This window comes from Wolffia australiana, chromosome 14 (assembly GCF_029677425.1).
Source record: "Wolffia australiana isolate 7733 chromosome 14, ASM2967742v1".
Lineage (NCBI taxonomy): Eukaryota > Viridiplantae > Streptophyta > Magnoliopsida > Alismatales > Araceae > Wolffia > Wolffia australiana.
Window position 1 is genome coordinate 10308809 of NC_135848.1, and position 143882 is coordinate 10452690.

Genomic DNA, 143882 nt, shown 5'->3' on the forward strand with positions numbered 1-143882 from the left:
GTGCATCTACATAGACATCCACTTGCATTACATCCGCCCAATTGATGCTGAAACGGTCGTTTGACCTTGGACCATTGTTACGCATCACTTAGACTAGCTAGTTATGTGGATTAAGGACTTGGCTGCTTCAAGTAGAGCAAGGCTTGTGGATTAACAATCTGCTACATGTTACATGTTTTTTGCCAATAAACAACATGGAAATATTAACAAAAACAGTTGATGTCCTTATGGTCCCTTGTCACAGTTGATGCACTGTAAAGGACTATATACTTGGACCTTTTGAGTGTTGTCACATGTAGAGGAAATATATTAAATGAAGGCTTAGATGGGTAAAGGGGAAGATACTAGTAGATACTCCGTAATTTTGGATCAAAACTCTTTATTTGGATTCTATAATATTGAGTATGGAACAAGATATTTTGATCAATTAATAAAGACATAAATTGTTTTAGGAATATCGTGAATTTTACATTTTTACAATAAAAGTATCATATTTGAAATGATCTATTTACATGGTGGCATTTGAATTTTTATGAATTCTTTTTGATATTTTATTGAAATTGGAAAGTTTTTAAATAAATTAACTTATAGATCCAAATATATTTTTTGGATTATTTAAAATGGTCAATGGATTTAAAGATTAAGTTTCCCATGATTTAACAATACTTCACTAAGTGTCACTATCTGATTTATTCATATAATTATTGAACATTTACAGTGGCCAACAAACGGTTCATGGTCAATCACGGCTGGTGCTATGTATTTAAATTTTTGATGCCATTATACCGGTGCAATTTGGGAAACCAATGTACAAAAAATATAAAATAACTTTTCATCTATTTTAAATATATGCGCCCACATTGCTTCTACAACCTACAAATATTAAAATCATAGCAAATGTATGGTATACATGGACACGTGGTGTCAGAAAAATATTTAATGATTATACTAATTATACTAGGAGTATGAAGGCCAACACACTCCCCTACGCATGCAACATACGATTCGTGAAAATGTCTGCATGAGGGGCCTCTCAACTTGTGGTGCAATGTCTTGCATTGTTGGTTCAGATAGCACCTTGTTAGGTTAAATATTTATTTTTTGCTAAAAACTATGACCTGAATGCTAAACTATTGGTTCCACTTGTTCACTTTTCAGAAGTGAGTCATCCTTTCCGAATGCAGTATATAGCTTTATGTTGTACTGGTCTCTACAAGTGTGCTTTGCTTGTTACATCCTCCCCCCTTACCATGTCAAGTCTTTGTGAAAAAAGTCTGATGTGAATAAAAAAAGAAGACGTTAAGAAGCCCTCATGGGCCAACCCAAGACACCCTAATATCCTTTTTCAAAATTGCTCCCATTTTTATACACAAGATAGATAAAACAAATTTACATTATTTCCTTCGGGGAGGAAGGGAAATCTTATCGTACTTTTGCTTGCATTGTATTGTTTGGTCTACGTACCAGAACTGATAACATTCGAGATTATGCAGGATTATACACGAAAGATCCTTTTTTGTCTCTCTCTTTAGCCCTAGGTCTCTTATCCCTTACTGTATGCATTAAGTAGAGGCGAGAGCTTCCGCAATTTAACGTTTGGGAGTTAGCTTTGCGAGTAGATTTATCTTTTTAGGGTTTCCTCAGGGTGACTTTCCCTCTTTCAAAATGTAGGATTCCCCCGAGGGGGATTGAGGGGAGTCACAAAGAAAAAAAGAAGTGTATTGGACAAAAAGAAACGAAGTGACTTAGACAAAAAGAGAAGTGCATTGGACAAAAAGAAACGAAGTGATTTAGACCAATCTTGTTTGTCGATACCCTTGGACCAATCAATCGAATATTGATTAATATGTAATTGATCAAAAACTACTTGAAAATGGTTCCCTTGTTCAGAAATGAACTGTTCCAAATGTTCCTGGAAATTATTGTTCCCATTGGACCATTTGTATCTAGAGGCATCATGATCCCCAATCATGGATCTCTCGGTTCGAGAAAAAAAAGATCAAACCAGTTCTTCTGACTATTTTTCAAATTTGATAAATGTTGGTTGATCATATATTTCATTATAGTTATATGATTCAGAGTATCATTTCCTATTTGATCCTTTTGAATTCTGTATTCGTAGTTGTGATCGGGTCTATTCATTAAAAAGAATCGGTTCGAGACGTTTCTTATGTACTCATAGGTGTTATATTGGATTTGAATCATATTTCGAATCAATCTATATTTATGATTGCTCCTTTCTCAAAACCTTTGGGGAAAATATGAAAAAAGGGCTCTGTGTTGACAATGTGACGGGGAATTTCACTCCCAATCAACTAACTTTTTAAAATTAATGAGGGTGGACTCAAAGCTACTTTTGCAGTGACATGAGAGAGAGAAAGAAATCATGAGGAAAAAATTGATGACCCAAATTTATCCAACTTCAAGCATATCTAATGATTCAAAATGAGTTTCGGGTTGATTAATATAGGGCAGCTCTGACCTTTGGCCTCTATGCATCTAAGCCCTAGGTTATAATTGAGGTGCATAAAAAATTTGTAAGACCCATAATGGAATTACTCCTACTTTATATATATGGTGAAACATGTAGTTTTGAGATGCATCAAAATTTTTCTTGTTGTTCTTAAGTTGAGTTAAGGTGAAGAGACAAGATAATTAGGGAGGTTCATTGTGACACAACAAAACACTTGATCTTAGTGACATAGAAGGTTGTTATTACGTATAAGGATTTAACAAATTAAATTGTCACCATCTTCGCCGCACCATTTTAGTTTAGTTCCATCATTTCACCCATCTAAATATTTTTCAATCACATCATCTGCGAGTGTTTCCTCATGTAAAACCACGATTCTTCTTTCCACCATCCCATAATCCACCAATTCATTTTATACAGTGGTAACTAACAAATTTCTAACAAGGTTAGAAGGTTAAATTATCTATAACCTTCTAACCTTCTAATTCCACTATCTCCTATGCTCTATTCCTCACTTATCTCTTACAATCTTTCTATATCCACCAATCTACATTCTTTTACATTTCCCATGCATCCATAATCTCTGTAATTATTTCTCATCACCTTCTTATAGTGTCTATTTTCCACTTCTTTGTATATTTAATCATAAAAACATATCACTTCTTATCCCATAATCACAAGTTAATGATACATTATTTTGTTAATCTTTCTTTCATGTGGGAACAACCATTGCTCATTGTATATAGTCATAGTGTTTAGATCAAGGTTACAGATATTTTTTTTATATCAATTGGGATCATCGCCCTAAAATCTGAGATTATCAGACATTGGTAAAGTTTTATTAATGGTGTTGGCGGCATCTGATTGGTCATGGATGGCGGAATCATTTAGTGCAACTTGCCACGGTCCTAGGTGTGAGCATGAAAATTAGTACAATCACAGTAGAATATTCCATCTCGTCTTCCCCGCATCGTAGTCTCCACAATAGATGCCTTCTATTTCCGTTCATGCTGTTTATTTAAACAGCAGATGGATTATAGAAGGATTAGATGGGTGGAGATACAAGAGATAAAGCGACCCTCAAAATTTTGGCTCAAAGCTCCTTCTGGATTATGAGATATTGTTAAATATGAATGACTTTGAGCAATAATACAGGTGGCCATTGATTGACAGCAGATGGCTAACTCATGCAATAAGGTTCACAATTCATACAATAATGTAATATAATATTCCCTATTGAGTTCCACATCTTATATTCCGAGCAAAATACTGCCTTCCATCTGTCCTCCTTGTATATAGAGAGAGATATATAGAGATACACAGAGAGAGAAAGAGAGAATAGGAGAGAGAGGAGAGAGATAGAGAGAAAGAGGAGGGTAGAGGAGAGGAGAGAGAGAAGAGAGCGGAGAGAGGAGAGAGAGGAGAGAGAGGAAAGAGAGGAGGGTAGAAGAGAGGAGAGAGAGGAGAAGAGAGAGAGGGAGAGGGGCGGAGATATAGAAGAGAGAGGGAGAGGGGTGGAGAGAGAGAAGAGAGAGGGGAGAGGAGGGAGAGAGAGGAGAGAGAGGAGAAGAGAGAGAGAGAGAGGAGAGGGGTGGAGAGATAGAAGAGAGAGGGGAGAGGAGGGAGAGAGAGGAGAGAGAGGAGAAGAGAGAGAGGGAGAGGGGTGGAGAGATAGAAGAGAGAGGGGAGAGGAGGGAGAGAGAGGAGAGAGAGGAGAAGAGAGAGAGGGAGAGGGGTGGAGAGATAGAAGAGAGAGGGGAGAGGAGGGAGAGAGAGAGAGGAGAGAGAGAGAGGAGAGGGGTGGAGAGATAGAAGAGAGAGAGAGGAGAGAGAGAGGAGAGAGAGGAGAAGAGAGAGAGGGAGAGGGGTGGAGAGATAGAGAGAGGGGGGAGAGGAGGGAGAGGGAGGAGAGAGAGGAGAAGAGAGAGAGGGAGAGGGGGGGAGAGATGGAAGAGAGAGGGGAGAGGAGGGAGAGAGAGGAGAGAGAGGAGAAGAGAGAGAGGGAGGGGGGGGGAGAGATAGAAGAGAGAGGGGGGGGGGGGGAGAGAGAGGAGAGAGAGGGGAAGAGAGAGAGGGAGAGGGGGGGAGAGAGAGAAGAGAGAGAGGAGAGAGAGAGGAGAGAGGAGAGGAGAAGAGAGAGAGGGAGGGGTGGAGAGATAGAAGAGAGAGAGGAGAGAGATAGAAGAGAGGAGAGGAGAAGAGAGAGAGGGAGAGGGGCGGAGAGATAGAAGAGAGAGGGGAGAGACTAGAGAGGGAGAGGAGAGAAAGGAAGAGGAGAGAGGAGAGAGGAGAGAGAGGAAGAGGAGGAGAGATAGAAGAGAGAGAGAGAGAGAAGAGAGGAGAGGAGAAGAGAGAGAGGAGAGGGGCGGAGAGATAGAAGAGAGAGGAGAGACTAGAGAGAGAGGAGAGAAAGGGAGAGGAGGGGGGAGGGAGGAGAGAGAGGAGGAGGGGAGGGGAGAGAGAAGAGAGAGAGACAGAGATGAGAGGAGAGAAGAGAGAGGGGAGAGAGGGAGAGGAGAGAGGAGAGGAGAGGAGAGATAGACGAGAGAGACAGAGACGAGAAGAGAGAAGAGAGAGAGAGAGACAGACGAGAGAGGGAGAGAGGAGAGAGAGGACAGAGAGACAGAGAGAGGAGAGAGAGCAACAGAGAGAGAGGGCCGAGATCAGCGCGAAACCTCGGCCTGCGCAACTTCCCGGTCCGGTCCGGCCCGGCCCGGCCGAATTTCGGTTCCGAAAAAATACAATACGAGAAAAAAAAGACGAGTCGGAGAACGTTACAGTTGGCGGGGCCCACCAGATCAACCCGGATGACTCTCTCTCTCTCTTTCTCTCTCTATAAATATACGACATCCAACAAATTTCGACTTTGTAGATGTTCCTTTGAGGCACAGACTCGAAAGGAATGTTCAGTTCAAGCAATCTCCCAGCCTCTGCATAATCTCTCGCCTCCCGATCGATTCCGAGGATAAAAAATTTTGATCGCTTCTTTCATGGAGATCAATGCCTTGTTGCATCGGTATAGGCAGGAACGGCGAGAGCTTCTAGAATTTATTCTCTCCGCTGGTCTTGCATCGGAAGTACGTCCCCCTCCTGGCGCCGGAAGTATTTTGGACGTTGACTTAGATTTCGTTAGCGCCAATTACGTTCTCGAGCGGGTACAATCCGGTGAGTCTCTGATGAACGATCGCGCTAATTGATTGCATTTCATTTTGGAGATTGATGGTGCGGTGAGCGGTTTTTCTGGTGCAGGCGGCGTGTTGGACCTTTCCAAAGCCTGTAAATGCTACCAAGATGAACTGAAGTTACCAGCCATGGTGAGATCATTTCCTGGTTTCCTCTTTCCCTTGTCTTATTTATTTTTTTCTTATTCCCTGGGCTGATGGTGTGGGCTTTTTCCATGAGTACTCTCCGCGAAATACTAGGCATTTGAAACTTGATTAGACGTTTTGAAATATCTTATAATATTTTTTAGATATCATAATTATCTTAGTTTTCCTCTGTGATTGCTACTTGTCATTCTTTGTAATACCATCGTCAAATCGGAGTTGGGTATATTTATTTCCATGACAAAATCATGTTCCAATGAGTGATATTTTCGCTGTCTCCTCTGTAGTCTGAGGCATATGCACTGTAGTTTCCCCAGGTTTAATAACTGTATGAATTTATTTATTTTCATAAATCATAATTCCTATCCAGTGTGTTTGATTTTTAGTTCTGTCTTTCGAAATTAGTGGCCACTGAAACGGATTACTTTTTCTTTTAGCTTTTTGTTGACGTTTATTTTCAGAGTAATGGTGAACTGATGTGGGGAAGAAGGGATAGATGGAGAGAGAAAGAACGAGTATTGGAGAAAGAGTGAGAGCAATGAGGGAAAGAGAGAATGACTTAGTTCAAGTCCCTAATGAGGTGCGGTCTTATAATAAACTCGTATTGGGCCTTTCATTTCTTAGATCCATTTTGTAAAACCTATAACTACAGATGAAGTTTGAATTACAGCAATTTCTGTCCTTTTCATTGAGGAAGACAAAAACAAATGATTCTGAGGACCATTCCAAGCTCTCGTAGGTTGTAATTGGGATGATTTAGACGCTTCTCTATTCATTTCAGTTTAATATAACTCTTTTCTTCAACAATATATGTTATTGGAGAAACTTTGTTTGCGACTTTTTTTCATTTGATGTCCACAGTTATCGTTGTTCGATGATTTATAAATAGAATAAGCTTGAACAGTCAACCATTTCTAACAAGCTGACATAATTCTATAACATTTCTATCATGAATATGAAAAGTGCTAAAAATCTAAAGCTTGGGTTGCAGATGAGCTCTGGAGCGGGAACTATGTTCTTTCTCAGCACAAAACCAGAAATTTCTGGACCACCTCCTAGGCGGTCCCCTCCCAAAGCTAATATAAATCATAGTCATGCGTCTTGGACTACCAAACAGGAATCAGGATTTGAGTTTTCTGAAACACCAGATGATGGAAAAAACTCATCAGCCTCCCCTCGATTAAATGACAAAGATATTATCTCCTTCGGATTGCCTGCACTAGTCACAGGTGATCTTCACTTTCTATTTTCATCATCTGAAAATATTGATGGTTACCTTTTGGATTTTTTGATTTGTCGAGACTCTTATTAGAAGAATTCATCTTTATTAAAATAAATGTGATATTTTATGTTAACAAAGGGCTGTCTGATGATGATCTGAGAGAAACTGCCTATGAAGTTCTGGTAGCATCTGCTTTGGTTTACAGGTTAGTCTCCCTCTTCAAGCATCACATTTTTTGCTCTCTAAACTGGAGCTGAATGAGACTGTTGTTTGAATTTTAGTGGTCAGGCTTACTTTCATAAAGTCAATCCAAAAGATGAGGGGTCCAAGTTTTCAACCAACTTGAAACGAGAGATGAGGAAAGCTGAAACTCCACCTATAGATTGGTGCTCAGAGGTTATGGATATGATTCGGATTCAAATGGAGGCAAGCTTGCTTTATCATTTTTAATACTGTAGAATTTTCATTCAGATAAAATGTTTCTACAAATACTTTATCATGTAGGGATTCTTCCTTCACCTTGTCATGCTGGTGGCGACTGGAGTACTTGGTTCTCCATTACCTCGAACAATGATTCATTTTTTTGCCATCGATACAATGCTTGACATGGCTAGGTTTATTGTTGTCTTTTCTGCTATCGGGAATGTTTTCACAATTTCCCTCTAGTTTACTTTTACCTTTATACAATTAGTTCCCTTGTATCCCTTATATAATCGGATACCTTTATATAGATTTAGTCCTTCATAATTTCCTCCTCGGCCAGGGGTACTCAGTCCTTCGGCACTAGATAGAGAAACCACAGGTTGTTTCTTATCTTTTCATGTAAGCAAATTTTCTCAAAGGAAGTACAATATCCTGAGGTTGACCTACGATCGAGAAGGGATGCCCCATAATCTGAATCTTTATAGATTTCTAGATTTGTCCCACTCCATTTTTTTTGTTCAATAGCCCATTACCTGCTGTGACCTTCAGATATGAAAACACTCTGTAATCTGCCTGCATGTGATGTTCTCTGGGGCAACCGGATACTGCCCTTGCTGTTGGATTTCTATTTTTAAGTCAATTTATGCCGTATGATGCTCTCTTACGTTTTGCAATTTGATAAGACTCGCAAACTACTTTTGAAACTTCAAGGTCTTTAGCAAAATAAATAAACATCTTTCCCATCAAAAAGCTGGATGCCCGTACGTAAATGTAAAGGTTTAAACTCTTCATCTCAGTTGTCACCCTTCTCTCCCGTTATCTGAGCATCTACCATCAGTCCTGCATTTACTTCATCCGTGACGTGGATCAGCCCATTCCGTTCTTAAAGGGTGAAATCTTCAGGTTCTGTCAGCCAGGATATTCCTTTTCCTTGCTCTTTCTTTCTTTACTTCTTTCTATTTTTTCTATTTCCTACTCTCTCTCTTTTCCTGTCTTTAGTTATTTCTACTTTCAGACTAATGGGCCTGGTTATTGGCCCAATACGTGTACCCATGACCTGGTATTTAAACCAAGATCGTTAATGAGAATCTGTGTTGCTATTGTTCAATACCAGTCTTGCTTCCTTAGGGTTTCTGTCAAAGTCATCTGGGGACATCTATCTCCATTAAAGAACAAGTCCCTTGCCTTCATTAAAAGCAAAACAGCCAGTAGAATCAATAATTAGTGTGTAACCAACATCTTGAACCAGGCATTGAGGAGAGATCAATTGAGCCTTTAGCCTGGGTACATGTAGGCATTTTTTAATGACCCACTTGTTAACCACCTTCACCAATATCAGTTACAGGTAACACTTCTACTGTAGGAATAAAAATATTCCTATCTCCTTCTGATACGATCCTGCTCGGACGTGTCGTGTAACCCTTGTACTTCTCACAAACCAACGATACGATTGCAATATTCAACGTCAAAGAGTTCAACTGAGACTACGGGTAGAGATGAGATGGAAGTTCCCGGGGTGGAGAGAGATAGAGACGGGAATGGTCGGAGGGGGCTGTCGGCTCCGCGTCAAGGAGGGCGCGTCGACCTACAACCCCGAGGGAGAGAAGTGAGGGAACCCGGTGAGGGTGGTAAGAGGAGAAGAGGACTGCTTACTTCTGATTGCCTGCCTGTGTCGTGGTGGTGCTCTTCCTTAAGTAGGAGGAGGAGAGTCGTGGGTCGTTACTGGCTTGTCCGGCCCATTACTGGCCGGCTTGCAGATGTAGACCCTTCTGTGGATCATATCACCTTCATATGAAGTACAAGTGCAAATACTTTCCTATGATTGGTAGCTCCAGAATCCAGAATCCAGTTGAAGTAAGGATGACTTTCAGGATGTGGCAATATACCTGGTCTAGTGACTCTTCTGACCATGGTGGTGGAGCTGACTAAGACCATTAACTTATCAAGCTCTTCCCTGAGACTGCTGACTTCATCACTGTTATGTTTTTGCACATGCTTCATTACCCCCTGCTCGGATGACTCCCCATCTTCTAGACATCCTCCTTGAGTATTGGCTGAGTGAGCTTGGAACTTGGGGGTTGTTCGTGTAGATCCCAGCAGTTGTCCTTATGCCCCTGTTGTTTTTCAATGGTTGCACACAACATTATTTCTGTAAATTTTGCCTCCCTGATTTTCCTGATTCCCTCTTCCCTATTAGTCTTAGTCATATCCTTAGAGTTGAGTTCCCCCCCGTCTTTTGACAGTTCACATTGACCTTTCAGTCCAGTTCCATTTTCATCCTTAATTACATTCGAGGCTTCGAGCAGTTGACCTTCCTCCAACACAATATTGATTGCTTGCTCAAGGTCGGGAACTTTCTCCTGATTAAGAATCTTGATCTTTAATGGCTCACATTGTGATTTCACCCCGTCATGAATCTGAACATTCTTTCCCTGAGTGTATACTCCGAGTCATCAGGATTTTTGATTGCACAGTACTGGTCCAATTCTAACCTAATAGTCTGGAGTTCATTTGCATAGTATGTCTCAATCTTGTCCCCTTTCTGTAAGTTCCATGCCTTGGTGGCACTTATGCCTCCTAAGTCGGTCCTTATGGGGAAGGGCCCAGCGCAATAGGGACATCACACTCCCCACTTTAAGCGTACGCTCATAGGTTCTCCAAAGATTTCTGTTCTTAAGGGTATTGTTTTGAACATAGTCCCATATTTGCTTGGTAGTCTTTAAGAAAGATATTTTTGGGAGTTGATCCTTGGTCATACTCCCCGCTGGAAGACATGGACATTCACATTACCTCACTTCCAAATTTTGTATGATGGGTCTGAGGGCTCCACCTCTGTAATGAAGTGGTCAGGTAACTCCCCCCAAATTTGGGTCAGCTCCAAAGTCAGCCCTCATTGGGCAAATTTTCTCTCGTTACACCGAATTGGTTCAGCCACTGGAGGAATCTGATACAGTCCTCACAGACTATATGGAATTCCTTGTCATATGATAATGTTGAAAAGATACAAATCGACTATTGTTCCACTGATGATGAAGAACAAGCGAGGGAGATAGGGAGGGGAGGATAAGTTCCCAGGGTTAAAGGAAAGAAGGGGAATGGTAGGAGGATGAAGGATCGCCGATGAATTGCTTGTTGCTCGGGGGAAGACGACTCCAACCTACAAACACCAAGGTGGGTTACGACTGTGAAGGTGGGAGAGAGAGAGAATGGATGCACAGATACTCACAGCAGGGCAGGGTTTAAGTAGGGCTGGTAGTGGGCTGGTCAGCCGTGCTCGGGCCTTGCTTCTGTCATGATTGCTTACGCTCAATCACACAGTACAAGGTTGTGTGACTCCACAAAAGATCTCAGGAGGTCATCCTCTAGGTTGGATGAGGCCTCACCAAAAAGCATCTTGCAATGAGGATACTAGTGTTGTGGTGGCTTGACTATGACAAGAAAACTTGAAGATGGTTCACAATAAGTTAAAACGAGTATTCATTTTATGACACCTGATTTTGTAGATTGACTTCGCTTCCCTCCCTGAGCCTTCCATGAAGAAGGTGGTGTCATCAACATATTGGAGCAGGGGAATTCCATTTTCTCAGAGAGTAGACAGCCTCGCAGTAGGCCCGTTGTGCATGCTTGGTCAGTACAAATTTTGAGTGCATCCACTGCCAAGACAAAAAATAACGGTGCCAGCAGACAACCTTGTTTCACACCTATTTGTGATTGGATTTGGCCTCCTTCTGGTCTACCATTTACCAGCACCGTGCAGGAGTGTGATGTGATGCATCTCTTTACCCAGATTATCCATTCCTTGGGAAAACCCCTCCTCTTCATGGAGGCTCGTAAGAAATCCCAGTCTAATGAGTCGTACGCCTTGAGAAAATTGACCTTCCACATGAACCCTCTTGTTCCATTACTCTTCCAAGCGGCAAGTATATCCCTGGGTGTTACTGCACTGTCCACCAATAATCTGCCAGGAATGAAGGCTGATTGAGCGGGTCCAACCAGTTTGCCAATCCTGGCTCTCAACCTGTTTGCTAGCACCTTGGCAATAATCAAATAGATTGAACTCGACAATGAGATGGGTCCAAAATATTCAATTTTTCCGCCCCTTGACTTTGCGGCAGGAGGAATAGATGTGATCTATTGATCTTCTCCATGTTCCCTGGCCCATCTCTAAAGTTTTCGAGCATGGTCATCACATCTGAACCGACCAATGAGTCGTACGCCTTGAGAAAATTGACCTTCCACATGAACCCTCTTGTTCCATTACTCTTCCAAGCAGCAAGTATATCCCTGGGTGTTACAGCACTGTCCACCAATAGTCTGCCAGGAATGAAGGCTGATTGAGCGGGTCCAACCAGTTTGCCAATCCTGGCTCTCAACCTGTTTGCTAGCACCTTGGCAATAATCAAATAGATTGAACTCGACAATGAGATGGGTCCAAAATATTCAATTTTTCCGCCCCTTGACTTTGCGGCAGGAGGAATAGATGTGATCTATTGATCTTCTCCATGTTCCCTGGCCCATTTCTAAAGTCTTCGAGCATGGTCATCACATCTGAACCGACCAAATTCCAGCATTTGTTGTAAAAGAACATTGGGATGCCATCTGGGCCCGGAGCTCCCTTCTCGTTCAGCCCCTTAATTGCCCCCTTGACCTCCTCTTCTGAAAACGGCCAGATCAATCCTGCATGCTGTTCTGCGCTCACCATCCTTGCCCCCCTGCCGCACCACTTCCATTTGCTCCGTTTCCCCTTTTTGTAGAAGGATTTATAGTGGTCTGGAATGGCTTGTCCCACTGCCTGTGTTCCAGTGTGTTCCCACTGTCCCACCTTTATTTTCAGTATTTGATTAGTACATCTCCTGCCATTTGCCACCAGATGGAAGAATCTCATGTTCGCGTTGCCTTCACGAATCCATAATTGTCTTGATCGCTGCCTCCAGTCTATCTTCTATTTCTTGTCTTCCTCTGAACCACACCCTGCCATCTTCTGCGTTCTTGAGCTTCATTTCCCCCTAGAGTTCTGGTGTCTTCCAAATCATCTAGTTGCTTTACTTTGGCTAGGGCGTCATTCCTCCTCTTTTTCTTGGTATCCCAAACTTGTTTCCGATACCCCATCAAATGTTGCTGCAACCCTTTCTATTTCTGGGCCATGGTTACTATGACTGACCGTGCTCTGGGATGTGTAGTCCATGCTTGCGCTATCTATTCCTTGAAATTTCTTTCATGGAACCACGACTTATCCATCTTGAAATTTGTGGAGCGCCTGAATGTTTCATTCATGGTCCACATGGTGGGAGTATGATCTGATAGCGGCCTTGGCAATGATCCCACATCTGCATTGGGAAACTTCTCCACTACCTCGACTGAGCATATAAACCTGTCCAGTCTGGAGTTCATCTCGCCTCCTGCCATGCTCCTCTACGTGTACACACAGTCCACTGGCCCCATTTCTTGGAGTTCTGCTTTGGCTATGAATGACCAGAAGTCTGCTGAGTTAGGGTCTAGGCCTTCCCTTGTTCTTTGGCCTCTCCCCGGCCTCTAGTGTGACATTGAAATTTCCCTCGAACAGCATTGGCGACCCTTGGAATTTGCAAACCACCTCTGCCAGCTCGACCCATAATCCGCTTCTCCGTGCTACACTGAGATTATTATCATCTCAAAATTATCACTTCTCCTTTTTAGCTTGACTGCTGCCATCGCCTGACCCGACCAGGTTTCTACTTCCTCCAACACTGTATCATTCCAAGCTATTGTCACCCCACCTGAGCATCAGACTGCATTGACCGCCAAGAAGCCCTCAAGAAATCCTCGGCCCACTGAGTTCCACACTCTAGCGTCACAGCTTTGCAGCATCGTTTCTTGCAGGCATACTACTGTGGCTCCCATTCTTTCAGATGGTTTCTTATCACCCCTCATCTCCGTTCATCCCGGAGCCCACAAACATTCCATGAAATACACGTCATGAATGACCATTGGGTTCCCCCGCCCCTTCCTGGGTCGTTGCAGTCCCACCTCCACTGCAATCTCTTCTTCTTGGTGGTTGAGTAGGGGGTCATCTTCGCCTTCCTTTCACTCTCCTTTCTGTCTGCCATTTCCCTTGCAGGTATCTCCACATATGGTGTGCTCAAGCTTGAACTTAGCAGTTGGGCCTTGTTCTTTGTGTTCCTCTTCACCTTTCCCCCAGGTATTTGCTTTGAAAGGCTGCTCTTTCCAGCTGTCATCAGCTTCACCATTCCTTGATCATGCTTCATTATGTTCTTCTTCCGTCTGTAGACCCTGCTGGTTCATATACTTTCGGCTTTTTCTTCTTGTGCCAGTTGCTGCTCTGTGGTTCTTAGACTTGTCTCTGCTTCCTGCTTCCTTGCTTTCTTTACTTTGTTTGTGTGGTGGGGGAATTGACATGTGTATGTTTTCCTTTCGCCTCCTTTCTCCATCTGTCGTGCTGTCTCCCCTTCTGTCGTTGCCTCCTCTTGATTAATACTCTCCACATTTACCATATGGTGGGCTCCTTTGGCTGTTTCCTGCCTGTCTTCTGCAGCCCTGGATTGTTTTCCTGCCATAATCTCGCCCTTGTGACCAGTCTCTTCCCCTCGTGCTTTCTGCATGCTTTTCTGTTCTCTGCTTTCTTGGGTAACACCTCCCGCTAGTGCTTTGGGTTCCCTCTCCCGTGATGTATCCTCCTTACGAGCTTCCACATCTTCCCTTCTTGCACCTTCACTTGTTGGCTGTGGCGGCGTCCGTGTAAACATCCTGATCTCAAAGGACCCTATGGTGCCCACAAACTGACCATGGGGGGAATCAAGGCCCCTTGAATCGCTCCACTTCCATTATCACACAGTCTGGGTCACCGGATACAAGTCCGGTTGAGAGGATACTCCGGAGCATGCTGAAAGATTTGACCATGGCTTCTAGTGTTGGCTTGATTCTGTACCCCATTGGGATGTTTCTGGCCTCCAGTATGGTTATAGCGAGCGCCTCTTTTGATGCTCCGTCCTTCGGAGGAACGTGTCTCCATTGCAATTTCACATGTTCTTCGACTTGTTGTTCATAGCCTTTTACTATTCCGTATGCCGCCATTGAGGCCCCACGGATAAAGAACTGTCCGTTTTCTAGGGCCCATAACTGTGCCCTTTCCAAGCTTGGACTCTTCACCCAGAGGCTCTGTCTCACCTTCCCAATATTCAGGGTGCCTTTCATGACTTCCCCTATTAGACAGCCTTTGACAGCACTATCCTGATCCTCCGGATCTTGCTTGATTGCCAAACCTTCCTCCTGTGTGTGGCTCTTTTCTTGGTTTCCCTGTCCACAGTAGAAACTTGCATGTCTGTGGTCTCTCTTTTTCTAAACTGACAGTACGCGTGTCAATGCCCTCCCTGCTTGCATTTCCTGCATATTACTGGGCCTTGACATTCCAAGCATGGTGCCCTTGTTTTAGACATTTGTAGTATATATCCGACCTCCAGACTCCCTCTGGCTGATTTCCCCCGATCCTCCTTCATCGTGGTTCAACCTGCATCCAGCCCACTTCCTCTTCTGATGGTCCAACATTGTGCTAAATCTTGCTCACAGATGCCGGATCTTCAATTCTTCTCAGTAGGCTGCCCGTTGATTGCTTCGTCCAGTCCCCTGTGCTGCCCTTCACCACTGTCTTCGGCCCGGTCCTCCATTTCCCCTCTATGCTCTCGTTGACCTCCCCATGCTCCCTGGGATCTTCTGCCAGCACCATAGTGATGTGCCTGCAGTCCTCCACTGCTCCCTCCCCGGTAAGCATATCCTCTTCCGACTAGTCTTCTGTCCATTTCTTCATCTTCTTCTGCGACGTGTTTGCCATGGCCATCTCCATGAGTAGGCCCACAGACTTCCGTCCTTCCCTCCTCTGCACTGTACCTTCTGTGACGACTGACAGCGTACTCTGTGCAGCCTCTTCTGCTTTTGCTGCCGGTTTGCAATTTCGTTCTGCCTTCGCCATCCCAGTAAGGTTGCCACCTTTCTCCCTTGCCGTGCTCCTCTCTTCCGCCTCTGCTTATTCCCCTCTTTCCCCCTTCGTCTTGAGTCGGAAGTCGGCGCCCGCCACTGTAGACGATGCCTTAGTCCACCCTGCTCTGCGACCGTATCATTATGTGACGTTGCAGGTCGGCGAAGAGGCTGTCGGTCTGCCCTATCAACCCCCTGCCATCCTCTCCTTGCCCGACCTTCTCCTCCTACCCTGTCGAGCCTTCTCGATATCCCTTCCCTTAGGGCACGCTGCGGGTTCCTGATCGTTCCTGCAAGACCAAGGTGTTTATCCCTCCTGCCTTAAAGACCACATTCTTCCATTTCTACTGCCTGTCAATTCAGAGGTCTTCCACCGTTCCTCTTGCAGGGGAGATGGCGCAACATTCCCCCATTTTGGTCTCCATCTCCTCCCACGTCGCATTCTCTGTGCGAGAATTGCTGCCTGGCCATCTCGAATCTGTTGGCCTCGCCATTCCCGCGCTCCAGCTCATATTTTGGAAAATACCTTGATCTACTTTGCCTGGGAGGTCTCAGCCAGAAGTGTCGGAATCCCGCCAGGTAGCCAGAGAGTGCCCCTCTTCTAAGGTCGGCCATCCCCCTCCCTTCGCCACCGCCCTAGAAGTCTCCATCACCCCTCCCCCTTCCTCCAGAGAAGCTTCTCTCCCCCCAGGACGCTATAACCGCGCCGTTCGGGCCTGTAAATTTGACCGCCTTTGTCCTTCCGTCTTTTCCCTCTTCGACGGCGCACTCCACCATGTTGTCTTCGTTCAGCACTCGGAATCCGTCGGATCTGTCGATTTTGACTGATGATCTTTGAGAAGAATAGACCATAGGAGAGCAAGAGAAAAAACTATTGAACAACCTAAAACAATAAAAAAACACAAGTCCATCGGGTACATTTATAATAGCCTTCTAACGGCTAGTCTCCTAACGGCTAGTTTTGTAATGGCTAGTTTGACTAGCCATAACTGGTCCTATCTGGTACCTAACCAGATCAGATAATGGGCTTAAATGCCCGATATCCTCCTGATTGCTTTTGGGCCTGTTAATACTTGTCTTCATATCCTTATTTAGTCCAAATATCCAACAGGATCGAATGGAGGTCTGGTGAACGACGATGTCCTCGCCTCCGCCGTCCGGCTTGATGAATCCGAAGCCTTTCTGGCTGTTGAACCAGCTCACCGTGCCGCTCTCCGGATCATGCTCCGCTCTCCCGATCTTCAACATTCTCCCCCCAATAGATAACAATAACAAATGAAATGGTTCACTGACAGATTTTTCATGGGATATTTTTCTTTCCTAAACAACCGTTTGGGTCATTTTGGTGATGGCCGTTACCAATGATTTTGTGCATTTAAACATTATTTACTGTGTGGTTAGTTCCAATGGTACTTTGGAGCTTTTAATTTTTCGATTAAGCCTCACAGTACTCCTTTCCTGCTAGATTTCAGAAGCAATGTCCGCATGCATTATGCGAGGATTATCCTTTCTCCGGTCGAGATTAACATCAAATCGACTTGATGTCCCTCAGATCATTCTCGTGCTTTTAAGTGAAGTTAAGAAAAGCAATTTTGGTAGTGAAAAACAGTTCATTAAGTGGCACCGAAAGCAGGTGAGAGTAATTCTTATTTTATGCTCCTCGTTCGTAGGATTGTACGACTAATACCCCACTTTCTTTATATCTATCCAGGAAAATGTTCTCGAGGAAATTCTCTCTTGTCTAATGGATATTTTAGGGAAGGATGAATACTCAGATCTGAAGTTGCCAATGTCAAAGATGAAAGATGTCAGCATAAGGCTGCCTTTATTCTTCACTCTCTACTTTATTAGTTATTTTTGATTTCAAATTATCTTTCTGGTCATCATCATTTCAGGATAAGAGTGAAAAGTCGACCTCATCTAAGTTAGCTGCGGATCTGGAGACAACTGGGAAAGTAATAACAAAGTTATCTTATGATCCTGGCAAGTTTGGTCTCCCAGGAGAAACCTATTATTGGACAAGTAGTTATCATTTGCATGTCAGACTATACAAGAAGTTGCTTTTTAGTGTTTTTGATGTCCTCGAAGATGGCAGAATTGTAAAGGTTTGTGTCAGTTTTATTTGACCCTTCTGTTCAGCATTCTATATTATTTACTGATGCATTTGTCATCATCTCTTTCTAATAAAAGGAATCAGAAGAGTTCCTCTCAATTTTTAGATTAACCTGGTCTGTGCTGGGCATCACTCAAAGATTGCATTATATATTATATGGGCACGTATTATTCCAACAGGTACCACAAATTTTTTTCCTTAACTATTGGCGTTTACTTCCAGTTGTTGTTTGGACATTCTTATACCTTGCACTCATGTATTTAAACATTGCTATTCATCTTTGAAGAATGTATTTGATGTAAGTCCAATTACATTCCTTATTTTTGTCTTAAAAATCTTTCGCTATTATTTTTCACTGTATTAAATGCTCATTGCTACAATGTTATCAATTATGTAACTTACCGATAGGTGTAGCATGTTGTGTTTAAGTTATCTTATTGATTGGCCTGGTAAACTTCATATACGCAGTGTTGGAGTCGAACGGGGATCTTAATCATTTGTTTATTGTTTTCGGGTCCAAAAACTCCAGCAAGTTAGGGTTTAAGGGGTCCAGATGGTATCAGAACCGAAATAACAACGATATGTGCTGAAAATATTGTTCCAACCATGTTGTCCTTTTCCTGTACATCCATGCTCTGATATTAAGCGTTGAGAGATGAGGAGAAATGGAAACCTAATATCAATGTCTGTGACAGATTATTATTTCCGAGAAGTTGGCCTAGTATCCCAATATACGAAGTGTGAAATCTGAATCACGCTTTGACTCAAGGTTTGTGACTCCGAAAAATCAGTGGATCCTGAAACATCAGTTGAATCCTGGTGAGAACAAGAGTATGTTAATCAACACACATTTAATCCCTCTTACTTCTCCCCCAATGTTTAAATTCCCCATTACCCCTTGTGACGTTGGGAATTTGTTGCCCCAAGGAGGTGCTATGCTGTCTTTTGACTAAGCTCCAGTAAGTATGTCGGAGGAATCTTTTCATTCCACAAGGTCCTTTTTATTTTCTTTGAGGATCATTTTAGTTTCTCTATTTTGTTTGACGATGACAGTCCTGTTTCAATCCAAAGATAATGACCAGAAGAGGATTTCAGCAGTGATTTGTGCTGTTGTTTGGAATAATGCCAGCACCTTTCTTTTGAGAGGCCATGTTCAGTCTTATTTCATAAATTTTAATGAGGTAGTTATCTATTTTAAATTCATTTGTAAAAAAAAAATGTTGATCTTTTAAATATGTCATTTTTTCCAGGATATTTAATTTGCGTTACATTTCATACATGACTTCGAATAACTCCTTTGTGTGATTTTTTGGTAGTATATAATGGCGGGAGAAACGATACTACTCAAGAAAGCAGTGGTTCAATTTGAGAAAGTAATATCGTCCAACGATAGCAATAGAAATGAAGAAGCATATTACAATTGTCTTCTATGTTTTAACGGAGCTAATGAAGGCAATGCAGACCTCAGCTTGGTAAAAGCTGTTTTATCTTCAGTGAGAACATGGTGTCATGAAAAGTTGCAGGACTACCACTTGCATTTTAGTCAGGTCTGAATTTATATGTTCTCAGTGTGCACTTCATATTTTCTCCTGAAAAGCTAGTGTCATATTGAATGAAATTGCAGGAATGATGACCTAAAAAGCACGTCCTTGAATTTTTTTAATTTATGTCATCTGCTTCGTCGTATCTACATTTGTTAAGGCGGATTCCTATCTGATGATATTAATTTCCTTAGTATTTCATCATCGAATTGGACAATCCATTGTAGAAAAGGTAAAAGACCTATGCATCAACAAATAAGTCCTGAATTTGCCATCAATTGAGTTGATAAAATGTCTTTTCAATTATATGCTGCCCTCACAGAGTATTTGAAAGGTAGCTCTCCAAAGTTTTGCCTGCCTGCAAAAGCTGTTCACCCTTCTTAGTTTGTATAGCAGGGTTTCCTTTACACATGATAGAGACCCGCTCTGTAAGGCAGATTTTGCTTTGACTAATGCCTCAAGATGTTTGCCTTCTAAGACCATATAGAGATGACTCTTTGTGCTTTTGTGACTGGGTCATGATATCTAATTAACACCCATAAGTTGTAGCGAAGCATTCGTTCAACCAAAACAGTGTCATAAGCTTGTCAGCAGGCGAAGCATACCTTGTGTCCTTTTTCCCCATCTCTGGCCTTCTCAACCAGCTTGGACACGATCACTTTGGGAAATTCAATCTTTACTCCGTGTTGAAGTTTATCATTTTGAGCAACAATTCGTGCCTGTATTGCAGTTTGAAATTCTCTCTCCATGACAGCATGCTGGTAGAAACTTGCAAGTTCATATCACTGAGAAGGCGGGAAGGGATGGAGAAGACACTGGAGTGGTCATTGGCAGAAGGAAAGGAGATGCTGGAGTGGTCATGAGCGAGAGAAGAGGCCCTGGTAGAATGATCATCCTAAAGGGGATTGCTAACTGCCAGAGGAATCACTTGATTATACTTTTTTGCCCTCCTAGAGGGATTGCTGACCTATTTAAAGGGAACAACTTAACATAAACATCTAAAAAGAGACGGGGATGGCATCGCGCGCTCTCTGCGCCTCCCATGGATTACCAGGTCTGACTGTCAATAAAGCTGCAAAAACATATCAATCTCACGGTAACAGGTGTGCTCCATGTGCAAAAAACTCCATGGTGGGTGTCGGAAGGGGGATATACCAGAATTTGAATGCATCACATGTACTTGAAAGTATGGAGCTAATGGCCCAACTCATGTCCCCCTCATTTTGCATTGATGATTGAAGTTTTCTGATACGATCCTTTATCAATTGGTAAGAAAAGATCAAGAAATGCAGCTTGCAGATGTAATGTCATAACTGCAAAGCCAGATCATTCTTGAGAAAACCCAATGGATGCCGATCCTCCTGTAGCTAGCTCCTCTTGATGGTACGAATGCCCTCAGAAGACCCTTGAAGCATACAGCTGGTCTCTCTAAGATCTCCCATGTCCTCCAAGAAGTCTAACTTCCAGCAGATGCCTTTCTTTGAGGTCTCACCTCTTATTTATAGGCATCCTTTATTCCCTTACCACTCCCAGTCAAGACTGGGAGTAAGTGGCCACGTCAGCACCACATGGGGCATCAGGTCCCCTGGTGCCTGTTGACTGGTCAACGTTCTTTATTTGGCTCCCCCTTCTTTTTATTTTCTCATATACTCTAATGGGAACCGTATCATTTTCCTAATAGGGATACACTCTTTGCCTTCGCACTTTCACATGGTGCATGATCTTGAGAGAAACTGAAAATGATTAGGCTTCAACTTCTTGTTACTTTTCTTTAGCTTGTATTTGGGGCATTCAGATAACTTGAGGAAATATTTTATTTTAATTAAGTGAAACTTTTGATAGGGTGCCAACTTGGACCTATCAGAGAATGAAGAGGAATTGACTGACATTGGACTCTACACATGCCGAGGAAGCAGCATGTGTGGTGTCAAACTAATGACTTGGTCAGAGAGCTATAAATAAAGCAGCTAAAGACTCATCGAGGCATCTTTGGGAAAAATCAAGACGTCGTTGGTGCTGCGGCAAGAGCGGAGATCCTCCTGCTCGGGAAGAAGGAAACTGTGTCTGACCCGGCCAGCTCCCTATCACTTTGTCCTTATTAGTCTCAGTTCTACTCGCCCTCTTTCCTCATTGCTATTGCCACAGAGATTATGGATCGTATATTGCATCATACATTGGATCTCTGTTGATTGTGGTTTGATATTTGGTTACTGTTTTGGTTTTTCAGAATCCAGTTCTCTTCATGATAAGGAGAACCTATCAGCTTTTTCTTAATTTGTGAATGTAGGTTCCCATGGAAATGTCGCAGATTTTTGGTGTTCGATTCTGGACTTAGAGATCAAAGTAGATTGACTGATGACACTCAGACTTTCTAGAGATTAAATAAATGGAAGCTTAGAAAAACTTTTGTTAGAAACCAGCCTTAATAATGATTCTTTTTGCTTTTCTTCAGAGACCTGAACACTTTGAGATCGTTGCAAACCTACTGGATGTTCTGACATTGTATTTGGATGTTGCACAGTCTGAAAGTGAGGTCAGTACTATCTCAAATTTGAATTCTCATTTTATGAGCATGTGTTTTAATTTATGTATCCCCAACACTTATTAGAATTCTAATATAGGTAGAAAAAGTATGAGAACGTAAAAGCCAGCAATTCCAAGATATCACCCCACATATCATAGGGTGTAAAGTACAGGTTTATGAGAACAAAATAAGCCTCAGTACAAGGTTTGACACAATGATTTCTTTATGAAAAAATGTATTGCCTTTTTTCTTGATCAAGGTACTTATTGGGATACTTGGATATGATGATACAGTGATGTGTAGATTTCAATGCTTTTTGCCTTTCAGCTTGTCTATATTCCCACCAGCCAACATAATGATTTCACATCATTGTTTGGGGCGTACAGTCTATGTTTGACAGGGCTTTTGATTTTTTTTCCAATGATTAGGTTCTTGTCCTTAACCATGACTTTTGTCATGATTATCGTGATGTCATAAAAGGAAAGAAATTTTGAGAGACTGCTCATCAAAGTGATTTTTTTATATATTGTACTTTGAATCCTTGTTTATGTTGTAATTTTCATCCTGTGGAGCATGAACTTGTGCATGGTAATATATCCAATATCTATTTAATTATGATCCATAGTTCATGAAAATTATGATGATAATTTAGTTTCTATCTTCTTTCCAGGGTGTAATGGACACAGCTAGCAGTAAAACAGATCCCAAAATCATTAAAGGGTATATCGAAAGTTCTATCAGAGCTGCTTGTGGAAGGGTAAGCTATTTTATTTGTTAGATCATGTTTCATCTATTTTTTCTTAATTATTCTTTGATTTTTAGGTCATTGAATCATCTGGTATCCAGCATAACTTGGATGGTAATCTTCTTCGGGCTAAACTTGCTGAAGGTTTAAAATTGATTGCAGACCTAGAATTCACAGTATTTTCACCAGTACTACACCAGTGGTATCCTGAATCTGGAATTGTTTCGGCAATGCATTTGCGTAAAATTTATGAACAACAATTGGTACTGATTATCTTTATTTTTTAATATCTTAAGATGTTCATCCCATATTATTGGGAGGACCATTCTTCGATGCACAATCATAAACATTGAAGGGGCTTATTCTAGTACTGATAATCATGGGTAGATTTTCATTATCGTGCAGGTCCCATTATTGGAAACCATTTCAGATTTTATGGGCAATTCGAGATCAATTCTTCAGGAAGCCCACATCTTAGAGAGGCGTTTGAATGGTGTGCTTTTCTCACGTAGCAAAGGAAGCATACCAAACATGGTCAGAATCACTTATGCCGTTCTATAAGTTTCTGGATATACTCCTTGGTGTGAGAGATTTGTCTGGATTGTTCTTTTTTTCACGAAGTGTGCCAGAAAGAGCAAAATATGTGATCATTAAAGAGTTGTTACAATTTCATTTCATGACGTCCATTGCACTTTTTTTTTATCATTTCTGGCAGTCAGCTAGAATGTGTTTGATAACTTAGGATATGATTTTATCTACGGTACCTTATTAAAATAAAGCCTTTTTCTTTGACTGAAGGCAAAATTAATTTAACTGTTCCATACCATGATAAAAAAACTATATGAGAGAGAAACAAATGAGGGAACAAGTACTCTTGATAAACATTTACTTCACCACCAGCTCATTATATGTTGATAAAAAAATGGCTGTCAGGCCTAGAGCCATCTGATTAGAGATACAAATTGTCCGACCAGAATATCCTCAAAGATATTTATCTTATGTACTGTATTATTGTTGGCGTTCTTCATATTTTTAGGCCTGCCTCTTTTGACCTACGATGTCCCTCAATGTATGCTTACATGTTAGATCATTTTTTCTGTTATGAATGTATTACTCTTGTTTGGAGGGACTCCTCATGATTTTCGATATAGAAGTTTTTCTGGTGGATTCAAGGGCTGTACTCTAGTACATCTGCATGACTCTTATGGATTCAAGAAACTGGTCATGTGCGCCTCTCAAAAACAAAGTTTCTGGGGCAAGTTATGAAATTTACTATTTGTTGAATGTCATATAAAATTTGACAGAGAGGGTTTTGAATCGTGCTTTCTCCTGTGTTAATCCACCATATTTTGCTACATGCTGCAGTGTTTAAGTTCTTTTGATTCTTTTTTGCTCTGTGGCAGGTTGGGATGATATCAAGGCCCCTTATTCTTCAGTGGATAAATTCTCAGCATGATAACATCATGCAATGGGCACAGCGTACAATTCTTATTGAGGTACACTCTTTTGTCAAGGAGCTGATGGGGACTGGAAGGAACTTTTTCTTATCTTTCCTGCTTTAAGAGCTCCTTTTTCCTTTTTTCTTTTTTTCATTATTGCACCAAATGCCTTGCAATTCCTGGCAGCGCAGCCACCATGAAGTGGAGAACCTATTATCACTGCCATCATCTGGCATTTCCGTTTCTGGTGTCACTACCATCAGGTAGTGCATTTATTGGCACCACCACCTTCAGGTAGAGGGCTGATTTGCTCCTGAAGAGAATTTTGAGATTCACACTGATAGAATTGCCAATCTTGATTCAAACAAATCCAAAGTAGTACCAATAGCCTCCAAATATAGATAAAGTATACAAGAATCTGTAACCAATGAGGACTGGAAATCCAGAAAGGAAGAGATACAGCGAGAGAGGAGGGATAAGGAATAAGGTGAACAGGCTAGGCGTATTGCCCTCTCCTTCTTCTGAGAGGAGGATCTCTGCTCGAACTGTCGTGCAGCGACTAACTTCCACGAAGCCTTCTGAGGGTCGATCCCCTCTAATTTTTACGAGGGACTCTCTTCCTATCGGGTCCTTCGCTGGTTGTCTGACGTGGCGCTAGTCTAACTGTTTCTTCTTTTCTTTCTTTTTTCTAAATAGGTCAGAGGATGACCTGTATCAAGGTCCTACTTGTGCCATCATTTTCTAGAGAGCTTCTGTTAAGGGCAGTGTCTTTCAGGTTGTAGAGTTCAGTCCGAATGTGCTCATGAAATCACTTCCAAGGACGAATACAACTTTCGGTGAAATACCCTGGACTTTCACCACCTTTTGACAAGGTTATCTGTCATGGTTATCCGCAAAAGTATGTAGAAGCCTAAAGAAAAGGTTGTATTTTCTGAGATAGTCAACGACACATAATCTATTATGCTTGGTAGAGTGGATATCAGGAGTAGTAAACTCCACAGTTAAGCATTCTATGGTGGGAGCAATTTTTGTATGGGTGACTTCTGGGAAATTTTATGAGGGAATATGGAATACCAACCCTCGTTTAAAAATTCTAGGAAAAATGAATACATGGAAGTGAGCCAGAAATTTAGAAAAATTCTACAATCACATAATCCAATTGAGTCTGGTGGGCTTGGAAGTTGCTCCATAATGTCCAATGAAATAATGATACGAAAAGGGAGGACATATCGGGGAAATAATGAAATAATCGCACGTTCGTATCAGGGAGAGGACGGAAAGGGAGGGAGAAGAATCCTTGATGGTTGTTCGTGCAGGGACAGGAAATGCTGGGGTGAACTTCAGCATGACAAGAAGCAGGCAGAATGGATGTTGCCTAGGAGGAGTTCTCACGGGGTGGATGTTGTCGGACGGAAGATAATGGTGGATGGACATCGTTGGGGAGCCAGACAAATCACTTGATACTTCTTGGCTTCTCTCCTTAAGGGAGGGCTGTCCAATTTAAAGGAATTACAGAAGGTCCAAATGACTAAAACACCCTTAATGGACTGAAATGGCAAAAAAGACCTAGATACAATAAGGATTTTATCAAATGCCCTGCAATGTATGCTGTGGGATCAATCGAGGATGAACACCCAATAGTAGCAAAGGGAGAACAACTTGAATCATTGTCACTGTCATGGAATTCTTCATCTGAACTCTTTATCAACAACGTCTTTCTTGATATCTGATACTAGCCAAATCAGGAAATATAAACGTAAACGGTATGTGGGGAGCATCGTTTAGGTCCTTACTAAAATTGGATGCTTGATATGTTAAATAAAAGGGAGCGCCCTCAAGAATGGAGGCTTTTTTTGGAGAGTTGGTGTTTTCAGTGGCCAGTCAAGGAGATCTTCCAAGACTGAGGGAGAACCGATCGAGTTATACTCTACCCGGCGGCCAGCTGATCCAGCCACGCCGAGACCATTTGTTTTTTTAACATTTCCCCCATCCTTGTTCTTTTGCTCCCCTCGTTCTCCATTCAAGGTTAATGAAGTGGTTATTTTGTTTTCTTTTTTTGAATTAAAAGAGGGAAGACCACCTGGAACTCGGTGGTCAACCATGAAATATTACTAACATATATGATCGTGACAGAGTACATGCCCGGCCGACCAGGTCCCTTTTCCGCCCATTATGTCCTACTGAACCAGTAGGATATATATTTCCCTGTATCATGTAGCACCGATTCCTGCGACACAGCTTTCCCCTTGAATACCACCTCGTTGCGGTGAAGCCACAACGTCCAAAGCACCGCAAGAACCTTTCCCCAGCTCGTCTGTCCGTTACCCGCCCTCCTCCTTAGGGACTTCCATCACGCTTCATCTGACGTCACATCCACCCCTCTGGGCTGCTGTGCTCTCCAAATGGCCTGCGCAAAAAGGACTCTCAAAAAACAGGTGAGAACAATCTTCCTCTCCAAGGTCGCACATGGACCACACGATTGGCATGTCTGGGATCATGCGCCTTCAGAGAGTACGTGTCATAACTCGACGCCTAATAAGCAGCCAACCAAAAATTCTGACTTTCAACGGTACCTTCTGTTTCCATAGGCATTTACATGTGTGTATAAAGTCTGCATCTTCTGTCGTACTCCCCCGGATCTGCTTATACGTCTCTCGAACTGACCACTGAGCTCCCCTCCATACCCAACTGTCCCTTTTCCGTACACGGGCCTTAGGTACACTATTTTCTGTTGCATATTCAAGAGATCTTCCACTCTCTGTTCAGATAGTGCATCCTGCAAACGTGGATTCCGTGTGCCATCCCAACAGTCTCGCACCGAGGCTTGTGGACTCCTAGCCAGTGCGAATAGTCGGGGGAAAACTTCCTGCATCGGACCTCCTGTGGACCAGTCGTCCAGCCAATAATGAAACTACGCTCCATCCCCTAATTTGGGTATAAATAACCCTTGTCTTTGCTGGAAAACTTGGCCCAATCCCTGCCAAAAGCCGGAGGCCCTGCTGATTGGCCTCGATTGCAGCTCCCAATTCAAACTCGTGCCGTACATATCTCGTAGCACTTTCGTGACCATGTCCTCCTTCGGGCCCATAATCTTGGCCACCCATTTAGTCAGTAGTGCTACATTCATGGATTGCAGATGTGGTACCCCTAGTCCGCCATATTCAACTGGTCTACACACCACCTCCCATGACACCCTTGTCGATACCTGGCCATTTGCCGATCCAGGCCCGTTCCAGAAGAAACTTCTAACTGCCGACCAATCCCCTTAGGCAACTTGAAGACTGAGAGGTAAAATATTGGCATTGTCGATAGTACCGATCTCACCAAAATCAGACGTCCCGCTCGTGATAACACCCGACTCTGCCAACCCTCGAGTCGCTTCTCCACCTTCTCGATCATAGGGGACCAATCCGTAGCGGTTAGTCGCCCCCTCTTCAGGGGTAAACCTACATAACACATTGGAAGTGTGCCAATGGGAGTCCCCAGAGCTTCTAACACTGGACCTCCTCCGGTCTAAGGCCCACTCCCACAAAAGCGGATTTGGAACGGTTGATCTGTAGGCCGGAGAAGTCCGCAAAGAGGTCTAATAGTGTTGACATGTTTTGGGCTTCCTCCATTGAGCCTTTTATGAAGAATGTAGTGTCATCTGCATTCTGAAGTATCGGTATACCCGTTGGGAAGCTTGCAGATTGAAAGCCCTTTAGTTTGCCCCGTGCGTTATTTTGTTGTGGAAGGAGTTTTACCATTTTTTCCTGGTGTTATTCTTGTAAATCTTCCAAGTCTATTGTTACAATTCGGTTCGAGAGGAGAGTAACGTATCAATATCTCTTTTCATCCTTCCCAGGAGAAAAGCTGAGTCATCCATTTGTAGTACTTAAAAACCTTTTGTGGCTCCCATACCTAGGGTTGAGAAAAAATGTTTCGTTCGTTCGTGAACATGCGAACGAACGAACATGAACACGGTCCAAATCGGACACGAACATGTTCGCGCGAACGGTTCGCGAACAGATGAGCCGTTCGCGAACCGGTGGCATTCCCGTTGTAATGTAATATAAATTATTATTTTTACACTAAATAGAGAGAAAGAGAGAGGGAGAACGGGGATCTCCCTCTCTCTCTCTCCCCGCCCTCCTCTCCCTCCCTCCCTCATTCACTCACTCACTCACTCTCCCCGCTCCCTCTCCCTTGCCCCCCCTCTCTCTCCCCGAACCCCTTTCTACCGTGTGGCCTCCCCCCTCTCTCTCCCCACCTCCCTCTCCCGTGCGGCCATGCCCCCCTCTCTCTTCCTGCCTCTCTCTTTCTCTCTCTCTCGCTCTCTCTCTCTCCCTCTCTCTCTGCTGCCACCCTCCCATTGAGTGCCCCCCTTTTCTTTATTAAATTTTCGTCCTGTTCGTGTTCGTTCGCGAATGAACACGAACGAACTGAACACGAACAGGATTTTTCGGCTGTTTGTTCGTCAACGAACAGTGTTCGTTCGTTGACGAAACACGAACTTCCCTACCCTACCCATACCCTGTCGTGGAACTCTTCCAGAAACTTGCTGGATGTGAAGAGATGTCTTTGCTGTGGAGAGATGACTTTGATAGATAGAGAGAGGGAGAGAGAGAGAGGTTGGGAGGGAGGGGGGAGAGAGAGAGAGAGAAGGAGAGAGAGGGAGGGAGAGGGAGAGGGGGAGGGAGAGAGAGTGAGAGGGGGGGAGAGAGAGGTAGAGGGAGAGGGAGTAAGAGAGAGAGGGAGGGAGAGAGAGGGAGGGAGAGAGAGAGAGATTACAAAATATGTAAACTTTGTTGCATTTTGGTTCGATCTATGCTCGTCGGTGTTCATCTGGGTGGGTGGTAGAGGAGGAAGAGGAAGAAGAAGCCAATGTTCAATGGCTTGGACCAGTAAGTGTCTAGAGAGAAAAAGAAAGATGGCAGGGAGAGAGCACAGTTGTTGCCAGTCTACGTTTACGCTTAGGGTATATCTGACGGAGAAAGAAAGCAAGAGAGATCAGATGAGAAAGATTGATATGGACAGAACACACGGGACCGGGAGAGAGGGAGAGAGAGGGAGAGGGAGAGAGGGGAGTGAGAGAGGGAGGGGGAGAAAGAGAGAGGGAAAGAGAGAGGGAAAGGGAGAAAGGGGTAGAGGGGGAGAGAAAGGGAGGGGGAGAAAGAGAGAGGGAGAGGGAGAGGAAGAGGGAGAGGGAGAGGGAGAGGGAGAGGAAGAGAGACGGAGGGAGAGGGAGGGAGAGAGAGAGGGAGAGAGGGAAAGGGACGCAGAAAGAGGGAGGGAGAGGGAGAGAGAGAGGGAGGGGGAGAGAGAGAGAGAGGTGAACCAACCCTCTAAGAATTACTGGATCAATAAGTATGCCTTCATTATGCCAGAATCCACTGGCCCAAACTTCACTCACTCATTTTGCATTTCAAATGTATGAGTACTTAAAGTAGAAGCCCTATTTTATTTCCTTTCTTTCTCTCTCATTTCTTTATATGTAAATCTGGGCCTCGTACATTAGAGGCCCACTTATCCGCTAGTACATGTGACTCCTTGGGTCACACACAAATGAGCTGAGCCCATTTTATATCTCAGTGGTTTTAAACCAGTGAAGCCCCAAACTTTTTGGATTGCAATATTCGCAGAAAACCCAATCTGATGGAGGAATGACCGAGAAATGACGTCATCGCCGTCGCTGTTGGCGCGAGTGACTCGCTCCGTCAACGGGGGTGGATGCTCCCTCGCATGGAGGCCGTTGCGTGGAGGCCTCGCGACGGAGGCTGTCGATGGCGGGGAGGCTGCGCTCGGCACTAGAGGAGCTCCGTCGCTGGGCTGTTAGGGCTCCGGCGGGGGCGATTAGGGCTGGGCTGGGACTTCCTTCGGTACATAGAGGGGATGTGATGCAGGATGATAGGTAATGCGGGATGATGGGACTGACCGGGTAGGGCAGGCTAGCTTGACTAGGGTAGGATAAATCAGACCACAATTTACACGATCGAATTCGAAGATTTAAATCCGGTGTAAGTACTGATGGTGCAGTCGATCACGAGAAGATTCAAAAACGCCTAATCAACTAATCACGGGAAGATTCAAAGGCCTGATCTACTAATCCGACGGCGGTGGAAAAACAATCGAGGAAACCTGGAGGAAGAACACCGACACCAAAGAGGGTAGAATTACCTCGACACTAGAGCAGTGTGGCGTGGCAATGCGGGTAATTCTTGACGCGTTGTTGGCGGGGGCGAATGACATGCGCTACGATAGGGTGTCGGGGATCTAATTGCGCAGTCAGTTGGGGGGGGGGGGCAAGGGGGGAGTCGCCCCCTTGGGGGGGTTCGGGGCAGTGCCCTGAAACCTAAACGGTATTCGAGGCGTGCACTTGCAGAATGAGGACCTGAAGCCTCTGGATACTGAATGGGGAGGCTGCATGGGCGGGCGGCAGCGTGGGTGGCCGGTCACGTGGGCGGGCGGCCGCGTGGGCGGATGGCTGCGTGGGTGGGCGGCCGTGCGTTTGGCTGGCGCGGGCTGGCGGAAGTGCGTGCGGCCGGCGCGAGTGGACGTGCGCGCGGCAGGCGCAGGCAGTCGGCAGTGCACACAGGTGTAGGAAAACAGGTGGCCTTCTCTCGACGGCGGCGGCGGCAAGAGGCAGCGGCGGCGGCTCAGACGGGAGACACCTATGGCTAACTTCCTTTTATAAGAAGATTTTCAATTCCAAAAGAAATTCACCGAGTCTTTCTTACAACATTGGCCTATGTATAGGCCTTGGAGGAAAGAGAAAATTAGATAAAAATTTAGGAACCTAATATTTATCGACGTTGGCGACATGTCAACGTGTCACGTCAAAGTACGGGTCTGAAGTTGGCGATGGTGACGTGTCATGACACGGGACGTCTCGTGAGAAGGTGGAGGCACGTCCGGTACTGGTGCGTTGTTGTGGTCGCCATCAGGGTGGGTGGAGACGGATTTGTTGCCCAAGGAGGTCAGGGTAAGGGTGAGGGGTGCTGTGGAATCGTTTGGCGGTGGGGTTACCATTGGTGATGTGGCAAACAAAGCCGGGGTGAAGCTCAGGGAGGCTGAGAGGGCGCTTCAGGCTCTTGCTGCTGACACCGGCGGCTTCCTGGTGGTGAACGGTGAACAGGAAGAGCTTGGCGGAAGGGACGAACGACTTGGAGGGCCACCCCGGTGGTCGGACGCGGTACGCGGGTGGGTACGTGGAGGTGGAGAGGGTTGCAAGACCGTATTTAGGGGGAAGCAATACCAAGACAAGGGAGAAGACGGCGGAAGAAGAGGCGGAAACAGAGGACCCCTGACAGGGAAGATGGATGGAGGATGGTGTCGTGCATAAGGGGAGTCGGGGAACGCAGCGGAGTCAGAGATGGCAGGCACTTTTAGACCGTGGGTCTTGCCGGGGGGTTCAGGAACCCGATGGGCGAGCGGCAGAGAGGATAGTTCCGGCGGTCGGGTTTCCTTTCCGGCGATATAGGCCAAGATCTTCGGGCAAGTCGTGGGATAGAAGGGAATACGATAGAGGCTATTGTGGAAGTCGAATGCAAGGAGACCGGGAGGATGGGGAAGATAGAGTCAAAGGCGGAAAAGTACAACAAAGCTTCTCGCGTGGTGGCGGAGGCAAGGCCATCCCGGGGGTGATCGAAGAGGAGAAGATAGATGGTGGTTTTTTGGCAGGGTCAATGGTGGCAGAAGAGGAGAGGAGAGGAGAGGTGGAGACGATCGCCATGTTGGTTGAACGGCCCTTCGGTCATTCTGTCTTGTGAACTGCAACGATATCTGTGAGGCAGGGGGGAAGGAGGCAGAGATACTAGAGATGGATGCAGGCAGCCATAACAGGAGGAAGGGGGAAAAAGAAAATGGGGAAGGAAGAAGAAGGGCTTATGCCGAAGGAAAAAACAGAAGCTCTTACCGTGGATTAGGGGAAGGAGAGAGGAGGCGAAATGATAAGACTGGAGGCGATAGAAGCGGTGAGAAGGCTGGTTATTGCCTCAGGCCAGCCGAAGGGGGACCGTTGGAAATCCACAGGGCAGAGCACCACAAGGGACATACAAATGAAACCAACAAGCAGGAAAGGCAGTGGTGTGGGCTGGATCTGTCAGCTGCCAGGAGATCTGGACGATTTCTCAACAGTCCAGGGAAACAAGGCAATGTAATCCCAGAGGAAGAAGGCTGGGTTTTAGTTGAACACCGCAGGAGGAGGCACATGAAAGTGCAATCCGAAGCAGTCTGTAGATACGATCTATGTTTCAAGTGCCTAAAATGTTAGTGAGAGGCCTCTCCTAGTGGGTCATGTTCTATAAACCCACTAGGCTCCCTCACTTATCACTAACTCATATTCTCCTCTCTCTCTCTCCTAGGGTATATATACCCCTCCTCATGTATATTCTAGTTAAGGAATTCATTCTTCTCCTTCCTCCAAGCCCTAGCATGGAGTTCAACATGGTATCAGAGCCAAGCTCTTGATCCCCATCTCTAGCCCTAAGCCTTTGTGCGGGCTTCTTCTTCTTCTTCAATCTGTTCTTTGCTCACGGATCTCCTCTCCCTGCTTCCTTGATTTGGGAAAAAGGGGGGGGGCATTTTTCGTTCATCGCTGCTGCCCGCGAGCAGCCGCCCGCGAACCGCCGCCCGCAAGCAGCCGCCCGCGAGCAGTGCCCGCGCGCCGCTCGCGAACTGCCGCTCGCGAGCAGCGCCCGCAAGGAGCGTCCGCGAACCGCCGCCCGCAAGCAGCCGCCCGCAGCAGCCGCGCGAGCAGCGCCGCGCGCTCGCGAACTGCCGCTCGCGAGCAGCGCCGCGAGCAGCACCCGCGAGCGCCCGCGCGACGCGCCCGCCAGCAGCCCGCAAGCAGCTGCCTCCCGCAAGCAGCTGCCTGCGCGCAGCGCCCGCGCGCAAGCCGCCGCCCGCAAGCAGCCGCCTGCGCGCCGCGCCCGCCAGCAGCTACTGTCCGCCAGCAGTGTCGGACCGTGTTCGGTTCTTCGTTCGCTGCCGCTGCTGCTGTTTGCCGTCATGTCGACTACCTCCAGCATGGGCAATGATCCGTCTGCATCCACCGCCCCGACGTCAACCCAAGCAGATTTCACCGCGGCTGACTTTGCCCGGGAACTCCCGTCGCCGAAAATCGGTGTTCCTCTCCCTCCGGCTCCGGATAACTGCCGTCTTAGTGCTCCGAACTTGATGTCGTGGCTGAAGTTCGTCGAGTACACTCTGCGCGGCCGTCTGCTCCAGAAACATCTCACCTGCCAGCCCCTCCCCGTCACAGACCCGCATTTCCCGGCCTGGAGTGCCGAGCAGTACTTCGTCGACTCCTGGCTCTTGACTCACACTCTCTCTCGGGAGGTCTATGACAAGTTCCTCCACCTGACGACTCTGCGGGAGATCTGGGAGCACGCCCGTCGCTACTGCGGCCATGATGCTGATGACTGGAAGATCTTTACTTTGGCCGAGCGGGCGAGTGCACTCGGACATGGCACCATGTCCATTATGGACTATAGCCTTGCCCACCAAGCCCTGTGGCGCGAGGTGGACTATTACATGCCGGTGGGGGATCCGAATTGCGTCGACCGCCGCCATGCTCTCAAGCTCCGCTACATGTCATTTCTCGACAAGCTGAATCTGGAATATGCGGATGTCCGGCGCCAGGCTCTTCACTCCCAGACTCCTCTTCCGGACTTCGATGGTCTGGTTAAGGAGTTGACGGAGGTTGAAAGCAGCCTTTGTCGTCAACGTCCGCTGCTGGACCTGCCTGCCGAGTCCCCCGGCGAGAGTGCTGCCCTCCTGTCCCGCCCTACGGAGCAACCTCCCTTGCTGCCCAAGCCTTCTTCGGGCTCTCGGGCACCGGTGGTTTGCTCCTCCGCGGCTAAGCCGAATCATCTTGAGGCCCGGTGCATCAAGAAATTTTTGGACAGTACCGGGATCCGAGGCCGCCTCGTCGTCATCAGCTCCTGCCTCGTCGTCGCCGGTCCCGCAAAGCCAGAGCCCAGCTTGCCCAGGCATCGGCCCCGTCGCCCTCTAGCTCCAGCCATCCCGCCATGACTAATGACCAGCTGACTGCCGACCTTGCCCGTATCAGCTCCCAGCTGGCTGCCCTGCAGACCGCGTCTTCGCAGCTTCGTGGCTCACTTCGGTGACTTCGGTGCGTTCTTCCTTCCCAAGTCAGATCAGTGGTATTGTGGACACTCGGCCCTCCAAGCTCCTTCGCCGTTTGGATACCACCTGGGTGCTTGATATCGGGCCACAGAGCATATGACCCCGTTCAACCACCGGTTTGTGTCCTACGAGTGGCACCTTGGTGGTCGAGCTGTCCACACGGCGGGTGGGGGACGACTTCGCGTGACTGGTATCGGGTCGATCCATGTGGATGGCCTTGGTATCATTCACAACGTCCTTCATGTTCCGTCCCTTCAGACCTTACTTATGTCACCGCAGCGACTCGTCGATGCGGTCCATTGCTCGTTCCACATTCAGTCCGATGGGATCTTTTTGACTGACAAGGTGGGGAAGACTTTGCGAATTAGGCGCTCGGATGGCCTACTGCTGTTGGACGAGAGGGGGCGGTCGGGGAACCCGGTGCAGCGGTGCTTGTTGACGGTCGAGGACCAGCGCCGGCAGCGGCTTCTACTCACTCACCAGCGGCTCGGGCATCCGTCTTTCCATGTTTTGAAAAGACTTTTTCCGACATTGTGTACTGGCTTGGACCTCTATTCTGTTGTTTGTGATGCATGCAAACTGGCGAAGCATCGCCGGGCCTCCTTCCCTCCGTCGACTTCTCACAGTGATGTTCCCTTATATCGCATTCATAGCGATGTATGGGGTCCGTCGCGACAGGCCAGCCTGAAGGGACACCGGTGGTTCTTGATCTTTGTTGATGAGGCCACCCGTTACACGTGGACCTACTTGTTGCTGTCCAAGAGCGCCGTCTCCTCGACTGTTCAAGCCTTCTGCACCATGCTTCAGACTCAGTTTGGCCGGACTATTCAGCGGTTCCGGTCCGACAATGCGCGGGACTACGTCAACCAGGAGTTGACCTCGTATTTCACCGCCCATGGGATTCTCCACGAGACGTCTTGCGTGGCGACGCTCGAGCAGAATGGCCTTGCCGAGCGGCGTATTGGGTATGTCACGTCGACTGCCCGCACTCTCCTGCTGGACTACCATGTCCCGTGGACTTATTGGGGGGAAGCCGTTCTGACGAGTACTCATCTCATCAACCGGCTGCCCACCCCGACCCTCCAGTTCAGCCCTCCGATTGACCGGTTGTCGGCTGCATTTCCCGCCGCGCAGCTCCGCACTCACCTTCTTCCCCGCGTCTTTGGCTGCACGGCATATGTTCATGACACGACGCCCTCCCTGTCGAAGCTGGATGCCCGGGCGCTCAAATGCGTCTTTGTTGGCTACTCTTCGCTTCAGAAAGGGTATAAATGCTTTCATCCCTCTTCTCGTCGGTTTTTCGTCTCCGCCAATGTCACCTTCTCTGAATTTCAACCCTTCTTCTCTCCCTCATCTCCTCCGGCCCCCCACTTGGAGCCGGATCTGGTTCTGGAGCCCGCTGCTCCCTTTCCTCCCACCGTCGTCTCTCCTCCCACAGTCGTTCCACCCTCCTCTTCTTCTCCTCCACCGGTCGGCCTTCCTTCCTCACCCATTGCGCCTACTCCATTATCTTCCTCCCCCGAATCCTCGCCTCCTGCTTCCGCTCCCTCCCCGTCTGCTGAGTTCTCGCCTTCCTCTCTTCCGCCAGCCATTTCCGAGTCGTCTTCTTCTCCTGCTGACGATGACTCCCCTGACTTGCCTATCGCTTTGCGTAAAGGGGTCCGCCAGTGCACCCGCACTCCCCTTTACCCCCTCTCTCACTATCGCTCCTTCGCCAGGTTGAGTACTCCCTACCGCCTGTTTTTGACCCGCATCGACTCTGTCTTCGTTCCACGCCGCTTAACCGATGCTATCGCTTGTCCTCATTGGAAAGCGGCGATGGATGAGGAGATGCGCGCCTTGCTCAAAAACCACACGTGGGATGTGGTTCCTCTACCGCCCGGGAAGACGGCCGTCTCGTGCAAGTGGGTTCACACCCCCAAGCACAACGCCGATGGCTCCCTGGAACGCCGCAAATCGCGGCTCGTGGCTCGTGGCTTCACTCAGTCCTACGGCGTCGACTACTTCGAGACGTTTTCTCCGGTCGCGAAGATGGACACCGTCCGCCTCCTCCTGGCGCTGGCCGCTCATCATGGGTGGTTGATTCGCCAGTTCGACGTTAAGAACGCCTTCCTTCATGGCGATCTTACCGAGGAGGTCTACATGCATCATCCTCCGGGCTACCCTCTCGGGCCTCGGGGACCGTCTGCACGACTGCGGAAGTCCTTGTATGGACTGAAGCAGTCACCGCGGATGTGGTTCGGCCGCTTCAGCTCCGTCATGCGCGCCGAAGGGTACACCCAGAGCAATGGGGAAGCCACTCTCTTCTTCCGTCACGGCCCGGCCGGGGTCGCTATCCTGGTCGTTTATGTGGACGACATCCTGATCACCGGGTCGGACACTGCCGAAGCTTCACGCCTCAGCCGCTCCCTTGCTCGCGAGTTCGAGATCAAGGCCCTTGGTCAGCTCCGGTACTTCTTGGGGCTCGAGGTGGCCTACTCGGCTCGTGGTATCTTCATCAGCCAGCAGAAATATACGGTGGACCTGCTGACTTTGACGGGTATGACCGACTGTGCTCCTGTGAAGACCCCCATCGACCCCAACGTCAAGTTGGGCGCCGGGGGTGACTCTCCGCCGGTCAGCACCCATCAATATCAGCAGTTGGTGGGGAAACTTCTCTATCTGACCCACACGCGTCCCGACATCAGCTATGCAGTTAGCCTTCTCAGTCAGTTCATGCATGCTCCGCATGAGATTCATCGTCAGGCAGCTCACCGGGTGCTCGCGTACCTGAAGGGCTGTCCCGGGAAGGGTTTACTCTTCCCCCGGAGCTCAGAGCCGACTGTAAAGGTATATACAGACGCTGACTATGCAGGCTCGACTGTGGACTACCGGTCTACCACCGGTCTTTGCATCTTTGTCTTCGGGGGCCTTGTGAGCTGGAAAAGCAGCAAGCAGGATCGTGTCTCCCGTTCGAGTGCAGAGGCGGAATACCGGGCACTTGCGGATGGGGCCTCTGAGGCTCAGTGGATTCACGGGGTGCTCCGCGAACTTCGCGTCGAGTACACCCATCCGATCCACTTTTATTGTGACAACAAATCGGCTATTGCCTTGGCTCAAAATCCAGGCCAGACGGGTCGCATCAAGCACATGGAGATCAACCGCTACTTCTTCAAGGAGCGGATGGACGAGGGCTTGTTCGACTTGTCTTTCGTGCCGTTATCTGACCAGGCGGCCGATGTTCTCACGAAGGGATTATCAAATCCTCTCCTTGTTCGTGCTACCTCCAAGCTTGGCATGGATGACATCCATACCTTGCTTGCGGGGGGCTGTTAGTGAGAGGCCTCTCCTAGTGGGTCATGTTCTATAAACCCACTAGGCTCCCTCACTTATCACTAACTCATATTCTCCTCTCTCTCTCTCCTAGGGTATATATACCCCTCCTCATGTATATTCTAGTTAAGGAATTCATTCTTCTCCTTCCTCCAAGCCCTAGCATGGAGTTCAACATAAAACAAGAGCATCATGCATGGGACTGCCAAGGACCCGTTGTCTGCAGGAATTGCCGGAAGACAGGACATAGACAAGCAAATTGCAGAGAGGGAAAAGGAGAAACAACTGCCACGAAGGACAATGGGAATCAACGGACAAGTTACAAGCATGCCAAAGGCCCATAAAGCAGACGAGGACTGGAGATAGATGAAACCATTAGCAGAAGATGTTTAATAGGAGTAGTCTTGAAAGGAGCCCAGGACTTGGAGGAAGTGAGACAAGATCTATGGGAGAAGTGTGGGCCCTGGAAAACGAACAACTATTCATCTGCGGAGTCTCAATGGTGGCTTACATCAGAGTCAATGGCTGGAGCTGCAATGGCGATGAGTACTCCCGATAGATGGTGCACCTATGGAGGCGCGGGCTACAACTATACTAGAGGCTCGAGATATTCCGGTGGGTTATAGAATCAGGCGGCGCTGGAGGCGATGATCAGATTGTTCAGCAGACTCTGTTGTATCATCTCAACTAGACTTGTGTCCGGAGACCCTAACTGTGTGATAATGGAAGTGGAAAGGCTCAAGGGGGCCGTGATTCCCCCCGTGGTTAGACTGAGGGGTCCGGAGGGGTCTTTTGAGGTCAGGCTAGCTACACGGACACCGCCACCGCCACCAACTACAGGAACAAGAACGGAAGACACTGGAGCAGGCAATGAGGAACACACACCACAACTGAGAAATTTCATACCACCAGAGGAAGAGAACACCCATGAAAGCTGTGACCAAAACAGCAAGCTGCATTCTCAAGGGGAAGAGGTTGGGCAACGGGGCAATGGTATAGCAGGATCGAAACCTAGAACAGATGCCGCCAGGCAGAACACAACCAAAGGAGCTCATCAATTTGAAAAAGAGGCAAATACCGGAAACGAGGAGCATGTATCAGAAGGGGAGACCATACGAAGACTGAAGAAGGGCGAGGAAAGAACAACCATCACTAGCCAAAGTCCTCCACTCAAAACTGCAGTACAGAAGGCAAAGAAACATGAAGCAAAGGCGAGTAAAGAAGTCAAAGGTCAACAACCGTTAAGGACAGAAAAAGGAGGAAGCTCTAGAACATAGTCTATAAACAAAAGAAGACAGCAATGAAGCCTGATCGGGGAGTTATGAAGTGGATGAAGGCTGAAAAATGTGTCAGAATGAAACTCATAACAGGGGAAAAGAGGAAGAGCAACACTAAGAATAAAGCATAGATGTTAACTCCAAACTCACGAACACCAAATGTGGAGGTGCCTGCAATGGAAACGGCTGACATGGTGGAAGGAGTCTACGAAGGAGATGAGGACCCATTATTGAGCAAACAGATAGAAGAGGTGGCTGTGGAAGTGGGACTGCAGCGTACCCATGAGGGAGCAGGGGGATCCAACGGTCACTCATGAAATGTATTTCATGGAATGTCCGAGGGCTCCGTGATAAGCGGAGAAGAGGGATAATTAGAAGCCACCTGATGGAATGGGGAGCCATAGTGGTGTGTTTGCAGGAAACGATGTTGGAAAGTTGTGGAATATAGTGGGCCGAGGTTTTCTTGAGGGATTTTTGGCGGTAAATGCGGTTGGACGATTTGGCAGGGTGGTGGTAGCTTGGAACGATATGGTGTTCTCTAAAGTGGAGACCTGGTTGGGTGAAGCGACAACAGCAGTCAAACTAAGAAGGATCAGCGATTATTTTGACATGATAATAGTTTCAGTGTATGGGTCGGCACATGCCGCAAGGAGGAGCGGACTATGGGGGGAGCTGACAGAGCTGGTCTCCAACTTTCACGAATCGCCCATGTTGTTCTGGGGCGACTTCAATGTGACATTAAAGGCAGGCGATCGGCCAAATGGCAGGGGAGGGAGATACATCGACTCGTTGAACTTCTGGTCATTCATAGCAGAAGCAGAACTACAAGAAATTTGGCTATTGGACTGTGTTTATACATGGAGGAGCACGACGGGTGGAGGGATGAAATCAAGACTGAACAGATTTCTATGCTCAATCGAGGTAGTAGAAAAGTTCCCAAATGCAGATGTGAGATCACTGCCAAGACCACTTTCAGATCATACTCCCATCGTGTGGGCAACAAATGAAACATTAGGCGCTCCACATATTTCAAGCTGGATAAATCGTGGTTCCATGAAGTTAATGTCAGAGAGGAGATAGCGCAAGCATGGACTGCAAGCCAAAGAACAAGGTAAGATATAGAGACTGGCTGAAAAATTTAAAGGGCAACGACAACATTTGATGAGATATTGGAAACAAGTTTGGGATAAACGGAAAAAGATGAGGAATGATGCCCTATCCAAATTAAAGAAACTGAATGAGTTGGAAGACACCATAGATCTAGAGAGAGATGAAACCCAAGAACGTAAGAGATGGCAATGTGTGGTGGGAGAGGAAGACAAGAAATTGGAGATGGATTGGAGGCACAGAGCGAGACAAATGTGGCGTTGTGCAGGTGATGCGAACATGAGATACTTTCATCTGGTGGCAAATGGCAGGAGACGTTCAAATCAAATATTACAAATAAAAGTGGGGCAACGGGTACACACTGGAGCGAAGGCGGTGGGGCAAGGCTTTGCAGACAATTTTCGTTCCTTCTCTAAAAGGGGAACAGAGCAGATGGAAGTGGTGTGGAAGGGGACCAAGATGGTGAGCTGTGAACATCAAGCGGAATTGATTCGGCCATTTTCAAAGAGGAGGTTAAGGCAGCAATTAAGGGCTGAACGGGGAGGGAGCTCCAGGACCAGATGGCATCCCAATATTTTTTTACTGTGAATGCTGGGATTCGGTTGGTCCGGAGGTGATGGCCACAATTGCCTAATTTCGAGAAGGTTGAGGAAGCATGGAGAAAATCAATAGATCACATCTTTTTCTCATGCCGAAATGTCAAGTGGCAAATAAAATTGAGGATTTTGGACCCTTCTCCTTGTCAAACTCAATCTATTTGATTATTGCCAAGGTGCTAGCAAGCAGACTGAGGGCCAAGATAAGAGAGTTGGTTGGACCTAGTCAGTCAGCCTTTATCCCTGGTAGACTATTGGTGGACAGTGCAGTAACCGCTGGGGAAATTCTAGCAGCATGGAAGAGAAATGGAACCAAAGAGTTCATGTGGAAGGTCGATTTTGCCAAGGCATATGATTTACTAGACTGGGATTTCCTATGGGCCTCCATGAAGAGGAGGTGCCCTAAGGAGTGGATAGTTTGGGAAGAGATGCATCGCATCACATTACTGCATGGTGTTGGTAAACGAACAACTTGAAGGAGGCCGAATCCAACCACATACGGGAGTGAGACAAGGCTGTCCATTGGCTCCACTATTGTTTGTCTTGGCAGTGGATGCGCTCGCAGTTTGTACCGACCAGGCATGCACAAAAGGTCTGCTGTGATGATATCAACTATCAGCGCAGCAAAATGGAATTCCCTTGCTCCAATATGCGGATGACACCACCTTCTTCATCAAAGGTTCCGCGAGGGAAGCGAGAAATTTATCCATAATCATTGATCTTTTGGCAGATTTCTCGGGACTTCAAATCAACAGGAGCAAATCAGTCTTGTTGTGCAGCAGGCTATCGCCAGAAGAAGAGGCATAATGTGCAGGGATACTGACCACACCAATTGGGAAACTCCCAATGAGATATTTGGGCCTATCACTGACGAAGGGGAGGCTGACAAAAGCAGATTGGCAACTGGTTATTGAGAAAATGGAACATCGGCTAGAAAGATGGCATGCAAAGGTTTTATCGAGAGAAGGCCGATTGGTGCTGCTGAGGTCGGTATTATCATCCATTCCAATTCTCTACCTCTCAGTTTTCAGGATGCCAACGGGAGTTGGGAAGAGAATAGAAGGCATGATGTGACGTTTCTTATGGAAAGGATCAGTACCGGAACAAAGAATGGGAGTTGCGATGGTAGCATAAGATAAAATATGTGGGCCCATCAAAGCTGGAGGTCTGGGGGTCCTACATTTGCAGAGTATGAACATGACACTATTGACCAAATGGGTGGAGATAATTATGAATCCACGAGGGGATCTTGTCTTTAAAATACTCTAGGACATCTATGGCAGGGAACTGGATTGGGATCAAAAGGCAGAGCCGTACCATGGAGCATCGCCTTTCTTGGCAAGGGCTCAGACAGATCTTCCCAAGAGTACAAGGCTTTTTTTCTGCCAAGTTAGGTGACGGGGCGACTTTTCAATACTAGAAAGATGCATGATCGCCACGGCGCAGCTTGAGCGTGATTTTCCCTCGATTGTATGCACTTGCACAGGATCACAATGCCCAGGTTCAAGACTGTTGGGATGGAACATGGAACCCGATCATGAATGAAACTCTTTCAAGAATGAAATACTTTTAGGGATGAGGCGCGAGGAGCGTGAAGATTAAGATTCAGACGAGAGTGAGATAGTGCGGAGTTGTCTTTATCTGGCTGGGAGTTTACTATTTACAATACCTTGCCTGTGGGACTGCTGCCTGCCCTGCTTCCCAGGCATCTCCTTATCATGCACTAAGGAGAGAAAACCAGCAATTTGATAACATTCTATCAATGAATGATAAGCATCAGCAAATTAAATTAAACTGAGGCACGAGTGAGCGGGTTCGACGGCGCGACTTTAGGAGCTGCATATCTCTATAACATTTCTGCTTGAAAAAGATCATGAGTTAACAAGACACAGTTCTTGCAGTTCTTTCAGAACCGAAAATCTTGTTCTTCAATCATTGTAGGCAGCTAAGTTAATCTGTAAATATCTTAGAAATTCTCTTATAAACAAAGAGAGGTGATGCTAATCAATGAGGTTATCCAGCGGATAAACGAAGGTGATGCTAATCACTGATTTATCAGAAGAACAGTTCTTAATTTTAATCAGAAGAACAGATCCAGAAAACCATGGAGAAAGAAAGAGAGTATCGCATCTATAATAGATATAGAGACAGTCTCCAGAGAATAAGATGCCAGTAAATCCATCTGGTCCCGGGACGCTATCCGCCGACAAGGTCACGAAGTGAAATTGATCAGATAGAGTGGAAAGCAACATGTTGTTATCCTCCTCAGTCACCCGTGATGGAATATAAGCCATTCAGTTATTTCTTCATTCGCATATTGTGAATTGACTTCGTCTTCATAAGGCTTTGCGCCTTATCTTACTAGCGTGTTCTTGAGTTCATGGACATGCAACAGTCCCTCATCCAGCTACAACAAAAAGAAGGAGAAGGAGACAGCTGGACATGGATAAATGGCTCGCTCTCGGTCCAAAAGGCTTATGAGAAGATTCGGGCGGGGAAAGAGGAAGACACGACATTAATCAGGACGTGCAGATTCATATGGAGACAGAAAGTCCCACTGAAGGTGAGGTTTTTTGGATGGCTGCTGGCGAGGAGAAGATTAATGACAAGAGTCTTCCACAGAAGGTTATATCCAGATACATCGTCACAATGCACGCTATGCTTGAATGGCGAAAAAGACTGCAACCATCTCTTCTTTGAGTGCTCCTTTGCTTGCACGGTCTAGGCCAGCCATATACTTTCAAGGATAAAGGTGTCATCACAAACGGCGTTCTGGGAATCGGTACAGAACTGTAAAGACAGAGGAAACGGGGACGGTGGTCGAGCATTAATGGTTCTATGGGCCATCTGGTTGCACAGAAACGAGGTGCTGTTAGGGGAGAACGGCCTCTAAAGATGGAGCTCTACAAGAAGCGGAAGGTTTTAGGGCCGCATGGCTCCGGAGAGCAACATCAGGGAGATTTTGACTGATCGAACTGTAAAGGATGGGACTGTGTGGTCCTGATGGGAGGTTCACCGATTAGTCGGGTGTTCATCCCTTTTATGTATTTTTCAAAAAACCAGTGAAGCCCTAACAATCAGTTAAGTAGGTTTTTTCCCTTCTTGTTTCCTGACTGGTGGCTAGGTCAACAGCAGAACAGAGATGAAACTTGATGACTGATACATTAGGGTATTTATAGGACCTCCAGTTATTCCAGAAGTTGGTTATTTTCTGCCTTAGGTTCAGTCAACCATTGGGTGCTCTTTAACCTCTATGGTGCTCATCGTATCAAGTGCGCAACAGAAATCTCTTTTGCTCATTTTTCCTTGGTTCTCATCTTTCACTGTCATCTCTGTACACCATGTCCAATTCTCATTCTCTTGCGCTGGACTTGTGGTTGAGAATTCTCTTTCATTGAGGTGAAATATCCAAATCCCATGAGAGAATAGCATAAAATTTTTTGCCATGTTTTTTCCCCATTGTGAAACAGAGAATCCAGTAGCAATGATCCTGTGCTGCATTTACCAGCCCTGATTTATTTTCAGCTAAAACACAAATTTATCTGAGTTTTGCTGTGTCTAGACTGTTCTAGTAACTCAAATATCTTCTTCGTGGCACATTTTTAATTTCTGATCTTCAGTTGCTGAGGATTAATGTTTTATCTAGGCGTGGGAACCTTTGTCATCTCAACAGCTAGTAGCAGCATCTATCGTTGATGTCTTTCGGATCATTGAAGAGGTAGAACTAAATTCTATGGCTTTTGTGATTTACATTTATCCAGAGCTTTTCATCTTCAAAATTTGATTATCCACCATATTTCTTCACGGGCGATGCCCAAACACTAAATCTTTCATTGTACAATATTATTATGATAGATGTTTCATTGAAAAAAGTTTGTGACTCCAGTCATTCCACGTACTGATCTAGATAATTTTACAGAATGTCGACCAGTTCTTTTCTCTTCAACTTCCAATGGATATAATCCACCTGCGATCTCTTTTAGTTGGGATTTTTCAGAGCTTAGACTCTTATTTATCTCAGATGAGAAGTAACTTTGGTAATGTTCTTTATCACTTTATATATTTTTTATTTCATGGATATCTTGAGAGTATTTATCATTAAAAGAATAATTCCCGTTGCTTCCGTGAAGAAGTATTATTATTTCTTGATTGAAAAAAAGCAATAAAATGATTGTTTTTTGAAAAAGATAGGAAAGATCACTCGAGATTGGTGATCAACCTGAAGCAAATAATATATATGAACTTAAAATACACGAATTTCCAGATTGTCCCTTTTTTCCTCCCTTCACTCCTGGTACGATCCGGAATCTAGATTGTATTTTTTATAGAGAAAAACCGAAATAGCTTTTTCAAGAATGATAGTTCAACAAGTAAATCTCAAACAGAAATGTGAAAAACCTCAGATCGGTGAAGTAGATTTCAGGGAAAAGCATGAAAATAAACTGAGAAATCCGTTGAGGAGGATTTGCTGATCCTTCCCCCTTCTTCTGGTCGCAGATCCTCCTGCTCCAGCCTTCTGCCTCAGCAGCCTTTATCATAACCGTTTCTTGAACCAAAAAAAAAGATCCCTTCATCCCGCTCTTTCCCCCTCTTATTTATAGGTTTCTGAACTTTGAACTCACACGTGTGACTCCTTCATGCGAATGAGATAGTTTTTTTTTTTTTGAACTGTAACTAGGGATGAACACCTGATGAATCGGTGAACCTCCCAATTGGACCATGGAGGCCCTATACACTCCTTTCAGTCATCTTCAAAATCTCCCTACACCTCCCATCGCATGGGATGACCATGCGGCCATAATTCCTTCTGCCTCATGTATTGCTCCATCTGTAGAAGCCCTTCTTCCCCGGAACACCACCTCGTTTCTATGTAACCAAATGGCCCACAACACCGCTAGAGCTCGGCTCCCGTCCTTGTTTCCTCTACTCGCGCAATTCTGTGCCGAGTCCCAAAAAGCCACTTCAGATGTCATCTTCAACCTTAGAAGTGGCTGGCTGGCCCAAACCGTGCGAGCAAAGGAGCATTCAAAGAAGAGAGGGTTGCAATCTTCCTCCCCGTTCATACATAGCACGCATTGTGGCGAAGTATCTGCGTATAGCCTTTTGCGAAAGACTCTGGTCATTAATTTTTTCCTTGCTAGCAACCATCCAAAAAATCTTGCCTTCAATGGGACTCTTTGTCGCCATATGAACCTGCATGCACTGACTAGTGCCCTGTCATCCTCTTGCCCATGTCGGATCATCGTATAAGCCTTTCGAACCGAGAAGGGGCCATTTGTCCACTCCCACCTGTCCTTTTCTCCATCCTCTGGTCTTAACTGTAATAGGGATTGCTGTATCCTCGGACACACGCTGGTCAGATAAGGCCCCACGTATGGTCGGGTTCCACGCTCCCTCCCAGCAGTTACACACATGGGCATCTTGCTCCTGGGCACGAGCATACAGTCTGGGGAATATCTCACAAAGGGCTTAGCCTAGCAGTAAGCCCTTTGTGCACGCTTGCTCAGTGCAAACTGCGAGTGCGTCCACTGCCAGGACAAACAGTAGTGGTGCTAATGGGCAGCCTTGTCTCACTCCTTGTTGGGGCTGTATTCGACCGCCTTCCGGCTGCCCATTTACCAGCACTGTGCAAGAGTGCGATGTAATACATCTCTTCACCCATTTTATCCATTTCTTGGGGAAGCCCCTCCTTTTCATTGAGGCCCATAGGATATCCCAGTTTATAGAGTCGCATGCTTTGGGAAAATCAACCTTCCACATGAACCCTCGTGTTCCCTTCCTCTTCCATGCGGCTAGGATTTCCCCGGCTGTTACCGCACTGTCCACCAATAGCCTGCCAGGAATAAAAGCTGACTGAGCGGGGCCGACCAGTTCACCAATCCTTGCTCTGAGCCTGTTTGCTAGCACCTTGGCTATAATCAAGTAGATTGAGTTCGACAGCGAAATGGGTCTAAAGTCTTCAATTTTTTCCGCCCCTGGACCTTTCGGCAGGAGGAAAATATGTGATCTATTAATCTTCTCCATGTTGCCCCGTCCCTCTCTAAAATCCTCAAGTGTGGCCATCACCTCCGATCTGACTAGATGCCAACACTGGCTATAAAAGAATACCGGGATGCCATCGGGACCCGGGGCTCCCTCCCCATTCAACCCCTTAATTGCTGTCTTGACCTCGTCTTCTAAAAATGGTCAGATCAGTTCCGCTTGATGGTCAAAGCTCACTCTCTTTGCCCCCTTGCCGCACCACTTCCATCTGCTCTGTTTCCCTTTCTGGAGAAGGATCTGAAATGGTCTGCTATGGCCTGTCCCACTGCCTGTGTGCTAGTGAATTCCCGCTCTCCCACCTTTATTTTCACTATTTGATTTGTGCGTCTCCTGCCGTTTGCCACCAGATGGAAGAATCTCGTGTTTGCGTCCCCTGCCTATAACCATAATTGCCTTGATCGTTGTCTCCAATCCATCTCCAATTTTTTGTCCTCGGCCACCACAATCTGCCATCTTCTACGCTCTTGAACCTCTTCGTCCTCTAGGGTTCTATTGTCTTCCAAATCATCCAGTTGCTTTACTTTGGCTAGGGCATCATTCCTCCTCTTCTTCCTCGTATCCCAGACTCGTTTTCGATACCCCATCAAGTGTTGTCGAAGTCCGTTCAATTTCTGAGTGATGGTCTCTATATCTGACCTTCCCCTTGGTTTTGTAGTCCAGGCTTGCGCTATTTCTTCCTTGAAATTTTCCTCATGAAACCACGATTTATCCATCTTGAAGTATGTGGAGCGCCTGAAGCCTCGTTGGTCGTCCACACAATGGGAGTATGATCTGACAGCGGCCTTGGCAGTGATTTCACATCTGCATTAGGAAACTTCTCCGCCATCTCTATTGAGCATAGGAACCTATCCAGTCTAGATTTCATCTCGCCTCCTGCCATGCTCCTCCACGTGTACACACAGTCCACTGGCCCCTTTTCTTGAAGGTCTGCTTCAGAGATGAATGACCAAAAGTCTGCTGAGTCAGGGTCTAGCCCACCCCTGTCTTGTGGCCTGTCCCCAGCCTCTAGCGTTATATTGAAATCTCCCCCGAACAACATTGGCAATCCTTGGAACTTGGAAACTACCTCTGCCAGCTCCCCCCATAGAGCACTCAAAATCGTCGCTTCGCCTTTAGCTTGGCCGCTGCTGTCGCTTGTCCCGACCAGGTTTCCACTTTAACAAACTGTGCATCGTTCCAAGTTATTATCACCCCACCAGAGCGTCCCATTGCATTGACTGCCATGAATTCCTCAAGAAAGCCTCGGCCCACTGTGTTCCACACTCTGCCTTCATAGCTTTCCAGCATCGTTTCCTGCAAGCATACTATTGTGGCTCCCCATTCTTTCAAATGGTTTCTTATTACTCCTCGTCTTTTTTCATCCCGGAGCCCACGAACATTCCATGAAATACACTTCATGAAAAACCTTTGGGTCCCCCTCCCCCTTCTTGGGTCCGTTGCAATCCTACCTTCATTGCAATCTCTTCTACAAGCTGTCTGAATAGGGGGTTATCTTCTCGTTTGTTTCGTTCATCCCTTTTGTCTGCCTGTTCCCTTATGAGTATCTGTGCATCTGGTACCCTCAAGCTTGAACTCGACATTGGAGCCTTGTTTTTTGTGTTCCCCTTCTCCTTTCCCCCCGGTATACGCTTCGCCCTGTTGCTCATTGCAATCTTCATCAGCTTAGCCAATCCACGGTCATGCTTCATTAATGTCATCTTCCTCCGATAGACCATGCTGGTTCTGGTACTTCTCCCTTTGTCTTCTTGTGTCGCGTGCTGCTCTGCGGTTCTCTGGTTCTCTGCTGTGCTCTGCGGTTCTGCCGTCCCTTCTTCCGGCTTCTTTGCTTTCTTCATCCCATTCGGTCGTTGGGGGAGCTTGCCTGCAGAAGTTTCTCCTTCTCCTGCTTTCTCCAGGTGTTGATTTGTCCCCTCTTCAATCGTCGCCGCCTCTTGAGTGACATTTTCCATAATTGTCCGACAGTGGGCTCCTTCATCTATTTCCAGCCTATCTTCTGCAGCCCTAGATTGTTTTCTTGCCGCACTCACGTCCTGGTGTCCAGTCTCTTCCCCTCGTGCTCCCTGCCTGCTTTCCGCTTCTTGGTTTTCTTTGATCACACCTCCCCCTGGTGCTTTGGTTTCTCTCTCCCGTGGTGTATCCTCCTCATTCTGAGCTTCCTCTTCGTCCCTTCTTGTACCTCCCCTCGATATCATTGGTGGCGTCTGTGAATACGGCCGGATCTCAAAAGACCCCTCTGGGCCCCACAAAATGACTTTGGGTGGAATCACTGCCCGCTTGAAACGCTCCACTTCTATTATCACGCAATCCGGGTCACCGGATACAACTCCAGTTGATAGGATACTCCGGAGCATACCGAAAGACTTGACCATGGCTTCTAGTGCCGTCTTGATTCTGTACCCCATTGGGATGTCTCGGGCTTCTAGTATGATTGTAGCACACGTCTCTTTTGGAGCTCCATCCGTTGGAAGCACGTGTAGCCATGTCACCTCTGCATTTTCTTCGACTTGTTGTCTCCAACCTCTGACCAGGTCATATGCCGTCAGTGGAGCCCCACGGATAAAATTTTTTCCATTTTCCAGAGCCCATACCTCTGCCCTGTCCAGGCTCGGGCACTTCTCACACAAACCCTGTCTCACCTTCTCCATACTCGGGGCTCCTTGTAGGACGTCCCCTATTAGACATCCTTTGAAGACAAGTTGATCCTCCAGGTCTCGCCTGTTCACCAAATCCTCCGCTCGTGTGTTGCTCTTCCCCTGGTTTCCCTATCCCCTTTAGAAACTTTCTTAGTTGATATCTCACCTTTGCTGGCAGCACAATAAGCTTGCCGATGCCCTGTCTGCCTGCACTTCCTGCAGGTTATTTGGCCCCGGCATTCCCAAGCATGGTGCCCTTGTCTTAGACACTTGTTGCAAATATCTGACCTCCAGATTCCATTGGGCTGCTTTCCCTCGATTCTCCTTCGACGTGGTTGCACTTGCACCCAGCCTTCTTCCTCTTCTGATGTCCCAGCATTCCGTCGAGTCTTGTTTCCACTTTTTGGATCTTCCCTTCTCACTCTAAGCTGCCTGTTGAAGGCGACGTCCAGTCCCTGATGCTGGCCTTCACCGCTGTCCTCGCCTTGGACCTCCATTCCCCCTTTATGCTCTAGGTGCCCTTTCCTGGCTCCCTGGGAGCCGCTGCCCTCGCCATGGCGATGTGCCAGTACTCCTCCCCCTCTTCGTCCCTGATAATCATCTTCTCTCCCCGCTCGTCATCTGTCCATTTCTTCCTCTTCCCTTGCAACATGCTTGCCATAAGCTTCCCGCCTTCCCTCCTCAGCTGTGTATGTGCTGAGATAACTGTCATAATAGTCTGTGTGGTCCTTTCTGCCTGCTCTCCTCTCTCCCTCTTCGTTGTGATTCTGAAATCGACGTCTGCTTCTGTAGACTCTGCCATAGTCCTCCCTTTTCTGCAACAGTATATTTAGGAGACATCGCGGGTCAGTTGAAGGGTCATCCGTCCGCGAAAAAGATCCTCCCTGCCATCCTGTCCAAGCACTACCTTCTCCTCCTTTATGTCCTGTATTGAGACTTCCACTCCAAGTTCTCCGCCACGAGCGAGATAGTATTCCTGTTTCCCTTCCTTCATGAACGGGTTTATCATTAGGACTGTACTTCGCAAACTGAACCTTAATATCCCTCCCATCAACGATTTTCCCTTCAAGTTTCTCGACAGCTTCCTGTGCCTCCTGGGCGTACTTGTAGCGCACAAATGCAAAGCCCCTTGATTCCCCTGCGCTGTGATCCTTTGGAATGAAGATATCCACAACTTTCCCATAACGACTGAAGAGCGGGAGAAGATCATCCACGGTTGATCGGGAAGTGATGTTGCGAACTAGAAGAGTGTATGTGTCTCTGATGTCCGGAGGAACATTCTTTTGGCAGATCATTGGTTCTTGGTTGTACTTCCTCCCAACAGCCCAGAATGAAGGCTTCACAGTGCCTCCCCTCAACCTCAGAACGAGGTGCAAAGTAGCCTCCTTCTGAATGTTGTAATCAGCGAGGTTATGTCCATCCTCAAGTTGCTTCCCGGCAAAAATCAGACGCTGCACGTCTAGACAGATTCCTTCCTTATCCTGAATTTTTTCTTTCACAGTGTCAATCTTGGCTCTGCGTTCCACCTCAAGGGTGATCGTCTTCCCTGTCAAGGTCTTCACGAAGATCTGCATCTCAGACTTTGATATTGCATTCATTGCCCCCACTTCAACTCGGCCCCCCAATGCTGTTGAAAGAGCAGCTCTTTGCGTTGATGCAACCTTCTCATTTCCACTGCCCCGACGACTGTCAGGGTTATGAAGAGCGTTTAGTTCCAACTTGTCCTCAAGCCATTTCGCTGAGCTGACAACAGGTGTCGGAGTGTGCAGTGCGATATGGTTAACAGCAGCAGACCACCGCTCATTCCACATGTATGGCCCTGCAACTGCTTGAAGCACCACAGCGCTTGCACTTCTTGAACTGCTCAGCATAGTTGAAGTTGGTTTGACTGCTATCTGATTTTACTTTTTCTGTTCCCATTTGGAAGGAATAAATCGCCGCTTTGGCTCCGGCGCACCTGAAAGAGGCATACCCTTTTCCTCCCATTGGAACCAATCAACATATGGCGCATATGGATCCACGTCTGCATGAGGAGTTTTTCCCTTCAATATTCTACCAATTAATTTTCTTTCTTCTTTTGTCAACTCCGCTTCTTCATCATTGTACTCGTCATATATCTTTCTCCAGTTCTTAGAATCATCTACTCCCTCTAAGAATGAATCGATCTTGTCTCTCTTGGCCTGCTTCCTGATTTTCTTTCCCGCAACATCATACCCAATATGCTCCTTCTCATCATACCAACGAAGAGGAACGTCGCCGACTGTGTTCCTATCAGGCACCTCGTCTTCAGACGAGTCGCTCCCCTTGCCCCCATGTTCTTGAGCTCCTCTCCCCAATTCCTCCTCATTTTCCGACGACCCAGATTGGTTTTGAAGATCTCCGACTCGATCATCCTCTCCCGACCCCGATCCATCTTCATCTTTCCGAGCTTCTTCCTCGGAAATTTCCTGAGGCGGCAATGGCAGCGGGGATAGCTTCTTCTTGGATGCTGCTTTCTTCTTCGCCATCTCCGCGAGAGTACGAGTGTCCTCATCCGACTCCGAGTCATCCCCGGAGGAAGCCGTCCCGCGACACCGATCATCCTCCTAATCCTCCGTCACAACAGGCGAATCAAGAACTTGTCCATCCTCCACCGATTCCGAGTTCTTGAGCAACTCGAGAGCTGCCCGGCACTGTTCCAGCACCTCCAAGAGCGTCTCCTTCTTGACCCTCTTCGCCCGATCGGCTCCCTCTTCGGATTTTGCCCTAATTTTCACGCCGGACAAACTGGGTACGGCGGATACCGCCATACCCATCTCCGATTCCGGCAGCAGTTTTATTGCTATCCTTGGAGCTGGAGAACAGCGGCGAGCCGCGCGAATGAGATAGTTACCTTGTTTGTTGAAACGTCTTTGAAAAGAACGTATCAACTCCCTCCTAATAGTGTGAAACAAAAATCTCCACATCATGCAAGCACTGGCTATTTAGAAAGCCCTTCCCATAATAACTATCTCATTGTGGTGTGGCTATATCCTCCATAGTGTCATGATAAGAACCTCGTCTAGGTTCGTATCGGAAGGGGATTGGAGGACGAGGCGAGGTAGACGTTCCAGGGTAGGAGAGTCAAAAGGGGAATGATCGGGAAGAGGCCGAGCAGAGGGGTTAGGGATCGGCCGAGGACGAGCTGCCTGATGACGCGGTGAAGGGTTGACGATCTCGGGGACAGGGATCGTCGGAGACTAGAAGGGAACCGAACGGCAGAGGTAGGGATCGGATTGGAGGAGAGCCGGCTGAAGCTCCGGTGAGACGATCGCGGGGATGGGGGATCGCTGGATGTTCAGGGGGACGGGACCGAGACAAGGAGGATCGAGAGAGTGAGCCAAGGGCCGATCTTACCTTAATGCTTGACTGCTCTCCTCCAGGGAGGGCTACACATACTTATAAGAAAATGAAGCAATCTACCCTAAACATGAAATGACTAAAATGCCCCTAGTGGGCTAAAATTCCTAAGATACCCTTTGGGGGTAGAGGATCGTATCATGTCACAAGGAGAATTCCCCATTCCATATGCCCCCTGCAATCCACCTTCCTGTGTGGAGCCCCAGTAGGCCTCATTGGAAGAAATATGCACTCATGGGAGTTTTTGTGAGGTCAATATTGCATGGGCAAGAGGACACTAAAAAAGGTGAGAAAAATCTTCCTTGGTCCTTCTGCACATAAGGTGAGAAAAGTCTGGGAACATTTTCTTTTGGAGACCCATGTCGCAATGCGCCGCCTTATGAGCATCCATTCAAAAAATTGCATTTTTAGCTGATCCTTTTGTTTCCATAAAAGCCTGTAAGTGAGAATGGTTGTTGATTTCTCCATTTAGCCTTCTATGATCACGTAGGCTTCCGAGACAAAATTAGAGGCCTCTCCGAACCCAGTCAATCTTGTGTCCCACTTAAGGTCTCTAGTGTAATGAAAACTGTTGCATGCTCTACAGATCTCCCACCCTCTGATTTGTGACAACGCCCTCTATAATCGGATTCCATGTGTCGTTCAGCCATCCCTACCATGACCCGAAGGTTGTGTGCAAGGGTGAAGATGTAGAATGCCTTGAGCCGAGCCGACCTATAATCCAACAAATCTTGAGATAAAGAGTTGTCCCCAAGTTTGGCACTAAAGGATTCTTATAGATGTACTGCGAAGATTAGAATCACAGTAGTATGTGATAAAGAATTATGAACTTGCCATTAGAAAATCACAACGTAGGAAATGGGAAGAAAATAATGTATTGAATCACAACTACGGATCTTGGAGAAGCCTAGAATGGTCTTCTCTTTCGCTGGTCATGGAGCACTCCATGTCCAGCCTCAGCCGTTTTTAACTTTTCCCTTAGTGGGGATCTTTTTTTGAATTTTTCCATAGCTCAAAGACTCCCATCTAGGTTGTATTAAAAGGCTCGTAGTGGGCCCCCCCTTGTGCGCACGTGCCTCTGCCAGCTTGGCACAATGACTCTTGCTTTGATAGGTTCTATTAAAAAACCTATCAGATTCCCAATTGGAAGGAAAATATGCCTCACCCCATGCTGCAAAGTAGATGCCCCTCTGACTTGAACCGTGCGACACTCCCAGTTCAGCTCTGTACCATAACCCTCCTTTAAGACCTTCAGAACCATATCCTCCTCAAAGTTCATAATCATGCCTGTCTGCTTTGTCTGTAGTGCCGTGTTTATGGCTTATTGGTGTAGGCTTCCTACTCCGCCTGATCCATGGTTTTGCAAACCACATCTCTAGAGATAATCTCCTCATTGAAGCTTACAAATGCTTTTGGATCCCGCCGGGTAACTTAAAGATCGATACCTAAAAGATAGGGATCACAAAAGGTGCAGATTTCAGCAACACCAACCGAGCCCCTTTGATAGAACTCTACTCCACCTTTTTGACCCTCGACTGCCAATCTGTATTTGAAAGCCTTCCCCTCGTCATTGGCAGTCCCAAATAGCAAAAGGGTAATGTCCCGAAGGCCATCCCTAAAGCCCCAGAGTACTATGCCTCTTCCTGTGATAAGCCAAACCCTACAAATGTGGTGTCATGGGCGTATATTTTTTTGGAGGGCTCGTTGGGTAGCTTGCTGTATGGAAACTCCTTAGCAAGTCATGTGAACATGACTGAATTGTACATGTCACCATGACATCCACACCCTGGACAAAGAGAAATTGTGTCAAGGGACATTCTTGCCAAACCTTCCATGTGTACAGATCCAACCTCTCTTTGGTCATCCATTCACCAAAACGGGAAAAGGAGTGAGAGGAAAAGCATCTCCAAACCCATGCCACCCACTCAGTGGTGAAGCCTCTCTTCCTCATAGAAGCCCAGAAATAATCCTAGTCGAGAGAGTGATATGCTTTTACAAAATCGACTTTCCACACGTACCCCTAGTCCCTGTTCCTCCAATCTTATTTCTCCTGCACAACTTTGTCATCAGTCAGCTTCTTGCTAGGGATTAATGCTGTCTGAAAAGGTTTGCTGAGATCTCCAATCATCTCCCGTTATCTGTCTGTTTGGGCATTTTCCATGATGACATTGATGGAATTAGATAATGATATAGGCCAAAAATCTCCAACTATAACAGCGCTTCGGCACTTTGGTAGAAGGAATAGATGCGATCAGCTGTTTCAATCCAGGCTATTGTTACTGACAAACCCTAGAGAGTTTGGAGGAGAAGAAGGGTCGATGGAGGTTGAGAAATGAGAGAATAGATTGACATAAGAAAGTAAGTGGCTTACATTAGGGTATTTATACCCTATGAGAGAGAGGAAATAAGAGGAGGATAAGCACTTAACTAACACCCCCCCGCAAGCGAAGTATGGATGTCGTCCATATTGAGCTTGGATACAGCACGTTGAAGCAGCGGCCGGGACAGTCCCTTGGTGAGGACATCCGCTGCCTGGTCAGCAGAGGAGACGTATTCGAGGTCGAAGAGGCCCTCTTCCATATGTTCCTTGAAGAAATAGCGGTTGCGCTCCATGTGCTTGATGCGCCCTTGCTGTCCGGGGTTCTTGGCCAAGGCGATAGTGGATTTGTTGTCACAGAAGAAGTGGATTGGTCCCACATACTTCACGTGAAGATCGGCGAGGATGTTGTGGATCCACTGTCCCTCGGCTGCCCCATCAGCAAGAGCACGAAATTCGGCCTCGGCACTGGAGCGGGACACCTTGTCCTGCTTGCTACTTTTCCAGCTGACGAGGCTGCCAGAACGAACGCAGTACCCCGTGGCAGACCGACAATCCACAACGGAGCCAGCAAAATCGGCATCGGTGTACACCTTCACCGTCTTGTCCGAGCTATGAGGGAAGAGGAGTCCCTTGCCCGGGCAGCCCTTGAGATACGAAAGTACCCGGTGGGCGGCTTGACTGGGGATCTCCTCGGTGAGTGCATGAACTGACTGAGCAGGTTGACCGCGAATGCAATGTCGGGCGAGTGTGAGTCAGGTAGAGGAGTTTGCCCACCAACTGCTGATAGCGGTGAGCATTCGTCAAAGAGAGTCTCGCCCTTGCCCAACTTGACGTTGGGGTCGATAGGAGTGCTCACTGGCGCACACCCGGTCATCCCTGTCAAAGTCAGCAAGTCGACGGCGTATTTCTGCTGTGAAACAAAGAGGCCTCGTGAGGAGTACGCCACCTCAAGGCCGAGGAAATATCGGAGAAGGCCAAGGGCCTTGATCTCAAATTCCTTGGCCAGGGCGGTGCTAAGACGAACGGCTTCAGCAGCATCTGATCCCGTGATGAGGATGTCGTCGACATACACAGCAAGGATGGAGATCCCGGTCGGACGGTGGCGGAAGAACAAAGTGGCATCTCCGTTGCTCTGAGTGTACCCTTCGGCTTTCAGAACAGCGGAGAACCGGCCGAACCACATGCGCGGAGACTGCTTTAGTCCATAAAGGGACTTCCGCAGTCGGCAGACGTGGCCAGGGGGGCCGAGAGAGTAACCCAGCGGCTGCTGCATGTACACCTCCTCCGTCAAGTCGCCATGCAAGAAGGCGTTCTTGACGTCGAACTGTCGGATAGCCCACCGGAAGTGAGCCGCGAGGGCCAGGAGGAGGCGAACGGTCTCCATCTTCGCCACAGGTGAGAACGTCTCGAAGTAGTCCACTCCGTAAGACTAGGTGAACCTGCGAGCCACAAGTCGAGACTTGTAGCGCTCAAGGGTGCCATCCGCATGATGCTTCTTGGTGTGGACCCACTTGCAATCCACCGCCCGCTTGCCAAGAGGGAGGGGGACGATGTTCCAAGTGCGGTTTCGGAGTAGAGACTGCATCTCCTCGTCCATCGCCGCTTTCCAATGAGGAGAAGCGATAGCATTGGCTAAGCGGCGAGGGATGGGATCCGACTCGATGCGAGCAAGAAACAGCCGGTAGGGAGTACTCAGCCGGTCGAAGGAAAGAAAATGCGAAAGAGGATAGCAGGCGTCTGAGTGCACTGACGAACCCTTTCCGGAGGGCAATGGGCCATCCCAACTGGTCGTCATCGTCGAGAGGTTGAGGATGGCTCGGCCAATGGAAGATGGCGGAAGCAGTGGGGAGGAGTCCTCGGGGAGGGCGAGAAACCTCCACGGGAGAATCAGATGACGGAGCAGGGAAGAAGACTCGTCATGGAAGGGAAGGAAAGGGTCATCAAGGGAGGAGGCGCAACGGGAAGCGAGGAGGATGACTCGAGGGGACTGATCGGAGGAAGGAGGAAGAGGAGGAGCATGCCGGATGGCGGGAAGCAAAGATGGGGAGGACAGCACGTCCAAAGGCCCTCGGGGTCACCGACGGAGAAGAATCAAAGGGAGAGGGATCATGGAAGGAGGAAGAAGATGCGGGAGCGGTGGGCTCCAAGAAAGGAACGGGCCCCAAGTGGGGAGCCGAGGGGGCCTCATCCAACGGGAGGCGGGATGAGGAAGAGTGGTCCCCAAAATAGGGTTCATGCTCGGCAAAGGTGACATTTGCCGAGATGAAGTATCGCCGAGACGGCGGATGGTAGCACCGATACCCCTTCTGAAGAGAGGAGTACCCAACGAAGACGCACCGAACAGCACGAGCGTCAAGCTTTGTCCGGCCCGGAGACGTGTCGTGGACATATGCCGTGCAGCCGAATATCCGTGGCAAGAGACCCGTCCGCAGGCACGTGTCGGGGAAGGCCGCGCTCATCCGGTCCAGGGGGGTAGAGAACGCCAACAGCTGGGTGGGAATGCGATTGACGAGATGGGTGCTCATCAGGACGGCATCGCCCCAATACGGCGACGGGGCCTTGGCGTCAATAAGGAGCGTCCGGGCCGTCGAGGTGACATAGCCGATGCGACGTTCGGCTAGTCCGTTCTGCTCCAGGGTGGCAGAGCATGAAGATTCATGGAGGATCCCCCGGTCGGCGAAGAAGGCGTCGAGGTCGTTGTTGAAGAAGTCGCGGGCATTATCCGAGCGAAACCGCTGGATACCCCGACCAAACTGCGTCGCCACCATCGCACAAAAATGACGGACATTCTGCGCAACTTCCGACTTCGCGGTGAGGAGGTAGACCCACGTATAGCGAGTTGCCTCGTCCACAAGTAGAAGTACCGATGACCTTTCAAGCTAGGTTTCGGGGCAGGTCCCCACACGTCGCTATGCACCCGGAACAGCGGGACAGATGTGTGAGCCGAGGACGGAGTGAAGGAAGAACGGCGATGCTTCGCCAACTGACAAGCGTCACACACCAAGGTCTTAAGGTCCAAGCCAGAACATAATTCAGGGGAAAGACGGTGAAGAGTCGCAAAAGGCGGGTGGCCCAGCCGCTGGTGCGTCATCAGGAGTCGTCCCCACCGCTGCTCGGCCCCCGTCCGAAGTGTCCGATGCACCGCGAAGCACTGCGACCGTCCCCCATCATCCAGCAACAGCAGCCCGTTCTCCCGCCTAATCCGTGTAGTCCGGCCGACCTTGTCAGACAGAAACATGCCGTCAGGTTGGAGATGAAATGAGCACTGGACGGCATCAACAAGGCGTTGTGGTGACAGAAGTACAGCCCGCAGGTCGAGAACCTGGAGGACGTTGTGGACCACACCAAGGCCGTCCACATAGACTGCCCCGATTCCAGCCACGCGTAGTCGTCCACCCCCGGCCGTGAGAACAGTACGTGCACCACTATGCCGGACGTAGGAGACGAACCGAGTGTTGAGGGGGGTCATGTGCTCAGTGGCCCCCGAGTCAAGCACCCAAGTCGTGTCCGATACGACCGGCGAGTGAAACGCCGTATGGCCGCAATACCAAGTGTCGGCAGGGGAGGAAGACGCACCAAATGTGCCGAAGTAGGCAGTCGAAGAAGGCTGCATGACTGCCACCTGATCACGGAGCCGGGCAAGCTCGACTTGGATGCTGTCCAGAGCCGTGGTAGACGTGCTCGGGGCCGGGGAAGATTCAGATTGGGCCAACATGGCCTTGCTGTCCGCCTCTTTCTTCTTTCGCCAGTCGTTGAGACGTTTAGTGCACTTGTTCTTCCAGTGGCCCGGCTTCCCGCAATAGGTGCAGACGGGTGTTTTTGCAGGGCGGGCAGCGGCTGCCGGAGTCGGTAAGAGGGCCGAGGACTGCCCAGCAGCGGCAGCAGGTGCTGCCAGAAGCGCAGAGGACTCAGCCGGGTCGGAGGTGGGAGTCCCATGGAGAAGGAGATGACTCTCTTCCTCCTGGAGCTCCTGAACCAACGTCTCGAGATCCGGAGGGCCATCTTTGTTGTGCAGGGCCCGACGACGAATGGCCTCATATTCCCGGTTTAGGCCGTTGAGAAACCCCATGATGCGCAGGATAAGCATGTTCTGATAGGTCTTGCACTTGGGGTCGTCCGTTGGCAGGTAGTGGTCCACTTCATCCCACGCCTTCTTGTTTGCGAGAGCATAATCGGAGATCGACAGAGAGCCCTGTTTCAGGTTGGAAGCTTGAGCAGCGAGGCGTAGATGCGCCATCAATCATTCTCCGCCCGCAAAATTTCGTGGCTTGGTCCCAAAACCCTTTGACCGTTTTCTGATGGGGAAAGCGGTCGCGAAGTCGGGGCCAATGTGAACGTGGACAGCCACCCAGAATGAACTGCTCCTCGGCGTCCCAAGCCGCATAGTGAGGGTGATCGGCGGTCAAGGGATGCTCGGTGCAGTGCTTGTACAGTTGACGGGATTTGAGGGTGGTCTCGATGAAGCGAGACCACTGCAGAAGATTCGGGCCGCGGAGAAGAGTTGATTCCGGGACCAGAGGCAACGGATGAGTGATCTTGTAGGAGAGCGGCTTCTCCGCAAAGTCGGTCTCTGTGTAAGGCATGGTCTCTGTGTCGGTCTCTGCGCGGCTGACTGCGCGGCTGGCTGCGCGACTGGCTGTGCGGCTGGCTGCGCGGCTGGCTGTGCGGCTGGCTGTGCGGCTGGCTGTGCGGCTGGCTGCACGGCTGGCTGGCTGTGCGGCTGGCTGCGCGGCTGACTGCGCTGCGGGCTGCGCGGCTGGCTGTGCGGCTAACTGCGCTGCGGGCTGCGCGGCTGGCTGCGGCTGGCGAGCGGCTGCGCGGCTTGCTGCTGTGCGGCTGGCTGGTCGCGCGGCTGGCTGCTGGCGGCTGGTCGCGGCTGGCTGCTGCGCGGCTGTGCTGGCTGCTGAGCGGGCTGCGCGGCGGCTTGCTGCTGTGCGACTGGCTGGTCGCGTGGCGGCTTGCTGCTGCGCGGCTTGCTGCTGTGCGGCTGGCTGGTGCGCTGCTGGCTGGTCGCGCGGCGGCTGGCTGTGCGCGGCCGCTGGTCGCGCGGCTGGCTGGTCGCGGGGCTTGCTGCTGCGTGGCTTGCTGCTGTGCGGCTGGCTGGTCGCGCGGCGGCTGGCTCCTGCGCTGCTGGCTGGTCGCGCGGCGGCTGGCTGTGCGCGGCGGCTGGTCGCGCGGCTGGCTGGTCGCGTGGCTGGCTGCTGCGCGGCTGTGCTGGCTGCGAGGAGGGAGGGAGGGTGAGATCAAGGGGATCTCAAACCCTAAAGGGTGATGTCAAACCCTAGAGAAGGAGAGGGAAGATCAGGAGCCCTAGAGCTCTGATACCATGACAAACCCTAGAGAGTTTGGAGGAGAAGAAGGGTCGATGGAGGTTGAGAAATGAGAGAATAGATTGACATAAGAAAGTAAGTGGCTTACATTAGGGTATTTATACCCTATGAGAGAGAGGAAATAAGAGGAGGATAAGCACTTAACTAACAGTTACCTATCCAAAACTCCTCCAAAGAGTCCATACCCTCTGTCTCAATTATATCCTAGACCTCACTGAAGAAGAACAGAGACTATCATTGGGACCCAGAGCACCTTCCCCATTTAAACCCTCGATGGCCACCTTCACCTCTTTTACTTTGTGAATGGCCTCACCAAAGTGACCTTGTGCTCCTGCATCTCTCTGGTGGTCCCTCTACCATTCCATCTCTGCCAGCTTTAGGTCCCTTGCACAGAAAAAGCCTGAAAGTGGTCCTTCGAGGTCCGCCAACTACTTTTGATCCAAAATATTCATGGTTCCCCACCTGCCCCACTTGCAGCTTTAATATTCAATTCGATTGCCTCCTTCCATTAGCAATAAGATGAAATATATCTTGTGTAACCATCACCCTCTTTCAGCCACACGTCGCGTGATCTTAGCCTTCGATCTATCTTCATTTCCAATCTTGAAATGTGTAGATTGACCCTGTCCCTTGTGCGTCCACCATAATTGGGGAGTGATACGATAACGGCCTGGGGAGTGATCGCATGACTGCCATTGGGTAGCATTCCAACATTTCCATTGGGCATAGGAACCTGTTACACCACGGTATTGAACTGGTAAAAGAAATTCCGCAAATTGAACTTACAGATTAGCCTCGCTTATGCTCCGTGTCTTGCAAGAATACCCCAAATCGTCTTCAAGCTTCCCTCCCCCAAGAATTCTGGAAAGACCCCTCGCTGAATGCAGCTCCCGGCTCCTCCAGAATCCTCGCTCAAGAAAGCCCAAATCCTCCGTACCCCTTCTGGTTCCCGTCACCTTTATTTATACCTCTTCCTTTATTTCCTTCCTAGACTAACTTTCAAGAAACAGTTAGTTATTTGGCCAGCTCAGCTCCAGCTGGCCAACTAACTTTCTGCCCACTCCTCTTTCTCCTTTCTTATACTCTTATAGGTATCGTATCAGAACCTATCTATGTGAGAAACTGTGTTGGGTCCCTTTTTGTTTCTCCACGCGTTTCCATAATCCATAGACCCCACTTATTGCAGCTTGACCCTTGATGGGAAGGAAAAAAATCCAGCAAACCCGGGTCCCACCCCTCTAGCTCAGTAAGTTTTACCCCCCATCGTTAGCATCATGTTGAAGCCTCCCAAAAAAAAATAACGGGAGCCTGTGGAAGGATGAGACTGCTCTAGTCAATTCCTCCTATAGGGTGTCTCCAAGGGCAATATTAACTGGACCATAAACAGAGGCCACAATCCACTCAAAGCCATCACTCCGCCTCTTCAAATTTATTGCTACCACGAACTAGCCTGTCCACAATCCCTCTTTGGAAAACATTTTCTTGTCCTAACCGCCACAAAACTTCCGGATGGACCAACTGCATTCACTTATAGGAAACTTTAGAGGAAGCCTCAGCCATACCAGATTCTAATCCCTTGCCTCACAGCATTGTCTCTTGCAGGTGGGCTGCCGTGGCACCTTACTCACTGATGTATCACCCCACCACATGTCGTTGTTGGTTGTCTCAAAATTTGTGCATGTCCATAGGACACCCTTGCAATAAACATATGGGGTACATGCAGAGAAATCTTGATCATGGATTCGGTGCAGTATTCAAAGGCATAAGTGAGACCTTATGATGGATGAAAGGAGTTGTTTAAGATTTCCAATGGCCTTAGAAGTTCCCAGTTGTGGTTCATTGGGACATTATATCGGCAATTGACATTTCCCCAAACCCAGTCCAACATGATTAGTCAGCATATTGAGATTGACAAGTGTTTCATTGGGAAGAAAATTGATGAGTCATTCAGATGAAGTATATCCAGACCACTTGCCAACCGGCTTGGAGGGGTGAGATGATCCAGTGTAGGATCTATGCACAATGTAAAGCTAAGGGGAACGCCTGGCTCACTATGGAGGCCCAGGACAATATCAGGTCCCCAAGATCCAAATACAAGGAAGCCCACCTCTTAAGCCCCTTCAATTCCTTGGAGTGGGCATGATGTCAGACATGAGTGACCTTCTCACAAGCCCAACCCGAAATAGGCGAAGAAGAAACCCCAAGGAGGAAAGAAAGCCTCAAAATATCTGAAACAAGCAGGAAGACAATATGCCAATCACTGCACCGCAGTTATATGAAAACGGTTTCCCTAACCCAGACCCAAGAATGACATATACGGGAAGGGTTATGGACTTTCCCACGTGCTTCTGTAAGATGCATGTGTCGGGCCCTCTTACATTAGAGATACACAACTGGGCCCATATTAGACCCACAGTCCTAACTCTCTCTGTCTTGCTCTACAGTCTGACAAGGACATGCTACCTGTGGAGCAGCGACCTTCCTTTGGCAATCCTTCATCAGTCCTTGCCATTCCTGTTCTTCTCTAGTCAACCCGGGAACAATTCTTCTCTCTTGTATCTTGACCTCCCAAAATTCCCATGGATAATTGTATGCATAGATTCCATTGATTTTTATGTTGGAAATCATGAGCAAAAATAAGTTGTCTTGATTCATACCCAATAGGATTATATCCTATTGTTTTTTATTATTGTGTTTAATTCCCTTAATATTTTGTTTATTGTAAGAATACCCTCTTGAGATCTGATTATAAACATAGTCTCATAATGGTAGGTCATAGTGAGAGAAAAACAGAGGTCATGGCTGCAGTTACACCAGCCAGATGGTCAAGGCCTTGTCGAAACTAGATAGGTGTTAGTATTTCCAACTGTAATCTAAGTTCTTTTTTGCATTACTGAAAAGATTGCTTAATTTTTAAGAGAACTCTTAACGATGAATCTATACACATTTGAGAGTGTTTAATTTCTTCAAACCATACCAGGTTATTAATTTAAATTTTTATTATTTTCTAAATATTTTGAATTTTTTTTCTTTTTCCTTATTTATTTTATCAGACCTCTCATGTTTTCTCTATATATTTTCCTGACCATGCAGTTGCCAAAGGCCATTTGTATCCTGCTTTGCCTTTTTTAACTCGTTACAAGGAAGATGAAGGGCTACTCATGCGGAGAAAACCCACTGACCATGCAATTGTGGAAAATAATGTTAACCAGTTGCTGGATACTTTGACAACATCCAAGCTATGTGTTAGATTAAACACATTACACGTGAGTCAATTTTTTTATTTTGTCTGATTAATAAATTTTGTGGGGTAAACTGGTATCATGTTGGTATGATCCCCAAGCCTACTTAAGGGCAGACCCTTCTTTTCCCTTCTTTGTGTTCCCTTTAAGTTGACGGCCCTCCGTTGAGGAAGGCAGCCAGAAAGTTGTATGCAGTTGGAAGCTCCCTGTCTCTTCTCCCCTCAACATCCAAGTCACATCTCTCTTCCTCTACGATCCTCTCCCTTGTGATCATCTCTACCTCTTTGCATCTTCAGGCGACTTGTCACTGGTCAATCCCTATCCCCTCTGTTCTACCTTTCCTCTGATCATTCTCATTATCCTCTTCATCCTGGGAGCTCTCTTGCTTGTCTCCCCATTAACCCGCTTCCATCTGTGTTCAAATGGCGGAAGTAACTTGTGTTTGAATTGCATGCTTCCCCCAGAGTGAGGAAGGGATTAAGAAGTCCTGGTGTTGGGTTGCTGGTGTCAGCAGTGGGATGGACCTCACTATTGGACTGTGTCTCCCTCGGATCTTACAACATTAATAGATCTTCCCCTTAATCATAGCAGTAGTCCCTTCGATGTTGAATAGCTATCCACAAGACGGAATTCAGTGATCTGGGTGTTGAGAATGGATGCTACCCCCCATCATTCTTGAGAAATCAGGTTTAACCGTTCCAGTGAAAAAACTGGTAGGTTTGATGCCGAAGGTTAGAATACCATAATTTTCTCCAGTGTGGCATAATACTTACTATTTTCGTTTTCAACAATGGTAGTGGTTGTGGGTGAACTGTACGTCCAATGTGTGACGAAGTTGTGACACATGGAACATTGGATTAATGTGGATGTTACGAAGAAGCTCGAGTTGGTAGACAACTGATCCAATTGTGCTTGACAGTCTGCCCTAAGAAACAGGGGTTAATTTTTTTATTGAAAACTTTGAGAGGAAGCATATGAGGGATGGCCACAGCTTCAAGTAGATTGCATCTCCAAGGTTGAACTCTACCTGACAGCAAATGTTTATATACGCTGATGTTCATGGTCGGCTTCTTCCAGTCCAAGTGGTGCTGCAGTAGTTCTAGGTGTGGGTCGTGGTCTCAAAGATCATATTCAGGTTGTCCAATGGAGAGGAGACAAAGCCATAGTGCATAATTCCTGGGGTTTCATGGCCTTAGATAGCTTGAAATGGGGTCATTTGGAAGCTTGAATAATACACAGTGTTATAGCTGAGCGCTTTGCAGAATTCAACCATGTGCTCCAATATTTTGGTTGGTTACCCACAAAAAGTGGAGGTATACTTCAAGGCTCTTGTTTACTACTTCCGTGTGCCCATAAGATTCATGGTATTACAAACTGTGGTTTAGGCAAGTACACTATAAAGAGATTTGCCAGAATATGCTCATAAACTGTTAGGGCTCCGCCAGATCACAGAGTCGTAACCCCGATATGGACAATATTACAACAGATCTGCTTATTCAAGAATCCACGAATTCAAAGAAATGACTGATTTCACTCAACAATAGAGAATACCAGTTCAAGAGTCGAAAGAATAAAAGTGAAGAGAGGTAGATGTCAATGGCCGATTTGATCTCGACCACTGCTTGGAAACGCGATGACGACTGCCGAATCGGAAGACACCGAGCTCTGGAGGATCTCCAAAGTGAACTTCAAGATTCCAAATTCCCAATGCCCTCCTTCTGCTGCTCTCCTTTATTTATACTCTTCACAGCTTCCTTCGCATAACTGATTTTCCCGCCTTATTTTTCAAATTCTCCCCACGTGTGGGTTACTCCGCTCGTGCTTCATCTTGGACCATCTCTTTTCTCTTCTTTGCTTCATAGGTCCTTAGAAGATGCCTATCATAAACACACAACCCTATCGGGGATAATGGAAATGAGAGTAACGTGAAGTCGGATGACTTCCTTGGTGAATTGGCCTGAAATGTCCTTGGTGGAAAATGAATTTCAAGCTGATGAAGTGGATAAACTTGCTGCACCGGTCCACCACAACCATAATGGTACTGAACCCGTTTGATGTGGGCAGCCTATGAAGTCCGTAGAGATTTTCTCCCAGAGATGTACAGTTTTGTGGATGGTGGTTGTAGCAGGCTGTTTGGGGCCAAGCGAGACGCCCTGAATGGCCAACACAGTGGCTGTGGTTGATGAACGTGTTGATTTCCTGCTTCATGTTGAGCCATTAGCTCTGCGGTACTATGCTGACACTTATGGAAACTAGCATGGCCCCTAATATTTCAGAGTGATATTATTCCTGGATGGGCTGAATGAAGGAGGACAATTGCATGATACTAGCCTGCCATCGCAGACAAGTGTGTCATCAATAAGTATAATGAGAGGGAGTGATAGTACATGCTCCAGTGTTGTTGATGATCTTTTGCAGTGACTCATTCTCTTTGACTTTACAGAAAATGTGATTAGGATCTTTCCAGTGGGAAGTGGAGATGACATAGACCATTAGATCTTATGTTGGGTATGATAATGCATCGGCTGCTTTGTTGGATCACCCTTATACTGAATATTGAAGTGGAATGCCATCAATTGGAGACTAGCTTGTTGTACTTGTAGAGAATCGAACTCTCGCGCAGCAGCAACAAGAATGGGGGTAAAAGAAAAGGGGAAGAAGCGACACAGAGAGAGTAGTTGAAGATCTTGATTTTAATTGATCAAATTATGTCTTAACAATGGGTGTTCTTATTTATACTATTTGTTGATATGATTATTACGTTTCTTTATTTTTCTCTCTCCTGTTAGCCCATTAAGGGCCCTATCTCTAGTCAGCCCATTAGGGCTCCCTATAAAACCCTGTAATCTCTTTCATTTCATTATTAAGAAGTATTGTTTTCTTGTTCACATGGTATCAGAGCCCTAACCCTAACCCTAATCTGGGTTTCCTGGGCTTGACCTTGCGCTCCGATCTCTGGCGGTTCTCACGACCGCCTGATCTCGCGCTCCGGTCCATCGCCGTCCGCTGTATCCTGCACCGGGGGTCGCGTGCAGCAGTTCGCCACGCCCAGCAGCCAGCCGCCCGCCGCGAGCAACCGCCTGCCGTGCGCAGCTGCCAGCCGCGCACGGTCGCCCGCCGCGCCCAGCCTCCCGGCGCGCGCAGCAACCAGCCGCACGCGGCCGCTCGCCGCGCATGCAGCAGAGTAACCTTGCTACTGTCGCACCTGCTGCCGGTCCCGTGCCTACTCCGGGTCAAGTACCTATGCCATATGGTCTTCTCCCGCCCTCGCCCGCCAGCTTTACTCCGGAAGAAATGGAACGTCTACGCCAATTTCTGGATCCTCCAATCGTGGGATCATGCTCCTTGGCCCACGCAAGTATGTCCACCGGTCTTCCTACACCTCCATCCCCTTCTGGCCATTCTCCTTTCTCTTCTACTTGGCTCCTTGATTCGGTGCCACGCCACATGACTCCTAATCCAAGAGCCTTTGTGACTTATGAACCCGTCCCTGGATCCTCCAAAGTCAAAACAGCCTCCGGCGATCTTCTCACCGTGGCGGGTATTGGACGTGTGGCTATTTCCTCTTCTATGCATCTACCTAAAGTTCTTCATGTTCCACGTCTTACTCATCATCTTCTCTCCTTATCTAGCCTTGTTCGCGACTTGAACCAAGACCTTACATTCTCTCCTACTTCATGTTTTTATCGTGATAAGGTGTCGGGGAGGACGATTTCCATTGCTGAGGAGCATGAGGGGCTCTATCTTGTTCGACCTCGTTGACTTCTTTTGCTGTTGCTGCTGCGGAGTTTCCTTTCGACTTCCCACGAGCGTTTGTGGCTTCTTCATCGACGTCTCGGCCATCCTTCTTTTGCTACTCTTTATCGTCTTTTCCCCAAACTTTTTCAAGGCCATTCTGTGGACCGTTTTGTTTGTAATGCTTGTCGATTTGCGAAACATCATCGCACTACGTATCCTATCTCTTCTTCTCATTCTTTGACCCCATTCTCCCTTATTCACACCGATGTGTGGGGACCATCCCCTATTCACAGCACTTCCGGCTCTCGATGGCTATGCATCTTCATTGACGATGCAACTCGTTTCACGTGGGCATATTTCTTAAAGAACAAATCGGAGATATCACGTGTCATTCCTCAATTCTACTCACTTGTCCAGACTCAATTTTCTACATCGATTCGTCGCTTCCGCTCCGACAATGCTAAAGACTACGTTAACACTTCGTTAAGCACTTTCTTTCGAGACAAAGGCATTATCCATAAAACCTCTTGCCCTTATACACCCCAGCAAAATGGCGTTGCCGAAAGAAAATTCCGCCACATCTTTGACATGACTCGGAGCCTTCTCTTCCATATGCATGTGCCCAAGTATTTTTGGGGGGAAGCCGTCTCCACCGCCATCCATCTCCTCAACCGCCTTCCGTCTCGAGTGCTTGACTATTCCACTCCTATTGGCCGTCTTCAGCATGTCTTTCCCACTCTCTCTCTCCGAACTAATCTCACCCCTCGTGTATTTGGATGTGTCTGCTATGCGCCTAACCATCAACTTGGTCGTGATAAACTGGATCCTCGTGCTATCAAATGTGTGTTTGTTGGTTATTCTTCCACCCAAAAGGGTATTTATGCTATCATCCACCCTCTTGTCGGTTTGTCGTCACCAAAGATGCCACGTTTGATGAATTTCTTCCCTACTATTCCTCCTCTTCTCCAGAACCACCATCGTCCACATCTCCATCCGATCCACTTGAATTCCTAATTCTTCCTCCACCATCTCCTCCGTCATCCGTCTCTAGTCCCTCTTCGCCGGCCCCGACAGAAGTGTCTCCTCCTGTTGCTCCTCCAGAGATTGTGCCTCCCGACCCGTCTCCGGCCGCCGTCTCAGTCCCTCCTGTGGAGACTCCTCCTGTCCCTGCTGCTGAATTCCCCTCTTCTGCCGAAACTTCTTCGATTCCACCGCTTCCTATACGTCGCTGCCCGCCTGAAAAACGCTACGGTATTACTCTTGCTCGTCGAAAACCTCGGGTTGCTTCTTCTTCTCCAGCTGTCCCGCCTCCCTCTTCCTCCACCCCTCCAGAAACCTCCTCATTAGCCGTGCTGCCCTCGTCTCGTTCTTCTCCTCTCTATCCATTAGAGGCATCCATCTCATCTCACCGTCTCTCACCATCCTATCATGCCCTTCTCACCTCACTTGATGCCACTTCCCTTCCAAAGACGGTGGACATTGCCCTTTCGTTTCCGCATTGGCGTCAGGCTATGGCGGAGGAGCTTCATGCTCTTGCTCAAAATGAGACGTGGGATCTGGTTCCTCTACCGGCCGGGAAGCATCTAGTGGGTAGCCGTTGGGTGTATGCTGTGAAGCATAATTCCGACGGTTCTATTGAGAGGTACAAAGCCCGGGTTGTGGCGCAAGGGTTTACTCAGAAGCATGGCATTGATTATCAGGAGACATTTGCCCCCGTCGCCAAGCTGAATACGGTGCGGATCTTATTGGCCCTTGCTGCGGATCGTGGCTGGATTTTGCAGCAATATGATGTGAAGAACGCTTTTCTGCATGGTGATTTGACTGAGGAGATCTACATGGCATTACCTCCTTGCTACACTTCCTTAGTGCCGTTGTCTCCAAAGTCTGTTGTCTGTCGCCTGAAGAAAGCACTATATGGCTTGAAGCAATCTCCTCGAGCGTGGTTTGGTCGTTTCACGATGGCCATGAAGCGCCGTGGATACTGTCAGTGTAATGGAGATCACACCCTCTTCTACCGCCATTCCACGTCAGGGGGAGTCGCTATTCTTCTTGTGTACGTGGATGACATCATTCTTACGGGTGATGATACGGCGACCATTACGGAGCTGGCTATGTATCTTTCGTCAGAATTTGCTATTCGCCATCTTGGCCCGTTGAGGTACTTTCTTGGTATAGAGGTGGCATATTCTTCGAGCGGGATCTTTATTTGTCAGAGAAAGTATACGGTGGACCTTCTCTGTGAGCTTGGAAAGGAGGACTCCAAGCCTGCTTCGACACCGATTGATGCGAACCATCGACTTGGTGCCGATGAGGATGAGGAGCTTGCTGAGCCTGGACCATATAGAAGACTTGTGGGCAAACTGATTTATCTCACCCACACTCGTCCGGACATTGCATATTCAGTGGGTGTTCTGAGTCAGTTTATGCAGACTCCTCGCAGGAGCCATTTTCCTGCTGCTCATCGTCTCCTCCGTTTCCTGAAGGGCACCATTGGCCGTGGACTATTGTTTTGTCGCCATACCGGCCTGCGTCTCGAAGTCTACACCGACGCAGATTATGCTGGCTCTGTGGTTGATCGTCGGTCCGCATTTGGATATTGCACCTTCTTGGGCGGCAATCTGATTACTTGGAGGAGCAAGAAGCAGAAAGTGGTCTCCCGATCAAGTGCTGAAGCGGAGTTCCGTGCCCTTGCGCATGGTCTGTGTGAAGCACTTTGGATTACCCAGCTTCTTCGTGAGCTACGGTGTCCAGTTATCTCCCCTGTCCAGCTGTTCTGCGACAACAAATCGGCGATTAGCATTGCTCATGACCCCGTTCAGCATGATCGTACAAAGCACATTGAGAGCGATCGCCATTTCATCAAAGAGAAGCTTGAATCGGGAGATTTTTGCACGCCATATGTTCCGTCCGCTGAACAACTTGCAGATATCTTCACCAAAGGGCTTCATGCCCCTAGGTTTGAGGAGCTCTGTTCCAAGCTGGGTGTGGAAAACATCCACGCTCCAGCTTGAGGGGGAGTGTTGATATGATTATTACGTTTCTTTATTTTTCTCTCTCCTGTTAGCCCATTAAGGGCCCGTTCTCTAGTCAGCCCATTAGGGCTCCCTATAAAACCCTGTAATCTCTTTCATTTCATTATTAAGAAGTATTGTTTTCTTGTTCACACTATTGTATAGTCTGTTTCTATGTTTTAATCATAGCTGTTATAACAGAATGTAATGGCTATATTAAAAACAATCCTGATCATTTGATCTTTCCCTAACTACGTTTAATCCTAACGGCTATCTTTAATCCTAACTATATTTAATCCTAGCCATCTATGTTTAAACTTACATTTAATCCTAGCCACTAGTTTCTCTAACGAGTATAGAGTACGTGGCTTCATTTTACTAGTCTAGTCTTTATGTTTAATCCTATTGGTCCATACCTGTTCATCTGAAGACTTTGACTTGCCGTGAACGGAGCTGAGAACGTGACTGGAGTTGGAAACTCCGTTATTAGTACTCTCCCTAACCTTCTCTCTCCTCAAACAGATGCATCAGGCAGTACTGGTCTGTGCAAAATACCAATTGTAGAAATATGAGGTAATGTTGCCATTTGTGGATGGCAAGGACGGTAGCCATCAGTTTGTGCTCATACGCTGAATGACCTGAGCAGTCATTGGGATTGCCTGGCTGACGAATGCCACTGGGTGATAGTGCTACATAAGGTACACATGACTACGCAAGATACATGAATCTCCAAAATAAACTCACTTTTAGGATCTGGAAGGAGTTGTTCAGGGTTGAGGAGAGAACCTTTTTGAGGTACTGAAAAGCCATCTGCGACTCTTAGGCCCAAAAAATGTGACTTTCTTCAACAGTTGTGTAAGCGGCTATGGCATGACGACTACCTGGCCATGAAGTGTCAGTAACATCCTGCAAGATGAAGATCCCCAGAACTACCAAAAGGTGAGAGATGTTGTCCATTCTTGCAAGGCCTTAACCTTTGCCGTGTCTGTAGCTTACCCTGCTGCCAAGACCCTATGCAGCATATATTTTAGTTGGGTTTTCTGGAAGAAAAACTTTTTGGTGATGATATAGAGTGACTGTTCTTCTGATAATTTTAGGACTTGCTCCAAGTACTTAGCAATGATATAAAGTGAGTATTCTTGGCGATGAGAGCCATCTGAGATCTACTGTACAACAAAGGTTGTCAATAAACACCAGCAGTCTTCCAGAGGAAGCGCTAGAAAAAGTGTTTCATCAAAGCTTGGAAAGTCATCAGAGTGTTTGACATTCCAGATTGCATGACAATGTACTCATAGCGCCCAAAACGCATGCAGAAAGCCATCTTCTCGATATTGCATTCGCGCATGTGTATTAAGTCGAAACTCGACATTATGCACAACTTGGAGAATGACATCTCCTGTATCTCCTCCAGTAGTTCACTGACCTCTAGAATTGTGATTTGGGTTTGGAACCATTACCCTTTTGAGAACCATCAAATCAATAAAAGGCTGCCAGCCATTGTTCTTTTCTCTCACAAGAAAGGCAAGATGGAATAATGGATGTGCAATGGTCAGATCACTCTAGCCTCTGACAGGTCGCAGACCAGCCATTCCAGTTCATTCCTCTGAACAGGAGAATACTTGCAAGGGTGGAAATTAATGAGTAGGATAATGATTTGGGGCTTGCAGTTGCCTGGGCGGGAGGATAAGCCTCCCTGGTGATTGAAGACATTTGGGAACTACTGTCTTAGGCGTGTCACTATCACTTCACTATCTGTGGAAGCTTGTGGCAGTCCACCGGAAGGCAAAACATAAAACATATTCAGAGTCCCTAGGGAGGGACCCATCTATATAGCTTGTTGAGCCTTATAGATGGTGTCAGGATTTCCCATCAGTGTATGCCAAAAGCAGTCAACTTGGAAACATAACAGCAAGAGATCCTAATGGGCTTATGTCAAGGCCAAAGTCTGCAACCATCGGTATCCGAAAAATGGCGTCCGCGCTGAGTTCCCATACTAGGAAGAACTTGGGTGTATCTGTGTAACCCTGAAGCTGGACAGAGATGTGGGTAATTTTCTTGTTGGCTCACGACATCTCGCAGTTACTGAACCAGATTTGGTGAGGTGAGGTGGCGCTGAAAAGTTCATAAGCACAGTGATAACATATGAAGTTGGCGTGTCACGTCTCTATCAATGAGGACCCGCACGACACATCCTTTGATGATATCTAGAATGAAAAGTATGGGGTGAGGCGGTCACTGTGGCCGAAGCTCTTGGAAGACCCCCAATTAATTCGAGCAATACACATATTAAATCTGAAATGGATGTGGAATCATCTCCATTCAGGTCCAGGTTCTCTGCCTGGTAAGTGACGATGTGAATATGTAGGTCTTTATGACAACAATTTACTGGGGTAAAATTGACATTGCATGGAAGCAAAGGCCCTGAGCTTTGTGCTGGCGGAATTCATCTTTGGTCAGTTGAAGGTGCTGAATGGGAACATGACACTCCCACCTCGGGCTAGGTGTCCGTAGTGCTGGGGTTGAAAAAATTGGCTGGAATGCCGGTGGTCCCCGGTGTCCTTCGATCTGTCAGCCCCAGTTCTCCCGCATCGGACGGGGTGACTTTAACTTCAAATGCGCAAGAGGTCAGCTCTGCAGTTGACTGGGAACTGGAGCAGTTGACTTCTGCATGGATAGGTGGATGACGAGGGGGTGCAATGTTCCTCGTTGAGTCATTCATGAGATTGTCGATGGACCCATGTGTTAGAAATGGAATAGGGACTATAAAAGATTGAAGACGACTTGGTCCTCCTGCAACCTCTGGGGCTTCATGCAGTCATGTAGTCCTGTGTCATCTAGGGTTTGGGTAGGACAAAAAGGTTTACTTGAATAACCTTCTTCCCCATGCAGCAGACACTCTCTATTGGCAATTGAGTTGTCCCATTCCTCGAAGATGATCATTCTCTAATATGCCTCGCCCATCCAAACTACAATAAACCTCAGAATAGAGTAGAAACACGAGCTTCCAATGATTCCAAAAGTGACGGGAGGTACACAGTATAGGGAATTGGAAGGTAACAATGCTTGAACTATTGCTGCTGGATTAGAAACCCTCCCTCTGTATTGGGACTTTCCTCTCCAGTCAGTCTCCCAGGTTACCAAAATCAAGAATATGTTGATGGCATCAACTTGATGCCTCTTTCAGTCCTCTTGCCCTTTATTTGTAGGCTGCCTTGATTCCTTAACCTAGGATGTTCAATCCTCTTATATGTTCACGGTATACTGATATCATCCTCTCTTCATTCCCACTCTCTTCTTCTCTTGTGGCGACAATTCAAACAACGATTTGGATATTTTATTGAAACATTTTGAAGGATTTGGATACATCATTAGAGTTGTGTCATTTCCTCACGTGACTGCTTCAAAGTGAGTTATGTTTTAAGTTGAAAAAAGTGTTTTCGTCAAATCACACATCTTGTAAGACAAATGATGAATCCTCCATAACTCAGGAATTTCTTAGAGGGAGAAGGGAAAAGAGTGTGGACAGTGCTGAGCCACAGGGAAGAACAACAGTTTGCAGATGTTGAGGGAGTATACGAGAGAGTGCTATTTTCTATCTGCAGGAAAGTAGGATGAGCGTCAGCCGAGGACTGCATCTATTTAAAATGGAATGCATGGGAAGGGAAAATGACAAAATTTCCCCCTAATGGGCAGAAATGACAGATCCCCTACATGGGTTGGATTTTTTAACACAATTTAACCCCTTGGGAAATAGAATAATGAATAAAGATTATGCTGCGGGTAGAGGAAAACTGGGCATGTAATACCTTGAAGAACAAAATCAATAAACAAACAGTCACAACATGGAAGGTGGGTTGCACTTGTAAGTCATTTCCCTTCTTTCTGCTTGTGCCTCCCCTAGTCTATTCTCATGTTTTTGCTGTTGCAATTATGTTATATGTGGTGCATCAGTTAACAACTTTATTTGATTAGAAATAATAGAAAAACTGTATCTAGAAAGCCTCGACTTTGAGCTGCGACATTTGTATAAGTTATACTCTTCGTTTTTTTTCTGGTTGTGTTTAACTGATATTTTACAACTAGAAAATTTAAAAATTAATGACTCTGTCTGGCATAAGAGAATCCCTCAACCCAAACTATTCGTTGCAGTATATACGAGTCCAAATTGACGTTGTAGAGGAAAATATCAAGAAGATGTGGAGCCAAAGTCATTCAGGTATAGATATTCTATCAGCTGTCTTGGCACATTGCACTAAAAGAAATCTTGATTACTTTGAATTTAGTGCTAATCGCATTTTTTTTTAATTAGAATTGTAATGCTGCATCCCTGGCTCATATGTACTTTTCTATCTGTTATGTGACTTTTTAAAACTTGCAGAGGTCAATTTTCCCGGTTCAGAAGTTTCTGATGAGCAGATTGAGGAGCTATTCATTATATTTGACGAGATCAGGAAGACATCATTTACCATGAGTGACTCAGTCTATGATTTCATTGGTGAGCAAAAGCGGGTCTGATGTTTTTAATACATATTCTTACTCTGATGGTAAATAAATGATGTTTTTAATGATAAATATAACACATAAAATGGCAATTGAGCTGAAAATGGTGATTAGTACTTTCCAACAAGTGGCTGAATCTTTTTTTTTTTTTTTGGAAAAATGATTTAATGCAGTCACCCGACAAAGCAGTAACCACCCAAAGGTATACATCGTCAACCCCTTCCTTTTCTGTTTACACCTCGAGGGAACCATGATGCCATGAGGCCCTTGACAAGAACCTTGATCTAGGTTCGTATCGGAAGGAAAGTAGAGGGTGAGGCGAGGTAGAAGTTCCCGGGGTAAGAGAGTCAAAACGAGAATGATAGGAGGGGTGGAACAGAGAAGGCAGGGATGGACCAGGGAAGAGCCCCCTGATGACACGGTGAAGGGTTGATGATCAAGGGAACGCGGATGGTCGGAGCCTAGGAGAGAACCAAACGGCAAGGGTAGGAATCGGATTGGAGGGGAGCCGACTGAGGATCCAGTGAGACGATCACAGGGATAGGGGATTGTTGGACGGTCAAGGGGACGGGACCGAGACAGGGAGGATTGAGATAGTGAGCCAAGAGGCCGATCTTACCTTAAGTCTTGACTGCCCTCCTCTAGGGAGGGCTATACATATTTATAAGAAAAGGAAGCAATCTACCCTAAACATGAGATGACTAAAGCGCCCATAGTGGGCTAAAATGCCTAAGATACCCTTGGGGGTAGAGGATCGTATCAGCCCTCAACTTCATGGCCAAGCCCCTCCTTGGACACCTTGTGCCCCTAACTATTGCCTCATTACAGTGTAGCCGTATTGCCCTGGGCACTGTCATCGCTCTGCCCCCCTCTTCCCTCATCCCAGGGCACTCCCGAAGAAGAGGCTGACTTGTTTTTTTATCTCTTGATTTTCTTTCAGGAACACGCATCATATTCTGGGATCTGAGGGATTCCTTCATACTATCTTTGTACAGCGGAGGAATAGAGAATTTTCGGCTTGATGCTGTGATCCAGCAGCTTGACTCTGTAAGCGCATTATTCAAAAGATAATTAAATAGAAAAGTATTTTAATAAGATTTAAATGACAACTTTAAATTATACTTTACATTATTTGAAACTATTTCTTTAAATTAATATGATCCTGCAGCTTGACTCTGTAAGAAAATAAAGAGAGAAATTAATTGTGCTTTTTTACCTACAATTATACTAAACTTTACATACATAACCGTAAATAATACTGCACATTGTTTGAGCCCATTTTTAGTAATCAATGCAATCCAGCAGCTTGCTTCTCTATCACACTAATAAAAGAAGAAAGAAATAGAAAAGAAAATGATAACACTTCACACTTAATTGACGCATTTGTTTATTTGCTGCAGATGCTAAATGGGATTTGTAGTTTGGTTATTGACACTCTTAGAGATCAAGTCATCTCGAGTATTTGCAAAGCATCCATGGTGAGAGGCGTCAATAGATTCATACGTGTTGCTTATTTTTCTTGAAGGTTTTTTTAAAAGGTTATTATTTTCAGGAGGGTTTTGCCTGGATTTTGCTAGACGGAGGGCCATCTCGCGCATTTTGTCCAGAAGATGTTCCTATGTTGCAAGAAGATCTTAATGTTATGAAGGTAACTTTTTCAACAATGATCATAAATTGTTGAATCAGGCGTCTGATGGCATATTTTTATCAAAAAAAGTCAAAGTGGACGAGGATAATTCAAGAGTCAAAGTGGACTGTTGAAAAGTTGCAACCTACCAAAGAAATCCAATCATGGAATGTTTATCTACTATGACAAAAACGGTTGATGGCAGTGATTTAAGCAAAGAGGAAGATATATTAATGGGCTTATGATAAATATGAATTAAAATTTTAAAGAAGTTAGGTCAAGATTCCATGTTTGACAACATTTTATTTGGCGGCAGGAGCTCTTTGTGGCGAGCGGGGACGGCCTACCTCGATCTGTGGTTGAGAAAGAGTCCAGGCTGGTGCAACAAATACTAGATATCTGCTCCTTGAAGGTTAAACTGTTTTCTACATTGATCTGACTCCTTAAAAAAGGACGGCAAGTGTATTTGTTTTGTAAATATTTGTTTGTCCTTCAGACGGGCACTATCATTGAGATGTTGAGAAGCTCAAGCGAGCACATCAACCCAGAGACAGATGTTCAGGCCTTGCCAGGGGAGAGGCGTGCCACAGACGCAGACGCGCTGCTCCGAGTACTCTGCCATAGAAAGGACAGAGAGGCCTCCAAATTCTTGAAGAAGCACTACCGCCTCCCCAAATCATCAGGTTCAGATCAATTCTTTCCTCTCTAATTGTGATCAATATTTCTTCGAACATGCATTTACTCCAAAGCCATGTTGCATCTTTTTCCTCTTCTTCTTCTTCTTGTTTGTGTTCTTGTTCTTGTTCTTTTTCTTATCCTTGTTCTTATTCATTTTCTTCTTCTTCTTCTTCTTCTTGTTTTTGTTTTTTTTTTTGGGCTTTTTCTTGTTCTTGTTCTTGTTCTTCTTCTTTGTCTTCTTCATTGTTTGTTCCTCCTTCTCAAGTGTCTTCTTATTGTTCTTCCATGTCTTCTTCTTCTCTTTCTTTCTCCTCCTGAACTTTCTTCTTCTTCAACTTTCTTCCTCTTCAACTTTCTTGATCTACAAGTTTCTTCTCCCGGCTTCAACATTATCATATTTTTCTTACATTCCCACTTCATCTTCTTCTACTCCTTCCTCTTCATTACATCATCATCATCTTCTTCTTCTTCTTCTTCTTCTTCATTATCATCATCTTTCTAACTCGGGCTGGCTTGATTTATCTCAGAATATGGCGAGCCAAATGCAATCAGCGATTACTTGTACAAATCGCCCCGCATTGCTGACCTACTTCTGCGTAGCTCCTCGGCCAGGTGGGCGGAGAAGGGGCAGAGTAGCTTCAGGTCCATGAAACAGAAATTTCAAGAGGCCACTTCCTTCAATCCCCATAGGTAAGCCATCAAGACTTTCCCAAGTTAAATTAAATAAAACCACACCCCTCACATGTACATCCAGCACAAATAAAACACCTTCTAGAATTATTGCCCATGCATTGATAAGATAATCACCACCATCTCATGGAAAGATGACATTTTTAATCGAGTTACAGAAGCTAGTAAGAATGGGTTTCACCTGATGGAACGAATTCCTCGGAGCAAATGGCTGAGGAAGATCCAGAGATCCTTCTTTTCTACAACAATTCGGCGAGGCCTCAGACAAAGAGTTACCCCCGGGTGTTGCTCGGTATTACTGTGCTGAAAGCTATAGCTGATAGCAAGGGTGCTACTTCTCTTCTTATCAATTGCAGAGGCCTGGGTCAGGGTGGCAGCCGCGGTGGAGCCGCCACCGGTCTACAGTCTCCTCCGGTTGTTCCGCCTTCACCTCGGCCGGCTCTTCGTGGAATTCCTCTTCGCCAGTGTCGTACCGACCCCGCTTATGCCCAATTGCCACGCCGAAGAGCCGGGGGCTCGGGCTCCGGCTCTCCGGCTTGCACGCCGGCTCGGACTCCGATGAGCACCGAGACGGCGGCATCAGGCTCAGCGGCGACGGCGACGGTGAAGGTGAAGCCGGCCTCTCCCCCTCCGCTGGGCCGGCGTACTTGGACATGAGGAGGACGATGCTGTTACAGAGATTCCTCATCTTGGAGAGCTCGTGGTGAAGCCGTTCGTTCTCCTTCCTCAGCCTGGTGTTCTCCTCCGCCAGGTCCAATTGAGCGCCTCCGGAGGGGGAATTGGGGGAGAAGGCCGGCTCGTCGCCGCCTGAGTCGGCCGGCGATGCCGACGGCGCAGCCGGCGGCGGCGGCTGCATCTTCCGCCGGTGAATCTCACAGAGCAGCCGCTTCTCCCCCTTCCGGAAGCAATCGTTGGCGAATTCCCACCGATCCGGTACGACCTTCCTGAAACCCTAACGAAAAACCCCAATTCCCGGATCAGCGAGACGATCAAGACACCGCCGATCGAGGGAGAAAGGAAAGAAAAGAGGGAAGAACTCACGTAGGTGTTGAGCTGGCGCACGAAGCTGGAGAAGTTGTTGTGCTTGAAGTACTTGGGGAGGAGCTCGTGCGCGAAATCGGCGGGGCGCCAGACGACGAAGGCGGATCCGTCTTCGTTCCAGGAGATGACATGGTCGACGGAAGGATCGTCGACGAGCTGGTAGGTCTTGGAGAGGAAGGGCGTGGGCTGCGATCGGGAGGGATCGAGGGAGGCGGGGCTGGGCTGCTGCTCCGGCGGCGGATCGCCGCTCCGGCGAGCCATGGCGGGGAAGGGGGGAGAGGAGAGAGCAGCTGGGAGGAAGGCGGGGGGTGCACGGCAGTGGAGGATAACGGGGTATATACAGATTCTAGAAGCTTCTGTTTTGGGAGGGGGAGGGAAGGGGAAATGACGAAATTGGGGTCGGATAAATTAGTGGAGGGGGGGAGGAATCTGGGAATATCGGCGGAAAAATTTGAAAATATGGTTTTGGGGGTCGGAAACGCGTGGAGAAAGGATTTAATTGGGGGGGAGGGAGAACAGTTGCGGAAGTCAACGTGGAACGCCGGCCCGGAAAGTTGTAGCGTAACTTCTCTGACAAGTGAACCTCTCTCTCTCTCCCTCTCTGGGCTCTCTCTCTCATTTTCTCTCTCTAGGTTCTCTCTATATGCTCTCTCTCAAGAATCCCTCTATTTATCTCTCTAGGTTTTCTCTGTATGCTCTCTCTCTCAAGGCTCACTTTCTCCCTCTAGGTTCTCTCTCCCAAGTCTTTCTCTCTCTAGGTTCTCTCTCAAGGCTCTCTCTTTCTCTCTCTAGGTTGTCTCATGGCTCTCTCTCTCTCTCTAGGTTCTTCTCTAGTTCTTCCCAGGATCTCACTCTTTCTCTCTCTAGATTCTTCTCTAGTTCTTCCCAGGATCTCACTCTTTCTCTCTCTAGATTCTTCTCTAGTTCTTCCCAGGATCTCACTCTTTCTCTCTCTAGATTCTTCTCTAGTTCTTTCCAGGATCTCACTCTTTCTCTCTCTGGGTTCTTCTCTAGTTCTTTCTGGGATCTCACTCTTTCTCTCTCTAGGTTCTTCTCTAGTTCTTTCCAGGATCTCACTCTTTCTCTCTCTAGGTTCTTCTCTAGTTCTTTCTAGGATATCATTTTCTCTCTCTAGCTCTTTCTAGGATCTCACTCTTTCTCTCTCTAGGCTTTCTCTCTCTCTAGTTTCTCTCTCAAGGCTCTCTATCTCTCTCGAGGTTTCTCTCTTGATCTCTCTCTTTCTCTCTAAGTTTTCTTTCTCTTTCGATCTATCTTTCTATCTCTAGGTTTCTCTCTCTGTCGATGTCTCTCTCTCTTGATCTCTCTTTTTCTCTTTCTAGGTCTCTCTCTTTCTCTTTCTAGGTTTCTCTCCGTAAGTCTCTCTCTCTTCCAGTTATGCAATATTTACTTTTTAAACATTTGTAGCAAAAAATTGTCCGATGTCCGCAAGAATATCGTAGAGCGTCAAAAATCTCTTGGCCGTATAATATCGGGTGATTTTAAAAATAGGAAATTCTCGCTTCTCGTCAGTGGTGACTCCACGTAGCAGAGCCATTTCAATTTAACTAACCTTTATTAGTGTCCAAATTAATTAGTCATTTTTAGAATCAAACTTAAATAAGCATTTCAAAATTAATTAGGCGTTGCAAATTAATTTAATATTTTGAAATATATATATATATATATATATATATATATATTCAGCGGGCCTTGACTCCTCAAAGATATTCTCTCTTCCCTCACTAAATTATTTAGTCACGTGACCTCAACACATGGGGTGAGGTGAGGTCAAGTGGTGGACTACATGACATCATGACATGACAACGGAACGGAACGGGATATGTCACTCTCAGATTCCTCCAGTCACCTCACCCTTATCACATCTTGCGTCCAAGTTGTGGGTTGGTAAAATATAATGATAAAAGTGTTAAAGTTTGTTTTTTTATTACTAAAATATTTTCTTAATTATCTAGTCTGGCTTCTATCAGCCACAGTCGTTGCCCCACAGCCACCTCTGTCCTAGTCAGCTCTATCCATTACTTGATATTCCCTCTTTGCCTTGTCTTCTAGGTTCACAATCTTGGTTCTTTTCTTCCTGATTGGCTTGTCTTTGACTGTATTCTAACCAGGACAAATTCAAATGTCGTTGCCTCACATTATCAATATGTTTAAGATAAAGAGAGTAATTTTGAATGAATATATCCACTAGGCTTCATTTATTTATCCAAAATGGGGAGGGAGAATGTAAAAAAAAATGTTGATAGCTTGGTTGAGAGGGATAGAAGAAGAAGACTATTGTCTTCATAAAATTTATCAAAATAATAATCTTTCTGTGATGGGTTTTTATGGGTCATCTGCACGTCTGATCTTGCATTCTGGGCTTAGTCCTGGGATGGGGGACCAGTATGAATATTTTTTGTGCCATCTATGCCCAAGAGGTTGAGAAAGGATGGAAAGGGACAAAAAACGTCTTCTCATTCTGTCATGGAACCCATGTTGGAATATGTCATCCTAAAAGCGATGTAAATATCTTCTAAAATGCTCTAACTATTCAAATCCAAGTTATATAAATAGATATTTCGCTCGATCTCTCACTTGTATTGCGTTATCTCCCTATCTCTCAATATATGTGTATCTCCATGTTGCTCCGTCTCTTTGTCTATATTTTTATATCTATAATGTATATCTCCACCTCTATCTATCTCTATTTCTCTCGTTCTCTCAATCCATGTTTATATCTATCTCAATATATATATATATGTATGTATCATTATATCTCTCCAACTTTATATCTATAATTTTATATCTATATGTATACCTCCGCCTATATCTATATCTCATTATGTTTGTGTCTCACTTTCTCTCTTTCAATTTCTTTACATATGTCCATCTATATCTACGTCTCTATCTATAACGATATTCCTCGTTTTATGTTCATCTGTGCTTCTATTTATATATAGAGAAAATAAATTATGATATTTTCTTCAAGGGAAAAATAAAAGAGACCATTTGAATGTATATTTTCAAGTTTTTTCTCAAGCTTGGTTTCATGATTAGGTCTCCATGACCTGCTAATTGGTTAATAAGTGCTTCTATATATTACTTCCTTCTATACATGAGACAAATAGATATATATGTCTAGATCCACAAGTTATTTTCACTATCCTATTGTGGAATCTACATATATATTTTAAAAAATACCCATTAAGTGTTGCATAAATTAATCTGGTTTTATACATTTTGTTACTAGGTCTCCATTAATGAATGTATTTTTTAACCATATTTTTCATAATTTAGTGCAGGAATAACACATTTCCATACCGCATGTCACTAAAATATGAAGCATTTGAATTTAATTGAAGTAAGTCATGACAATTATTGTGAATAACACTTTAAAATTTCATGGACAAAGAATCCAATGGGGGAAAATAATCCATCAACATTTAAATAGTTTTTAATCAAATGGACCATTGAAGATCATTTCTTTCAAAATAATGATAATCTAGTGCCTACCAAGTTCTTAGAAGAATTAAAGAACAATGCTTTAAAAGGTGTGTTAATGTAAAGTGCCTAGCGACGTCTTAGAAGAGACTGATATGGAAGAACAAGACACAAAATTGAGCACAATAGTAAAATGATAATAACCTCCAATGCTGTTCCAAAAAAAGATTTGTGCAAATACAATTCACTCAAGACAATAACCATAGTTTATGAGAGGGAGTTCAGTAATATCCATCGCTTATCGAAAAAAATAATGATAAATATTTATAAACTATACCTTTTTGATAAATTATACAAGTTAAAATTTGATTGTGTACACCAGTCTTTTAGGTTTATCCTGTGGAATGGCAGAGATAAGTTGTATTTTAAAAACTCAAACCAATCACAATCTATAAAAATGACAAATTTTCTACACTGCATTGAGATGAAGAAGACAAACAATCACTAATGAAAGTTTAGTTCAAGCTTGTCTAAAAATGTGATCCACGAAAAAATAAACAGATTGAGTTTCATAAAAAAAATGACGGATACAAGTAATAAACAAAGCAAAGCTGGGAACTTAGCCTTATATAATAGTTCAATCCTAACCTTGCACTACATACTTGTCTTGGGCACACATTCTGTGGGACATGTTATTCAGATTTACAACATCCCATGATTTTATGGTTAAATTTTAGTACATCAATACCTAAAATCATCTATAGCAGTCACCTACATGACTTAGAGAAAGTACACGGATTCATTACCAATGTCCATGGGAAGACATATGGTTATAAATTAAGAGAAATTTCTTTAGAGGATCTCTATGTTGATACTAGAAAACATGCCATAATGGACCAGTTATGGGCTAACATTTTTTTCTTTTTGTTGTGGAGGGAATCATGGAAACACAAGAAATTTCAGGGGTTGATATGTGAACAAATATGAAAAGACATGTGAGCACATTGCAGCAGTAGAAAATCCAGCACACGGGGAAGCTCAATTTGATGAAAAGAGAGAATACATTAAATGCGATGATAATGAATCTATTTTTATTTCTCTTTCAAAGCCATGCGTAAGAGCACTTGTTGATTCAGGAAAAAAACAAAATCAAGGGCATCATGGGCTAATATCAAAGCGTGAAAATCTTATTAAGGAAGAGATGGAATTATGTGCCTAATCACAGGCTTTGATTTCAGAGAAAATAAGGACTAACTTTTTGTCGTGGAATACATGTTAAAAGCACCTTAATATAATCTCTTTAATGAAAAATCAGAGAGGAATATTTGGTGAATCTGAAGACTCCCTTATTATGGTGGTGGTCCACAATGGAAAAGTTATCAACAACCAGAAATGATCCAACTTGAAAGTATTATAATTACTAATTCAGATTAAAAAAATTGGGGTGAAAATTTGAGGTCTGGATTGTCTTTATCTCTTTTATCTATACATATCCTTAGATCTATAAATATATTTCGTAAAAATTTTGAATTTACTCCTATATTGATGGGCCTATTTAAATAAATTTAGTTTGAGATCCATCAAGTTTCTAAGGACAACTCATTTATTAAAGTTTGAAGGTAAAATATTTGTGGATCTATCCTACATCAACAAATAGCCTTAATCCTACAGAATAAAGGATTTAAGGTGAGTACCTTGCACTTACATTATCATTTTATTCTCAGGACCATTGTTTTAGATCCATAAGTTCCCTTCCACGTCATCATCTCTCATCATGCCACCATACTCCTTATTCCACTGATAAAAAAATATATACATCGATCTAATCATATCTCGTACTTCATCTTCTTAGACTTTCATCATTTATGCACCTATATTATCATCTCTTCTTTACACTACCTATCTATGGCCAAGACCATCATATGATTCAACATTTCATAAAATATCTTACATTCATATTTTCTCTCTATTTTGTTATATTCTAATATCCCTTTGTTTCCTCTTATACACAGTCAGAAAGATGTTAACTTCCTAATCTATGTGCTATGTGGAGATGATAGAAACATTTATGGTTTATATCGTACAATGGAGATAGTGAGAGAGATAGAGGTGGGATGAACTTCACCAAGAGAAAGACGAGATGCTGGCGGAGTGGAAGACCATAGTGACACAATATTTCAATGGACTTGATGTGGTTGGTAAGACTACAAGCAGATGGACATTGTTATGTAAGATTTACATAACCAGGGCTTTGGGGTTTGTATCAATACTCATCCTGAGAAGCTTAATGCTTTTATAGTGACATCTTTTGTGTCCATGTGCATTTCTTCATGGTTCATGATTATGAAATATAGAGATTATCACGGCAATGGTCTGCTATGGTGAAATTTTCATTACACTAATAGCAGAGCCTTATTGCCTTGCATGTTGAAACACTTCAAGTCTTATGTGGAGACATATTGGGTTAGTTGTCATCTTAATTAGTGTCATCAAACATGCAAATCCATGGTCATCTGCCTCATAACAGAGCGTGTATCATCTTTCTCAACCAGTTGTTCATCAAGCACTTTCATAATTTCTCCCTCTATAAGGGCACAGTTGATGAGATATGCGGATTGTGGATCTTGGAAGTTGGCTTTGGCTTGTACTTGTGGATGCATGGTTGCTTATACGGTTTGACAGTCCCGGTCCACTCAATGTTTTTGGCATGGACCTAAACCTTACCTAAAGTTTGGTCAGGTTCCAGTCTGGTCTTGTTCGGTTCCGGTCTGGTCCTGGTCCAGTCATGTCGACTAGTCAAAGTCAATGTCAAAATCAAAGATGAAAAATTGGCAAGAAAATTCCGTAAAAGAATATGTCATTACAAGGAAATTTAGAATGTCCATCTTGGAAAGTGAAAAACACCATTTAGATGACGCTTCCTAGCTTTCTTCAGTTCAATTGTCGCACAACACCCAACATAACATTGCTTTGACACGACCTTGCTGCTACAACCTAAGAGAGCATATACATATGTTACGATTAAAGAATCCACAATTGGAAAAGGTACTATAAATTTTGAATAATAGTACTACCTCAAAATGGTCACAAAATTTTTTAATCTTCATCGCCATCCTCTACACTTTCCTCCACTTCAGCATCTTCCTCTTTGTTCTCCTCATCGGCTTCACAAGCCCAACATTTTAAAGTCATCAGTATGGATATAGATTATGCAGATAGCCGCCCTCTTTTGAAAGTGACAATCCCTCTTCCTGCTGAAAAAAGATGCTTTGAGGCGCACTAGAAGCACAAATAGAGAGGAACTCCTTTGCGATAACTGCAAGCCGTGGATATTTTTCAAACCCAGCTTCAGAACACCATTTGAGTGGGTCATCACGAGGACCAGTGCAAGGCTCTTTTAAGTATTCGTATAATTCATCTCTAGTAGATCTTTGACTTGGAATTGTGATTGTTGTTTTTCAGGCTCCATCAACGCAACCATTAATTTTGAGCCCTTTGCAAGTATGAATGATTTTTCTTCAATAATTTGTTGGTTGGTTGAAGTTGAAGAGGTGGACACTTTATTGAGCAATTGTACAGTAGTGTGGATGATGAAAAAAAATTCATCATTGGGAATAAACTCAACCTTCTCTTGTGGGTCTAAAATTTCCGTAACGGGGAACATAGGTTTCAACTTCAAGTGATGTTGATAATCTATCAACTTCTCCTTCATCGCTCCATATGCAATTTTAAGTGACCTTGTTTGTTCCTTTCTTGGTGACCTTGAGAGATCAGGATGCATATCGTCCATCACATGAATAACAAAGTCTAATTGATTTAATAGAAGTTGATTCACCCTCGAAACAATAGATGTTGTAATGGCTTGTGACTTTGGAAGGATGTTAGAAGCATCACAAAACCTTCTAGTTCATCAGAAAAGTTTCTCAAGAGATCCCACTCTTCATCCATGATTGAATAACTAACTTTGTTTGTGTTTAGATAATCATTGGCCATCTTGTCTAACACAATTCACTTGTACAAGTTGCTTCAATCATTTCATCTGTAGAGTTTCACCTGGTGGGTACATCTTCGATGAGAAAGTTTTGATTTTCCATGCCCAAATCATGGCATAAAATATGATAGTGGTGAAGCGCTCTAGCTGCAATGACAAGTCTTCAAAGTCTGTATAGAATTTGTTTTAAAAAAGCTGAGTATTAGCGATGAAGATGTTTTGGTCGTCAATGTCTGCACAAAGTGAGCTTGTCGCCCCTGTAATTTGATTCAAATTATGTGCGAAATGATTTTCAAAAGAAGGATTCATTAGAAAAAGTTAAGATCCTTAAATACCCAGCTCCTTCAGGCCTCTTTGCACATTCTAATCCAGAACATGTGCCATGCATGGTGCGTGATATTTGTCGGTAAATTTTGAGCCCAAACCCTTCATGAACCTTTCTAAAGTTTCAACTATGGTCTTATTATTACTGGCATTGTCAGTTGTGATATCAAGCACCTGGGAAACAAAGGAAAAACATTTAAAATCAGTAATTACTACATAATAAGTATGAATGATGACTTACCTTGTTTGTGGGATTATAATCCTTCAACACAATGTGCACTACCTCCACCAAGTAAGCACCTTGATGAGAACCAAGTCATTGGCAAACACTGACAACTCGTTCGTGAAGTATCCATGTTGTATCAATCCAATGTATAATGATCCCAAGTACAGCTACACGGTGTGAGGTATCCAAATGTCCATCATGAGTGACACTTTTCCTATTGGCCTGAGTACCTCTTTCAGCTTTGACTTTTCCTGCATAAAATTTTCAACTGTTGTGCATCGTACAGTCTTAGAACTTGGAATATATACATCATCACTTTGTGCATACAAGTTTAAAACATTCTTAAATTTTGGATGGTCAATAAGTGAGAATGGCAGATCCACACTCACAATAAGGTCCAACAAAAGCAATTTTGCTTCCTCGAGAGATCTGCCTGAATACTTTGCAGTATTTTAAAAATAACCTGAGATAGATTTCACAGTAGTAGGAGGCTTTAAGTCATTGTGTTCTTTGATATGCCATGGTTTTAGGTGCTTCCATAACTTTGATGTGATCCATGTCTTCTTCCTGGTCATTATTCAATTTGTTCTTTTACAAAGTTTGCATTTATAGTTACCATCACTATTTTTAATATAGAACTGGTACACAAGCAATTAATTTTCACGATGGGCAGTCAGGGAGTCATCAATTATCTCTAAATCATTTCTTGCAGTGTACAAACAATGCATGGTCTTCACCCAAATCCATGAATCCAAAGCAGGTTGGACTTGGAATGTAAAGAGAAAATAATAGAAAAACTAATCAAGATGACATAGTGCAAGAGTATTAACCAACATAATAATAAATAAGAGTGGCAAAACAAAAAAAACTGGAGCATGAAGAAAAATATGATAATCATAAAACTAGAAGAAAGGAAGACAAAAAGAAGAAGAAAATAACTGAAAATGAAAAGAATAAGGAATAATAATAATAATAATAATAATAATAATAATAATAATAATAATAATAATAATAAGAAGAAGAAGAACAAGAAGAAGAAAAAGAAGAAGAAGAGAAGAACAAGAAAGGAAGAAGAAAGAACAGGAAAAAGGGAGGATGAAAAAAACAAAAATAAAGAAGAAGAGAATAATAAAAATAAATGAAAATGAAAATAAGATGAATAAAAGAAGAAGAAGAGAACAACAAAAAGAAAGGAATATGAATAAAAGAAGAAGATAACAAGAAGAAAAGAAAGGAAAATGAAAATAAGCGGACTAAAATGAAAATAAAATAAGGAGAAGAGAAGAAAAAATAAGAAGATAGCAAAATATAAAAACTAAGAATAAACCTAGAGGAAAAGAAGAAGAAAATGAGAAGAAGATAATAGAAGAGATAACAGGAAAAGAAGGATGAAGATAAGAGGAGAAGAGAAGAAAAAAAGAAGACCAGAAGTATAGATAAGAAGAATGGAAGATGAAAATTAGAAGAAGAGAAGAATAAAGAAGAATAGAAGAAGAGAAGAAATAAATATCACAAGATAAGAAAAAGTAAAAGAGCTAAGAGCTAAAAAATAAGAGAAGAACACAGAAAAGATAGTAAAAAGAAGAAGAAAATAAGAATAATAAAGTAAAAAAGAAGAAGAAGAGAATAAGAGCGGATGAAAAGAAAACTAGAAGGACAAGAAAGGAAGATTAAAAGATTAATAGAAGAATAAGAGAAGAATAAAGTAAGAAAAGAAGAAGAAGAGAATAACAACGGATGAAAATAAAATCAGAAGGATAAGAAAGGAAGATTAAAAGATTGATAGAAGAAGAAGAGAATAATAAAGTAAGAAAAGAAGAAGAAGAGAATAAGAGCGGATGAAAAGAAAACTAGAAGGACAAGAAAGGAAGATTAAAAGATTAATAGAAGAATAAGAGAAGAATAAAGTAAACAAAGAAGCAGAAAAGAATAACAACGGATGAAAATAAAATCAGAAGGATAAGAAAGGAAGATTAAAAGATTGATAGAAGAGGAAGAGAAGAATAAAGTAAGAAAAGAAGAAGAACAGAATAAGAGCGGATGAAAACAAAACTAGAAGGACAAGAAAGGAAGGTTAACAGATTAATAGAAGAATAAGAGAATAATACTGTAAGAAAACAAGAAGAAGAGAACAACAACGGATGAAAAAAAAATCAGAAGGATAAGAAAGGAAGATTAAAAGATTGATAGAAGAAGAAGAGGATGATAAAGTAAGAAAAGAAGATGAAGAGAATAAGAGCGGATGAAAAGAAAACTAGAAGGACAAGAAAGGAAGACTAAAAGAATAATAGAAGAATAAGGGAAGAATAAAGTAACAAAAGATGAAGAAGAGAATAACAACGGATGAAAATAAAATCAGAAGGATAAGAAAGGAAGATTATAAGAATGATAGAAAAAGAAGAGAATAATAAATTAAGAAAAGAAGAAGAAGAGAATAAGAGCGGATGAAAAGAAAACAAGAAGGACAAGAAAGGAAGATTAAAAGCTTAATAGCAGAATAAGGGAAGAATAAAGTAAGAATAGAAGAAGAAGAGAATAACAACAGATGAAAAAAAAAACAGAAGGATAAGAAAGGAAGATTAAAAGATTGATAGAGGAAGTACAGGATAATAAAGTAAGAAAAGAAGAACAAGAGAATAAGAGCGGATGAAAAGAAATCTAGAAGGAAAAGAAAGGAAAATTAAAATATTAATAGAAGAATAAGAGAAGAATAAAGTATGAAAAAAACAAGAAGATAATAAAACGGATGAAAATAAAATCAGAAGGATAAGAAAGGAAGATTAAAAGATTGATAGAAGAAGAAGAGGATAATAAAGTAAGAAAAGAAGAAGAAGAGAATAAGAGCCGATGAAAAGAAAACTAGACGGACAAGAAAGGAAGATTAAAAGATTAATAGTAGAGTAAGAGAAGAATAGAGTAAGAAAAAAAGAAGAAGAGAATAACAACGGATGAAAATAAAATCAGAAGGATAACAAAGGAAGATTATAAGATTGATAGAAGAAGAAGAGAATAATAAAGTAAGAAAAGAAGAAGAAGCGAATAAGAGCCGATGAAAAGAAATCTAAAAGGACAAGAAAGGAAGATTAAAAGATTAATAGAAGAATAAGAGAAGAATAAACTAAGAAAAGAAGAAGAAGAGAATAACAACGGATGAAAAAAAAATCAGAAGGATAAGAAAGGAAGATTAATAGATTGATAGAAGAAGAAGAGAATAATAAAGTAAGAACGGAAGAAGAAGAGAATAAGAGCGGATGAAAAGAAATCTAGAAGGACAAGAAAGGGAGATTAAAAGATTAATAGGAGAATAAGTGAAGAATAAAGTAAGAAGAGAAGAAGAAGAGAATAACAACGGACGAAAATAAAATCAGAAGGATAAGAAAGAAAGATTAAAGAATGATAGAAGAAGAAGAGAATAAGAGCGGATGAAAAGAAAACTAAAAGGACAAGAAAGGAAGATTAAAAGATTACTAGAAGAATAAGAGAAGAATAAAGTAAGAAAAGAAGTGGAAGAGAATAACAAGGAATGAAAATAAAATCAGAAGGATAAGAAAGGAAGAATAAAAGATTGATAGAAGAGGAAGAGGATAATAATCTAAGAAAAGAAGAAGAGGAGAATAAGAGTGGATGAAAAGAAAATCAGAAAGGATAAGAAAGGAAGATTAAAAGATTAATAGAAGAAAAAGAGAAGAATAAAATAAGAAAAGAAGAAGATGAGAATAACAACGAATAAAGTAATAAAGTAAGAAAAGAAGAAGAAGAGAATAAGAGCGGTTGAAAAGAAAACTAGAAGGACAAGAAAGGAAGATGAAAAGATTACTAGAAGAATAAGGGAAGAATAAAGTAAGAAAAGAAGTAGAAGAGAATAACAACGGATGAAAATAAAATCAGAAGGATAAGACAGGAAGATTAAAAGATTGATAGAAGAAGAAGAGGATAATAAAGTAAGAGAAGTAGACGAAGAGAATACGAGCGGATGAAAAGAAAACAAGAAGGACAAGAAAGGAAGATTAAAATATAAATTGAAGAATAAGGGAAGAATAAAGTAAGAAAAGAAGAAGAAGAGAATAAAAATGGATGAAAATAAAATCAGAAGGATAAGAAAGAAGATTAAAAGATTGATAGAAGAGGAAGAGGATAGTAAAGTAAAAAAGGAAGAAGAAGAGAATAAGAGCGGATGAAAAGAAAACTAGAAGGACAAGAAAGGATGATTAAAAGATTAATAGAAGAATAAGATAAGAATAAAGTAAGAAAAGAAGAAGAAGAGAATAACAACGGATGAAAATAAAATTAGAAGGATTAGAAAGGAAGATTAAAAGATTGACAGAAAAAGAAGAGGATAATAAAGTAAGAAAAGAAGATGAAAAGAATAAGAGCGGATCAAAAGAAAACTAGAAGGACAAGAAAGGAAGATTAAAAGAATAACAGAAGAATAAGGGAAGAATAAAGTAAGAAAAGAAGAAGAAGAGAATAACAACGGATGAAAATCAAATTAGAAGGATAAGAAAGGAAGAGTAATAGATTGATAGAAGAAGAAGAGGATAATAAAGTAAGAAAGGAAGAAGAAGAGAATAAGAGCGGATAAAATGAAAACTAGACGGACAAGAAAGGAAGATTAAAAGATTAATAGAAGAATAAGAGAAGAATACGGTAAGAAAACAAGAAGAAGAGAATAACAACGGATGAAAAAAAATCAGAAGGATAAGAAAGGAAGATTAATAGATTGATAGAAAAAGAAGAGGATAATAAAGTAAGAAAAGAAGATGAAGAGAATAAGAGCGGATGAAAACAAAACTAGAAGGACAAGAAAGGAAGATTAAAAGAATATTAGAAGAATAAAGGAAGAATAAAGTAAGAAAAGATGAAGAAGAGAATAACAACTGATGAAATAAAAATCAGAAGGATAAGAAAGGAAGATTAAATGATTGATACAAGAAGAAGAGAATAATAAAGTAAGAAAAGAAGAAGAAGAGAATAGGAGCGGATGAAAAGAAATCTAGAAGGACAAGAAAGCAAAACTAAAACATTAATAGAAGAATAGGAGAAGAATAAGGTATGAAAAGAAGAAGAAGAGAATAAAAAGGGATGAAAATAAAATCAGAAAGATAAGAAAGGAAGATTAAAAGATTGATAGAAGAAGAAGAGGATAATCAAGTAAGAAAAGAAGAAGAAGAGAATAAGAGCGGATGAATAGAAAACTAGACGGACAAGAAAGCAAGATTAAAAGATTAATAGAAGAGTAAGAGAAGATTAAAGTAAGAAAAGAAGAAGAAGAGAATAACAACAGATGAAAATAAAATCAGAAGGATAAGAAAGGAAGATTAAAAGATTGATAGAAGAAGAAGAAAATAATAAAGTAAGAAAAAAAGTAGAAGAGAATAATAGCGGATGAAAAGAACACTAGACGAACAAGAAAGGAAGATTAAAACATAAAAAGTAGAGTAAGAGAAGAATAAAGTATGAAAAGAAGAAGAAGAGAATAACAACGGATGAAAATAAAATCAGAAGGATAAGAAAGGAAGATTAAAAGATTGATAGAAGAAGAAGAGGATAATAAAGTAAGAAAAGAAGAAGAAGAGAATAAGAGCGGATGAAAAGAAAACTAGACGAACAAGAAAGGAAGATTAAAAGATTAATAGTAGAGTAAGAGAAGAATACAGTATGAAAAGAAGAAGAAGAGAATAACAACGGATGAAAAAAAAATCAGAAGGATAAGAAAGGAAGATTAAAAGATTGATATAAGAAGAAGAGGATGATAAAGTAAGAAAAGAAGATGAAGAGAATAAGAGCGGATGAAAAGAAAACTAGAAGGACAAGAAAGGAAGACTAAAAGAATAATAGAAGAATAAAGGAAGAATAAAGTAAGAAAAGATGAAGAAGAGAATAACAACGGATAAAAATAAAATCAGAAGGATAAGAAAGAAAGGTTAAAAGATTGATACAAGAAGAAGATAATAATAAAGTAAGAAAAGAAGAAGAAGGGAATAGGAGCGGATGAAAAGAAATCTAGAAGGACAAGAAAGGAAAAGTAAAAGATTAATAGAAGAATAAGAGAAGAATAAGGTATGAAAAGAAGAAGAAGAAAATAATAACACATGAAAATAAAATCAGAAGGATAAGAAAGGAAGATAAAAAGATTGATAGAAGAAGAAGAGGAAAAAAAAGTAAGAAAATTAGAAGAAGAGAATAAGAGCGGATGAAAAGAAAACAAGACGGACAAGAAAGTAATATTATAAGATTATAGAAGAATAAGAGAAGAATAAAGTAAGAAAAGAAGAAGAAGAGAATAACAGCAGATGAAAATAAAATCAGAAGGATAAGAAAGGAAGATTCAAAGACTGATAGACGAAGAAGAAAATAATAAAGTATGAAAACAAGAAGAAGAGAATAAGAGCGGATGAAAAGAAATCTAGAAGGACAAGAAAGGAAGATTAAAAGACTCATAGAAGAATGAGAGAAGAAAAAAGTAAGAAGGGAAGAAGAAGAGAATAACAACGGACGAAAATAAAATTAGAAGGATACGAAAGAAAGATTAAAAGATTGATAGAAGAAGAAGAGAATAAGAGCGGATGAAAAGAAAACTAAAAGGACAAGAAAGAAAGATTAAAAGATTAATAGAAGAATAAGAGAAGAATAAATTAAGAATAGAAGAAAAAGAGAATAGCAGCGCATGAAAATAAAATCAGAAGAATAAGAAAGGAAGGTTAAAAGATTGATAGAAGAGGAAGAGAATAATAAATTCAGAAAAGAAGAAGAAGAGAATAGTAACGGACGAAAATAAAATCAGAAGGATAACAAAGGAAGATTAAAAGATTGATAGAAGAAGAAGAGAATAATAGAGTTAGAAAAGAAGAAAAGGAGAATAGTAACGGATGAAAATAAAATCAGAAGGATAAGAAAGGAAGATTAAAAGATTGATAGAAGAAGAAGAGAATAATAGAGTTAGAAAAGAAGACGAAGAGAATAACAGCGGTTGAAAAGGAAACTTGAAGGACAAGAAAGGAAGATGAAAAGCTTACTAGAAGAATAAGGGAAGAATAAAGTAAGAAAAGAAGAAGAAGAGAATAAGAACGGATGAAAATGAAATCAAAAGGATAGGAAAGGAAGATTAAAAGATTGATAGAAGAAGAAGAGGATAATAAAGTGAGAGAAGAAGAAGAAGAGAATAAGAGCAGATGAATAGAGAACTAGAACGACAAGAAAGGAAGATTAAAAGATTCATAGAAGAATAACGGAAGAATAAAGTATGAAAAGAAGAAGATGAGAATAACAACGGATGAAAATAAAATCAGAAGGATAAGAAAGCAAGATTAAAAGATTGATAGAAGAGGAAGAGGATAATATAGTAAGAGAAGAAGTAGAAGAGAATATGAGCGGATGAAAACAAAACTAGAAGGACAAGAAAAGAAGATTAAAAGATGAATAGAAGAATAAGAGAAGAATAAACTAACAAAATAAGAAGAAGAGAAGAGCAACGGATGAAAATAAAATCAGAAGGACAAGAAAGGAAGATTAAAAGATTAGTAGAAGAATAAGAGAAGAATAAAGTAAACAAAGAAGCAGTAGAGAATAAAAAACGGATGAAAATAAAATCAGAAGGATAAGAATGGAAGAATAAAAGATTGATAGAAGAAGAAGAGAATAATAAAGAAAGAAAAGAAGTAGAAGAGACTAAGAATGAATGAAAAGAAAACTAGAAGGACAAGAAAGGAAGATTAAAAGATGAATAGAAGAATAAGCGAAGAATAAAGTAAGACAAGAAGAAGAAGAGAAAAGCAACGGATGAAAATAAAATCAGAAGGATAAGACAGGAAGATTAAAAGATTGATAGAAGAAGAAGAAAATATTAAAGTAAGAAATGAAGAAGAAGAGAACAAGAGCGGATGAAAAGAAGTCTAGAAGGACAAGAAAGGAAGATGAAAAGATTAGTAGAAGAATAAGGGAAGAATAAAGTAAAAAAAAAGAAAAAGAGAATAAAAACGGACAAAAATAAAATCAGAAGGATAAGAAAGGAAGATGAAAATATTGATAGAAGAAGAAGAGAATAAGAGCGGATGAAAAGAAAACTAGATGGACAAGAAAGGAAGGTTAATAGATAAATAGAAGAATCAGAGAAGAATACGTAAGGAAAGCAGAAGAAGAGAATAACAACGGATGAAAATAAAACGAGAAAGATATGAAAGGAAGATTGAAGAATTGATAAAAGAAGAAGAAAATAATAAAGTATGAAAAGAAGAAGAAGAGATTAAGAGCGGATGAAAAGAAAACTAGAAGGACAAGAAAGGATGATTAAAAGATTAAAAGAAGAATAAGAGAAGAATAAAGTAAGAAAAGAAGAAAAAGAGAATAACAAGGGTTGAAAATAAAATCAGAAGGATAAGAAAGCAAGATTAAAAGATTGATAGAAGAAAAAGAGGATAATAAAGTAAGAAAAGAAGAAGAATAGAATCAGAGCGGATGAAATGAAATCTAGAAGGACAAGAAAGGAAGATTAAAAGAATGATAGAAGAATAAGGGAAGAATAAAGTAAGAAAAGATGAAGAAGAGAATAACAACGGATGAAAATAAAATCAGAAGGATAAGAAAGGAAGATTAAAAGATTGATAGAAGAAGAAGAGAATAATAAATATAGAAAGGAAGAGGAAGAGAATAAGAGCGGATGAAAAGAAAAGTAGAAGGACAAGAAAGGAAGATTAAAAGATTAATAGAAGAATAAGGGAAAAATAAAGTAAGAAAAGAAGAAGAAGAGAATAACAACGGATAAAAATAAAATCAGAAGGATAAGAAAGGAAGATTAAACGATTGATAGAAGAAGAAACGAATAACAAAGTAAGAAATGAAGAAGAATAAAATAACAACGGATGAAAAGAAATCTAGAAGGACAAGAAAGGAAAATTAAAAGATTAATACAAGAATAAGAGAAGAATAAAGTATGAAAAGAAGAAGAACAGAATAAAAACGGATAAAAATAAAATCAGAGGGAAAGGAAAGGAAGATTAAAAGATTGATAGAAGAAGAAGAGAATAATAAAGTAAGAAAAGAAGAAGAAGAGAATAGGAGTGGATGAAAAGGAAACTAGACACACAACAAAGGAAGATTAAAAGGATAATAGAAGAATGAGAGAAGAATAAAGTATGAAAAGAAGGTAGAATAACAACGGACTGAAATAAAATGAGAAGGATAAGAAAGGAAGATTAAAAGATTGATAGAAGAAGAAGAGGATAATAAAGTAAGAAAAGAAGAAGAAGAGAATAAGAGCGGATGAAAAGAAAAGTAGACGGACAAGAAAGGAAGATTAAAAGAATGATAGTAGAATAAGGGATGAATAAAGTAAGAAAAGAAGAAGAAGAGAATAACAACGAATGAAAATAAAATCAGAAGGATAAGAAAGGATGATTATAAGATTGGTAGAAGAAGAAGAGAATAATAAAGTAAGAAAAGAAGAAGAAGAGAATAAGAGCGGATGAAAAGAAAACTAGAAGGACAAGAAAGGAAGATTAAAAGATGAATAGAATAATAAGAGAATAATAAAGTAAGAAAAGAAGATTAAAATATTAATAGAAGAATAAGGGAAGAATAAAATAAGAAAAGAAGAAGAACAGAATTACAACGGATGAAAATAAAATCAGAAGGATAAGTAAGCAAGATTCAAAGATTCGTAGAAGAGGAAGAGTATAATAAAGTATGAAAGGAAGAAGAAGAGAATAAGAGCGGATGAAAAAAAACTAGAAGGACAAGAAAGGATTATTAAAATATTAATAGAAGAATAAGAGAAGAAAAAAGTAAACAAAGAAGCAGAAGAGAATAAGAACGGATGAAAATAAAATCAGAAGGATAAGAAAGAAAGAATAAAAGATTGATAGAAGAAGAAGAGAATAATAAAGTATGAAAAGAAGAAGAAGAGAATAAGAGCGGATGAAAAGAAAACTAGACGGACAAGAAAGGAAGATTAAAAGATTAATAGAAGAACAAGAGAAGAATACGGTAAGAAAAGAAGAAGAAGAGATTAACAACGGATGAAAAAAAAATCAGAAGGATAAGAAAGGAAGAATAAAAGATTGATTGAAGAAGAAGAGAATAATAAAGTAAGAAAGGAAGAAGAAGAGAATAAGAGCGGATGAAAAGAAATCTAGAAGGACAAGAAAGGAAGATTAAAAGATGAATAGAAGAATAAGAGAAGAATAAAGTAAGAAAATAAAAAGAAGAGAAGAGCAACGGATGAAAATAAAATCAGAAGGACAAGAAAGGAAGATTAAAAAATTAGTAGAAGAATAAGAGAAGAATAAAGCAAACAAAGAAACAAAAGAGAATAACAACGGATGAAAATAAAATCAGAAGGATAAGAAAGGAAGATTAAAAGATTGATAGAAGAAGAAGAGAATAATAAAGAAAGAAAAGAAGTAGAAGAGAATAAGAGCGGATCAAAAGAAAACTAGAAGGACAAGAAAGGAAGATTAAAAGATGAATAGAAGAATAAGAGAATAATAAAGTAAGACAGGAAGAAGAAGAGAAAAGCGACGGATGAAAATAAAATCAGAAGGATAAGACAGGAAGATTAAAAGATTGATAGAAGAAGAAGAAGAAGAGAATAAGAGCGGATGAAAAGAAATCTAGAAGGACAAGAAAGGAAGATGAAAAGATTAGTAGACGAATAAGGGAAGAATAAAGTAAAAAAAGAAGAAGAAGAGAATAAAAACGGACAAAAATAAAATCAGAAGGATAAGAAAGGAAGATTAAAAGATTGATAGAAGAAGAAGAGAATAAGAGCGGATGAAAAGAAAACTAGATGGACAAGAAAGGAAGAATAATAGATAAATAGAAGAATAAGAGAAGAATACGTAAGGAAAGAAGAAGAAGAGAATAACAACGGATGAAAATAAAACGAGAAGGATAAGAAAGGAAGATTGAAGAATTGGTAAAAGAAGAAGAAGAAAATAATAAAGTATGAAAAGAAGAAGAAGAGATTAAGAGCGGATGAAAAGAAAACTAGAAGGACAAGAAAGGATGATTAAAAGATTAAAAGAAGAATAAGAGAAGAATAAAGTACGAAAAGAAGAAGAAGAGAATAACAAGGGTTGAAAATAAAATCCGAAGGATAAGAAAGCAAGATTATAAGATTGATAGAAGAAGAAGAGAATAATAAAGTAAGAAAAGAAAAAGAAACGAATAAGAGCCGATGAAAAGAAATCTAGAAGGACAAGAAAGGAAGATTAAAAGATTAATAGAAGAATAAGAGAAGAATAAACTAAAAAAAGAAGAACAAGAGAATAACAACGGATGAAAAAAAAATCAGAAGAATAAGAAAGGAAGATTAATAGATTGATAGAAGAAGAAGAGAATAATAAAGTAAGAACGGAAGAAGAAGAGAATAAGAGCGGATGAAAAGAAATCTAGAAGGACAAGAAAGGGAGATTAAAAGATTAATAGGAAAATAAGTGAAGAATAAAGTAAGAAGAGAAGAAGAAGAGAATAACAACGGACGAAAATAAAATCAGAAGGATATGAAAATAAGATTAAAGAATGATAGAAGAAGAAGAGAATAAGAGCGGATGAATAGAAAACTAAAAGGACAAGAAAGGAAAATTAAAAGACTACTAGAAGAATAAGAGAAGAATAAAGTAAGAAAAGAAGTAGAAGAGAATAACAAGGAATGAATATAAAATCAGAAGGATAAGAAAGGAAGAATAAAAGATTGATAGAAGAGGAAGAGGATAATAATCTTAGAAAAGAAGAAGAGGAGAATAAGAGCGGATGAAAAGAAAACTAGAAGGATAAGAAAGGAAGATTAAAAGATTAATAGAAGAAAAGAGAAGAATAAAATAAGTTAAGAAGAAGAAGAGAATAACAACGAATAAAGTAATAAAGTAAGAAAAGAAGACGAAGAGAATAAGAGCGGTTGAAAAGAAAACTAGAAGAACAAGAAAGGAAGATGAAAAGATTACTAGAAGAATAAGGGAAGAATAAAGTAAGAAAAGAAGAAGAAGAGAATAACAACGAATAAAAATAAAATCATAAGGATAAGAAAGGAAGATTAAAAGATTGATAGAAGAAGAACAGGATAATAAAGTAAGAGAAGTAGACGAAGAGAATACAAGCGGATGAGAAGAAAACAAGAAGGACAAGAAAGGAAGATTAAAATATTAATTGAAGAATAAGGGAAGAATAAAGTAAGAAAAGAAGAAGAAGAGAATAAAAATGGATGAAACTAAAATCAGAAGGATAAGAAAGAAGATTTAAAGATTGATAGAAGAGGAAGAGGATAGTAAAGTAAAAAACGAAGAAGAAGAGAATAAGAGCGGATGAAAAGAAAACTAGAAGGACAAGAAAGGATGATTAAAAGATTAATAGAAGAATAAGGGAAGAATAAAGTAAGAAAAGAAGAAGAGAATAACAACGGATGAAAATAAAATCGGAAGGATAAGAATGGAAGATTAAAAGATTGACAGAAAAAGAAGAGGATAATAAAGTAAGAAAAGAAGATGAAAAGAATAAGAGCGGATCAAAAGAAAACTAGAAGGACAAGAAAGGAAGATTAAAAGAATAATAGAAGAATAAGGGATGAATAAAGTAAGAAAAGAAGAAGAAGAGAATAAAAACGGATGAAAATAAAATTAGAAGGATAAGAAAGGAAGATTATAAGATTGATAGAAGAAAAAGAGAATAATAAAATAAGAAAAGAAAAAGAAGAGAATAAGAGCAGATGAAAAGAAATCTAGAAGGACAAGAAAGGAAGACTAAAAGATTAATAGAAGAATAAGAGAAGAATAAAGTAAGAAAAGAAGAAGAAGAGAATAACAACGGATGAAAATCAAATTAGAAGGATAAGAAAGGAAGAGTAATAGATTGATAGAAGAAGAAGAGTATAATAAAGTAAGAAAGGAAGAAGAAGAGAATAAGAGCGGATGAAAAGAAAACTAGACGGACAAGAAAGGAAGATTAAAAGAAGAAAAGAAGAATAAGAGAAGAATAAAGTAAAAAAAGAAGAAGAAGAGAATAACAACGGATCTAAAAAAAGTCAGAAGGATAAGTAAGGAAGATTAAAAGATTGATAGAAGAAGAATCGAATAATAAACTAAGAAATGAAGAAGAAGAGAAGCGGATGAATAGAAACATTGAAGGACAAGAAAGGAAAATTAAAAGATTAATACAAGAATAACAGAACAATAAAGTATGAACAGAAGAAAAAGAGAATAAAAACGAATGAAAATAAAATCAGAAGGAAAAGAAAGGAAGATTAAAAGAGGATTATAAAGTAAGAAAAGAAAAAGAAGAGAATAAGAGCGGATGAAAAGAAAACTAGACGGACAAGAAAGGAAGATTAAAAGATTAATAGTAGAGTAAGAGAAGAATAAAGTAATAAAAGAAGAAGAAGAGAATAACAACAGATGAAAATAAAATCAGAAGGATAAGAAAGGAAGATTAAAAGACTGATAGAAGAAGAAGAAAATAATAAAGTATGAAAACAAGAAGAAGAGAATAAGAGCGGATGAAAAGAAAACTCAAAGGACAAGAAAGGAAGATTAAAAGATTAATAGAAGAATAAGAGAAGAATAAATTAAGAATAGAAGAAAAAGAGAATTGCAACGCATGAAAATAAAATCAGAAGGACAAGAAAGGATGATTAAAAGATTAATAGAAGAATAAGAGAAGAAAAAAGTAAACAAAGAAGCAGAAGAGAATAACAACGGATGAAAATAAAATCAGAAGCATAAGAAAGGAAGATTAAAAGATTGATAGAAGAAGAAACGAATAATAAAGTAAGAAATGAAGAAGGAGAGAAGCGGATGAATAGAAATATTGAAGGACAAGAAAGAAAAATTAAAAGATTAATACAAGAATAACAGAACAATAAAGTATGAAAAGAAGAAGAAGAGAATAACAACGAATGAACATAAAATCAGAAGGAAAAGAAAGGAAGATTAAAAAAGGATTATAAAGTAAGAAAAGAAGAAGAAGCGAATAAGAGCGGATGAAAAGAAAACTAGACGGACCAGAAAGGAAGATTAAAATATTAATAGTAGAGTAAGAGAAGAATAAAGTATGAAAAGAAGAAGAAGAGAATAACAACGGATGAAAATAAAATCAGAAGGATAAGAAAGGAAGATTATAAGATTGATAGAAGAAGAAGAGAATAATAGCGGATAAAAAGAAATCTAGAAGGACAAGAAATGAAGATTAAAAGATTAATAGAAGAATGAGAGAAGAATAAAGTAAGAAAAGTAGATAGAATATCAATGGACCAAAATAAAATGAGAAGGATAAGAAAGGAAGATTAAAAGATTGATAGAAGAAGAAGAGAATAATAAAGTAAGAAAAGAAGAAGGAGAGAATAAGAGCGGATGAAAAGAAAACTAGAAGGAAAAAGAAAGGAAGATTAAAAGATAAATAGAAGAATAAGAGAATAATAAAGTAAGAAAAGAAGATTCAAAGATTAATAGAAGAATAATGGAAGAATAAAGTAAGAAAAGAAGAAGAAGAGAATTACAACGGATGAAAATAAAATCAGAAGTATAAGAAAGCAAGATTAAAAGATTGGTAGAAGAGGAAGAGGATAATAAAGTATGAAAGGAAGAAGAAGAGAATAAGAGCGGATGAAAAAAAACTAGAAGGACAAGAAAGGATGATTAAAAGATTAATAGAAGAATAAGGGAAGAATAAAGTAAGAAAAGAAGAAGAGAATTACAACGGATGAAAATAAAATCGGAAGGATAAGAATGGAAGATTAAAAGATTGATAGAAGAAGAAGAGAATAAAAAATTAAGAAAGGAAGAAGAAGAGAATAAGAGCGGATAAAAAGGAAACTAGAAGGACAAGAAAGGAAGATTAAAAGATTAATAGAAGAATAAGGGAAGAATAAAGTAAGATAAGAAAAAGAAGAGACTAACAACGGATGAAAAAAAAATCAGAAGGATAAGAATTGAAGATTAAGGCATAATAAAGTAAGAAGAGAAGAAGAAGAGAATAAGAGCGGATTAAAAGAAAACTAGACGAACAAGAAAGGAAGATTAAAAGATTAATAGAAGAACAAGAGAAGAATACGGTAAGAAAAGAAGAAGAAGAGAATAACAACGGATGAAAAAAAAATCAGAAGGATAAGAAAGGAATATTAAAACAGGATAATAAAGTAAGAAAAGAAGAAGAAGAGAATAAGAGCGGATGAAAAGAAAACTAGACGAACAAGAAAAGAAGATTAAAAGAATAATAGTAGAGTAAGAGAAGAATAAAGTATGAAAAGAAGAAGAAGAGAATAACAACAGATGAAAATAAATTCAGAAGGATAAGAAAGGAAGATTATAAGATTGATACAAGAAGAAGAGAATAATAGCGGATGAAAAGAAATCTAGAAGGACAAGAAAGGAAGATAAAAACATTAATAGAAGAATGAGTGAAAAATAAAGTAAGAAAAGTAGATAGAATAACGACGGACCAAAATAAAAGGAGAAGGATAAGAAAGGAAGACTAAAAGATTGATAGAAGAAGAAGAGAATAATAAAGTAAGAAAAGAAAAAGAGGAGAATAAGAGCGGATGAAAAGAAAACTAGAAGGACAAGAAAGGAAGATTAAAAGATTAATAGAAGAATAAGGGAAGAATAAAGTAAGATAAGAAAAACAAGAGACTAACAACGGATGAAAAAAAAATCAGAAGGATAAGAATTGAAGATTAAAAGATTGATAGAAAAGAAGAAAATAATAAAGTATGAAAAGAAGAAGAAGAGAATAAGAGCAGATGAAAAGAAAACAAGGACAAGAAAGGAAGATTAAAAGATGAATAGAAGAATAACAAAAGAATAATCTAATAAATAAAGAAAAAGAGAATAACAACAGATGAAAATGAAATCAGAAGGATAAGAAAAGATGATTAAAAGATTGATAGAAGAAGAAGAGAATAATAAAGTAAGAGAAGAAGATGAAGAGAATAAGAGGATGAAAAGAAAACTAGAAGGACCAGAACAGAAGATTAAAAGATTAATAGAAGAATAAGGGAAGAATAAAGTAAGAAAAGATAAAGAGAAGAATAACAAACGACGAAAATAAAATCAGAAGGATAACAAAGGAAGATTAAAAGATTGAGAGAAGAAGAAGAGAATAACAAAGTAACAAAAGAAGAAGAAGAGAATAAGAGCGGATGAAAAGAAAGCTAGAAGAAAAATAATGGAAGATTCAAAGATTAATAGAAGAATAAGAGAAGAATAAAGTAAGAAAAGAAGATGAAAAGAATAACAACGGTTGAAAATAAAATCAGAAAGATAAAAAGGGAAGAATAAAAGATTGATAGAAGAAGAAGAGAATAATAAAGTAAAAAAAGAAGAACAAGAGAATAAGAGCGGATAAAAAGAAAACTAGAAGAAAGAGACAGGAAGATTAAAAGATTAATAGAAGAATAAGGGAAGAATAAAGTAAGAAAAGAAGAAGAAGAGAATAACAACCGATGAAAATGAAAGTAGAAGGATAAGAAAGGAAGATTAAAAGATTGATAGAAGATGTAGAAAATAAGAGGTGATGAAAAGAAAACTAGAAGGATAAGAAAGGAAGATTAAAAGATTGATGGAAGAAGAAGAGGATAATAAAGTAAGGAAAGAAGAAGAAGAGAATAAGAGCGGATGAAAACAAAACTAGAAGGACAAGAAAGGAAGATTAAAAGATTAATAGAAGAATAAGAGAATAATAAAGTAAGAAAAGAAGATTCAAAGATTAATAGAAGAATAATGGAAGAATAAAGTAAGAAAAGAAGAAGAAGAGAATTACAACGGATGAAAATAAAATCAGAAGTATAAGAAAGCAAGATTAAAAGATTGGTAGAAGAGGAAGAGGATAATAAAGTATGAAAGGAAGAAGAAGAGAATAAGAGCGGATGAAAAAAAACTAGAAGGACAAGAAAGGATGATTAAAAGATTAATAGAAGAATAAGGGAAGAATAAAGTAAGAAAAGAAGAAGAGAATTACAACGGATGAAAATAAAATCGGAAGGATAAGAATGGAAGATTAAAAGATTGATAGAAGAAGAAGAGAATAAAAAATTAAGAAAGGAAGAACAAGAAAATAAGAGCGGCTGAAAAGAAAACTAGAAGGACAAGAAAGGAAGATTAAAAGATTAATAGAAGAATAAGGGAAGAATAAAGTAAGAAAAGAAGAACAAGAGAATAACAACGGATGAAAATAAAATCAGAAGGAAAAGAAAGGAAGATCAAAAGAGGATAATAAAGTAAGAAGAGAAGAAGAAGAGAATAAGAGCGGATGAAAAGAAAACTAGACGAACAAGAAAGGAAGATTAAAAGATTAATAGAAGAACAAGAGAAGAATACGGTAAGAAAAGAAGAAGAAGAGAATAACAACGGATGAAAAAAAAATCAGAAGGATAAGAAAGGAATATTAAAACAGGATAATAAAGTAAGAAAAGAAGAAGAAGAGAATAAGAGCGGATGAAAAGAAAACTAGACGAACAAGAAAAGAAGATTAAAAGAATAATAGTAGAGTAAGAGAAGAATAAAGTATGAAAAGAAGAAGAAGAGAATAACAACAGATGAAAATAAATTCAGAAGGATAAGAAAGGAAGATTATAAGATTGATACAAGAAGAAGAGAATAATAGCGGATGAAAAGAAATCTAGAAGGACAAGAAAGGAAGATAAAAACATTAATAGAAGAATGAGTGAAAAATAAAGTAAGAAAAGTAGATAGAATAACGACGGACCAAAATAAAAGGAGAAGGATAAGAAAGGAAGACTAAAAGATTGATAGAAGAAGAAGAGAATAATAAAGTAAGAAAAGAAAAAGAGGAGAATAAGAGCGGATGAAAAGAAAACTAGACGGAGAAGAAAGGAAGATTAAAAGATTAATAGAAGAACAAGACAAGAATACGGTAAGAAAAGAAGAAGAAGAGAATAACAACGGATGAAAAAAAAATCAGAAGGATAAGAAAGGAAAATTATATGATTGATAGAAGAAGAAGAGAATAATAAAGTAAGAAAGGAAGAAGAAGAGAATAAGAGCGGATGAAAAGAAAACTAGAAGGACAAGAAAGGATGATTAAAAGATTAATAGAAGAATATGATAAGAATAAAGTAAGAAAAGAAGAAGAAGAGAATAACAACGGATGAAATAAAAATCAGAAGGATAAGAAAGGGAGATTAAAAGATTGATAGAAGAAGTAGAGGATAATAAAGTAAGAGAAGAAGATGAAGAGAATAAGTGCGGATGAAAAGAAAACTAGAAGGACCAGAACAGAAGATTAAAAGATTAATAGAAGAATAAGGGAAGAATAAAGTAAGAAAAGATAAAGAGAAGAATAACAAACGACGAAAATAAAATCAGAAGGATAACAAAGGAAGATTAAAAGATTGAGAGAAGAAGAAGAGAATAATAAATTAAGAAAAGAAGAAGAAGAGAATAAGAGCGGATGAAAAGAAAACTAGATGGAAAAGAAAGGAAGATTAAAAGATGAATAGAAGAATAAGGGAATAATAAAGTAAGAAAAGAAGATGAAGAGAATAACAATGGATGAAAAAAAAATCAGAAGGATAAGAAAGGGAGATTAAAAGATTGATAGAAGAAGAAGAGAATAATAAAGTAAAAAAAGAAGAACAAGAGAATAAGAGCGGATGAAAAGAAAACTAGAAGAGAGAGACAGGAAGAATAAAAGATTAATAGAAGAATAAGGGAAGAATAAAGTAAGAAAAGAAGAAGAAGAGAATAACAACCGTTGAAAATGAAATTAGAATGATAAGAAAGGAAGATTAAAAGATTGATAGAAGAAGAAGAATAAGACGGATGAAAAGAAAACTAGAAGGACAAGAAAGGATGATTAAGAGATTAATAGGAGAATAAGATAAGAATAAAGTAAGAAAAGAAGAAGAAGAGAATAACAACGGATGAAAATAAAATCAGTAGGATAAGAAAGCAAGATTGAAAGAATGATAGAAGAAGAAGAGGATAATAAAGTAACAAAATAAGAAGAAGAGAATAAGAGCGGATGAATAGAAAACTCGAAGGACAAGAAAGCAAGATTAAAAGATTAATAGAAGAATAAGGGAAGAATAAAGTAAGAAAAGATGAAGAAGAGAATAACAATGGATGAAAATAAAATCAGATGGATAAGAAAGGAAGATTAAAAGATGTATAGAAGAAGAAGAGAATAACAAATTAAGAAAGGAAGAACAAGAGAATAAGAGCGGATGAAAAGAAAACTAGAAGGACAAGAATGGAAGATTAAAAGATTAATAGAAGAATAAGGAAAGAATAAAGTAAGAAAAGAAGAAGAAGAACATAACAACGGATGAAAAAAAAGTCAGAAGGATAAGAAAGGAAGATTAAAAGATTGATAGAAGAAGAAACGAATAATAAAGTAAGAAATGAAGAACAAGAGGAGCGGATGAAAAGAAATCTAGAAGGATAAGAAAGGAAAATTAAAACATTAATACAAGAATAAGAGAATAATAAAGTATGAAAAGAAGAAGAAGAGAATAAAAATGGATGACAATAAAATCAGAAGAAAAAGAAAGGAAGATTAAAAGAGGATAATAAAGTAAGAAAAGAAGAAGAAGAGAATAAGAGCGGATGAAAAGAAAACTAGACGGACAAGAAAGGAAGATTAAAAGATTAATAGTAGAGTAAGAGAAGAATAAAGTAAGAAAAGAAGAAGAAAAGAACAACAACGGATGAAAATAAAATCAGAAGGATAAGAAAGGAAGATTATAAGATTGATAGAAGAAGAAGAGAATAAGAGCGGATAAAAAGGAAACTAGAAGGACAAGAAAGGAAGATTAAAAGATTAATAGAAGAATAAGGGAAGAATAAAGTAAGAAAAGTAGATAGAATATCAATGGACCAAAATAAAATGAGAAGGATAGGAAAGGAAGATTAAAAGATTGATAGAAGAAGAAGAGAATAATAAAGTAAGAAAAGAAGAAAAAGAGAATAAGAGCGGATGAAAAGAAAACAAGAAGAACAAGAAAGGAAGATTAAAAGATGAATAGAAGAATAAGAGAATAATAAAGTAAGAAAAGAAGACTAAAAGATTAATAGAAGAATAAGGGAAGAATAAAGTAAGAAAAGAAGAAGAAGAGAATAACAACGGATGAAAATAAAATCAGAAGGATAAGAAAGCAAGCTTAAAAGATTGGAAGAAGAGGAAGAGGATAATAAAGTTTGAAAGGAAGAAGAAGAGAATAAGAGCGGATAAAAAAAAACTTGAAGGACAAGAAAGGATGATTGAAAGGTTAATAGAAGAATAAGAGAAGAATAAAGTAAATAAAGAAGCAGAAGAGAATAACAACGGATGAATAAAGTAATAAAATCAAAAGGATAAGAAAGGAAGACTAAAAGATTGATAGAAGAAGAAAAGAATAATAAAGAAAGAAACGAAGAAGAAGAGAATAAGAGGGGATTAAAAGAAAAGTAGAAGGACAAGAAAGGAAGATTAAAAGATTAATAGAAGAATGAGAGTAGAATAAAAAAAGAAAAGAAGTAGAAGAGAAGAACAACGGACGAAACTAGAATCAGAAGGATAACAAAGGAAGATTAAAAGATTAATAGAAGAGGAAGAGGATAATAAAGTAAGAAAGAACAAGAAGAAAATATGAGCGGATGAAAAGAAAACTAGAAGGGCAAGAAAGGAAGATGAAAAGATTACGAGAAGAATAAGGGAACAATAAAGTAAGAGAAGAAGAATATGAGAATAACAACGGATGAAAATAAAATCAGAAGGACAAGAAAGGAAGATTAAAAGATGAATAGATGAATTAGAGAAGAATAAAGTAAGAAAATAAAAAGAAGAGAAGAACAACGGATGAAAATAAAATCAGAAGGATAAGAAAGCAAGATTAAAAGATTAATAGAAGAGGAAGAGGATAATAAAATAAGAAAGGAAGAAGAAGAGAATAAGAGCGGATGAAAAAAAACTTAAAGGACAAGAAAGGAAGATTTAGAGATAAATAGAAGAATAAAGGAAGAATAAAGTAAGAGAAGAAGAAGAAGAGAATAACAAGGGATGAAAATAAAATCAGAAGGATAAGAAAGGAAGATTAAAAGATTGATAGAAGACGAAGAGAAGAATAAAGTAAGAAAAGAAGAAGAAGAGAATAAGAGCGGATGAAAAGAAAACTAGGACAAGAAAGGAAGATTAAAACATTAATAAAAGAATAAGGGAAGAATAAAGTAAGAAAAGAAGAAGAAGATAATAACAACGGAACAAAATAAGATGAGAAGGATAAGAAAGGAAGATTAAAAGATTGATAGAAGAAGAAGAGAATAATAAAGTAAGAAAAGAAGAAGAGGAGAATAAGAGCGGATGAGAAGAAAACTAGAAAGATAAGAAAGGAAGATTAAAAGATTAATAGAAGAATAAGTGAAGAATAAAGTAAGAAAAGAAGAGGAAGAGAATAACAACGGATGAAAATAAAATCAGAAGGATAAGAAAGCAAAATAAAAAGATTGATAGAACAGGAAGAGGATAATAAAGTAAGAAACGAAGAAGAAGAGAATAAGAGCGAATGAAAAGAAAACTAGAAGGACAAGAAAAGAAGATTTAGAGATTAATAGAAGAATATGGAAATAATAAAGTAAGAAAAGAAGAAGAAGTGAAAAACTACGGATGAAAATAAAATAAGAACGATATGAAAGGAAGATTAAAAGATTGATACAAAAAGAAGAGAATAAGAGCGGATGAAAAAAAAAAAGATGGAGAAGAAAGGAAGATTAAAAGATTAACAGAAGAATAAGGGTAGAACAAAGTAAGAAAAGAAGAAGAAGAGAATAACAACGGATGAAAATAAAATCAGAAGGATAAGAAAGGAAGATTAAAAGATTGATAGAAGAAGAAAAGAATAATGAAGTAGGAATAGAAGAAGAAGGGAATAAGAGGGGATGAAAAGAAATCTAGAAGGACAAGAAACGAAAATTAAAAGATTAATAAAAGAATAAAAGAAGAATAAAGTAGTAGAAGAAGAAGAAGAGAACAACAACGGATGAAAATAAAATCAGAAGGATAAGAAAGGAAGAATAAAAGATTGATAGAAGAAGAAGAGGATATTAAAGTAAGAAAAGAAGAACTAGAGAATAAGAGTGGATGAAAAGAAATCTAGACGGACAAGAAAGGAAGATTAAAACATAAATAGTAGAGTAAGAGAAGAATAAAGTAAGAAAAGAAGAAGAAGAGAATAACAACGGATGAAACTAAAATTAGAAGGATAAGAAAGGAAGATTAAAAGATTGATAGAAGAAGAAGAGAAAAAGAGCGGATGAAAAGAAAACTAGATGGACCAGAAAGCAAGATTAAAAGATTAATAGAAGAACAAGGGAATAATAAAGTAAGAAAAGAAGAAGAAGAGAATAACAACGGATGAAAATAAAATCACTAGGATAAGAAAGGAAGATTAAAAGATGAATAGAGGAAGAAGAGAAGAATAAAGTAAGAAAAGAAGAACAAGAGAATAACAACGGATGAAAATGAAATTAGAAGGATAAGAAAGGAAGATTAAAAGATTGATAGTAGCAGAAGATAATACTAAGGAAGGAAAAAAGAAGAAGTGGATAAGAGCAGATGAAAACAAAACTAGAAGGACAAGAAAGGAAGATGAAAAGATTACGAGAAGAATAAGGGAACAATAAAGTAAGCGAAGAAGGATAAGAGAATAACAACGGATGAAAATAAAATCAGAAGGACAAGAAAGGAAGATTAAAAGATGAATACATGAATTAGAGAAGAATAAAGTAAGAAAAGAAGAAGAAGAGAATAAGAGCGGATAAAAAGAAATCTAGAAGGACAAGAAAGGAAGATTAAAAGATGAATAGATGAATTAGAGAAGAATAAAGTAAGAAAAGAAGAAGAAGAGAAGAACAACGGATGATAATAAAATCAGAAGGATAAGAAAGGAAGATTAATAGATTGGTAGAAGAAGAAGAGGATAATAAACTAAGAAAAGAAGAAGAAGAGAATAAGAGCGGATGAAAAGAACACTAGAAGGACAAGAAAGGAAGATTAAAAGAATAATAGAAGAATAAAAGTAGAATAAAGTAAGAAAAAAAAGACGAAGAGAATAACAACGGATGAAAATCAAATAAGAAGGACAAGAAAGGAAGATTAAAAGATTGATAGAAGAAGAAGAGAATAATAAAGTAAGAAAAGAAGAAGAAGAGAATAAGAGCGGATAAAAAGAAATCTAGAACGACAAGAAAGGATGATTAAAAGATGAGTAGATGTATTATAAAAGAAAAAAGTAAGAAAAGAAGAAGAAGAGAAGAACGACGGATGATAATAAAATCAGAAGCATAAGAAAGGAAGATTAAAAGATTGATAGAAGAAGAAGAGGATAATAAACTAAGAAAAGAAGAAGAAGAGAATAAGAGCGGATGAAAAGAAAAATAGAAGGACAAGAAAAGAAGATTATAAGATTAATAGAGGTATCAGGGAAGAATTAAGTATAAAAAGATGAAGAAGAGAATATCAACGGGTCAAAAAAAAATCAGAAGGATAAGAAAGGAAGATTAAAACATTGATAAAAGAAGAAGAGAATAAGAGCGGATGAAAAGAAAACTTGAAGGACAAGAAAGGAAGATTAAAAGATTAATAGAAGAATAAAAGAAGAATAAAGTAAGAAAACAAGACGAAGAGAATAACAACGGATTAAAATAAAATCAGAAGGATAAGAAAAGGAAGATTAAAAGATTGATAGAAGAAGAAGAGAATAATAATGTAAGAAAAGAAGAAGAAGAGAATAAGAGCGGATGAAAAGAAAACTAGAAGGACAAGAAAGCAAGATTAAAAGATTAATAGAAGAATAAGAGAATAATAAAGAAAGAAAAGAAGAAGAGGAGAAGAACAACGGACGAAAATAAAATCAGAAGGATAAGAAAGGAAGATTAAAAGATTGATAGAAGAAGAAGAGGATAATATAGTAACAATAGAACAAGAAGAGAATAAGAGCGCATGAAAACATAACTAGAAGCACAAGAAGGGATGATTAAAAGATTAATAGAAGAATAAGAGAAGAGTAAAGTAAGAAAAGAAGAAGAAGAGAATAACAACGGACCAAAATAAAATTAGAAGGATAAGAAAGGAAGATTAAAAGATTGATAAAAGAAGAAGAGGATTATAAAGTAAGAAAAGAAGAAGAAGAGAATAAGAGCGGATGAAAAGAAAACTAGAAGGACAAGAAAGGAACATTAAAAGATTAATAGAAGAATGAGGGAAGAATAAAATAAGAAAAGAAGAAGAAGAGAATAACAACGGATGAAAATAAAATCAGAAGGATAAGAAAGAAGATTAAAAGATTGATAGAAGAAGAAGAGGATAATAAAGTAAGATAAGAAGAAGAGGAGAATAAGAGTGGATGAGAAGAAAACTAGGAGAAGAAGGGAAGTTTAAAAGATTGATAGAAGAAGAAGAGAATAGGAGCGGATGAAAAGAAAACTAGATGGACAAGAAAGCAAGATTAAATGATTAATAGAAGAATAAGAGAAGAATAAAGAAAGAAAAGAAGAAGAAGAGAATAACAACGGATGAAAATAAAATAAGAAGGATAACAAAGGAAGATTAAAAGATTGATAGAAGAAGAAGAGGATAATAAAGTAACAAAAGAAGAAGAAGAGAATAAGTGCGGATGAAAAGAAAACTAGAAGGACAAGAAAGCAAGATTAAAAGATTAATAGAAGAATAAGCGAAGAATAAAGTAAGCAAAGAAGTAGAAGAGAATAACAAGGAATGAAAATAAAATCAGAAGGATAAGAAAGGAAGATTAAAAGATTGATAGAAGAAGAAGAGAATAATAAAGTATGAAAAGAAGAAGAAGAGATTAAGAGCGGATGAAAAGAAAACTAGAAGGACAAGAAAGGATGATTAAAAGTTTAATAGAAGAATAAGAGAAGAATAAAGTAAGAAAAGAAGACGAAGAGAATAACAACGGACAAAAATAAAATCAGAAGGATAAGAAAGGAAGATTAAAAGATTGATAGAAGAAGAACAGAATAATACACAAAGAAAAGAAAAAGAAGAGAATAAGAGCGGATGAAAAGAAAACTAAGAGGACAAGCAAGGAAGATTAAAAGATTAATAGAAGAATAAGAGAAGAATAAAGTAAGACAAGAAGAAGAAGAGAATAATAAGGGACGAGAATAAAATCAAAAGGATAAGAAAGGAAGATTAAAAGATTGATAGAAGAAGAAAAGAATAATAAAGTAAGAAAAGAAGAAGAAGAGAATAAGAGGGGATCAAAAGAAAAGTAGAAGGACAAGAAAGGAAGATTAAAAGATTAATAGAAGAATGAGAGAAGAATAAAGAAAGAGAAGAAGTAGAAGAGAAGAACAACGGACGAAAATAGAATCAGAAGGATAACAAAGGAAGATTAAAAGATTGATAGAAGAGGAAGAGGATAATAAAGTAACAAAGAACAAGAAGAGAATAAGAGCGGATGAAAAGAAAACTAGATGGACAAGAAAGGAAGATTAAAAGATTAATAGAAGAATAAGAGAAGAATAAAGAAAGAAAAGAAGAAGAAGAGAATAACAACGGATGAAAATAAAATCAAAAGGATAAGAAAGTAAGATTAAAAGGATGATAGAAGAAGAAGAGGATAATAAAGTAACCAAAGAAGAAGAAGAGAATAAGAGGGCATGAAAAGAAAAGTAGAAGGACAAGAAAGCAAGATTAAAAGATAAATAGAAGAATGAGAGAAGAATAAAGAAAGAAAAGAAGTAGAAGAGAGGAACAACGGACGAAACTAGAATCAGAAGGATAACAAAGGAAGATTAAAGGAATGAAAGAAGAGGAAGAGGATAATAAAGTAAGAAAGAACAAGAAGAAAATATGAGCGGATGAAAAGAAAACTAGAAGGACAAGAAAGGAAGATGAAAAGATTACGAGAAGAATAAGGGAACAATAAAGTAAGAAAAGAAGTATAAGAGAATAACAACAGATAAAAATAAAATCAGAAGGACAAGAAAGGAATATTAAAAGATGAATAGATGAATTAGAGAAGAATAAAGTAAGAAAAGAAGAAGAAGAGAAGAACAACGGATGAAAGTAAAATCAGAAGGATAAGAAAGCAAGATTAAAAGATTGATAGAAGAGGAAGAGGATAATAAAATAAGAAAAGAAGAAGAAGAGAATAAGAGCGGATGAAAATAAAACTTAAAGGACAAGAAAGGAAGATTTAGAGATAAATAGAAGAATAAAGGAAGAATAAAGTAAGAGAAGAAGAAGAAGAGAATAACAAGGGATGAAAATAAAATCAGAAGGATAAGAAAGGAAGATTAAAAGATTGATAGAAGACGAAGACAAGAATAAAGTAAGAAAAGAAGAAGAAGAGAATAAGAGCGGATGAAAAGAAAACTACAAGGACAAGAAAGGAAGATTAAAACATTAATAGTAGAATAAGGGAAGAATAAAGTAAGAAAAGAAGAAGAAGAGAATAACAACGGACCAAAATAATATGAGAAGGATAAGAAAGGAAGATTAAAAGATTGATACAAGAAGAAGAGAATAATAAAGTAAGAAAAGAAGAAGAGGAGAATAAGAGCGGATGAGAAGAAAACTAGAAGGATAAGAAAGGAAGATTAAAAGATTAATAAAAGAATAAGGGAAGAATAAAGTAAGAAAAGAAGAAGAAGAGAATAACAACGGATGAAAATAAAATCAGAAGGATAAGAAAGCAAGATTAAAAGATTTATAGAAGAGGAAGAGGATAATAAAGTAAGAAACGAAGAAGAAGAGAATAAGAACGAATGAAAAGAAAACTAGAAGGACAAGAAGGGAAGACTAAAAGATAGATTGAAGAAGAAGAGGATAATAAAGTAAGAAAAGAAGAATAAGAGAATAAGAGCGGATGAAAACAAAACTAGAAGGACAGGAAAGGATGTTTAAAAGATTAATAGAAGAATAAGAGAAGAATAAAGTAAGAAAAGAAGAAGAAGAAAATAACAACGGATGAAAAGAAAACTAGAAGGATAAGAAAGGAAGATTAAAAGATTAATAAAAGAATAAGGGAAGAATAAAGTAAGAAAAGAAGAAGAAGAGAATAACAACGGATGAAAATAAAATCAGAAGGATAAGAAAGCAAGATTAAAAGATTGATAGAAGAGGAAGAGGATAATAAAGTAACAAAAGAAGAAGAAGAGAATAAGGGCGGATGAAAAGAAAACTAGGAGAAGAAGGGAAGTTTAAAAGATTGATACAAGAAGAAGAGAATAGGAGCGGATGAAAACAAAACTAGATGGACAAGAAAGCAAGATTAAATGATTAATAGAAGAATAAGAGAAGAATAAAGAAAGAAAAGAAGAAGAAGAGAATAACAACGGATGAAAATAAAATCAGAAGGATAACAAAGGAAGATTAAAAGATTGATAGAAGAAGAAGAGGATAATAAAGTAACAAAAGAAGAAGAAGAGAATAAGTGCGGATGAAAAGAAAACTAGAAGGACAAGAAAGCAAGATTAAAAGATTAATAGAAGAATAAGCGAAGAATAAAGTAAGCAAAGAAGTAGAAGAGAATAACAAGGAATGAAAATAAAATCAGAAGGATAAGAAAGGAAGAATAAAGGATTGATAGAAGAGGAAGAGGATAATAATCAAAGAAAAGAAGAAGAGGAGAATAAGAGCGAATGAAAAGAAAACTGAAAGGACAAGAAAGGAAGATTAAAAGTTTAATAGAAGAATAAGAGAAGAATAAAGTAAGAAAAGAAGACGAAGAGAATAACAACGGACAAAAATAAAATCAGAAGGATAAGAAAGGAAGATTAAAAGATTGATAGAAGAAGAAGAGAATAATACACAAAGAAAAGAAAAAGAAGAGAATAAGAGCGGATGAAAAGAAAACTAAGGGGACAAGCAAGGAAGATTAAAAGATTAATAGAAGAATAAGAGAAGAATAAAGTAAGACAAGAAGAAGAAGAGAATAATAAAGTAAGAAAAGAAGAAGAAGAGAATAAGAGCGGATAAAAAGAAATCTAGAACGACAAGAAAGGAAGAATAAAAGATGAATAGATGAATTATAGAAGAATAAAGTAAGAAAAGAAGAAGAAGAGAAGAACGACGGATGGTAATAAAATCAGAAGGATAAGAAAGGAAGATTAAAAGATTGATAGAAGAAGAAGAGGATAATAAACAAAGAAAAGAAGAAGAAGAGAATAAGAGCGGATGAAAAGAAAAATAGATGGACAAGAAAAGAAGATTATAAGAATAATAGAGGTATCAGGAAAGAAGTAAGTATAAAAAGACGAAGAAGAAAATATAAACGGGTCAAAAAAAAATCAGAAGGATAAGAAAGGAAGATTAAAAGATTGATAGAAGAAGAAGAGAATAAGAGCGGATGAAAAGAAAACTAGAAGGACAAGAAAGGAAGATTAAAAGATTAATAGAAGAATAAGAGAAGAATAAAGTAAGAAAACAAGAAGAAGAGAATAACAACGGATGAAAATAAAATCAGAAGGATAAGAAAGGAAGATTAAAAGATTGATAGAAGAAGAAGAGAATAATAAAGTAAGAAAAGAAGAAGAAGAGAATAAGAGCGGATGAAAAGAAGACTAGAAGGACAAGAAAGGAAGTATAAAAGATTAATAGAAGAATAAGAGAAGAATAAAGAAAGAAAAGAAGAAGAGGAGAAGAACAACGGACGAAAATAAAATCAGAAGGATAAGAAAGGAAGATTAAAAGATTGATAGAAGAAGAAGAGGATAATATAGTAACAATAGAACAAGAAGAGAATAAGAGCGCATGAAAACATAACTAGAAGCAAAAGAAGGGATGATTAAAAGATTAATAGAATAATAAGAGAAGAGTAAAGTAAGAAAAGAAGAAGAAGAGAATAACAACGGACCAAAATAAAATTAGAAGGATAAGAAAGGAAGATTAAAAGATTGATAAAAGAAGAAGAGGATAATAAAGTAAGAAAAGAAGAAGAGGAGAATAAGAGCGGATGAAAAGAAAACTAGAAGGATAAGAAAGGAAGATTAAAAGATGAATAGAAGAATAAGGGAAGAATAAAGTATGAAAAGAAGAAGAAGAGAATAACAATGGATGAAAAATAAAATCAGAAGGATAAGAAAGGAAGATTAAAAGATTGATAGAAGAAGAAGAGGATAATAAAGTAAGAAAAGAGGAGGAAGAGAATAAGAGCGGATGAAAAGAAAACTAGAAGGACAAGAAAGGAAGATTAAAATATTGATAGAAGAAGAAGAGAATAAGAGCGGATGAAAAGAAAACTAGAAGGACAAGAAAGGAAGATTAAAAGATTAATAGAAGAATAAGAGAAGAATAAAGAAAGAAAAGAAGAAGAAGAGAATAACAACGGATGAAAATAAAATCAGAAGGATAAGAAAGGAAGATTAAAAGATTGATAGAAGAAGAAGATAATAATAAAGTAAGAAAAAAAGAAGAAGAGAATAAGAGCAGATGAAAAGAAAACTAGAAGGACAAGAAAGGAAGATTAAAAGATTAATAGAATAATAAGAGAAGATTTAAATAAGAAAAGAAGAAGAAGAGAATAACATTCGATGAAAAGAAAATCAGAAGACTAAGAAAGATAGAATAAAAGATTGATAGAAGAACAAGGGAATAATAAAGTAAGAAAAGAAGAAGAAGAGAATAACAACGGATGAAAAGAAAACTGAAAGGACAAGAAAGGAAGATTAAAAGTTTAATAGAAGAATAAGAGAAGAATAAAGTAAGAAAAGAAGACGAAGAGAATAACAACGGACAAAAATAAAATCAGAAGGATAAGAAAGGAAGATTAAAAGATTGATAGAAGAAGAACAGAATAATACACAAAGAAAAGAAAAAGAAGAGAATAAGAGCGGATGAAAAGAAAACTAAGGGGACAAGCAAGGAAGATTAAAAGATTAATAGAAGAATAAGAGAAGAATAAAGTAAGACAAGAAGAAGAAGAGAATAATAAAGTAAGAAAAGAAGAAGAAGAGAATAAGAGCGGATAAAAAGAAATCTAGAACGACAAGAAAGGATGATTAAAAGATGAATAGATGTATTATAGAAGAATAAAGTAAGAAAAGAAGAAGAAGAGAAGAACGACGGATGATAATAAAATCAGAAGGATAAGAAAGGAAGATTAAAAGATTGATAGAAGAAGAAGAGGATAATAAACAAAGAAAAGAAGAAGAAGAGAATAAGAGCGGATGAAAAGAAAAATAGAAGGACAAGAAAAGAAGATTATAAGATTAATAGAGGTATCAGGGAAGAATTAAGTATAAAAAGATGAAGAAGAGAATATCAACGGGTCAAAAAAAAATCAGAAGGATAAGAAAGGAAGATTAAAACATTGATAAAAGAAGAAGAGAATAAGAGCGGATGAAAAGAAAACTTGAAGGACAAGAAAGGAAGATTAAAAGATTAATAGAAGAATAAAAGAAGAATAAAGTAAGAAAACAAGACGAAGAGAATAACAACGGATTAAAATAAAATCAGAAGGATAAGAAAAGGAAGATTAAAAGATTGATAGAAGAAGAAGAGAATAAGAGCGGATGAAAAGAAAACTAGAAGGACAAGAAAGGAAGATTAAAAGATTAATAGAAGAATAAGAGAAGAATAAAGAAAGAAAAGAAGAAGAAGAGAAGAACAACGGACGAAAATAAAATCAGAAGGATAAGAAAGGAAGATTAAAAGATTGATAGAAGAAGAAGAGGATAATATAGTAACAATAGAACAAGAAGAGAATAAGAGCGCATGAAAACATAACTAGAAGCACAAGAAGGGATGATTAAAAGATTAATAGAAGAATAAGAGAAGAGTAAAGTAAGAAAAGAAGAAGAAGAGAATAAAAACGGACCAAAATAAAATTAGAAGGATAAGAAAGGAAGATTAAAAGATTGATAAAAGAAGAAGAGGATTATAAAGTAAGAAAAGAAGAAGAGGAGAATAAGAGCGGATGAAAAGAAAACTAGAAGGATAAGAAAGGAAGATTAAAAGATGAATAGAAGAATAAGGGAAGAATAAAGTATGAAAATAAGAAGAAGAGAATAACAATGGATGAAAAATAAAATAAGAAGGATAAGAAAGGAAGATTAAAAGATTGATAGAAGAAGAAGAGGATAATAAAGTAAGATAAGAAGAAGAGGAGAATAAGAGTGGATGAGAAGAAAACTAGGAGAAGAAGGGAAGTTTAAAAGATTGATAGAAGAAGAAGAGAATAGGAGCGGATGAAAAGAAAACTAGATGGACAAGAAAGCAAGATTAAATGATTAATAGAAGAATAAGAGAAGAATAAAGAAAGAAAAGAAGAAGAAGAGAATAACAACGGATGAAAATAAAATCAGAAGGATAACAAAGGAAGATTAAAAGATTGATAGAAGAAGAAGAGGATAATAAAGTAACAAAAGAAGAAGAAGAGAATAAGTGCGGATGAAAAGAAAACTAGAAGGACAAGAAAGCAAGATTAAAAGATTAATAGAAGAATAAGCGAAGAATAAAGTAAGCAAAGAAGTAGAAGAGAATAACAAGGAATGAAAATAAAATCAGAAGGATAAGAAAGGAAGAATAAAGGATTGATAGAAGAGGAAGAGGATAATAATCTAAGAAAAGAAGAAGAAGAGATTAAGAGCGGATGAAAAGAAAACTAGAAGGACAAGAAAGGATGATTAAAAGTTTAATAGAAGAATAAGAGAAGAATAAAGTAAGAAAAGAAGACGAAGAGAATAACAACGGACAAAAATAAAATCAGAAGGATAAGAAAGGAAGATTAAAAGATTGATAGAAGAAGAACAGAATAATACACAAAGAAAAGAAAAAGAAGAGAATAAGAGCGGATGAAAAGAAAACTAAGAGGACAAGCAAGGAAGATTAAAAGATTAATAGAAGAATAAGAGAAGAATAAAGTAAGACAAGAAGAAGAAGAGAATAAAAACGGATGAAAATAAAATCAGTAGGATAAGAAAGGAAAGTTAAAAGATGAATAGAGGAAGAAGAGAAGAATAAAGTAAGAAAAGAAGAAGAAGAGAATAAGAGTGGATGAAAAGAAGACTAGAAGGACAAGAAAGGAAGTTTAAAAGATTGATAGAAGAAGAAGAGAAGAATAAAGTAAGAAAAGAAGAAGAAGAGAAGGACAACGGACGAAAATAAAATCAGAAGGATAAGAAAGGAAGATCAAAAGATTGATAGAAGAAGAAGAGGATAATTAAGTAAGAAAAAAAGAAGAGAATAAGAGCAGATGAAAAGAAAACTAGAAGGACAAGAAAGGAAGATTAAAAGATTAATAGAATAATAAGAGAAGAATAAAGTAAGAAAAGAAGAAGAAGAGAATAACAACTGATGAAAATAAAATCAGAAGGATAAGAAAGGAAAATTAAAAGGATGATAGATCAAGAAGAGGATAACAAAGTAACAAAAGAACAAGAAGAGAATAAGAACGGATGAAAAGAAAACTAGAAGGACAAGAAAGCAAGATTAAAAGATTAATAGAAGAATAAGAGAAGAATAAAGAAAGAAAAGAAGAAGAAGAGAAGAACAACGGACGAAAATAAAAATCAGAAGGATAACAAAGGAAGATTAAAGGAATGAAAGAAGAGGAAGAGGATAATAAAGTAAGAAAGAACAAGAAGAAAATATGAGCGGATGAAAAGAAAACTAGAAGGACAAGAAAGGAAGATGAAAAGATTACGAGAAGAATAAGGGAACAATAAAGTAAGAAAAGAAGTATAAGAGAATAACAACAGATAAAAATAAAATCAGAAGGACAAGAAAGGAATATTAAAAGATGAATAGATGAATTAGAGAAGAATAAAGTAAGAAAAGAAGAAGAAGAGAAGAACAACGGATGAAAGTAAAATCAGAAGGATAAGAAAGCAAGATTAAAAGATTGATAGAAGAGGAAGAGGATAATAAAATAAGAAAAGAAGAAGAAGAGAATAAGAGCGGATGAAAATAAAACTTAAAGGACAAGAAAGGAAGATTTAGAGATAAATAGAAGAATAAAGGAAGAATAAAGTAAGAAAAGAAGAAGAAGACAATAACAAGAGATGAAAATAAAATCAGAAGGATAAGAAAGGAAGATTAAAAGATTGATAGAAGACGAAGACAAGAATAAAGTAAGAAAAGAAGAAGAAGAGAATAAGAGCGGATGAAAAGAAAACTACAAGGACAAGAAAGGAAGATTAAAACATTAATAGTAGAATAAGGGAAGAATAAAGTAAGAAAAGAAGAAGAAGAGAATAACAACGGACCAAAATAATATGAGAAGGATAAGAAAGGAAGATTAAAAGATTGATACAAGAAGAAGAGAATAATAAAGTAAGAAAAGAAGAAGAGGAGAATAAGAGCGGATGAGAAGAAAACTAGAAGGATAAGAAAGGAAGATTAAAAGATTAATAAAAGAATAAGGGAAGAATAAAGTAAGAAAAGAAGAAGAAGAGAATAACAACGGATGAAAATAAAATCAGAAGGATAAGAAAGCAAGATTAAAAGATTTATAGAAGAGGAAGAGGATAATAAAGTAAGAAACGAAGAAGAAGAGAATAAGAACGAATGAAAAGAAAACTAGAAGGACAAGAAGGGAAGACTAAAAGATAGATTGAAGAAGAAGAGGATAATAAAGTAAGAAAAGAAGAATAAGAGAATAAGAGCGGATGAAAACAAAACTAGAAGGACAGGAAAGGATGTTTAAAAGATTAATAGAAGAATAAGAGAAGAATAAAGTAAGAAAAGAAGAAGAAGAAAATAACAACGGATGAAAAGAAAACTAGAAGGATAAGAAAGGAAGATTAAAAGATTAATAAAAGAATAAGGGAAGAATAAAGTAAGAAAAGAAGAAGAAGAGAATAACAACGGATGAAAATAAAATCAGAAGGATAAGAAAGCAAGATTAAAAGATTGATAGAAGAGGAAGAGGATAATAAAGTAACAAAAGAAGAAGAAGAGAATAAGGGCGGATGAAAAGAAAACTAGAAGGAAAAGAAAGCAAGATTAAAGGATTAATAGAAGAATAAGAGAAGAATAAAGAAAGAAAAGAAGAAGAAGAGAAGAACAAGAGACGAAAATAAAATCAGAAGGATAAGAAAGGAAGATTAAAAGATTCATAGAAGAGGAAGAGGGTAGTAAAGTAACAATAGAACAAGAAAAGAATAAGAGCGGATGAAAAGAAAAGTAGAAGGACAAGAAAGGAAGATTAAAATATGAATAGATGAATTAGAGAAGAATAAAGTAAGAAAAGAAGAAGAATAGAATAAGAGCGGATGAAAAGAAAACTAGAAGGACAAGAGAGGAAGATTAAATGGTTAATAGAATAATAAAAGAAGAAGAAGAGAATAAGGGCGCATGAAAGAAAAACTAGATGGACAAGAAAGGATGATTAAAATATTAATAGAAGAATAAAAGAAGAATAAAGTAAGAAAAGAAGAAGAAGAGAATAACAACGGATGAAAATAAAATCAGAAGGATAAGAAAGGAAGATTAAAAGATTGATAGAGGAAGAAGAGGATAATAAAGTAACAAAAGAAGAAGAAGAGAATAAGAGGGGATGAAAAGAAAACTAGAAGGAGAAGAAAGCAAGATTAAAAGATTAATAGAAGAATAAGAGAACAATAAAGAAAGAAAAGTAAAAGAAGAGAAGAACAACAGACGAAAATAAAATCAGAAGGATAAGAAAGGAAGATTAAAAGATTCATAGAAGAGGAAGAGGATAGTAAGGTAACAATAGAACAAGAAGAGAATAAGAGCGGATGAAAAGAAAACTAGAAGGACAAGAAAGGAAGATTAAAATATGAATAGATGAATTAGAGAAGAATAAAGTAAGAAAAGAAGAAGAAGAGAATAAGAGCGGATGAAAAGAAAACTATAAGGACAAGAAAGGAAGATTAAAAGATTGATAGAAGCGGAAGAGGATAATAAAGTAAGAAAGGAAGAAGAAGAGAATAAGAGCGGATGAAAACAAAACTAGAAGGACAAGAAAGGAAGATTAAAACATTAATAGAAGAATAAAAGAAGAATAAATTAAGAAAACAAGACGAAGAGAATAACATTGGATGAAAATAAAATCAGAAGGATAAGAAAGGAAGATTAAAAGATTGATAGAAGAAGAAGAGAATAATAAAGTAAGAAAAGAAGAAGAAGAGAATAAGAGCGGATGAAATGAAAACTAGAAGGACAAGAAAGCAAGATTAAAAGAATAATAGAAGAATAAGAGAAAAATAAAGAAAGAAAAGAAGATGAAGAGAAGAACAACGGAGAAAATAAAATCAGAAGTTTAAGAAAGGAAGATTAAAAGATTGATAGAAGAAGAAGAGGATAATAAAGTAACACTAGAACAAGAAGAGAATAAGAGCGCAGGAAAACAAAACTAGTAGCACAAGAAAGGATGATTAAAAGATTAATAGAAGAATAAGAAGAGAATAACAACGGACCAAAATAAAATGAGAAGGATAAGAAAGGAAGATTAAAAGATTGATAGAAGAAGAAGAGGACAATAAAGTAAGAAAAGCAGAAGAGGAGAATAAGAGCGGATGAAAAGAAAACTAGAAGGATAAGAAAGGAAGAATAAGGGAAGAATAAAGTAAGAAAAGAAGAAGGAGAGAATTACAACGGATGTAAATAAAATCAGAAGGATAAGAAAGGTAGATTATAAGATTGATAGAAGAAAAAGAGAATAATAAAGTAAGAAGAGAAGAAAAGAGAATTAGAGCCGATAAAAAGAAATCTAGAAGGACAAGAAAGGAAGATTAAACGATTGATAGAAGAAGAAGAGGATAATAAAGTAAGAAAAGAAGAAGAGGAGAATAAGAGCGGATGAAAAGAAAACTAGAAGGATAAGAAAGGAAGAATAAGGGAAGAATAAAGTAAGAAAAGAAGAAGGAGAGAATTACAAAGGATGTAAATAAAATCAGAAGGATAAGAAAGGTAGATTATAAGATTGATAGAAATAGAAGAGAATTAGAGCCGATAAAAAGAAATCTAGAAGGACAAGAAAGGAAGAATAAAAGATGAATAGATGAATTAGAGAAGAATAAATAAAGAAAAGAAGAAGAAGAGAAGAACAACGGATGAAAATAAAATCAGAAGGATAAGAAAGCAAGATTAAAAGATTGATAAAAGAGGAAGAGGATAATAAAGTAAGTAAAGAAGAACAAGAGAATAAGAGCGGATGAAAAGAAAACTAGAAGGACAAGAAAGGAAGATTAAAAGATTAATAGAAGAATAAGAGAATAGTAAAGTAAGAAAAGAAGAAGAAGAGAAGAACAACGGACCAAAATAAAATGAGAAGGATAAGAAAGGAGGATTAAAAGATTGATAGAAGAAGAAGAGGATAATAAAGTAAGAAAAGAAGAAGAGGAGAATAAGAGCGGATGAAAAGAAAACTAGAAGGATAAGAAAGGAAGAATAAGGGAAGAATAAAGTAAGAAAAGAAGAAGGAAAGAATTACAACGGATGTAAATAAAATCAGAAGGATAAGAAACGTAGATTATAAGATTGATAGAAGAAGAAGAGAATAATAAAGTAAGAAGAGAAGAAGTAGAGAATTAGAGCCGATAAAAAGAAATCTAGAAGGACAAGAAAGGAATATTAAAAGATGAATAGATGAATTAGAGAAGAATAAAGTAAGAAAAGAAGAAGAAGAGAAGAACAACGGATGAAAATAAAATCAGAAGGATAAGAAAGCAAGATGAAAAGAATGATAGAAGAGGAAGAGGATAATAAAGTAAGAAAAGAAGAAGAAGAGAATAAGAGCGCATGAAAAGAAAAGTAGAAGGACAAGAAAATATGATTAAAAGATTAATAGAAGAATAAGAGAAGAATAAAGTAAGAAAAGAAGAAGAAGAGAAGAATAACGGACCAAAATAAAACTAGAAGGCTAAGAAAGAAAGATTAAAAGATTGATAGAAGAAGAAGAGGATAATAAAGTCAGAAAAGAAGAAGAGGAGAATAAGAGCGGATGAAAAGAAAACTAGAAGGATAAGAAAGGAAGAATAAGGGAAGAATAAAGTAAGAAAAGAAGAAGGAGAGAATTACAACGGATGTAAATAAAATCAGAAGGATAAGAAAGGTAGATTATAAGATTGATAGAAGAAGAAGAGAATAATAAAGTAAGAAGAGAAGAAGTAGAGAATTAGAGCCGATAAAAAGAAATCTAGAAGGACAAGAAAGGAATATTAAAAGATGAATAGATGAATTAGAGAAGAATAAAGTAAGAAAAGAAGAAGCAGAGAATAAGAGCGGATGAAAAGAAAACTAGAAGGACAAGAAAGCAAGATTAAAGCATTAATAGAAGAATAAGGGAAGAATAAAGTAAGAAAAGAAGAAGAAAAGGATAAGAGTGGATAAAAACAAAACTAGAACGACAAGAAAGGATGATTAAAAGATTAATAGAAGAATAAGCGAAGAATAAAGTAAGAAAAGAAGAAGAAGAGAATAACAACGGAAGAAAATAAAATCAGAAGGATAAGAAAGGAAGATTAAAAGATTGATAGAAGAAGAAGAGAATAATAAAGTAAGAAAAGAAGAAGAAGAGAATAAGGGCGGATGAAAAGAAAACTAGAAGGAGAAGAAAGCAAGATTGAAAGATTAATAGAAGAATAAGAGAACAATAAAGAAAGAAAAGTAAAAGAAGAGAAGAACAACAGACGAAAATAAAATCAGAAGGATAAGAAAGGAAGATTAAAAGATTCATAGAAGAGGAAGAGGATAGTAAGGTAACAATAGAACAAGAAGAGAATAAGAGCGGATGAAAAGAAAACTAGAAGGACAAGAAAGGAAGATTAAAATATGAATAGATGAATTAGAGAAGAATAAAGTAAGAAAAGAAGAAGAAGAGAATAAGAGCGGATGAAAAGAAAACTAGAAGGACAAGAGAGAAAGATGAAATGATTAATAGAAGAATAAAAGAAGAATAAAGTAAGAAAAGAAGAAGAAGAGAATAAGGGTGCATGAAAAAAAAACTAGAAGGACAAGAAAGAATGATTAAAAGATTAATAGAAGAATAAAAGAAGAATAAAGTAAGAAAAGAAGAAGAAGAGAATAACAACGGATGAAAATAAAATCAGAAGGATAAGAAAGGAAGATTAAAAGATTGATAGAAGAAGAAGAGGATAATAAAGTAACAAAAGAAGAAGAAGAGAATAAGAGCGGATGAAAAGAACACTAGAAGGACAAGAAGGGTAGATTAAACGATTAATAGAAGAATAAGGGAATAATAAAGTAAGAAAAGAAGAAGAAGAGAAGAACAACGGACGAAAATAAAATCAGAAGAATAAGAAAGGAAGATTAAAAGATTGATAGAAGAAGAAGAGGATAATAAAGTAACAATAGAACAAGAAGAGAATAGATGAAAATAAAATCAGAAGGATAAGAAAGGAAGATTAAAAGATAAATAGATGAATTAGCGAAGAATAAAGAAAGAAAAGAAGAAGAAGAGAATAACAACGGATGAAAATAAAATCAGAAGGATAAGAAAGGAAGATTAAAAGATTGATAGCGTAGAAGAGGATAATAAAGTAAGAAAAGAAGAAGAGGAGAATAAGAGCGGATGAGAAGAAAACCTGAAGGACAAGAAAAGAATATTAAAAGATTAATAGATGTTCAAGGGAAGAATAAAGTATAAAAAGATGAAGAAGAGAATATCAACGGGTCAAAATATAATCAGAAAGATAAGAAAGGAAGATTAAAAGATTGATAGAACAAGAAGAGAATAATAAAGTAAGAAAAGAAGAAGAACAGAATTAGAGCGGATGAAAAGAAAACTAGAAGGACAAGAAAGCAAGATTAAAAGAATAATAGAAGAATAAGAGAAGAATAATAAAAGAAAAGAAGAAGAAGAGAAGAACAACGGACGAAAATAAAATCAGAAGGATAAGAAAGGAAGATTATAAGATTGATAGAAGAAGAAGAGGATAATAAAGTAACAATAGAACAAGAAGAGAATAAAAGCGGATGAAAACAAAACTGAAAGGACAAGAAAGGAAGATTTAAAGATTAATAGAAGAATAAGAGAAGAATAAAGTAAGAAAAGAAGAAGAAGAGAATAACAACGGATGAAAATAAAATCAGAAGGATAAGAAAGGAAGATTAAAAGATTGATAGAAGAAGAAGAGGATAATAAAGTAACAAAAGAAGAAGAAGAGAATAAGGGAGGATGAAAAGAAAACTAGAAAGAGAAGAAAGCAAGATTAAAAGATTAATAGAAGAATGAGAGAAGAATAAAGAAAGAAAAGAAGAAGAAGAGAAGAACAACGTACGAAAATAGAATCAGAAGGATAACAAAGGAAGATTAAAAGATTGATAGAAGAGGAAGAGGATAATAAAGTAACAAAGAACAAAAAAAGAATAAGAGCGGATGAAAAGAAAACTAGAAGGACAAGAAAGGAAGATGAAAAGATTAAGAGAAGAATAAGGGAAGAATAAAGTAAGAGAAGAAGAAGAAGAGAATAACAAAGGATGAAAATAAAATCAGAAGGACAAGAAAGGAAGATTAAAAGATGAATAGATGAATTTGAGAAGAATAAAGTAAAAAAAGAAGAAGAAGAGACAAACAACGGATGAAAATAAAATCAGAAGGATAAGAAAGCATGATTTAAAGATTGAAAGAAGACAAAGAGGATAGTAAAGTAAGAAAGGAAGAAGAAGAGAATAAGAGCGGATGAAAAGAAAACTAAAAGGAGAAGAAAGGAAGATTTAGAGATTAATCGAAGAATAAAGGAAGAATAAAGTAAGAAAAGAAGAAGAAGAGGATAACAACGGATGAAAATAAAATCAGAAGGATAATAAAGGAAGATTAAAGATTGATATAAGAAGAAGAGGATAATAAAGTAAGAAAACAAGAAGAAGAGAATAAGAGAGGATGAAAGCAAACTAGGAGGGCAAGAAAGGAAGATTAAAAGATTAATAGAAGAATAAGGGAAGAATAAAGTAATAAAAGATGAAGAAGAGAATAATAACGGATGAAAATAAAATCAGAAGGATAAGAAAGGAAGATTAAAAGATTGATAGAAGAAGAAGAGAATAAGAGCGGATTAAAAGAAAACTAGAAGGACAAGACAGGAAGATTAAAAGATTAATAGAAGAATAAGTGAAAAATAAAGTAACAAAATAAGAAGAGAATAATTACGGATGAAGAAGAGAAGAATAAAGTAAGAAAAGAAGAAAAAGAGAATAAGAGCGGATGAAAAGAAAACTAGAAGGACAAGAAAGGAAGATTAAAAGATGACTTGGTGAATGAGAGAAGAATAAAGTAAGAAAAGAAGAAGAAGAGAAGAACAACGGATGAAAATAAAATCAGAAGGATAAGAAAGCAAGATTAAAAGATTGATAAAAGAGAAAGAGGATAATAAAGTAAGTAAAGAAGAACAAGAGAATAAGAGCGAATGAAAAGAAAACTAGAAGGACAAGAAGGGATGATTGAAAGATAGATTGAAGAAGAAGAGGATAATAAAGTAAGAAAAGAAGAATAAGAGAAGAAGAGCGGATGAAAACAAAACTAGAAGGACAAGAAAATATGATTTAAAGATTAATAGAAGAATAAGAGAAGAATAAAGAAAGAAAAGAAGAAGAAGAGAAGAACAACGGACCAAAATAAAATGAGAAGGATAAGAAAGGAGGATTAAAAGATTGGTAGAAGAAGAAGAGGAGAATAAGAGCGGATGAAAAGAAAACTAGAAGGATAAGAAAGGAAGAATAAGGGAAGAATAAAGTAAGAAAAGAAGAAGGAGAGAATTACAACGGATGTAAAAAAAATCAGAAGGATAAGAAACGTAGATTATAAGATGGATAGAAGAAGAAGAGAATAATAAAGTAAGAAGAGAAGAAGTAGAGAATTAGAGCCGATAAAAAGAAATCTAGAAGGACAAGAAAGGAAGATTAAAAGATGAATAGATGAATTAGAGAAGAATAAAGTAAGAAAAGAAGAAGAAGAGAAGAACAACGGATGAAAATAAAATCAGAAGGATAAGAAAGCAAGATTAAAAGATTGATAAAAGAGGAAGAGGATAATAAAGTAAGAAAAGAAGAACAAGAGAATAAGAGCGAATGAAAAGAAAACTAGAAGGACAAGAAGGGAAGATTAAAAGATAGATTGAAGAAGAAGAGGATAATAAAGTAAGAAAAGAAGAATAAGAGAATAAGAGCGGATGAAAACAAAACTAGAAGGACAAGAAAATATGATTAAAAGATTATAAGAAGAATAAGAGAAGAATAAAGTAAGAAAAGAAGAAGAAGAGAAGAACAACGGACCAAAATAAAATTAGAAGGATAAGAAAGGAAGATTAAAAGATTGATAAAATAAGAAGAGGATAAGAGTGGATGAAAAGAAAACTAGAAGGACAAGAAAGGAAGATTAAAAGATTAATAGAAGAGTAAGAGAAGAATAAAGTAAAAAAAGAAGAAGAAGAGAATAACAACGGATGAAAATAAAATCAGAAGTATAAGAAAGAAAGATTAAAAGATTGAGAGAAGAAGAAGAAGAAGAGAATAAGAGCCGATAAAAAGAAATCTAGAAGGACAAGAAAGGAAGATTAAAAGATGAATAGAAGAATAAGAGAAGAATAAAGAAAGAAAAGAAGAAGAAGAGAAGAACAACGGACAAAAATAAAATTAGAAGGATAAGAAAGGAAGATTAAAAGATTGATAAAATAAGAAGAGGATAAGAGTGGATGAAAAGAAAACTAGAAGGACAAGAAAGGAAGATTGAAAGATTAATAGAAGAGTAAGAGAAGACTAAAGTAAAAAAAGAAGAAGAAGAGAATAACAACGGATGAAAATAAAATCAGAAGTATAAGAAAGAAAGATTAAAAGATTGATAGAAGAAGAAGAAGAAGAGAATAAGAGCGGATGAAAAGAAAACTAGAATGACAAGAAAGGAAGATTAAACGATTTATAGAAGAATAAGAGAAGAATAAAGTAAAAAAAAAGAAGAACAGAATAACAACCGATTAAAATAAAATCAGAAGGATAAGAAAGGAAGATTTAAGGATTGATAGAAGAAGAAGAGGAGAATAAAGTAACAAAAGAACAAGAAGATAATAAGAGCGGATCAAAAGAAAACTAGAATCACAAGAAAGGAAGATTAAAAGATTAACAGAAGAATAAGGAAAGAACAAAGAAAGAAAAGAAGAAGAAGAGAAGAACAACGGATGAAAATAAAATCAGAAGGATAAGAAAGGAAGTTTAAAAGATTGATAGAAGAAGAAAAGAATAATAATGTAAGAAAAGAAGAAGTAGAGAATAAGAGCGGATGAAAAGAAAACTAGAAGGACAAGAAAGGAAGAATAAAAGATTAACAGAAGAATAAGCGAAGAACAAAGTAAGAAAAGAAGAAGAAGAGAATAACAACGGCTGAAAATAAATTCAGAATGATAACAAAGGAAGATTAAAAGATTGATAGAAGAACAAGACGATAATAAAGTAAGAAAAGAAGAAGAAGAGAATAACAAAGGATTAAAAAAAAATCAGAAGGATAAGAAAGGAAGATTAAAAGATTGATAAAAAAGAAGAAGAGAATAAGAACGGCTGAAAATAAAATCAGTAGGATAAGAAAGGAAGATTAAAAGATGAATAGAAGAAAAAGAGAATAATAAAGTAAGAAAAGATGAAGAAGAGAATTAGAGAACAAAACTAGAAAGACAATAAAGGAAGATTAAAAGATTAATAGAAGAATAAGAGAAGAATAAAGGAAGAAAGGAAGAAGAAGAGAATAACAACGGATGAAAATCAAATCAGAAGGATAAGAAAGGAACATTAAAAGATTGATAGAAGAAGAAGAGAATAAGAGTGGATAAAAAGAAAACTACAAGGACAAGAAAGGAAGATTAAAAGATTAATAGAAGAATAAGTGAAGAATAAGGTAAGAAAATAAGGAGAAGAGAATAACAACGGACAAAATAAAATCAGAAGGATAAGAAAAAGAAGATTAAAAGATTGATCGAAAAAGAAGAGAATAAGAAGGGATGAAAAGAAAACCAGAAGGACAAGACAGGAAAATTAATAGATTAATAGAAGAATAAGTGAAGAATAAAGTAAGAAAAGAAGAAGGAGAGAATAACAACGGATGAAAATAAAATCAGAAGGATAAGAAAGGAACAATAATAGATTGATAGAAGAACCAGAGAACAATAAAGTAAAAAAAGAAGAACAAGAGAATAAGAGAGGATGAAAAGGAAACTAGAAGGACAAGACAGGAAGATTAAAAGATTAATAGAAGAATAAGAGAAGAATAAAGTAGGAAAACAAAAAGAAGAGAATAACAACTGATGAAAATAAAATCAGAAGGATAAGAAAGCAAGATTAAAAGATTGATAGAAGAAGAAGAGAATAAAAACGGATGAAAATAAAATCAGTAGGATAAGAAAGGAAGATTAAAAGATGAATAGAGGAAGAAGAGAATAAGAGTGGATGAAAAGAAGACTAGAAGGACAAGAAAGGAAGTTTAAAAGATTGATAGAAGAAGAAGAGAAGAATAAAGTAAGAAAAGAAGAAGAAGAGAATAACAACCGATGAAAATGAAATTAGAAGGATAAGAAAGGAAGATTAAAAGATTGATAGAAGAAGAAGATAATAATAAAGTAAGAAAAAAAGAAGAAGAGAATAAGAGCAGATGAAAAGAAAACTAGAAGGACAAGAAAGGAAGATTAAAAGATTCATAGCAGAAGAAGAGAATAAGAGGGAATGAAAAGAAAACTAGAAGGACAAGAAAGGAAGATTAAAAGATTAATAGAAGAATAAGAGAAGAATAAAGAAAGAAAAGATGAAGAAGAGAAGAACAACGGACGAAAGTAAAATTAGAAGGATAAGAAAGGAAGATTAAAACATTAATAGTAGAATAAGGGAAGAATAAAGTAAGAAAAGAAGAAGAAGAGAATAACAACGGACCAAAATAATATGAGAAGGATAAGAAAGGAAGATTAAAAGATTGATACAAGAAGAAGAGAATAATAAAGTAAGAAAAGAAGAAGAGGAGAATAAGAGCGGATGAGAAGAAAACTAGAAAGATAAGAAAGGAAGATTAAAAGATTAATAAAAGAATAAGGGAAGAATAAAGTAAGAAAAGAAGAAGAAGAGAATAACAACGGATGAAAATAAAATCAGAAGGATAAGAAAGCAAGATTAAAAGATTTATAGAAGAGGAAGAGGATAATAAAGTAAGAAACGAAGAAGAAGAGAATAAGAACGAATGAAAAGAAAACTAGAAGGACAAGAAGGGAAGACTAAAAGATAGATTGAAGAAGAAGAGGATAATAAAGTAAGAAAAGAAGAATAAGAGAATAAGAGCGGATGAAAACAAAACTAGAAGGACAGGAAAGGATGTTTAAAAGATTAATAGAAGAATAAGAGAAGAATAAAGTAAGAAAAGAAGAAGAAGAAAATAACAACGGCTGAAAATAAATTCAGAATGATAACAAAGGAAGATTAAAAGATTGATAGAAGAACAAGACGATAATAAACTAAGAAAAGAAGAAGAAGAGAATAACAACGGAAGAAAATAAAAGCAGAAGGATAAGAAAGGAAGATTAAAAGATTGATTGAAAAACAAGAGGATAATAAAGTAAGAAAAAAAGAAGTAGAAAATAAGAGCGGATGAAAAGAAAACTAGAAGGACAAGAAAGGAAGATTAAAAGATTAACAGAAGAATAAGCGAAAAACAAAGTAAGAAAAGAAGAAGAAGAGAATAACAACGGATGAAAATAAAATCAGAAGGATAAGAAAGGAAGATTAAAAGATTGATAGAAGAAGAAGAGAATAAGAGCGGATGAAAAGAAAACTAGAAGGACAAGAAAGGAAGATTAAAAGATTAATAGAAGAATAAGAGAAGAATAAAGTAAGAAAAGAAGAAGAAGAGAAGAACAACGGACGAAAATAAAATTAGAAGGATAAGAAAGGAAGATTAAAAGATTGATAGAATAAGAAGAGGATAATAAAGTAAGAAAAGAACCAGAAGAGAATAAGAGCGGATGAAAAGAAAACTAGAAGGACAAGAAAGGAAGATTAAAAGATAAATAGAAGAGTAAGAGAAGAATAAAATAAAAAAAGAAGAAGAAGAGAATAAAAACGGATGAAAATAAAATCAGAAGTATAAGAAAGAAAGATTAGAAAGATTGATAGAAGAAGAAGAGAATAGGAGCGGATGAAAAGAAAACTAGAAGGACAAGATAGGAAGATTAAAATATTGATAGAAGAAGAAGAGAATAAGAGCGGATGAAAAGAAAACTTGACGGACAAGAAAGGAAGATTAAAAGATTAATAGTACAATAAGAGAAGAATAAATTATGAAAAGAAGAATGAGCGAATAACAACGGATGAAAATAAAATCAGAAGGAAAAGAAAGGAAGATTAAAAGATTGATAGAAGAAGAGAATAAGAGCGGATGAAAGGAAAACTTGATGTACAAGAAAGGAAGATTAAAAGATTATTAGAAGAATGAGGGAAGAATAAAGTAACAAAAGAAGAAGAAGAGAATACAAACGAATGAAAATAAAATCAAAAGGATAAGAAAGAAAGATTAAAAGATTGATAGAAGAAGAAGAGAATAATAAAGTAAAAAAAGAAGAACAAGAGAATAAGAGCGGATGAAAAGGAAACTAGAAGGACAAGAAAGGAAGATTAAAAGACGAATAGTACAATAAGAGAAGAATTAAGTAATAAAAGATGACGAAAAGAAGAACAACGGACGAAAATATAATTAGAAGGATAAGAAAGGAAGATTAAAAGATTGATAGAAGAAGAAGAATAGAATAAGAGCGGATGAAAAGAAAACTAGAAGGACAAGAAAGCAAGATTAAAAGATTCATAGAAGAGTAAGAGAGGAATAAAGAAAGAAAAGATGAAGAAGAGAATAACAACGGATAAGAAAGGAAGATTAAAAGATTTATAGAAGAATAAGAGGATAACAAAGTAGGAAAAGAAGAAGAAGATAATAAGAGCGGATGAAAAGAAAACTAGAACGACAAGAAACGAACATTAAAAGAATAGAATAAAGACGGATGAAAATAAAATCAGAAGGATAAGAAAGGAAGATTAAAAGATTGATCGAAGAAGAAGAGAATAAGAGCGGATGAAAAGAAAACTAGAAGGACAACACAGGTAGATTAAAAGATTAATAGAAGAATAAGTGAAGAATAAAGTAAGAAAAGAAGAAGAGAATAACATCGGACGAAAATAAAATCAGAAGGATAAGAAAGGAAGACTAAAAGATTGATTGAAAAAGAAGAGGATAATAAAGTAAGAAAAAAAGAAGTAGAAAATAAGAGCGGATGAAAAGAAAACTAGAAGGACAAGAAAGGAAGATTAAAAGATTAACAGAAGAATAAGCGAAAAAAAAATTAAGAAAAGAAGAAGAAGAGAATAACAACGGATGAAAATAAATTCAGAAGGATAAGAAAGGAAGATTAAAAGATTGATAGAAGAAGAAGAGAATAAGAGCGGATGAAAAGAAAACTAGAAGGACAAGGAAGGAAGATTAAAAGATTAATAGAAGAACAAGAGAAGAATATGGTAAGAAAAGAAGAAGAAGAAGAGAACAACAAGAGATAAATTAATATCAGAAAGATAAGAAAGGAAGATTAAAAGTTTGATCGAAAAAGAAGAGAATAAGAACGGATGAAAAGAAAACTACAAGGACAAGACAGGAAGATTAAAGGATTAATAGAAGAATAAGTGAAGAATAAAGTAGGAAAAAAAAGAAGAAGAGAATAACAACGGATGAAAATTAAATCAGAAGGATAAGAAAGGAAGATTAAAAGATTGATAGAAGAAGAAGAGAATAAGAGCAGATGAAAAGAAAACTAGAAGGACAAGAAAGGAAGTTAAAAGATTAATAGAAGAATAAGAGGAGAATAAGGTAAGAAAAGAAAAAGAAGAGAATAACAACGGATAAAATAAAATCAGAAGGATAAGAAAGGAAGATTAAAAGATTGATCGATAAAGAAGAGAATAAGAACGGATGAAAAGAAAACTAGAAGGACAAGACAGGAAGATTAAAAGATTAATAGAAGAATAAGAGAAGAATAAAGTAAGAAAAGAAGAAGAAGAGAATAACAACGGATGAAAATCAAATCAGAAGGATAAAAAAGGAAGAATAAAACATTGATAGAAGAAAATAATAAAGTAAAAAAAGAAGGACAAAAGAATAAAAGCGATGAAAAGGAAACTAGAAGGACAAGAAAGGAAGATTAAAAGATTAATAGAAGAATAAGAGAAGTATAAAGTAGGAAAAGAAGAAGAAGAGAATAACAACGGAAGCAAATAAAATCACAAGGATAAGAAAGGAAGATTAAAGGATTGATAGAGGAAGAAGAGAATAAGAGCGGATGAAAAGAAAACTAGAAGGACAAGAAAGGAAGACTAAAAGATTAATAGAAGAATAAGAGAAGAATAAAGTAAGAAAAGATGAAGAAGAGAATAACAACGGATGACAATAAAATCAGAAGGATAAGAAAGGAAGATTAAAAGATTGATAGAAAATGAAGAGGATAATAAAGTAAGAAAAGAAGAAGAAGAGAATAAGAGCGGATGAAAACAAAACTAGAAGGACAAGAAAGAAAGATTAAAAGATTAATATAAGAATAAGAGAATAATAAGGTAAGAAAAGAAGAAGAATAGAATGACAACGGATGAAAATAAAATCAGAAAGATAAGAAAGGAAGATTAAAAGATTGCTAGAAGAAGAAGATAATAATAAAGTAAGAAAAGAAGAAGAAGAGAATAAGAGCGGATGAATCAAAAACTAGAAGGACAACAAAGGATGATTAAAAGATTAATAGAAGAATAAGAGAAGAATAATGTAAGAAAAGAAGAAGAAGAGAATAACAACGGATTAAAATAAAATCAGAAAGATAAGAAAGGAAGATTAAAAGATTGATAGAAGAAAAAGCGAAGAATAAAGTAAGAAAAGAAAACTAGACAGACAAGAAATGAAGATTAAAAGATAAATAGTTAAATAAGAGAAGAATAAAGTAAGAAAAGAAGAATAAGAGAATAACAACGGATGAAGATAAAATCAGAAGGATAAGGAAGGAAGTTTAAATGATTGATAGAAGAAGAAAAGAATAATAAAGTAAGAGAAGAAGAAGAAGAGACTAAGAGCGGATGAAAAGAAAACTAGAAGGATAAGAAGGGAGCATTAAAAGATTAATAGAAGAAGAAGAGAATAAGAGCGAATAAAAAGAAAACTAGAAGGACAAGAAAGGAAGATTAAAAGATTAATAGAAGAATAAGAGAAGAATAAGGTAAGAAAAGAAGAACAAGAGAATAACAACAGATACAATAAAATCAAGAGGATAAGAAAGGAAGATTAAAAGATTGATAGAAGAATAAAGTAAGAAAAGAAGAAGAAGAGAATAAGAGCGGATGAAAACAAAACAAGAAGGACAAAAAAGGAAGACTAAAAGATTAATAGAAGAATAAGAGAAGAATAAAGTAAGAAAAGAAGAAGAAGAGAATAACAACGGATGAAAATAAAATCAGAAGGATAAGAAAGGAAGATTAAAAGATTGACAGAAGAAAAAGAGGATAATAAAGTAAGAAAGAAGAAGAAGCGAATAAGAGCGGCTAAAAAGAAAACTAGAAGGACAAGAAAGGAAGATTAAAAGATTAATACAAGAATAAGAGAAGGATAAGGTATTGAAAGAAGAAGAAGAGAATGACAACGGATGAAAATAAAATCAGTAGGATAAGAAAGGAAGATTAAAAGATGAATAGAAGAAGAAGACAATAATAAAGTATGAAAAGAAGATGAAGAGAATAAGGGTGGATTAAAAGAAAACTAGAAGGACAAGAAAGGAAGAATAAAGTAAGAAAAAAAGCAGAAGAGAATAACAAATGATGAGTATAAAATCAGAAGGATATGGCAGGAAGATTAAAAGATGAATAAAAGAAGAAGAGAATAAGAGCGGATGAAAAGGAAACTAGAAGGACAAGATAGGAAGATTAAAAGATTAATAGAAGAATAAGAGAAGAATAAGGGAAGAAAAGAAGAAGAAGAGAATAACAACGGATGCAAATAAAATCAGTATGATAAGAAAGGAAGATTAAAAGATTGCTAGATGAAGAAGATAATAATAATGTAAGAAAAAAAGAAGAAGAGAACAAGAACGGATGAAAAAAAAACAAGAAGGAGAACAAAGGAAGATAAAAAGAATAATAGAAGAATAAGAGAAAAATAAAGTCAGAAAGGAAGAAGAAGACAATAACACTGGATGAAAATAAAATAAGAAGGATAAGAAAGGAAGATTAAATGATTGACAGAAGAAGAAGAGGATAATAAAGTAAGAAAGAAGAAGAAGACAATAAGAGCGGCTGAAAAGAAAACGAGAATAACAAGAAAGGAAGATTAAAAGATTAATAGAAGAATAAGAGAAGAATAAGGTAAGAAAAGAAGAAGAAGAGAATAACAACGGATGAAAATAAAATGAGAAGGATAAGAAAGGAAGATTAAAAGATGAATAGAAGAAGAAGAGAATAATAAAGTATGATAAGAAGATGAAGAGAATAAGAGTGGATTAAAAGGAAACTAGAAGGACAAGAAAGGAACATTAAAAGATTAATAGAAGAATAAGTGAAGAATAAAGTAAGAAATGAAGAAGAGAATAACAACGGATGAAAATAAAATCACAAGGATAAGAAAGGATGCTTAAAAGATTTATAGGAGAAGAAGAGAATAACAACGGATGAAAATAAAATCAGTAGGATAAGAAAGAAAGATTAAAAGATGAATAGAAGAAGAAGAGAATAATAAATTAAAAAAAGAAGAACAAGAGAATAAGAGGGGATGAAAAAAAAACAAGAATGACAACAATGGAAGATTAAAAGATTAATGGAAGAATAAGAGAAGAATAAAGTAAGAAAGGAAGAAGAAGACAATAACAACGGATGAAAATAAAATCAGAAGGATAAGAAAGAAAGATTAAAAGATTGACAGAAGAAGAAGAGAATAAGAGCAGCTGAAAAGAAAACTAGAAGAACAAGAAAGGAAGATAAAAAGATTAATACAAGAATAAGTGAAGAATAAAGTAAGAAAAGAAGCAGAAGAGAATAACAAATGATAAGTATAAAATCAGAAGGATATGGCAAGAAGATAAAAAGATGAATAGAAGAAGAAGACAATAATAAAGTATGATAAGAAGATGAAGAGAATAAGAGTGGATAAAAAGAAACTCACAGGACAAGAAAGGAAGAATAAAAGATTAATAGAAGAATAAGTGCACAATAAAGTAAGAAAAGAAGAAGAAGAGAATAACAACGGATGAATATAAAATCAGAAGGATAAGGCAGGACAATTAAAAGATGATTAGAAGAATAAGAGAATAATAAAGTAAAAAAAGAAGAACAAGAGAATAAGAGCGGATGAAGAGGAAACTAGAAGGACAAGAAAGGAAGATTAAAAGATTAATTGAAGAACAAGAGAAGAATAAGGTAAGAAAAGAAGAAGAGAATAACAACGGATGAAAATAAAATCAGTAGGATAAGAAAGGCAGATTAAAAGATTGCTAGAAGAAGAAGATAATAATAAAGTAAGAAAAGAAGAAGAAGAGAATAAGTGCGGATGAAAAAAAACAAGAAGTACAACAAAGGAAGATAAAAAGATTAATAGAAGAAGAAGAAAATAACAACGAATGAAAATAAAATCAAAAGGATAAGAAAGGAAGATTAAACGATTGATAGAAGAAGAAGAGAATAATAAAGTAAAAAAAGAAGAACAAGAGAATAAAACCGGATGAAAAGAAAACTAGAAGGTCAAGAAAGGAAGATTAAAAAATTAATAGAAGAATAAGAGAGGAATAAGGTAAGAAAAGAAGAAGAAGAGAATAACAACAGATGAAAATAAAATCAGAAGGATAAGAAAGGAAGATTAAAAGATTGATAGAAGAAGAAGAGAAAAATAAAGTAAGGAAAGAAGAAGAACAGAATAAGAGCGGATGAAAAGAAAACTAGAACAACAAGAAAGGAAGATTAAAAGATTAATAGAAGAGTAAGAGAAGAATAACGTATGAAAAGAAGAAGAAGAGAATAACAACGGATGAAAATAAAATCAAAAGGATAAGAAAGGAAGATTAAAAGATTGATAGAAGAAGAAGAGAAGAATAAAGTAAGGAAAGAAAAAGAAGAGAATAAGAGCGGATGAAAACAAAACTAGAAGGGCAAGAAAGGAAGATTAAAAGATTAATAGAAGAATAAGAGAAGAATAAAGTAAGAAAAGATGAAGAAAAGAAGAACAACGGACGAAAATAAAATCAGAAGGATAAGAAAGGAAGATTAAAAGATTGATAGAAGAAGAAGAGGATAATAAAGTAAGAAAAGAAGAAGAAGAGAATAAGAGCGGATGAAAAGAAAACTAGAAGGACAAGAAAGGAAGATAAAAAGATTAATAGAAGAATAAGAGAAGAATAAAGTAAGAACAGAAGATGAAGAGAATAACAACAGATGAAAATAAAATCAGAAGGATAAGAAAGGAAGATTAAAAGATTGACAGAAGAAGAAGAGGATAATAAAGTAAGTAAGAAGAAGAAGAGAATAAGAGCGGCTGAAAAGAACACTAGAAGGACAAGAAAGGAAGATAAAAAGATTAATAGTAGAATAAGAGAACAATAACGTAAGAAAAGATGAAAAAGTGAATGACAACGAATGAAAATAAAATCAGTAGGATAAGAAAGCAAGATTATAAGATGAATAGAAGAAAACGAGAATAATAAAGTATGAAAAGAAGATGAAGAGAATAACAGTGGATAAAAAGAAAACTAGAAGGACAAGAGAGGAAGAGTAAAAGATTAATAGAAGAATAACTGAAGGATAAAGTAAGAAAAGAAGAAGAAGAGAATAAAAAGGGATGAATATAAAATCAGAAGGATAAGGCAGGAAGATTAAAGGATGAATAGAAGAAGAAGAGAATAATAAAGTAAAAAAAGAAGAACAAGAGAATAAGAGCGGATGAAAAGAAAACTAGAAGGACAAGATAGAGAGATTAAAAGAATAATAGAAGAATAAGTAAAGAATAAGGTAAGAAAAGAAGAAGAAGAGAATAACAACGGATGAAAATAAAATCTTTAGGATAAGATAGTAAGATTAAAAATTTGCTAGAAGAAGAAGATAATAATAAAGTAAGAAAAGAAAAAGAAGAGAATAAGAGGGGAGGAAAAAAAAACAAGAAGGACAACAATGGAAGATTAAAACATTAATAGAACAATACGAGAAGAATAAAGTAAGAAAGGAAGAAGAAGACAATAACAACGGATGAAAATAAAATCAGAAGGATAAGAAAGGAAGATTAAAAGATTGACAGAAGAAGAAGAGGATAATAAAGTAAGAAAGAAGAAGAAGAGCATAAGAGCAGATGAAAAGAAAACTAGAAGGACAAGAAAGGAAGATAAAAAGATTAATACAAGAATAAGGGAAGAATAAAGTAAGAACAGAAGATGAAGAGAATAACAACAGATGAAAATAAAATGAGAAGGATAAGAAAGGAAGATTAAAAGATTGACAGAAGAAGAAGAGAATAAGAGCGGCTGAAAAGAAAACTAGAAGGACAAGAAAGGAAGATAATAAGATTAATACAAGAATAAGAGAAGAAAAAGGTAAGAAAAGAAGAAGAAGAGAATGACAACGGATGAAAATAAAATCAGTAGGATAAGAAAGGAGGATTAAAAGATGAATAGAAGATGAATACAATAATAAAGTATGATAAGAAGATGAAGAGAATAAGAGTGGATGAAAAGAAACTCAAAGGACAAGAAAGGAAGAATAAAAGATTAATAGAAGAATAAGTGAACAATAAAGTAAGAAAAGAAGAAGAAGAGAATAACAACGGATGAATATAAAATCAGAAGGATAAGGCAGGACAATTAAAAGATGAATAGAAGAATAAGAGAATAATAAAGTAAAAAAGAAGAACAAGAGAATAAGAGCGGATGAAAAGGAAACTAGAAGGACAAGAAAGGAAGATTAAAAGATTAATAGAAGAATAAGAGAAGAATAAGGTAGGAAAAGAAGAAGAAGAGAATAACAACGGATCAATATAAAATCAGTAGGATAAGAAAGGAAGATTAAAAGATTGCTAGAAGAAGAAGATAATAATAAAGTAAGAAAAGAAGAAGAAGAGAATAAGTGCAGATGAAAAAAAAACAAGAAGGACAACAAAGGAAGATAAAAAGATTAATAGAAGAATAAGAGAAGAATAAAGTAAGAAAAGAAGAAGAACAGAATAACAACGGATGAAAATAAAAACAAAGGGATAAGAAAGGAAGATTAAAAGATTGATAGAAGAAGAAGAGAATAATAAATTAAAAAAAGAAGAACAAGAGAATAAGAGCGGATGAAAAGAAAACTAGAAGGGCAAGAAAGGAAGATTAAAAGATTAACAGAAGAATAAGAGAAGAATAAAGTAAGAAAAGATAAAGAAAAGAAGAACAACGGACGAAAATTAAATCAGAAGGATAAAAAAGGAAGATTAAAAGATTGATAGAAGAAGAAGAGGATCATAAAGTAAGAAAAGAAGAAGAATAGAATAAGACCGGCTGAAAAGGAAACTAGAAGGACAAGAAAGGAAGATTAAAAGATTAATACAAAAATAAGAGAACAATAAGGTAAGAAAAGAAGAAGAACAGGATGACAACGGATGAAAATAAAATCAGAAGATAAGAAAGGAAGATTAAAATATTGATAGAAAAAGAAGAAGAGAATAAGAGCAGATGAAAAGCAAACTAGAAGGACAAGAAAGGAACATTAAAAGATTAATAGAAGAATGAGGGAAGAATTAAGTAAGAAAAGAAGAAGAAGAGAATAACAACGGATAAAAATAAAATCAGAAGGATAAGAAAGGAAGCTTAAATAATTTATAGCACAAGAAGAGAATAACAACAGATGAAAATAAAATCAGTACGATAAGAAAGGAAGTTTAAAAGATTCATAGAAGAAGAAAAGAATAATAAAGTATGAAAACAAGAAGACGAGAATAAGAGCTAATGTAAAGAAAAGAAGATGGACAAGAAAGGAAGATTGAAGATTAATAGAAGAATAAGAGAAGAATAAAGTAAGAAAAGAAGAAGAAGAGAATAACAACGGATGAAAATAAAATCAGAAGGATAAGCAAGGAAGATTAAAAGATTGATAGAAGAATAAATTAAGAAAAGAAGAAGAAGAGAATAAGAGCGGATGAAAAAAAACAAGAAGGACAACAAAAGAAGATTAAACGATTAATAGAAGAATAAGAGAAGAATAAAGTAAGAAAAGAAGAAGAGAATAACAACGGATGAAAATAAAATCAGAAGGATAAGAAAGGAAGATTAAAAGATGTATAGAAGAAGAAGAGAATAAGAGCGGATGAAAAGGAAACAAGAAGGACACGAAAGGAAGATTAAAAGTTTAATAGAAGAATAACACAAGAATAAGGTAAGAAAAGAAGAAGAAGAGAATAACAACGGATTAAAATAAAATCAGTAGGATAAGAAAGGAAGATTAAAAGATTGATAGAAGAAGAAGAGAATAATAAAGTAAAAAAAGAAGAACAAGAGAATAACAGCGGATGAAAAGAAAACTAGGAGGACAAGAAAGGAAGATTTAAAGATTGATAGAAGAAGCAGAGAAGAATAAGGTAAAAAAAGAAGAAGAAGAGAATAACAACGGATAAAAATAAAATCAGAAGGATAAGAAAGGAAGATTAAAAGATTGATAGAAGAAGAAGAGAATAATAAAGTAAAAAAAGAAGAACAAGAAAATTAGAGCGGATGAAAAGAAAACTAGAAGGACAAGAAAGAAAGATTAAAAGCTTAATAGAAGAATAAGGTATGAAAAGCAGAAGAAAAGAATAACAACGGATGAAAATAAAATCAGAAGGATAAGAAAGGAAGATTAAAAGATTGATAGAAGAAGAAGAGAATAATAAAGTAAAAAAAGAAGAACAGGAAAATTAGAGCGGATGAAAAGAAAACTAGAAGGACTAGAAAGAAAGATTAAAAGGTTAATCGAAGAACAAGAGAAGAATAAGTTATGAAAAGCAGAAGCAAAGAATAACAACGGATGAAAATAAAATTAGAAGGATAAGAAAGGAAGATTAAAAGATTGATAGAAGACGAAGAGAATAATAAAGTAAAAAAAGAAGAACAAGAAAATTAGAGCGGATGAAAAGAAAACTAGAAGGACAAGAAAGAAAGATTAAAAGCTTAATAGAAGAATAAGAGAAGAATAAGGTATGAAAAGCAGAAGAAAAGAATAACAACGGATGAAAATAAAATCAGAAGGATAAGAAAGGAAGATTAAAAGATTGATAGAAGAAGAAGACAAGAATAAAGTAAGGAAAGCAGAAGAAGAGAATAAGAGGGGATGAAAAGAAAACTAGAAGGACAAGAAAGGAAGATTAAAAGATTAATAGAAGAATAAGAGAAGAATAAACTAAGCAAAGATGAAGAAAAGAAGAACAAGGGACGAAAATTAAATCAAAAGGATAACAAAGGAAGATTAAAAGATTGATAGACTTAGAAGAGGATAATAAAGTAAGAAAAGAAGAAGAAGAAAATAAGAGCGGCTGAAAAGAAAACTAGAAGGACAAGAAAGGAAGATTAAAAGATTAATACAAGAATAAGAGAAGAATAAGGTAAGAAAAGAAGAAGAAGAGAATGACAACGGATGAAAATAAAATCAGAAGGATAAGAAAGGAAGATTAAAAGATTGATAGAAGAAGAAGAGAATAATAAAGTAAAAAAAGAAGAAGAAGAGAATAAGAGCGGATGAAAAGGAAACTAGAAGGACACGAAAGGAAGATTAAAAGCTTAATAGAAGAATAAGAAAAGAATAAGGTAAGAAAAGAAGAAGAAGAAAATAACAACGGATGAAAATAAAATCAGTAGGATAACAAAGGAAGATTAAAAGTTTGATAGAAGAAGAAGAGGATAATAAAGTAAGAAAAGAAGAAGAAGAGAATAAGAGCGGATGAAAAAAAACAAGAAGGACAACAAAGGAAGATTACAAGATTAATAGATTAATAAGAGAAGAAAAAACTAAGAAAAGATGAAGAAAAGAAGAACAATGGACGAAAATTAAATCAGAAGGATAAGAAAGGAAGATTAAAAGATTGATAGAACAAGAAGAGGATAATAAAGTAAGAAAAGAAGAAGAAGAGAATAAGAGCGGCTGAAAAGAAAACTAGAAGGACAAGAAAGGAAGATTAAAAGATTAATACAAGGATAAGAGAAGAATAAGGTAAGAAAAGAAGAAGAAGAGAATGACAATGGATGAAAATAAAATCAGAAGGATAAGAAAGGAAGATTAAAAGACGAATAGCAGAAGAAGACAATAATAAAGTATGAAAAGAAGATGAAGAGAATAAGAATGGATGAAAGAAAACTAGAAGGACAAGAAAGGAAGATGAAAAGATTAATAGAAGAATAGGTGAAGAATTAAGTAAGAAAAGAAGAAGAAGAGAATAACAACGGATGAATATAAAATCAGAAGGATAAGGCAGGAAGATTAAAAGATGAATAGAAGAAGAAGAGAATAATAAAGTAAAAAAAGAAGAATAAGCGAATATCAACGGATGACAATCAAATCAGAAGGATAAGAAAGGAAGATTAAAAGATTGATAGAAGAAGAAGAGAATAATAAAGTATGGAAAGAAGTAGAAAAGAATAAGAGCGAATGAAAAGAAAACTAGAAGGAAAAGAAAGGAACATTAAGAGATTAATAGAAGAATAAGTGAAAGATAAAGTAAGAAAAGAAGAAAACGAGAATAACAACGGATGAAAATAAAATAAGAAGGATAAGAAAGGAAGATTAAAAGATTGATAGAAGAAGAAGAGATCAGTAAAGTAAGAAAAGAAGAAGAAGAGAATAAGAGCGGATAAAACAAAACTAGAATGACAAGACAGGAAGATTAAAAGATTAATACAAGATTAAGAGATGAATAACAACGGATGAAAATAAAATCAGAAGGACAAGAAAGGAAGATTAAAAGATTGATAGAAGAAGATTAGAATAATAAAGTACGAATAAAAGAAGAAGAGAATAAGAGCGGATGAAAAGAAAACTAGAAGGACAAGAAAGGAAGATTAAAAGATTCATAGAAGAATAAGAGAATAAGAGCGGATGAAAAGAAAACTAGAAGGACAAGAAAGGAAGATTAAAAGATTAATAGAAGAATAAGTGAAGAATAAAGAAAGAAAAGAAGAAGAAGAGAATAAGAGCGGATGAATAGAAAACTAGAAGAACGAGAAAGGAGGATTTAAAGATTAATAGATGAATAAAGAAAGAAAAGAAGAAGAAGAGAAGAACAACGGACGAAAAAAAAATCACAAGGATAAGAAAGGAAGATTAAAAGATTGATAGAAGAAGAAGAGGATAATAAACTAAGAAAAGAAGAAGAAGAGAATAAGAGCGGATGAAAAGAAAACTAGAAGCACAAGAAAGGAAGATTTTGAGATTAATAGAAGAATAAGAGAAGAATAAAGTAAGAAAAGAAGACGAAGAGAATAACAACGGATGAAAATAAAATCAGAAGGATAAGAAAGCAAGATTAAAAGATTGATAGAAGAAGAAAAGAATAATAAAGTATGAAAAGAAGAAGAAGAGAATAAAAACGGATGAAAAGAAAA

At 39.1% G+C, this 143882-nt stretch overlaps 4 protein-coding genes across 5 annotated transcripts; 1 reads left to right on the forward strand and 3 right to left on the reverse strand.

Annotated features, from left to right (window-relative positions):
* The first annotated feature begins 5279 nt into the window (after nt 1–5279).
* Nucleotides 5280–77534, forward strand: LOC144711839 (DNA topoisomerase 4 subunit B (DUF810)). The gene is made up of 26 exons (XM_078585931.1): nt 5280–5638; nt 5723–5787; nt 6791–7028; nt 7160–7226; nt 7303–7447; nt 16878–17045; nt 17124–17219; nt 17308–17517; nt 17603–17704; nt 18842–19072; nt 21519–21599; nt 22261–22347; nt 22413–22598; nt 22741–22869; nt 23739–23831; nt 43841–43912; nt 44114–44231; nt 62991–63163; nt 74038–74104; nt 74267–74383; nt 75329–75435; nt 75789–75866; nt 75941–76036; nt 76332–76427; nt 76512–76698; nt 77221–77534. Exons 1-26 carry the CDS (start codon nt 5464–5466, stop codon nt 77385–77387), a joined length of 3351 nt encoding a protein of 1116 aa, XP_078442057.1. The 5' UTR covers nt 5280–5463; the 3' UTR covers nt 77388–77534.
* Nucleotides 16049–16711, reverse strand: LOC144712000 (uncharacterized). The gene is made up of 2 exons (XM_078586175.1): nt 16424–16711; nt 16049–16342 (listed from the first exon to the last, which is right to left on the reverse strand). Exons 1-2 carry the CDS (start codon nt 16658–16660, stop codon nt 16049–16051), a joined length of 531 nt encoding a protein of 176 aa, XP_078442301.1. The 5' UTR covers nt 16661–16711.
* LOC144712001 (uncharacterized) lies at nt 57523–58804 on the reverse strand. Its single transcript, XM_078586177.1, has 2 exons — nt 58144–58804; nt 57523–57787 (listed from the first exon to the last, which is right to left on the reverse strand). Exons 1-2 carry the CDS (start codon nt 58802–58804, stop codon nt 57765–57767), a joined length of 684 nt encoding a protein of 227 aa, XP_078442303.1. The 3' UTR covers nt 57523–57764.
* Nucleotides 77452–78754, reverse strand: LOC144711840 (heat stress transcription factor B-2b-like). Of its 2 annotated transcripts, none has more exons than XM_078585932.1 (2): nt 78425–78754; nt 77452–78335 (listed from the first exon to the last, which is right to left on the reverse strand). In XM_078585932.1, the coding sequence occupies exons 1-2, from the start codon at nt 78683–78685 to the stop codon at nt 77730–77732; spliced, it is 867 nt and encodes a 288-aa protein (XP_078442058.1). In that variant the 5' UTR covers nt 78686–78754; the 3' UTR covers nt 77452–77729. The 2 variants fall into 2 exon arrangements, with proteins under 2 accessions (XP_078442058.1, XP_078442059.1); XM_078585933.1 differs by having other exon boundaries at nt 77452–78327; nt 78425–78694.
* Between the last annotated feature and the right edge of the window lie 65128 nt (nt 78755–143882).

Excerpts from the sequence above, each read along its gene's own strand:
- LOC144711839 (XM_078585931.1), top strand. The coding sequence starts at position 5,464 with ATGGAGATCAATGCCTTGTTGCATCGGTATAGGCAGGAACGGCGAGAG. Across the intron at positions 22,870-23,738 it reads AAGGAAGCATACCAAACATG|GTTGGGATGATATCAAGGCC; the intron begins GTCAGAATCACT and ends GCTCTGTGGCAG. Across the intron at positions 76,699-77,220 it reads CCGCCTCCCCAAATCATCAG|AATATGGCGAGCCAAATGCA; the intron begins GTTCAGATCAAT and ends GATTTATCTCAG.
- LOC144712001 (XM_078586177.1), bottom strand. The coding sequence starts at position 58,804 with ATGGCGCATCTACGCCTCGCTGCTCAAGCTTCCAACCTGAAACAGGGC. Across the intron at positions 57,788-58,143 it reads TGCCTACTTCGGCACATTTG|GTCGGCCGGACTACACGGAT; the intron begins GTGCGTCTTCCT and ends CTGTCTGACAAG.
- LOC144712000 (XM_078586175.1), bottom strand. The coding sequence starts at position 16,660 with ATGTTGAAGATCGGGAGAGCGGAGCATGATCCGGAGAGCGGCACGGTG. Across the intron at positions 16,343-16,423 it reads TAAGCCCATTATCTGATCTG|GCTATTATAAATGTACCCGA; the intron begins GTTAGGTACCAG and ends AGCCGTTAGAAG.
- LOC144711840 (XM_078585932.1), bottom strand. The coding sequence starts at position 78,685 with ATGGCTCGCCGGAGCGGCGATCCGCCGCCGGAGCAGCAGCCCAGCCCC. Across the intron at positions 78,336-78,424 it reads TGCGCCAGCTCAACACCTAC|GGTTTCAGGAAGGTCGTACC; the intron begins GTGAGTTCTTCC and ends GTTTTTCGTTAG.